The sequence below is a fragment of the Peromyscus californicus genome, unplaced genomic scaffold (assembly GCF_007827085.1).
Source record: "Peromyscus californicus insignis strain IS unplaced genomic scaffold, ASM782708v3 Scaffold_3__1_contigs__length_106647218, whole genome shotgun sequence".
Taxonomy (NCBI): domain Eukaryota; kingdom Metazoa; phylum Chordata; class Mammalia; order Rodentia; family Cricetidae; genus Peromyscus; species Peromyscus californicus.
The window spans coordinates 73,947,944-74,092,122 of NW_026294551.1; the positions used below are offsets into that span (position 1 = coordinate 73,947,944).

A 144,179-nucleotide genomic window follows, 5' to 3' on the forward strand; every position below is an offset into this window, starting at 1 on the left:
CTAGAGAGATCAGGAATACAAGGAACATACCTAAACATAATAAAGGCAATTTACAGCAAGCCGACAGCCAACATCAAATTAAATGGAGAGAAACTCAAAGGAATTCCACTAAAATCAGGAACAAGGCAAGGCTTTTCACTCTCCCAATACTTATTCAACATAGTACTTAAAGTTCTAGCTAGAGCAATAAGACAACAAAAGGAGATCAAGGAGATACAAATTGGAAAGGAAAAAGTCAAACTTTCATTATTTGCAGACGATATGGTAGTATACATAAGTGACCCCAAAAATTCTACCAGGGAACTCTTACAGCTGATAAACTCCTTAAGTAAGGTGGCAGGATACAAGATTAACTCAAAAAAATCAGTAGCCCTCCTATATACAAATGATAAATGGGCTGAGAAAGAAATCAGAGAAACATCACCTTTTACAATAGCCACAAATAATATAAAATACCTTGGAGTAACTATTACTAAGCAAGTGAGAGACCTGTATAATAAGAACTTTAAGTCTCTGAAGAAAGAAACCAAAGAAGATATCAGAAAATGGAAAGATCTCCCATGCTCATGGATAGGTAGACTCAACATAGTAAAAATGGCAATCTTACCAAAAGCAATCTACAGATTCAAGGCAATCCCCATCAAAATCCCAACACAATTCTTCACACAATTGGAAAGAATAATACTTAACTTTATATGGAAAAACAAAAAACCTAGGATACCTAAAAGAATCCTGTATAATAAAGCAACCTCTGGAGGCATCATAATCCCTGACCTTCAAGCTCTACTATAGAGCTATAGTAATAAAAACAGCTTGGTACTGGCATTAAAAACTGACATACAGACCAATGGAATCGAATTGAAGGCCTTGACATTAATCCACACACCTATGAACATATGATTTTAGAAAAAGAAGCCAAAACTGTACCATGGAAAAAAGAAAGCATCTTCAACAAATGGTGCTGGCATGACTGGATGTCAACATGCAGAAGATTGCAAACAGATTCATATCTGTCGCTATGCACAAAACTCAAGTCCAAGTGGATCAAAGACCTCAACATAAATCCAGTTACACTGAACTTGATAGAAGAGAAAGTAGGAAGTAGTCTGGAACTCATTGGCACAGGAGACCACTTCCTGAATATAACACCAGTAGCACAGACACTGAGAGTGACAATTAATAAATGGGACCACCTGAAACTGAGAAGCTTTTGTAGAGCAAAGAACACGGTCAATAAGACAAAACAATAGCCGACAGAATGGGAAAAGATATTTACCAACCCCATATCTGACAGAGGGCTGATCTCCAAAATATATAAAGAACTCAAAAAGCTAGACTTCAAAATACTGAACAATCCAAGTAAAAAATGGGCTACAGAGCTAAACAGAGAATTCTCAATAGAAGAATCTCAAATGGCTGAAAGACATTTAAAGAATTGCCAACATCTTTAGTCATCAGGGAAATGCGAATCAAAACAAGTCTGTCAGAATGGCTAACATCAAAAACACTGAAGACAGCTTAGGTTGGAGAGGATGTGGAGCAAGGGGAACATTCCTCCACTGTTGGTGGGAATGCAAAGTTGTACAGCCACTCTGGAAATCAGTATGGTGGTTTCTCAGAAAATTGGGAATAAGTCTTCCTCAAGACCCACCTATACCACTCTTGGGCATATATACAAGGAATGCTCAATCTTACCACAAGGACACATGCTCAACTATGTTCATATCATCATTATTCGTAACAGCAAGAACCTGGAAACAACCTAGATGCCCCTCAACTGAAGAATGAATAAAGAAAATGTGACACATACACACAATGGAGTACTACTCAGCAGTAAAAAACAGTGATATCATGAAATTTGCAGGCAAATGGATGGACCTAGAAAATATCATCATGAGTGAGGAAACCCAGATTCAAAAGGACAAACATAGTACATACTCACTCATAAATGGATACAAGATGTGAGGGAAGGGATGGCCAGACTGCAACCCACAACTCCAGAGAGGCTAGCTAATAGGGAAAGACCCTAGGAGGGACACATGGATGACCTTGCAAAGGAGAAGTGGATGAGATCTACATGAGCAGACTGGGTGTGGGGGGGTGGCAGAGGACAAGCATGGGGAATGAGAACATATGGAAATGGGAGGGTCAAGCTGGAACAGGGACAGAGTGGGAGGGCAGGGAGGAAGATACCATGATAGATGAAGACATCATGGGAATAGGAAGAGGCAGGGTGCTGGGGAGGCTCTCAGGAATCCACAAGGATGACCCCACCTTGATCTACTGGCAGTGGTCCAGAGGGTGCCTGGACTGGTCTACTCTGGTGACCGGTCTAGTGAATAACCTAGCTGTCATCATAGAGCCTTTGTCCAGTGACTGATGGAGGCAGATGCAGAGATTCACGGCCAGGCACCAAGCTGAGCTCCGGGAATCCAATTGATAGAGAGAGGAGGGATTCGGCAGGTGAGGGACGTCGAGATCATGATGAGAGGACGTGCAGAGATGACCAGCCACACTAGCAGAAGCCCATAAACTGTGGACTGGTGGCTGTGGAGCCCCCATGGGACTGGACTAGGCCCTCTGGATACGGAAGATAGTTGTTTGGCTCGAACTGTTTGGGGGGCACCCTACAGAGGGATTGGGTCAGTCCCTGGTGCCTGTGGTGTGACACCTTGCACAGCCTTGGTGCAGTGGGAAGGGGCTTGGGCTTGGACTTGCCTAGACTCAGTGTGCCAGGCTCTGCTGACTCCCCATGGGAGACCTTGATTTGGAGGATGTGGGGATGCGGGGGGGCTTGAGAGAGAGGGCTGGGGTGGGAGGAAGGAGAAAGGGGTATCTGTGGATGGTATATGGAGTGAGTAGAAAATTTCTTAATAAAAAAAAAAATGAAAAAAAAGAAGTTCCTGAAACTAACGAGAAGTACACCAGTCTTCCCCAAGTTTACACAAGCAGAGACAACTGCTATGGAGAAGACATTCCATCTGACTGGCTGAGACACCTGCAAGTTGGGCAGGGAAGTCCAGTCCAGGAATGTGACTTTCCTGTGCCATCACCAATACTGGGATGGGCTTTTTGGTAATGCAGCTGCCTTTGAGCCTTTCACACTCCTGTAAGTGACCCCAAATGAATTCCCTGGTTAGCTAAGGTAGAGTTGGATGAAATAACTTCTTTGGTTTGTTATGGTTGCTCTATCTTAGGTGAGTAGATGTTTCCTCACATCTGCCCAGGAAAATCCACAAAATACCTTTTGAGGTGAAAATTGTATTTTTGCATCAGCCAAAGAATACAGCAAAATATAACAACTTTGGCAATACTGAGAAAGGATTAATGACATGGTTAGCAAAATGAGTTGCAAACATAAGCAAAATCAGTGGAAAATTATAATAAAACATGATTCAGTTAACACAAAATTTACCATACTTTCAAAAGTCTATCAACAAAGATCCCTGCACTTGTAAACACCAAACCACCATTTAAATACATGGAAGTAAACAATAGTGATAGAAGACTGATAGTCAAATAAAAGAGAGATGAAGAGAAGTGAAGTGGAGCCCCAAATCAACTTTCACACAGCTGGTCACACAATAAATAGTAGCCTCTTCCCTTGCTTCTTTTAAATTTCCATTAATAATTTTTTCACAAATATAGATTTTATTCTATATAAATTTTTGCATCAGGACATATATAAGTTTAGATTTCTTTGAATTTTCCTTAGTTTATTATGTGTATAATCATTTTCCCTATCCTCACCTCTATCTAACAGGAGAGGAACGCTGCCAGTTGGCATGATAGATACTCAGGGTTATGCTAGGAGATCTTTCTTGCCTTGCTTTGTAGCAGCGTGTGTAATAAATGATTCTGCCTTTTTCTCCAAGAGGGTAAATGAACCCATGTCTGAATTTCACACACTACACAAAGCAGCTCTGCTCATCATCAGCTTGTTTATTCCAAGCTAGGAATGGTAAGCACTAGCATAAGAGGCCTTTACAAAAGACCCCGAGTTATGACTGAAGCCAGATAGGGTCACAATACATCAGGAAAATGGTGTGATGTTGAGGCCCCACTTAGACCTGATGCTCCACATCCATGCAAATGCAGGTGGCCCTACATAGATCCCATGTATTTTTTTAAAAGGCATGAAGTTGGGAGACAAAAGTGGTGTTGAGGGAAAGGATAGAAATTGGAAGAAAGACCTGTGGGTGGATATGATCAATGTATGGATATTAAATTAAAATGAAAACACAAAATGGATAGAAAATCAGAGTGAACCCTTGGGTCACAGTGTCCACTGTATGACACCACATCTGACTTGGAGTGTTGCAACTCAGAATTATAAATCCGATGACATTCAGACTTGCCAAGAACCAATCCAGTTCCCACAAGTGTTCACAGTACTCTTCCCTGCCAAGAACCCAGCCCATTTCCACAGGTGCTCACAGTCAACCTCTCCCAGTCTCCTCCTATGGAAAGTTGTTTCTGAATTCACATTTATCCTTGCTGAGCAGTGATGAGAGAGAGTAACTCGGAGAGCAGATCCGCACTCCAACTTCCAAACAAGGCTGGTATTAAAGTTCTGATGCCTCCTGGGGACTGTTTTCTTTTATTTTAATTTTATTATGTTTATTGATTTATTGTACACACACACACACACACACACACACACACACACACACACACACACACACACACGTATAGGGAGGTCAGAGGTCTTGACTATCTTTTCCACCATATGGAATTCAGGCATCAAACTCCAATCCTTGGCAGCAAATCCTTTACCTGCTGACCCATCTTGCCAGCCCAAGACTGTTTCTGTTTTTGTTTTTCTATTTTTATATGCTTTGACAGTCACATGAATGTACATAATTAATTGTACTTGCATTGACATTCAACTCCCCTCTCCCACTGAAACCCTCTGGACTGACAGAATATAAAGCTTTTCACTGCTCAAATGTTCTTTCCTATCCTGTGGCTGTTCCTCTCCCTAGCACCCTCCACAGAGCCCCCTTCACATCCTTGTTCCTCAGGGTATAAATCAGAGGGTTGAGCATGGGGGTGATGATAGTATAAAAAAGAGCAACAAACTTCCCCTTGCTCTCAGAATAGCTGTCCTTGGGCTGTAAGTATGTGTAGGTGGCTGAGCCATAAAACAGAGAAACTACCAGGAGGTGGGAACCACAGGTCCCAATAGCCTTTCTGCGACCAGCTGTTGACTTGACCTTCAGCACTGCCCTGGCAATCTGTGCATAGGAGCCCAAGATGAGCACAGCTGGAATTGCAACAATCACCACTCTGGCCACAAACATCTTGGCCTCTGTTCCTTCTGTGTCTTCACAGGCCAACTTGAGGAACACAGGCATCTCACAGAAGAAGTGATTCAGTCGATGGCCACAGAGGGGCATGGTCATCATGAGGCTTGTCTGGATCAGAGAGTTCATGAGGCCTCCCACCCAGGAGACAATCGCCAATGCCTGGCAGAGAAGGGGGTGCATGATGATCGTGTAGTGCAGGGGAGGACACACAGCAGCATAGCGGTCAAAGGCCATCACCACCAGGAGCAAACTCTCTGTGGAGCCCAGAGCGAGAAATATAAACAGCTGGGCCACACACCCTCCATAGCTGATGGTCCTGTCAAGTCCATGAAGGTTGATCAGGAGCTGGGGCACAGTGCTGGTGGTGAAGCAGAGGTCCAGGAAGGAGAGGTGGGAGAGGAAGAAGTACATGGGAGTGTGTAATCGAAGGTCCATTTGGGAGAGAGCAATGATGGCGGTGTTGCCAAAGAGAGTGAAGGAGTAGAAAATCAAAATATAAATAAAGAAGATGATTTCTAGTTGAGGCCAGTCTGAGAAGCCCACCAAAATGAAGCCTCCTCCCAAGCTGGTGTTGAAGCTTCCCATAGCTTTGGGCAGGAACAAGTACTTGAAGATAAATCAGTGCATCCTATGAAAAATAAGGGTTCATACTCTCACTGATTAGAGTATTCCTTAAGTACTCCTAAATGATGAGTTTATTCTCTGTTCTGGTATCCAGTTCACTTCCCCTCATCCTTCTAGTTTTACTTTTTTCTACTTTAGGCAGAATATATCTGGATTAGGAATGACATCATCTGTGTTTGAACCACCTCTCAGCCACCTCTTCATTCCTAGACTTTAGTCCAGCCTCTTGGTCCTGTTTCCATTACACTGAATTTTGGACCTACTCAGTACCAGGGGAATTGCTTTTAAAATCGTGTGAAACTGGTCTTGTGAAGGCACAGAGGTATAGCACATGCCACACAAGTGAGGACTGGGGTTTAGACCCCCAACATCCACAGAACCCACCCCCCTGCTCAGTGAGGCTCAAATATGTCTTTTACTGTAAGATGTATTAACTCACTGTGCCATCATGAAGACAGTATCTGACTTCTCATCCAATAACTTTATTACTGGCTTGGAGACAGAAGTGTTAAGAAACTGCCTAGTATTGGGGAAGCCCTGGTTTTATTGTCAGAACTACAAACATATTTCATTGTTTATGGAGACCATCCATATACAGAGGCACTCAAAACCACACAGAGAGATGAACATAGATACTCACCAATCTCTGTGATGTGGAGCATCAGCAGTATCAATGGCTAAGTGCTTGGAGCTTGATGAAAGGAATGAGATCAACACTGTGTCATTAAAAGATAATTTAAATGTATAAAAATGCATTAAATCTAACCCAATTTCCCCGTGTTATGCTTGCATATGTAACCTTCTCCTTAGCCTCTGGAGAACTGAACTCTCAACCAAAGCTGAGTAGGCATTAAATCGTCCTTGGACTCATTCTGAATCAATCTGTCCTTTCTCTGACTCAGTCATTCTCTCTTGGCAACACAAACCCACTCTAGAGAAATCACACCACATTTATTCGTTCCTGTAAATATTTATGGTGATCTTCAAGACTCCTTCATGAAATATTTAATAATAACTCAGCAACATTCTGTAGTATAAGACCAGAGAACAAAATGAGTACAGTCTGCTTAACTGAAATTCAAAGTCTGAAAGAATACATTACTTTTTAAACACAGACTTGCCAGAAATTAAGAAGAATTTTATTCCATCTTCAGCCCCTCTAATAAGTTGTTCTTCATTTAGTTTCCACAGTTTGAGCTATGGTTCTGTTTTCTGTTCCACGCATTTGATGTCTTCTATTTGTTTTGCACTTTAGATACGAGGCATCTCAGAAATTGAGTTTTGGAAGGGACTGTAAAACTGGCCTAGCTCGCCAACTCTGTAATCACTGAGTTCTGGGAAATAAAACAATTGTGTTTATCTCCCTCATATCTATCTGGAAGTTCATGTGAGACCTGTTCCTCTTTGGTCCTGACTTCATCTGTGATGTAGAGGGCTTGGAGCCCAGTTGTGATCCTAGATAAGTCTTGTTTATGTGTATGACCCTCTTCCCCAACAGTCTCACCTGCCCCTGCACATAACTAAGATCTAGAAGAAAGTGTCCTCCGCTGCACTCTGGCTCACTTACCCTAATCAAGACCAGGAAGGACCCGGTATATTATTAAACCACCCTTTCCACTCTGGACTTTGCCTATACCTCTTTAACTGCAGTGGCAACAGAATTATTTATCAACTGTGCCTTTGAGACCTCTGAGCCCCAATGTGGCAATTATAACCAACTGATTGGTTCTCCAAGATATTCTTGTTATCCTCAGTTCCTCTATTCCCCACACTGCCCAGTCTCAACTCCTCTGTTCCCCCCCACACTGCCCAGTCTCAACTCCTCTATTCCCCCCACACTGCCCAGTCTCAACTCCTCTGTTCCCCCCACACTGCCAAGTCTCAGCTCCTCTATTCCCCCCACACTGCCCACTCTCAGCTCCTCTATTCCCCCCACACTGCCCAGTCTCAGCTCCTCTATTCCCCCCACACTGCCCACTCTCAGCTCCTCTATTCCCCCCACACTGCCCAGTCTCAGCTCCTCTATTCCCCACACACTGCCCAGTCTCAGCTCCTCTATTCCCCCCACACTGCCCAGTCTCAACTCCTCTATTCCCCCCACACTGCCCACTCTCAGCTCCTCTATTCCCCCCACACTGCCCACTCTCAGCTCCTCTATTCCCCACATACTGCCCAGTCTCAGCTCCTCTATTCCCCACATACTGCCCAGTCTAAATTAATCTATTCAGGGTCCTTAGAACACACCATTTCACTTGGCTCGTGCAACTTTATATTGTGAGATTCCTCACATATCCCCAACTCGAACCCAAGTCCTGCTAGTCCTAAAATTAGATCCTATTCTGTGTCTCATACAATCCTTCCGTGTTCACCACAACCCAGGTGTCTTATTTCTATAGGATTTTAATCAAATCCTATGTTCTCAATTACATATGTCATTGAAAAGTTTGACTATTCAGGGGATCTTTAAATTCCATATGACTTTTAGAGTACGTGTCTCTCTTTTTTGCAATAAAAATAATTGTTGCCATTTTGTAGAAATTGAATGAAATCTGTAGGGTACTTTGGAATAGTGTTGCCATCTTAACAATATTTAGCTTCCCAATCCATGGTCATGGTATCTCCATTTGCTTGCATTTCTTTTGTTACCATTTTATAGATTTCTATATGCTGCATTTACTTCCTGGGCTAAATGAATTTCTAAATATTTTCTTTTTGATGTACGGTTGGTGATTTTCTTTCTCAGTCTCCTTTTGGAATTGTTCACTCTCAGGACATCAAAACATAATTGCCAGTACTAACACAGTCCTATGGAAACATAGTAGTTGGGATAATCTTGTTGTACACTGTGTGAAGATGTGTCTCTGTCCGTCCTCACCTGCCTAAGGCACCTTCTGATTGGTTTAATAAAGAGCTTAATAGCCAGTAGCTAGGCAGGAGAGGATGGTGGGACTTCTGGGGAGAGATAGGAACTCTGGGAAAGAATCTGTGGTGCAGGAAATTCTCCACCAGTCACAGAGGAAATTGATCATATGGTACTGAGTAGAGGTACTTAGCCACATAACAGAATGTAGATTAATATAAATGGATTAAGTTTCTTTTTGTTTGTTTGTTTTTGTTTTTCAAGACAGGGTTTCTCTGTGTAGTTTTGGTGCCTGTCCTGGATCTCGCTCAGTAGACCAGGCTGACCTCAGGACTCACAGAGATCTGCCTGGCTCTGCCTCCTGAGTGCTGGGATTAAAGGCATGTGCCACCACTGCTCAGCTAATTTAATTTTTAAGAGCTAGTTGGAAACAAGCCTAAGCTAAGGCCAAGCTTTCATACTTAATAAGAAGTCTCCGTGTCATTATTCAGGAGCTGGTGGTCCAAAGAAAGACCTATGACACATAGCTCTCCACACAGACATATGATTTTTTTTTAGATTCTCTACTATGCACTTCCCTTTTATGCCTGTGACTGGAGCTAAGAGGCGGAAAAGCAGAGAAAAGAGGGAGGGAACACAATAGGGTTTTGGGGACTGGAGAATTTTCCAGTCTTGCAAGATGTTGATGCTCGTGGACTCCGTTGCAGGTTCTCTCCCCTTCTGCACTGTTTTCACCAAACACATGTTTGGGGCCCCTGAACACAAAAGAGTGAGAAAATGGGCTGCCCCATAGTCTCCCAGAGAATAGGGGATTCCCTTTTCATCCTTGAGGCAGAACCAAAAGTTTGTCCTGGAACAGTTTATGTGTGCCCAGTGTCCACGTCTAGGCTTCAGACCGCATTGTACTGAGGCAGGTGGATACAAAGGGGAGGACATGATAAAATAACTGCTAGTTTGTTGGTCTTAAAATATGTTTTCCCCTTAATCTGCCTATTTAAATTTTAGGTGCGTAAATAAAAATTTTGTGTTTCCTGTCTGCAATTTATAGCTGCTTTCAAAGGGAGAGATAAAATGGAATCTGTTCATTCTATTTTCCCCAGAAATAAGACCACCTGGGACACAGACACACACACACACACACACACACACACACACACACACACACACACACCCTTTAATCCTATGACTCAGGAGGCAGAATGGATCTCTGTGAGTTCAAGGCCACACTGGGCTACATGAGAGAAACAGAATCAGGCAGTGGTGACACAAGCCTTTAATCCCAGGAAGTAATATGGCAGGACACAGAAAGCTATATAAGGCATGAGGAAACAGGAACTTGCTCTCTTGAAGCTAATGGCTGGCTGTTCTGCTTCTCTGATCTTTCAGCTTTCACCCCAATATCTGGCTCTGGGTTTTTTATTATAAATTTTTTAAGAATCATGTTACAGATCGTGCTGAGACTCTTTCAAGTTTAAGTTGTTGGTTCTTCACTGGACTGTGAAGGTCACCCATACTATGATGTATCTTATCTTTGGGCCTAATGTGTCTGAGGTCCCAGTATTGACCATGTAGGAGGCACCTGGAATTTCTCTGGAATGTGGGAAGTCTGGCCATTTATGAGGGTCATACTCACTTCTCAGGCAGAAGTCCTTTATATTTGACTGATATTATCAATGAAATGTTTATTTGCCCTGTAGTCTTTCCTAGGTACCTAGGGATTTTGTGTAGTGTAATTAAACCTCTATGTGCTGATGGTCAACCTATGTGTCTATACATACAAGTGTGTCTCTGGGAGCACTTAAGGAAGGATTCCAAAGCCAACCCTGGAGCTTTCATGCTTTCTTGGTTTATATGAGACCAATGTATATAAACCAGGCTGATTTGAGAGGCTTGGAGTTTGTTGTATGTAGCTTCTCCTGTCTGTCCCTGTAGTGTTAGAGGTGGGGGTGGCTGCAGTTCCCTTCACATCTCTGTGGTTTGAGAAGGCTCATCTTTTCCTACTTGTAGAACAGTGCAGAATATTCTGTTACTGACAGCTGGAGGTTTGAAAGTTGTAGTGACCATGCAGAAGAGCGAAAGCCATGTTTCTGGTTTCTAAGACATAGGTCCCTGCTTTCTTTGAAAACGGTGGACCACAAATTCCCATACTGTGATTGTATAGCTCCAGAGATGACAAGTGGAGCCTCTGGGAGGTGATTATGTCATGAAGGTAGGATAAATGATCAGATAAAGGGACACCTTGGATAGGTTCCCTTCAGGAAACAGGAAGTTGCCCTCAGCGGATATGGAAACTGCCATTGACCTGGGATGTCTTTTTATAGCAGCCCCACGTGGGCCCAGATAGTCCCAGAAATGAGGACCATAGGAGATACTTTGAGAATTCCAGGGAAGGAAAACTGAAGGAAAGCACCGCTTTAGCAGCTGTCGATGCAAGAATAAGCAGGCTTCTTTGCCCCAACGGCAAATGGTGCTTGAGATGACTGCCAGTGTGTTTCAGTCCCTTTCAGGAACAATTGATCCTGGAAATACAGGAGGCAGGAGGCCATGTGGCAAACTTTCGAGTATTTCAACTATTTAATGGATCCATGTGCATGTTCCTGTCTGTAAAATACGTCCTCTGTGTATCCATGATTAGGGAGGGGTTGGTAGGAATCATCTCTCTTGTATATTATTAAAAGGACCAGCCTTAGTAATATACTTCCCAGGGGCCCAGAAGAGAAACTACAAACAGTGAGAATTATTTTGGGGAAATGAATCTAAGTGCTCCAAGTTCTTTGTCCATCTACTTTATTCCTCTGGGATAAGATCCTATCTACACAGCTTCAGTTCTGTTCTCGGGCCTAGCTTCTTTCTTGTCTGATTTCTCTCTGCATTTATCTGCTGTTCTATGTTCTATCTTAATTTTCTCATCTTAGTTCCCCCCCCCATCTAGGTTCTCATCCATCTAGCTCTTTCCTATCTTAGCTCCTCTCCCATCTCCTTCTTTCTCATCTTGCTCTTTCCCATCTGGCTCTTCCTCATCCTGCTCTTCCCCATCTGGCTCTTCCTCATCTTGCTCTTCCCCATCTGGCTCTTCCTCATCTTGCTCTTCCCCATCTGGCTCTTCCTCATCTTGCTCTTCCCCATCTGGCTCTTCCTCATCTTGCTCTTTCCCATCTGGCTCTTCCTCATCCTGCTCTTCCCCATCTGGCTCTTCCTCATCTTGCTCTTCCCCATCTGGCTCTTCCTCATCCTGCTCTTCCCCATCTGGCTCTTCCTCATCTTGCTCTTCCCCATCTGGCTCTTCCTCATCCTGCTCTTCCCCATCTGGCTCTTCCTCATCTTGCTCTTCCCCATCTGGCTCTTCCTCATCTTGCTCTTCCCCATCTGGCTCTTCCTCATCTTGCTCTTCCCCATCTGCTCTTCCTCATCTCCCATCTCGTCCCTCTAGTTCTCTCTTGTAGACTTCAGTCTAGTTCTTCCCCATCTCAGTTCGTTCCTCTCCAGTTCTTACCCATTTAGTTCTTAAATTCTCTTTTCTCTTCTCTGTCTCCCCTACTCTGAAAATAAAAACTGCCTTTTTAATCCCTTTGGCCCTTATCTCTCCAAACTATCTCTGCTCCTGCTGTTTCTGGCGAGTGTGCTCGGTCGCTAGGTAACTTGGCTAGGCAACTTCCATCACAGCTTGATTTACCTATAAGTTGGAACCGTTTAGTTCTGAATTAATTGTTAAGGGTGGATCTAAAACTAGAGATAAGACTTTGGAAAGAAGAAAGTTAAGCTTAATTAGCACATCCACCAGGCCTTCTCAAACAGGTAGTCTGGACACTTAAGTCTGTTCTTAGAGAGTACAGATGTATCTCTGATAAGATATTTCATCTGTCTGTCTGGGGATGGTCCTGGCCAGATGCTGCTAATGAAAATAATTACAGAAAGGCCTGAAATTAGGAATCCTGACTGTGTTACTGCTCAGAAGGTTATCTAAATATTCCATTAATAGAGGGGAAATGTCGCCCAATAAATGATGGAAAAGCTACAATAGCACACAAGAAACTCATAGCAGGAAATGGCTAATAATCAAAAGCCAATATCACGAAGACTCTTTGAGCCTCAGCTTGACCTCTGGAAGGCCCTTGGCTTCTTCCAGGCATTAGCTTGTCATAATCAGTTGAAATCCTACTTTATATATTTTTGCAGCCTGCAGCACATCTCAGAACCACATTGCTTTTTGCATTCTGCTTGGCCTTTCAGGGTCAGGCTCAGGCCCACTCACACTATTTTTTTAAGTGCCCAAGGCCTCTTTCCTTTGAGCCACTGGATCATGCCTACATATCTTACCACTGAGGGTCTAGCCATCCTCAGGGTCAAACATACCAGTTTCTTTACAGCTGATGTAGTGGATCACTCTGAGTTCTTGTAGGTCAAAACATACTTTTACATTAGTGTTCATACATGGTCAACATTTCTGAAAAAAAGAGAAAAAACAAAACAATAGACTTGTGGATAATTATAGAGGATAATATTGGTGTTCTTTTATGGAATGTCATTGACATCTATAGCCCATCATCCAGATGATATAAATTTACATTATACAAATAGAAAGATGAAATCTATAGGGAAGAAAGAGAGTTAGGAAAGCCCTTCTTGTTGCACAGCTGCTGGCCCTGTGGTGAGGAGTGCCCATGAACTCATACAGAATTATTGATGTTTCTAAGTTGTGAAACCCACAAGAGAGTCCCAACAAAACATCATGCTGCATTTTCTTCCTATGGTACCCTCCCATGAAAGAATATCACAGGAGTTACAAAAGAGGGTAGTCCTCTGTACATCTAGAGGATGCCATGCTAAGGCATTGGAGGCTGTGCAGATCTTCACAAGGCCTCTTTCCTTGATTTGGATATGGTGTCTTGTCCCTGTATGTCATGTAAGGCCATGCTCTGTGAGGGTCTCTTTCTGGTCCTTGAATTGCAATTCTTTTGAAGATCACACCTGTCTTGTCCATTAAAACCCCTCAGACACTGAATTGTGCCTTCAAAACCCTTCCAGAAATCCCCCTGCCAACTACATACACTGGTGTGAGATCACTTCTTCATCTAAAGAATTTTCTGCAGTCACTTACCTGAAATGGATCCCTGCCTACATTCTCCTGGGTTTAAATCCCTGCCTACTCTGATTCTGCTGCCCTTAGATATAGGGCACACCTTTAACTATGACAGAGACCCTCATGTGAGGTCACAGAGGCCAGGTCTCACTGTCTGGGAAATCTCAAGGGCTGTCCAGGTGCATGGGTATATTTGGGGCTAGTACTTATGGGAAGTATCTAAAGGCGTCTTTTATGACCATTTCATGGGAAGAGGCTCAGATACAAGCCTCCTCTTCCTCTAGAGAACTTTACCCCTTTAGAGAACTTTACTCCTGAGAAGAACAAGTCCAGTGGAGATGAGGTATGCATACTCAGCTTCTATGTGCAAAGTGTAATTCTTGGTCTATCATTTCCGATGCTCTGGTTATCAGCAAGTTTCTCTCATCGTGAAACTTGGAGTGTGCCATCTGCTGGGTCCTGGGTATCAAACTGACTGATAAATTTGTCCTGCAACCCATTCCTTCACCAGCATTAAACAAATCTTGAAGTAGAAGTGCCCAGAAAGCAAGATGTCATGAAATTTCTCTACCTGGCCATGCAATGGTAACCAATGATTTTTGAGAGTGTCACTCACCGGAGAACTGTACAAGAACAGAACTTCACCCTGTACCAATCTGCAGTACAGGCTGGGTGTGGCCATCCCTTGGCCTCATCGTCCGATGAGTTGTGGGTGTCATCTCCCTGAGTCCTTATTTTGACAATTTCTTGGCACACATCCCACTGATATTGTAACTTTTTCTGCTGCTATAGCACAGGTCCTATTAAAGGTCACCTCAAGGACCACATTGTGCCTCACACATTACACCCTCCCACTTTTCAGTATAACACACTGTTTAATTAGGCCTTCATCCCAGGAATCTTGTATTTTTCCCACCACATAGCCCAAACCTCACTGCACACCTGCAAGCAACTCTTTCTGAATCCCGGCCCACCCCAGTAGACACTGAGTTCCCTCACATCAACATCACAGTCTTTACCTTGGCGATGAGCTATTATATGAGGTAACAGAGGCTTGACCACACCTCTGTCCAGCTTATTCCTCTGTGCCTGAGTGTAACATGAGGAACAATCATGCTTTCCCAAACTGTGCTGAGCACTCCGTCCCAGCACTGTAGAAGGCTTTCCCTGTGGTGAGTTCATCTTATGAACAAAGCCTGAACAAAAAGTTACCCTGTCTCAGATAGCAATATAGGGAAGATATGTGACAGCATTCAGTGTCCTCTATAAGCACTTTCACACATATGACATGGACCTGCAGACAGAGCACACACACGAGCACACATACAAAGTGCAAATGTCCATAATGACAGAATTAGAAGGCAGAGTGCTCTCACTGTGTTTACTCTGATAGGGACATGGATGTTTGTGTCCATATTGTGACAGCTGAGTACAAATGAAAGCATTGCTACTGCAAGGACTGAAGTCCTCAGGAAAGAGCAGATGGAAGTCCCCCGGGTGCTTTTCCTACCCTCCCTGGAGAAGCCATGAGTGCTGATCTAATGTGGTGGTCTAATTCAAACAGGAATGGATCCTTCTTCGTTACCTATGCTGGATGCTGAGTCCTGGTCTAGAGACACCTGTGCAGCTTCAATTCAAGGCCTCTCTCCTGTGGTGATATTGTGTTCCCCAAAATATTGTGCACCCTAATAAACTTATCTTGGGTCAGAGAACAGAACAGCCACTAGATATAGAGGCCAGAAAATGGTGGCACACACGCCTTTAATCCTATCACTTGGGAGGCAGAGATCCATCTGGATCTCTGTGAGTTTAAAGCCACACTGGAAACAGCCAGGCATGGTGACTCATGCCTTTAATCCCAGAAAGTGAGCCTTTAATCCCAGGAAGTGATAGCAGAAAGGTATATAAGGCATGAGGACCAGGAACTAGAGCTGGTTAAGCTTTTAGGCTTTGAGCAGCACAGTTCAGCTGAGATCCATTTGGATAAGGACTCAGAAGCTTCTAGTCTGAAGAAACAGGATCAGCTGAGGAATTGACAAGGTGAGGTGGCTGTGGCTTGTTCTGCTTCTCTGATCTTCCAGCATTCACCCCAATACCTGGCCCGAGACCTCTTAAGATTCATGCTACATTCTCCCTGGTGAGATGGGGGGGGGTCTCTCCCTGTGGTCTTGAGGGACCAGTCTCACGGCTATAAGATGTCTGATCCTTGATCTTTCTAGTTCTTAGGATGAGCTGTCCCTCAGGCAGGAACATTTCAATGACCTCACTACATTTCATTCTCCCCATTTAAGGCCTCAATGAAGAAGTGCCCCACACTGACTGAGTCAGTCACAATGAATTTCAGGTAGCATCCATCCCAGAAAACAGCCCAAGCTTACCCAGACACTTGGGCCTGCTTCGAATCCCAGCCCTCCTTGGTGGACTCTGTGTTGCCCTCAGGCAAAGAACACTGATATTACTGTGGCAGAGATTTACCTGTGAGGTCACAGAGGCCTCACCTCACTTCATTCTGAGAATCGCAAAGAGCATCCTGGCCTCAGTTACCTCCAAGCTTGGTCCATACTTATTTTCTCCCAAACTGTGTTAAGCATCCTTGGAAACACATAGATTTGGGGAAGTAGCTGGAAGTGTTTCACAGAGACACCTCCGTGGGATACACTTATATACATCTTGTCGCAGCCCTCCATCTTTTCTGAGGTCACTGCATCCTTGAGAGGAGGCACACAGTTGACAGTGCTGCTTCCTCATCTCAAATGTCTGAACTCACCCTGTGTCTCAGCATCTCAGATTCTCCATAGGCGTCACGGTTTATTGCTGGCACTCACCTGCAGGGTGCCATCTTCTGCCCCTTGCATCTGGCTCCAAATGGAACCATACCTCGTTTCCTATTTTCCCTCTGCACCGCTAATCTTTTAGCTTGTGGGGGGTGGTGGGTTGTTAGCTGAGTGTTAGGCTGCAAGGCCAGTGACCCTTAGTTTTAGAGAGAACAGTATGAAAATATATAGATCGATAGTGAATAAATACACAGCATTCACGAGCCACAATAGAGTGAATTGCAGACAGAGCCCAGAATGAGGTGTGGGAATCCTGGGAGCGCATGCTTTCACTTGTCCTATCCTCAGTGGACCTTCCACCTGAATAGCTGTGTTTGTGAATAATCATCCTGTCTAGATGTGTTTCAAGCCACTGTCCGCATGCACTTGCAGTTTATGCAGTGTTGGGAGCTCATTCTGTTAGCTTTCTTGACCTGGGACTCTGTCAAGTCCATGCCTTCCATGTGCAGGAGCTGCAGTCTCTCAACCACCAGGTTTCCAGTGTTTCTCATGACTGGATGGTGGGTGTAAAACATGACTGACATCCAACACTGGGGATTGCTGAGCACACATGGCCATGGGGCCACTGTGCATTCTCTGTAGTTATTCAGAATGTTGGAAAGTTCAGTGGATAAGTGTGAGAAGCTTTAAACCTTTGCCTGAATTAGTCTGGCTCTCCCTTTGGAGACCAAGTGTCCAGCTTCTGGCAGGAGGATGTTTTAGGGGAGTTGCACTGTGTTTTTGCATTCAGACAAATGACTCATGAGCATGAGGACCATGTGGGTGTCATTTGGAGACTGTGGGAAGTCAGAGTACCTGATGGAAGGACAGGCTTTTACAGCAGGTGAAGGAGTAGCCATTGTTGTGTCCTAAGCCTGGCCATGTGCTGTCTCCTGTACAGGCTGATTGTGGCTGTAGCTGGCCATCTGATATGGAACACAGGTTATATACAGATATATTTGGGCACAGAGAGATCTGAATCATTTATTATTGTGAAAAGTTGTCCCCTCTCCTCAAAGTATCACCAACTAATTAGGATATAAGAATTGCAAGTTAATAGTCATTACAATCGAACTTGTAGTCATTTAGGTAAGTTTTTAAGGTCAAGCAGAGATATATTTTAGATAAACAGGTCATCTTTGAACACTTCAGAGATCTACAGAATTTGGCATTTGAGATGTTTTAATAACATAGCTTTTTTTTTTCTTTTTTCATGACTATAAGACATGTCTGCTCCTGGCAGCACTGATCTACTTCAGAAAGGATAATGGACTTTGAAGAGATTCCATATGGAGTTTACTTTCTTTTTTTTTTTTTTTTTTTTTTTACCTTTTTAGAGCTTTATTTGGGGGGGGGAGAGACAGAGAAAGACAGAGAGAGGGAGAGAGAGAAAGAGAGAGAGACGGGGGGGGTGGAGTTTACTTTCATTGTGGCAAAAGTTAGCAGCCACTGGGCAAGAAAGTGCCCTTGCATCGACTGCTGACAGTATGCTGTCCAAACAGGACAAGCAGGACACAAAAGAAAGGGCTGCCAATTCTTGCCAAGACAGGGTAGGAAAGCACTTTAGAAAATCCTGCTTCACAGAGGAGTCTGTCAGATATGCTAAGCCTATAGGCTGAAAAGGATGCCCCAATGTTGCAGAGAAACCTCAGGTGACTGTCTAGGCAGCTGGTTGTTTCTGTCATAACTCACATTTTTTGGAAGTCGCTTGTTTGCACTTCCTGTTTAACTAGATAATGTTATTTCCTTCTCGGTCTCTGAGGGAGTTGTAGATTAGTTATAGTTTTCCTTGTTAAGAAATTCAGAAAAGAAACTCACCAAAGAGGTATAAAGTATGTAAGTTTGAAAGATATCAAAAGATAGTTTGAGTAATGAAAATTAGGATAGAAGGTAAATTAGATACAATCCTTTGGATTCACAAAAATAGGATAGATAATGGAGTATTTTCTCTGAATTTGTCAAATGCAAATGGACTAGACATTGTCATATATTTATTGCTTGCATATATATATTGTATATGGTTATTGTACTTATTGTATATAGTTTTTCTTATATTAGTTATCTTTTTGTTTTTTATTTTAGACAAAAAAGGGAAAATGTGGTGATATATTGTGTCCCCCAATATATTGTGCACCCTAATAAAGCTTATTTCAGGATCAGAGGAAAAAGCCAGCCACTATACTAAACATAGATGTCAGGCAATGGTAGCACACGCCTTTAATCCTAGCATTCAGGAGGCAGAGAGTCATCTGGATCTCTGTGAGTTCAAGGTCACACTGGGAACAGAGCCAGGTGTGGTGACACACGCCTTAAATTCCAACACTAGTTAACCATAAAGGTCTGGAGGTCTGTACAGACAGACAGGAAGTGACAGAGCTGGGCAGAAAGAGGAAGTGTGATGGTAGGGACAGAAAAGCATATAGGTGTGGGTATATAGGAAGAAGATCTCTTTGGAAGCTGAGGGTTGGTGAGGTGAGGTTGGCTGTGGCTTGTCCTATTCCTCTGGTCTCTCGGTTTTTACCCCAATATCTGGCTCCAGATTTTTTTTTATTAATAAGACCGATAAGCAATTTGTCTTACACACTATAATAGAATGATTTGCATAGTTTTTTATTTGCTTTGTTTTGGGGGTTTTGTTTTGATTTGGTTTGGTTTGATTTTTCAAGACAGGGTTTCTCTGTGTAGCCCTGGCTGTGCTGGAACTCGCTCTGTAGACCAGGCCAACCTCGAACCATTTGCTATAGTTTTAAGCAGAAGAAAAGAAGGGAAATTTTCAGGTTACAAACCCCTCCCCCCAGAACAAAAAAAAAATTAATTCATATTGTTTTAAAACTCACATGTGGATGCTGGGATGGAACCCGGATCCTCTGGAGAAACCAGTTCTTAATCACTAAGCCATCTTCTAGCCTCCTTGTTTCCAGTTTTATTTAATGCTGTCAAGTACTAAACTGTAGCTAGAGTTTTCCTGCCTGGCCCACAGTCAGGACAAATCTCTCTCACCCGCCAGTCCCAAGCCGCTCAAACCCGATCAAGTAAACACAGACACTTATATTGGTTACAAACTGTATGGCCGTGGCAGGCTTCTTGCTAACTGTTCTTACAGCTTAAATTAATCCATTTCTATTAATCTATACCTTGCCACGTGGCTTGTGGCTTACCGGTACTTTACATCTTCCTTGTCCTGATGGCGACTGGCAGTGCCTCCCCTCCCAGCTTCCTCTTCTCTCAATTTTCCTCTCTGTTAGTCCCGCCTATACTTCCTGCCTGGCCACTGCCACTCAGTGATTTATTCATTGACCAATCAGCAACACATTTGACATACAGACCATCCCACAGCACTAAACAGTCTTTGATTTTTTACAATTATTTCAAACGGCACCACACAAAGCAGTTTAGTGTGTTAAAAATAAACAACAAAAAAATTCCTCTTCATTGAAGGATCAAAGGTTTAAATGAGGACGAAATGTCCAAGGACATGCTTAAACGCTGACCCAGGCTAATAAGGAATGCAGAAACTGATTCCTCCGGGAAAGGCTAGCATGAGTAATTTGGGGATGAGCTGAATTCTAAGGAGAACATCGTGGTGAAGTCTCTGGGGGAGGCCTCAGATAAGACCGGCAGTCATCAGCATAGAGGTAGCCCCATTTCTCTTTTCCCAGAATCCCTTGTTGGAAGCTAGTGGGTGGGGGTGGGGTAACGGGACAAGTCAGTCGGAGGAGAGCAGTAAATTAAACTCTGTCAGTTCGCTAGCAGTCTCCGGTCCCGAGGGAACAGTAGAGAGTCTGGCTGCAGCCCCAGGGAGGGAAATCCAGGGACACAGAAAGCTCACCCACCAAGCAGTCAGCTGCCCATCCTTGCCAACTTGCTTGGAACTGGTGTGTGCAGCTGACCCAGTGTGCTAGGTCAAAATACCGCTTTCCTCATGACTCTGCCTCTGCAAGTGAGAAGTTTGCTAAGGATTCAGTGAACAGTCATGTGCTTCTAGACACTGGCGCCCTTGTACATAATGTATAAACTAGGTGAGCCAGAGTTTTTGGTTTTTTTGGTTTTGTTGTTGTTTTGTTTTGTTTTTTGAGACAGGTTCTTATTAGGTAACACTGGCTAGCCTGGACCTTGCTATTTAGATCAGGCTGGCTTCAAACTCAGACATCTGCCTCCTCCTGCTTCCTGCCCGATGCTAGGATTGAAGGCAGGCACTTCCATGTTCCAGCACTGCCCGGTGTTTTCCTGTCCCTCTTTTTTTTTTTTTTTTTTTTTTTTTTGGTTTTTCGAGACAGGGTTTCTTTGTGTAGTTTTGCGCCTTTCCTGGAACTCCCTCTGTAGTCCAGGCTGGCCTCGAACTCACAAAGATCCGCCTGCCTCTGCCTCCCGAGTGCTGGGATTAAAGGTGTGCGCCACCACCTCCTGGCTCCTCTCCTTAGTATTCATGCCTACGTCCCTGAGCATTCCCACACTAACTCCTCAGCACTGAATCAGCTTCCTTGAATCCAAGCCCACGTGAGGCCCCTCTCCCTAACCTGCAGTAAATAGAGCGACCCTAGAGAAATGAACTTTTCGTTTGTCTGATTTGTTCCTTGTGGAGAAAAGGGGTGGGGGGAGAAGCACTGAGAAAATATGGGTGTTCGTATCTGTGTAGATAGATTTTTTTTTTTTTTTACTTCATGAGTGGCTTCTCCCCGTCTTCCTTTTGTATGAGGTTCTGACTTACACTTGTAAAAATGATTTCGTGTTCGATGCTGCTTCGAACAGTTCTAATCTTGTTCCTATGGCAGCTGTCCTGGCTGAGCATTCCCCCCACGCACCCCACCCCCACCTCCCTGTGTAGTGTGTCTTTGTTCCTGTATAACGCATGTGTCATCCATAAAGGACTTTTCTCATTAGAAAAAAAAGACATATAATTCACTATGCAGTAATGATAACTGTATTCATTTAAGATTTCAATTTTGATTATGTGTGTATGTGTCTGTGCGTGGGTATGTGCATGTAATTACCCAGGGGGTCCAGAAGAGGGCGTCGGATCCCCTGGAAATGGAGTTGCAGGCAGTCATGAGTCACCCAGCATGGTGCTGGAAAGGGAACTTGGTCCTCTGCAAGATCAGCACATGCTCTTAACCACTGAGCCATCTCTCTAGCCCCCATGATAACTGTCTTTAAATTTTTGCAGAGAAGTAGTGAAAGCCAAAAACGTTAACAGTGACTAGAGGGCTGGGAGTATGGGTGGCCTTTTTAAAATCTTTACCAAATTGTTTCTAACGTGCATACATTTCACTATTAGGAAAACAATGTGGGATGGGGGAGGGTTGCTCCTGCTGAGACTGTGAAGGTACCAAAACCTCCTGTTATCATGGTTTAAAAAAAAAAAAAAAAAAAAAAAGGCAGCCGGATACCTTGACCTCTAGGATTCAGTGTAAGCCTGCTAGTAAAGTAAAGCTTCCAGGGATCCACGACTCTGTGGTTAAAAGCTAATGTTATCTTATCTTGAATTGCCTTCTTGCTCTCCTAAGGGGCCACAGACCACCTGAATGATGGGATTCCATCAATGTGGTTTTCAACCTCCACCTTGATCAATTTGTACACTCTGTGGTGATGGAGGGTGGAAGGCTGAACTTGTTTCCAGGTAAATTCAGCCGGTACATTGACCCCCTGGGCCACAGTGGAGCAGCCTGTGCTTCCAACAACGGAGACATGCTTTCCTTCTCTGGGAAAGCCTACTCCTGAGCTGACAATGGGATTGGGGGAAGAATGAATACAAAGGATGGGATAAACTAGTGAAGGGTGTCGAGAGGCTATTGGAGCATTCCAGTGTAAACTGAGACTAGACACGCAGATGGCCCTCTCAAAGGGAACACCAGATTGCAGCCGTTCCCACTGGAGACCAAACCACACCTCTTCAGAGATGCTGACAGCTAGATAGTCCGTGAGTACAGACTGACTCACAGCAAAGGATCCAGAAGCTCAAAAGCCTGGACAGCTGTGGCCCTCTTTAACAGATGTGGGGTTTTTATTGTTGTTGTTTTGGAGATGAATTGCTAAATGGTCTTATTAAATAAAAACCTGGAGCCAGATATAGGGGTGAAAACCTGAGAGATCAGAGGAATAGGAAAAGTCACAAGCTAACCTCACCTCACCTCAGTCTCCAGAGACCTACTTCCTGCATACCCATGCCTATATGCCTTTCTGTTCTGCTATCTCATTTGCTCTCTGTTCAGCTACATCACTTCCTCTTCCTGCCCAGCTTTGTCACTTCCTGTCTGTCTATACAGACCTCCAGACTTTCATGGTTAACTAGTGTTGGCATTTAAGGCATGTGCCACCACGCTTGGCTCTGTTCCTAGTGTGGCCTTGAACTCACAGAGATCCAGACAGATCCCTGCCTCCTGAGTGATAGGATTAAAGGTGTGTGGTACCATTGCCTGACTTCTGTGTTTAATATAGTGGCTGGCTTTTTCCTCTGATCCTCAGATAAACTTTATTGGGATGCACAAATGAAATATCACCACACTTTTTTTGAACCCTTCAGTTGCTATCTACATGCCAACCTATAAAGAAATGGCCAGGACATGTGTGGCTATGAGGTGCTGAAGAGACCAGAAAAGCAAATCAGATGTAGGGACCTAGGGCTGGGTCAGCATGGAGGCAGGACAAGATATGGTCAACTTGGTCGGACTACAGATGGTGGTAAGGACATCTTCAGGAAAAAGTCCCAAGTCGTCCTTCAAGCCACTTGGGATGCCATCCTGTCCAACTGGTTCTCAAAGCTTGCCCTCCTGCTGGCACCCTGACCTATTGTTGTCCTCCTTTCCTGGAGAGCCCAAGGAACTTCTAAGTGTCCACCCACAACCTGCTCTGAGAAGGCCACAGGAAATCCGAGTGAGGAGCACCACAGTCCAAACCACAGGCAATGCCTAATATTACCCACAATGTTTATGCTTGGAACAACACATGTTTCTGAATCTCTCTCTCTCTCTCTCTCTCTCTCTCTCTCTCTCTCTCTCTCTCTCTCTCTCCCCCCCTACTCTGGATGGGACCCAAGTCTACTAGTTCATGTATGCCCTGTACATATGTACACTGAAGGCATATATGTATGTATGTATAGATGAATATATATTATATGTTTGATGTACCTATGTTTTGACTATGACCGTCCATATGAGGTCAGATGTGGAATGCCCCTTTTGTGGTGTCATGGTAACAGTAAGAATGTTTTTGAGCTAGTAGCACAGATCCGTCTGTAAGCCTAGCATTTGGGAGGCAGAGGCAGGAGGACCCTGAATTCCAGGCCAATTTGTGTCACACAGTGAGTTCCAGCCCGGCCTAGATTCTAAAGAAAAAGGCTTAGACTTTGGAGAGCTTGGACTTTGAATTTTGAGATTAGAGATGCCCAGCATATATATTTCTAACCATTATCATTACTATTATCATCCCAATAGGATTTCAATGCACTCTATTTATTCAAATACCTGTTTCCCAGTCTCATTTATTCTTATTGGGAGTGTAGCTTCACACACCACATTAAACAAAGCAATGGGGAGTTTTACATGCACTTGCTAAGAAAATTTCCCTACTGACTAGTAACTATGTTTGCTGTTGTTCTTAAAGTCCAGCCCCTTCTTTCTGAAAAAGGTATTGTGTGTACTTGTGTAAAAGGTATACTTCATGTATTGTGGCCCTTCTAACCTGTACTGTTTCTTTTATTGAGAATCTATGAGAACAAAGCCCCTTAGATATTATGCATGTGAAACTGAGTTATGAATTTATCTTTACTAACACATACAATTTTGGCCAAATATAAAATTTAGGAAGGTTGACTAATTTTCTGAACCTTTTGAAGATGCTAGTCCACTGTCTCCTGGACATGAGGAGCAAGTCCCAGCTGCCATTCTCTTGTGTGTTGTTCTGGATACTTTCTAAAAAATACTTCACCAAAGATATGTCTGTCTCCTTTTTTATTTATACTTTGTTGCTATGTGTTTGGGAAAAAAAATGTCTTCAAAGCATTAACCCATTTACTATAGGTTGACGTGAGAAAACTATAAATATGGCAGATAAGAATCTACCCCCATCTCACAAATAAAATTTCTAACATAATCCATTGAACGAATCGCTGCATTTTTACTCAACACCATCCACCATCTCATCCTCCCCCTAGCTGACACTGTTACATTTTAGTCAGAAGTAATCTTATTTCACAAGCCAGTCACATCATGGTGTTCCGGATGTCCCAAATGAGAAGGGGGCGTGAAAACATTCCACCTTTCACAGCACGAGGCTCTTGAGAAGCAGCTGGCTAAGGCAAGGCAACACAATCATTGGCCCCAAACCCTGAAGTCCACCCAGTTCTTGACACTGCACTCCAGCCCACCCTGGACTGACACTTTCCTAAACGTCCAGATGCCTGTTCTCTTCATTCTGACTCATCACACGCTTGCCACAGGGACAAATAACCCCCTACCTCTTCCTGACAGATTTGTCACAACGACAATGACTTTATTCGTTTATCCTGAGAGGAAGAATTGTTCTTATTCATGTATACCAAGGATGGAGGCACATGACAAATGGACTCACTGTGTGGTGTGTGAGGTGTGGTTCAGTGCTCTCTGGACTGCCTGGGGAGGGGTTGAGAATACTGCTTGCAGAAAGTGTGCAGCTTCCTGCCTGTGTCTTTGCAAACAACAGTTTCTAAGTGATGTGAGTAGGGTCTTTTTATTGCTTTTAAGTTTGTGAGGAAAAGACACATCACATTTTAAAAGTATTATAGAGACTTCATTATCTAAATGCAGGCGCTTGGGTGTGCTAATTTGCAAAGAGACCAAAGTGGATAGGTTGAAAACTATCGAGAGCAAATTGTATCAGAAGTCCTAGAAGGTATGACGTGTACATAAGACACGATGTAAGTGCAGGAAGGGGCAGGAAGGACAAACTGACAGAGAAGGAAAGAACCTAGGAAAACCAGAGACATCCGCTCACTGGGGAAGAATGGCACTGACTTCAATGTGTGGGCCATCTGACTGAAGTGTAGAGCTGCCAGGTCAGGAGCAGAGACAGGCAGCTGTTATAATGGATGGAAGCCCCGGGTGTGGGTCAACAGGATCTTCATCAGTTTCAGAAACTCAGGAGTCTAATCAAGTCAATACAACCAAGAGACCTTGAGAAGAAAAATTCCCATATAATGCAATTTTCCCAGTTACCACTAGAGGGCGCTCCTGCCTAATGAAGACCAACGTCTGATCACACACTTGCTTAGTATACCTTGATTAAAAATTAATCTAGGAAGTGAAATTATTAACGACTTTTATTTCTTTCTAATTTTCTACATTTTTACAATGGCAGAACAATTAACACATTACTTACAGATTTCTAAAAATATTTGTAAATAAGTGATGAAAATTAACACCCCACCATCATCCAATCAATAAATGGGGTGATGATCTGAATAGATAGTACTCCAAAGACGACTCAAATGACCAGAAAATACTTCAAAATGTTTGAAATCTCAACATCCTTAGCCAGCAGGAAATGCAACGTAAAACTGCTTTGATAGCTTATCTCACCCAGTCAAAAGGGCTCTCACCAGGAAAAGAAATGCGGGGGTGGGGTGGGGTGAGGGTAGGAAGACGGGACCCCTTGTATGGTGCTTGTGGAAGTGTGAGCTGGGGCCATTCTAGAGGTCAGTAAAGATGTTACTCAAAATATTGAAAGTAGAAGAAGAATATGACCCAGCTGTGTCGCTCCTGGATGCGTAACTGAAGGATTCTGTGTCTGCATCCCTCCGAGGTGTTCGCACATCCATGTTTGCTGCTGCGATATCCACACTAGACGCCCATCAAACAGATGAACGCACAAAGGAAAGGCGGTGTGCACAAACGATGCAGTTTTATCAGCTGTAAGAAAGAAGTTAAATCATGACACTTGGAGTGGAGTCAACAGCTGCAGATGGTTACGAGACACAAAATGAGCCAGACGCGGAGAGACAAATACCATGTTTCCTCTCATATCCGGAACACTGATTGGCGTGCGTGCGTGCGTACGTATGTATTTTGGAAGTAGAAAGGGGATCATGACCTAAGAAAAGAGGAATAGACCTTCTGGGGAGGGAAGTGAGAGTACCAGAGTAAGGAAGTGGTTCTCAGCCTTCCCACTGCTGCGACCCTTAAATACAGTTCCTCATGTTTGATGATCCCCAATCATAAGATCATTTCGTTGCGACTTCATAACTAATTTTGCTGCTGTTATGAATTGTAATGTAAATATCTGATATGCAGGGTATCTGATATGTGACCCCTGTGAGAGGGCTGTTTGACCCCCAGAGGTTGAGAACCGCTGGAATAAGAGGCCCTGAAAGTGGAAGAGAAAACTGCTTAGAAGCAGGGGGCAGACAGGATGGGGGAGGGAAGCAGAGAAGAGGGATGAATAAGAACTAAGTATCATGGCATACATGTATGAAAACACCAGAGAAACCCATGGTGCCATATGGAACTTAATTAATTTTAAAAGTTATTTTTAAAAGATTTGCCCTATAACCTATTTGATGGGAAAGATAAAAGGGTGTATGTATAATGTGCATGTAGATGGCATGTGACAAAATATTAATTTTTATATTATCTCCATAGAAGAATTGTGTGTCTTCTTGGCATTAATCTTTCAATTTCCCTATGGGCTTAAATTTTCCTAATAAAAACTTGAAAAATACTTCAAATGCAAAATTGAAAAAAGTTGGGGGTGAATAAAATAATATCCATATCCTTTAATTCAAAGATAATTTCTACCTTAGTAATAGAACAGACACCATACTCACCCTTGGGTAGTAATGAGTAAATGTTTGGCAATTCTTATCCTCAGAATATTTGTTTAAGCATTCCATTCTGGTTGCAAAGACTTCTCCATTTCAAGGACAGAACCCAACAGCCAAGGAGAATTCCAACCAGTAACTGGTTTCACTGATCAACTACTTTCAAACTTAGCAACTAAAAATAATCATTTATTTTGCTACTCGGGGGTAGAAATTGAGGAAGGGCTTGGCCAGCTAATTGCCACTTCACACCAAGTTGTAGTTAGATGTCAGCCTAGGCTTGGGGTTTCCCAAGGCTCCACAGGACTGGGTATCAAGGATGGCTCGCTCACAGAAGCAGCAAATGCTGCTGCCCGCCGCCAACCACCCCATCTGGCCTCTCCAGTGAGATGCTCTCAGGGAAGTGAGATTCCTTACGGCAGAGCTTTCAGCCCAAGATTCTAAGCAAATCAAGTCACACAAGCTTTGTTGTTGAATGTCAGATTCTTTCCAGAAGCCCTGTGTAAAAGGCCTGGTCCCCAGGGTGGTGTCTGGGCAGTGATGGAGCCTGTGGAAGATCTGCAGTCACTTGGAGGTGTGCTTCCCCAAGTGAGGTATAGAACCCAGGCCTAGCTTGTCTGTCTGCTTCCGAGCTGGAGATGTGAGCACTCACATGGACATGGATCCTGCCAACCAGCCAACAGAGTGGCCCATCTTAGACTTGAAACTTCCAAATTCTGAGCCCAAATAAACCATCTGTGTCTACTATTTTGATATGGTGACATAAAGGGACTAATGTGCCTTCAATAACCTAACTGCATATACGCAGCCTGACTCCTGTTGCAGCTTCATGCAGGATGGAGGTAGCTGTTCCCACAGTGTGTGCCAATTGGTATCTTCCTCTGGAAAGGTATGGAGGGTCTTGGTGAGTTCTCACCACCCACCCCAGAGTCTGAGTTCTTCCTTTTTCTTAAACAGAAACCTTGAAATATAATTACATTCCCAAGAGGTATTTGAGCAAAGGTGCCCTATCTCCATACTCATGCATACTGCCTGCCCATTAACCACATTCCCCTGCCTATGCCTGTGCTAGGTAAGAGTTTTAGCTGAACACATTGTGGGGAGGCTGAGACTCCATTTCCCTGATCTGCAACTCAGAGCCCTGGGCTAAGTTCTAAAGAATGGAAGGTGTGTGTGCATGTGTGTGGGGAGGGTGAAGAACTGTTTGTCCTGTCCTCCCCTTTACTCTGTCCTGATGCCTAGATCCATCTTGAATGGGGACCCTAGAGCCGTAGGTTGACGATGATTCCTTCATCCCACTGCGTGAGCCTGTCAATCAGCATTTCTGTGGATGTGTTTGGGCTTTAAGAATACTACTCTTAGCCAGGCGGTGGTGGCACACACCTTTAATCCCAGCACTCAGGAGGCAGAGGCAGGAGGACCTCTGAGCTTGAAGCCAGGCTGGTCTACAGAGAGTTCCAGGACAGCCAGGGCTACTCAGAGCAACCCTGTCTTGAAAAACCAACAACAATAAGGTAAAACCTTGAGAATACTACTCGTGTGACCCTGGGAAGGCCTCACCATGATAGGACAGTTCTCACAGAACCCAGTAAGGGTTTCAGGAAGCTTAATTTTGCCCTTCTCTGGGTCAGGATTCTTAATGCATTTCCATAACACCATCATTACCCTTCCTTCTCCAAGAACCCCCGGCCACTGTTGCTGGTTTTAGTCTTGCAGGTGTGACAGCATCGATGGCTTCCCACACCTCGCTCCCTTTTTCCTTAGCAGTAGGAATTCTAGTTGGACTGAACGTCAGTTTAGCTGGCAAGTTACTTTCTCTGTCTCCTTTGCCGAGAGCATGTCTGTGTGTTGTCTGTGGCCATGGACCTGTGACCAGGTACTGGCTGCAGATTCCCAGAAACAGAAGCTGGCCCTCCTTTAGCCCGTCTTCCTTTCTTCCAGCCTAGCCTGGGTGATGGCTGGAACTCTCGGAGCCAAGGAGTGACACCCAGAATGGAAGCCTCATGCTAAGGAGGGTGACACCAACATGTATCTGTAGCCCTGATGACATCAGAAGCCATCAAGCCAGTCCCAGATTGCCCGCCTCTCTCTTTTTTGAAAGACTTGTGTTAGTTGTATGTGTCTGTGCCTGTGTACGTCTATGCACCACGTGTGCAGGTGCCCCAGGAAGCGTGAGGTCAGATCCCCTGGAACTGGAGCTACCAGTGACTGTAAGCTGCCTGATGTAGGTGCTAGGAACTGAACTTGGGTCCTCTGCACGTGCAGTATATGCTCTTACCTGATCAGCCATCTCGCCAGCCCCTCTCTCTCTCAAGATCCAAATTTCCTGTTGTGTGCAGCTCACTCTAGTTCTGAGTCACTTACAGTTTTAGTAGAAAGAGTCAGACTTCAAATGAGCGAAGGGAGGCAGCGGGGCAAAGCACACCAACTTCAGTACCGTGTGGGGCCCATGCACACAGCTTCTAAGACTGCCACTCAGCCTTCTTTAGACTCGTGAAGGTGTGAGGGCCTAAAGCGGGGGAACCGAGGTGAGCACTGGGAAAGGAAAACACGAGACGATTCCCACGGGACTGTCTTCATGTTGCTTGTACACATTAAGTCATCTTCATAACCTTCTGGAGGGTACTACCGTCCTGACCTCATAGGACGAAACCCTGGCAGGTTCCAAGGTCTGTTCTGGAGTGAGGCATACAGACATTGGCCCAGTGCAGGGTTCAGTGCAGGCCCATCACCTGGGTAATCTGTGCCCACCATGCTTGGTCTCCCAGCCTTAGGACAAGAGAACACGGACGGCACTTGATCCTTTACCTGAAAGGGCCTCTAACCTCTGCTTCCAAACATAAACTCCCTGTGATTTGTCCAGGCTAGTCAAGTGTGTAGAAAACAGGGCCCAAGGGCTCCTGGAGTAGCAAACCACTTGCTGCTCTGAAATTCCCACCTGGAAGCCTGAGACCCATATTTCTTAAGAATGAGGGTAATATTATGTTACATAAACTTATTAGTTATGTAAACTTATATAAGCTAAGTATTTGCAGAACTTTATGAATTTGTTGATAAATAAATGCTCTATTTGCGTGAGAAAGAAGTCTGGTAGGATCCTGCACCACAATATAAATCTGGTAAAGAGGCATGGATATTATTGCAATCTGTTTTGACATCCTAAAATAAATACGTAATGACAGAGAAAAGACATTCTTAAAGTAAGATTTTCAATCAAGTGCTGTAATTACCCTCTAACTCCCACCTTCCCTAAGAGGTTCAGCTCTCCTGGCAACCCACCCGGCAGGGATCAGATGGGGAAGAGATGGGGCAGTCTACTAAAGACTCAGAAGCCTTGCCACAGAGACTAAATCCAATACATCTGTCTACACTGGGTGACTCACTCCACAAACGAGATGTCAATGTGACCTAGATAAGAGGGCGAGGCCATATGGAAGACAAAGATGGCTGTCCTGAAGCCATCAGAGTCACGAGTGAAGGGGCATGAGGAGGATGGCAGTGGGTGGACCAAGGAGTGCTTAGAGACAAAAGCAGAACCCCCAGTAGGAAGGCACCAGGGCAGAGGCGACCCCGGAATGACTGTGGAATCTCTAAACCGAAAGGTAACAGGACTCTACAGTATTTACCACCATGGGGTTTTCCAGCTGGTGGAATCTCTAAACTGAAAGGTAACAGGACTCGACAGCATTTACCACCACGGGCCTTTCCAGCCAGTACACCCACTGGTCCTCCACAAGAGCATCAGGGTTCCTAGTCAACGATGCACACATGAACCTCAAGGGTGCTTTGACGAGCAGCAAGCTGACTCTTTTCAAGGAAAACCCGAGAAGCCAGGCTATTTTTAAGTGTCTGTACAGCTTTAGCAGGCCTTAAGACATCCCCTCTGTTTTGTATTTCCTGGACTCAGTCTAACACACCCACCATCCAGGGTAGGAGACCACTGGCTGTTCATTCCGGAAGTCTAGTACCACCTGCTGCTTTGGGGCCAAATGAGGCTGGGGAGGGGTATTGAAGACGGCACTAAAGGATGGAACGGAACATCCTCTATCTCCGTTGTTTACAGCATACATTCCATTCAGATCCCGGGTCTGCCCCAAGCACCCCTGATCAAGTTCACCCCTATTGTGCCTGCTCCTCCACTGGTTTAACAGCAACAACACAACTCCGGCAGAGCTCCAAACAAAGCATTTGGCCAGGGACTGCTAAATACATTCATTAAGTATGCTGAGAACATGAAGTCCAGACAAACTACTCCCCACTCAATGGTCAGGGATATGATGTGTCTCCTCCTCCAGCCCCTGTGTCTGTAGCTGCAAACAATGGACTATCTCCTTTCAAAATCAAAAATTAGCATTAAACAATCCATCTGAGAGCATCAAGGGAAGACACAGCCAAGGCCACAACGTCAATGTTTAAGATGAGTGAAACGGATTCCACTGTTTTAGTCTGCACTCCTGAGCCGCAAAGCAGAGTCACTAACCCCCACTTCTGCCAGTGATCTCTACCACTAGTGGCCAGATCCAAATTTGATTGTCATACAGTCAGACCCAGGGTTCTCAAGAATCACTTTGAAAAAAAAAAATTGGGCTGGGGGGGGGGGGTAGCTAATAAATTACTTGCTGCGCAAGCAAGAGGATCTAAGTTCAACTCCCAGAACCCATGTAAAAAGGCCAATTATGGCAGCACTGGGGAGGTGGACTGGTGGATCCCTGGGCTCATTGGCCAGACAGCCTCGCCTAATGGGGAAGTTCTCTGCCACTGGGAGACTCTGTCTCAAAAAGTAACATGGACAGTATTCTGAGGAATGACATGAGGTTGACCTTTGGACTCCATAAAAAGGCACACATGTGTACCTGCACACACATGAGCATGCATACACACACACATACACACACACACACACACACACACACACACACGTATAAACACACATACAAATTAGTTAGTGGGGAATAAAACTTCTCAGAGGGTGCTGCTTGTGATATGGGTGAAATTTCAGCAAACGCTGAGGGTGGGACAGATGTGCTCTGTCAGTATATGTCTTCTCACTGAGGTCACAATCAGGAGTCTTAAGTGCCAATGCACAGCCTGCCCTATATCCACTGCAAACCCTGGATTCATGGGCAGCTTGCTGAGGTGCCCAGTAGATGCTGTCTGAGTGAGCAAAACAGCACAAGACAGCTCCTACAAGGGTTTAGACACCAAGGTATTTTGCAGACCAGTCCAGACCCACTTGTTAACCAAGGAGCCCATGGCCAACTTGAAGATGAACAGCAGCTCTGCAGCCTGGGGCCTCCCCACAAGCTAGCCTTGCTCCCCTATCTGGCTCCATCCTTGACTCTCCCTTGCCTTACCCCTGGTCCCACCCATCCTATTTTTCTCATTTTCTTTCCCTCAAGTCTAGCTCTTTCCTGTAGACTTTACTCCCTTTGTCCCCCAACCCCACTTTTTACCTCCTTTCCTAGGACACAGACACATATTTTTCAGACAATTCAGCCTTTACTTTATTTTTGAAAATAATTCTGTAGATTCCATTTTTCTTCCATGAAACTAAGATCAGGCAACAAACAAAAACACACAAACTTCTCTCCAACCTGCTACCTGCATCTTGGCCGGGAAAGATGGGGGAATGCTTAGGAAGGCCGGACAGGAGCTAGCTTGGGGTCAGAGATGTCCTGGTCTCAGCTACTGGTGTATTTAGCTCTGAGACGGCCACCAAGAGCCACCACTCAGGGAGCAGCCTCTACCCCAAACCTCAGGAGAAAAGAGGCACAGAAGTCAGTCCACTGTCTTCCACCGGGCTGGCACTTTATCCTCCCAAACAACACGGAGGGAACTGACTTTCAGAAAAGAGGGGGCCGTGGGCAAGAAGCAGGGTGCCCAAGTACAGGCTTTCCTCCGGACACCTTTCTTGACAGCTGGCTCTAACCCAGGAGAAGGCCTGCTTTCCCTTTCCACTCCCATCTCCCAAGCACAGACTGCTATGCTGCAGGAAAAGAGGACTGAGAAGCCAGGAGGCAGTGACCCCGGCACCCCAACAACTCCAATCTGACCCTGACAGTGAAACCCCTTTGGTTAGTCTCATTTGGCCACAAACCCATTCCTTCTTCCATAGCCCAGCCCCACACTGGGAGAAGGTGGAGAAAGGGTAGGTACATAAGGTGGGCTCACACTGACAGGAGCCAGCTCAGGGCTGACAGGCCTGGTCAAGAGAGCTGGAGTTGCCAAGCTCTCTGCAGATGCCCTTCGAGAGAACTCAGGACACCCTGGCCCCAACAAGCCCAAGCCTCCCCATACCACACAGTGGTTTCTTGTTCAATACCCCCAAATACACCACACAATAGTTCTCCTGATATATGACTCCCTTGACAACGGGAGTATAACCCTCATCTTATGATTTGTGCACTAGAATGCCACTGGGGGTGGGGGGACGGAAAAAAGGAAGATCTACAGACCCAAGAGGGAACCACTGACAGGATGGTATAGCCCAGGGACTGCACGCCTGTCTCAACTCATGATATGGCAAGGAGACCCAGCAGGGAAAGGCAGATGCTGCTAATTCCAGCTAGGATCATAGCCATCCCAGGTCTGTGGAGGGGCCAGGTGGACACGCCGGCCCCGGAACTGGAAAGTGACAATGCCCCGGTAGCCAGCCCTGGGGACACCAGACTTGAGGTCATCCATGACACCCAGGGCCTTAGCGAAGGCCTTGAAGCTGTCTCTAGTCGTGTACTGTACCCGAACCTCCCCCAGTTCCTTCCGGTCATTGGTCCTCACTTTCTCCACCTGTAGCTGGGGGGCACCATAGACACGGGCAAGGAAATCCCGGTCATAGGCCTCCCGCTGCAGGTATGACAAGTCCAACTGGGTGAAGGACACAAACTGCTGGTTCAGCTTGATGAACTTAAGATGCTGGTCAAAGAACTGCCCGTGGCTCACACCCTTGCGGCCGAAGGTCATCGTTCTTGAAATTTCTGGACGAATACAGGCCCGCCCCTTTCGCTGCTCAGGTCTGCGCATCCAGTCGTCCCAGAATGCCTTGGGCCACTTGGGCTCCAGCTCTGCCCACAGCTCAGCCAACAGTAGCCAGCCAAGGCCAGGAAAAAAGTCTGTTCGATAGAGCAGCTCTGGTTTGCTTGAGTCCACCATCTGCTCCTTGCCGTTGTCATTCCAAGCAGACACACACCAAAGGGAGGGGTCTGTTCTCAGCAGTGGGTAGGTGGCCTGGAAGTACTCAAAGAAGTCTGGTGCCACCTCCAGATCATCCTCCACTACCACAACTGCTGGGAACCTGAACTTGTTGAAGATCTGGCCCAGAGCCCAGCGGTAGTGCCTGGCGATCTTGTAGTAACCCTGGAACTTGCGGTGATCTGGCTGCACAGCGATGTTACTCAGGTCTGGCTGCCGGATGTGTGTGATTGCACTGCCGTAGGAAGCGATGACCTGTGCTGTCTCCTCGTGCCCACAGTCCTGGCTGACAATGATGGGGAAATGCTCAGCTGAGGGTCGATAGTGCAACAACTTATCCAAGCAGCGCCGGACAGTGCTGCGGTCACAGGCAATGACCAGGATAGGGATCACGGCTGGTGAGGGGGTCACAGGCATGTGGGGCCAGGCTGGAGGGGCCACAGTGGGCACTTTCCACCTCTGGCTCAATAAAGCATAATGCTCCCCGATTTGCTGCAACAGTCCCCGCTGCCGCTCCAACTCCACCTCGGCGTCCTCAGCCAGGCGGATCACCTCTCGGGTGAGGCCGGCAGGGTCATCATCAAGAGCACTGTCTGAGGGTGGCCTGCCAGGTGCTGGGCGTGTCCAGAAGAAGAGGAGCAACAGGGCATTCCAGCCCACAAAGATGATAGCACCCCAAAGCACAAGCCCTGCAGACTGCTTCTTCAGCATCCTGGCCCCCACAGGGGAGGGCAGGCAAGGGGAGGGCTCAAGGCTGCCTTTGGCTTGCCTGGCTCACTTCCCCAAGTCTAAGGGTTTATTCTTCTGGGCTGAGACTGGGAAGACGCCAGGTACCTAGAGAGAGGAGAGAGAAAACCAACTGTTACCTCAAGTATGTATAATTCCACGTGCTACAGGGGAGAGGCTGGGCACGGGGGAGAGGCTGGGCACAGGGGAGAGGCTGGGCACAGGGGAGAGGCTGGGCATGAGTTGAGAAAGTGAGGAAAGAGGGAAGCAAGGAGGATGACTGCAGGATTAGGACCACATGCTCTACCACTTCAAAACGAGCTCCTGAGCCCTCAGAAAAACAATGTCAGTTTGACAAGGAGGCAGAGACTGACGCTAGTGGAACAGAACTGCAAAAAAAGAAAAAGAAAAAAGGAAAACTCCAGCTCCTGGTCCCTACCAGACAGATCTCATTGCCTGGCTTTGAGCCAGAGTCTAGTTCAGAAGGAAGGAGAGGTAAGACCATTTAACTCCCACTCCTCAAGTCAAGCTGCCCTAAAATTACTGATTTTAAAAAATCAAATATCATACCTAACTTAGTAAGGAAACACATGAGAGAAAATGTTTGTCTTTCTGGGTCTGGTTATTCTGTTTAATACAATGATGTTAGAAGTAAAGTCAGGCTGCCTACAACACTCATGCTTATGGAGGCACTACCCCACAACATCCAAGTTATGGACTTGGCCTTAATGTCGGTGACAGATTAACAGATACACAAAATGTGGTATAGATATACAATGGAGCATTACTCAGCCAGAAAGAACACAATCCTGTCAATAGTACTCAAAGTAATCCTGTTGATCAAAAGCCAAACGTGAAAAAACAAGTAACACATTTTCTTTCATTGTGGTAACAAATAACAACAACCTGAAAATAGAAGAGGGACTTGTTCAATGAGATATCAAAATAATAACTAGTAAAGGTCTGCAATTAGACTGTGTTATAAATAAGCAGACTATCCAATGGAATAGAACAAGATTATTAACTATTATACAGGAATTTGAAAAAATATAGATGTAAAATTACATCTATATATGGATAATTTCCAAGTTCTCCAGAAATTCAAACAAATTAAAAACAAATCAAACAAAGAAAAAACAAAAAGCCTAAAGTGTAGGAGAAAACACGGGTGCCAAGAAAGGCCTTCTAACCCTGACTCAGACTCTCGGTGTAACAAAAGAAAACCGATGCTTTTCCTTACTTGAAAGACTTTCACATGGATAGAGACAGCACAAGGAAAAGAACAAACTGAACACTTTTTTGCAGCATCAATCACAGATACACAATACCACGCTAGGGGAAGAATTTCAAATAACAGAGGAAAAAGAGGTACAAAATTCTACAGAAAATGAGCCAATAAGGGTAGCTCATAAGAAATACACACACACTTAAGATATCCTTACACATAGCAGAAAATGTTTAAATTCAAGTATAAGCAAAATGCAAATTAAATGTTACTCATGAGACTGGTACAAAACCAAAATGACAACTCCCAAGTCTCTTAGCGACAGCTGAGGAACCTAAGTTCTCCATTGGTGGCTGGAGGACATCAGTAAACTCTGGAGGGAGTGGATGTTTGCTGTCTTGATTATCATATTGATTATAGTGATAGTTTTACGAAGATAAATAGATAGGTAGATAGATAGAAAGAGAGAGAGAGAGATCAAAACAAACTGTACCTTTTAAAGGCATGTAGTTTACTGTGTGTCAATTATACGTCAATAAAACTCTTCTTACAAAAAAAAAAAAAACCTCTATGGGGCTGGAGATTGCTCAGTGGTTAAGAGCATTTGTTGCTTTTGTAGAGGACCAGGGTTCAGATCCCAGCACTCACAAGGTGGCTCACAACCATCTACAACTCCAGTTCCAGGGGATTTGATACCTTCTTGTAACCTCTGAAGGTACCATGAATGCATACGTACAAGTAGGCAAAATACTCATACACATAAAATACAAAAGTAAGTAAAAAAAATTTAAGACACTGACTATACAAAGTAAAATTGATATTGACAGTAGGCTGAAGTAAATATAACTAGTGGTATCTACTGAAGAATGTAAGAGAACACCCCAGTTCTTAGGGAGTGCATAGTGAAATATTTAGAGGCAAAGGTCCATGACAGATGCCTTCAAGTAGTTCAGAACAGAAAATACCATAACTGCATAGGCTGAATGGGGCGTAACATTAAAAACAGATGAACTTGTAAGGCGTGAGGAGACAAGAACTAGAAGCCTCTTCGGGTGAGGACGCTCATTTGGCTAGAGGGTTTTTCAGGCTGAGGAGTCCTAGAGGAAGGGGACACACACACACACACAAAACAACACAGTATCACTGACCCTCCTCTGCACTACATCTCTGTTCTCTACCCTAGCTAAAAATCTTGGGTCTCAGATCTACTCTCTATAGCCCTGTGATCTGGGTCCTGTCCTCCCAAGTCCCTGTCTGCCCCCACCGTTTGTCTTCCGTCTAGAAACCAACCACCCCCACGGTTCCAGAATGCCAGTATTCATAGAAACCTTAGGTCATTTCCACTCAGCTGTGACATTATATCCCTACTTCATTACAATCGCTTCTTGGGAGAGGTGAGAAATGTACCAATTGTCGGGTTCTCCTTCACTCCCCTTCAAAATGTGGTCAGTGTTGAAACTTTCCCTGTATTCCAAAGGCCAGGATTTCAGGGTACCGCCATCTTCCTGCCTTCTAACTAAGTGACTAAGCAGGAAAAGGTCTTTGATACAAAAGGTGGGAGAAAGACAAAGAGATTAAACTTCATTAAGTGCTGTCTTCTGGAACAGGAGAGTGGACTGTCCTTGAATTGTCAATGAGACACTTTCAGACCTACCTGTAAGTTTTCAGGCTGGTGGCAAAACCTCAAGAAATCACCTTCAAGTGACTTTATACCTTCAAATGACTTTTCATTTTCTCTAGAAGCTGAACTAGGTATAATGTACCTACTAGCATACAGACCAAAGCAAGCCTGGATTGTCTGTAGCAGGATTGTTAGCAAGTCTACAAACATTCAGAGTGGCTGGATGGCTTCTTGGGAAGAGCTCTCTCTGGCTCTTGGTTCCTTCCTGCCCTATCCCAGCCCTTCCCCAGGAACTCTTCAACAGCACTAGCTTGTTTTGCCAGGAAGAACGCAATCAATCCCCACTGAAGCCCTATCTGCCTCTCCACCAAGACTCATCAAGATGCCCTGTGTCATTTTCCCACAAATTCTCCAGGCAGGATAGTCAGCTATGTCTGGATGTCAGTAGTGTGTGAACACACACTGACCACGAGTAATGCACTCTACAGCAGTTGCCATGTCTGGAGGTATGATCCAGTTCAGGCCTTGGCTGGGTGGACAAGCTCCTCCCGGGAACACTACTCTCAGTCATTTCAGGCATCTTAAGAAGGACACAGCAGATATATATATATAAAGTCAGACAACCAAGAAGCAATGCTTCTGTGTTCTTCCGCATCTCTAAGACTCAATTTTCTCACCTCTAAGATGGAAACCATCATGGAATACCTCAGCAAGTTGCTTTAAGAACTGGATGAGATAACCCACAACACATTGAGAATAGTACCAGCTATACAACAAAATAAACACCAAGATAATCTTCCTTGATGCTTTCAGATCATGATAGTCCACCTCCCCATTACCATCCACACCAGTGAAACCAGCAAAGGACAACACAAGGAAGGGATCAGCTCCATGCACTCACTGGCAAGCTACAAACTTTAACATACACAAGTGCATGAAACCTCCAAAGTGTCTTCAATGTGGATACCACACACATGTGCAATCCCTCCATTGCCATTTCCAATCCAAAACACACAGAAAAACACTTTTCTAAACTCATTTGATAAGAAAAGAGCACTCCATTTGGTAGCTTCTAATCTAATCTAATGTGGGGCTATTTATATTCTCCATCCCACTTGGGTGTCTACTCACATTCTGCTACAGAAATAAACATAGTGGATTATCATGCACTGTTCTTATAACAGAGTATATGGGTGTGGAGCCATCCACTGGAACATGGACAATCTACCCGGAGTCACATCTTTAAAGAAAACTCATTCTTTCTCCTCCTGAAGCCAGCAGCTGTCAATAGTTCCTCAGTTAGGGGAGGAGGCTCATGAACCCCTTCCCACTCTGTGCTAGATTCTAACTTCAGAAACATATCTAGTGCTAGAAGCTTCAGAGTTATGCCAGGGTTGAAACAGTTCCCCATTCATTGCCATTCTCATTTCATGCCCTCAAACCTTTTAACCTGTTTTCTTTCTCTAGTATGAATATTATTTTAATCTGAAATCCCTGACGTAGTTCCCCAGCTGACCTGATCTACCTGTGGCTTCTCTTTAAACAACCTTCTAGTAGCAAGAGAATTTTGAACATATTATTAAAAGCCATCAGAGGCTGCCCTGCCCACAGGGGGGAAAAATCAAACTCCTTAGTTTGACAGAAATTGTGTTGTGGAATATTATTTTAAGATGTGTTACATTTGTTTATGCTGTGGAACATTTGTTTTAATGATGCAAAGATGTGTTGCATTCTTTTTGGTTGCATTTGTTTAACTCTGTGAAGCTGTCTAAAACACCTGATTGGCCTAATAAAGAGCTGAACGGCCAACAGCGAGGCAGGAGAAAGGATAGGCGGGGCTGGCAGGCAGAAGAAACAGAAGGAGAAATCTGGGAGGAAAAAAGAGGAGCAGCAAGAAAAGGAGAGGACACCAAGGGTCAGCAACCCAGTACACAGCAAACCACAGAGTAAGTAGTAAAGAAAGGGATACAGAATAGAGAAAGATAAAGGCCTAAAGGCAAAAGGGAGATGGGATAATTTTTTTTTTTGTTTTTTTTTTTTTTTTTTTTTTTCGAGACAGGGTTTCTCTGTGTAGCTTTGCGCCTTTCCTGGAACTCACTTGGTAGTCCAGGCTGGCCTCGAACTCACAGAGATCCACCTGGCTCTGCCTCCCGAGTGCTGGGATTAAAGGCGTGCGCCACCACCGCCCGGCTGAGATGGGATAATTTTTAAAAAGCTGGTTAGAAATAAGCCAAGCTAAGGCAGGGCATTCATAAGAAAAAGCCTCCATGTGTGATTTATTTGGGAGCTGGGTGGCAGGCCCCTCAAAAGAGTAAAGAGCCCAGACAGTAAAAACCAAACATTAACAGAAATGGCCTTCACAACAACTGATTTGTATTCTTTTGTAATCTCATTTCCACCAAGAATGACTTGGATTCCATACAACAGCCTCAGAAGACTACTTATTTCCCCAGTAACTGCTTTCGTACACGGTTGTGTCTTTGCTCCTGAAATGTTACCCAATACTCCACCTAAAAACATTCACATTCTTTAGGTCTGTATCATCCCAGACAGATACAACCAAGCCTCCCCAGGACTACTCTTCCTCTGCACTCTCTCCATGTTGTAACAGAATCTAAGACCACACCTTCCTCAGCTCTTACCTTACTCCTTAGGAAAAGAGGCTCTATGTCCTCTACATCTGCTACAGTGTTTGCACATGTGTGAAGTTTGAAAGGCTGCATCAAGTAGCATTTGTGGTATTAACTAAACCAGGGACAATGAAGGTCAAAACAGTAGCAGAAGTGAAGAACTTCACTTTCCACAGAGGACTGCCACATCTCCCTCCTGGAAGCTCTTCATTCAAAGTACTGGCTATTCTCTCCTCCAGAGGGGACGGTCCACGTACCCTCTCTTTGATTCTGAGGAGACCTATGACTCCAGAAGTAGCGTGTGCCTCTTGTAAGTCATTCCTTAAAGACAAGACAGCTGGGTATGATGGAGCACACCTGTTCTCTCAGCACTCAGGAGGCAGAGGCAGGAGAAATGCTGCAAGTTCAAGACTAACTTGGGCCACATAGCAAGACAGAACATTCAAGGTATTCTGGCTAACAAGCTCAGCTAATGTTCCAGCTGACTGCTAGAACCCACCACTAAGTATGAAAGGGAACCAGCCACATCTGACTGCAACAAGAAAGCCCACTAAGTTTGGGGTGATTCATTACAGCTGTCAGTACTTAAAACAATGAGAAGAAAATGGAACAGAATATTTGATAAGCAGGGCGAGTGCTCCTCCCTACCTGCTACACTCAGGTCCCCAGTCCAGATTTTGAAGACTGCTCTGCTCACACCCATTTCTTAGCAGTATTTTTGGTAAACAATGAATTACTTCAAAATTTAGTGGACTAAAACTGTAAATCATTTATTCCCTCAACCAGTATCACTAGTTGAAGAATTTAAAAAATGGGGCAGAGGGAAGTTCCTGTCTCTGCTGGGACCTCAGGCCGGAAGACTCAAATGCTGAGGGCGAGACTCCTGTAGATGGTTGTTTTCTTTTTTTTTTTTTTTTTTTTTTTTGGTTTTTCGAGACAGGGTTTCTCTGTGTAGCTTTGCGCCTTTCCTGGAACTCACTCGGTAGCCCAGGCTGGCCTCGAACTCACAGAGATCCGCCTGGCTCTGCCTCCCGAGTGCTGGGATTAAAGGCGTGCGCCACCACCGCCCGGCTAGATGGTTGTTTTCTTAACACATCTGTAGTCTGCCGTTGATGTTAACTGGGGCAGTAGCTGGAGAGCTGGCCACACCATCATGTGTTCTTTGCATGTGGCCCAGGCTTCCTGTGAACACAGTGGTTGGGCTCCAAAGACAAGGAAGAGCTCCAAGACAGAGAAGGAGCCAGTTGAAGCCTTTTCTTCATGCAGCTTGCATCACTTTTGCTTTACTCACTGCCCAAGGAAACTTGGTCCCCACCATATTTAAGAGATGAAAATGAGGCTGGAGAACTGGCTTGGCACTTAAGAGCACTGGCTGCTCTTCTTCAGGACCCAGGTTCTATTCCCAGCACCCAGATGGCAGTTTACAACTCTCCGTAACTCCAATTCCAGGGGCTCTGAGGCCCTTTTCAGGCCTTTGAGAGCACCAGGCATGCAAGTGGTTTATGCAAATGCAAAAACATACATATGGGCAAAACGTGTACATACATACAATTTTTAAAAAAGATGGATGAAAATGGAAAATCTCACCAACAAGTAGGAAGAGGACAAAGTGAAATGGCAACATGTGGAATGGGATATTTATGAACAAGGCCATTCAAGAAAATACAGTTTGCCACATTTCCCTTTTCAAATTAGAATATATCGTCAACCCTGACCTGAGTTCTTAATATCATTGTTTATGAGATATGCCTGTGATACACATACTCAAAACTGGCTTTCATTTTCCCAGTGTTTTTAGGACTCCTTTGGGGAAATTAGTAGGTGAATCCACATCGCCAAGTACAACATTTGCACCATGGTGGGGTGAGAATTGAGTCTCAGCATATTGAGGGTTCCGTTGCACACCAGGTAGCCCTGGGCAAGTCTTGCCAATCCCTATGGGACCTACTCACATGCTTCATCTGAAGGGATGCCTAAGAGCAATTCCTTTATAACACTTTTTTTTAAAGAAGGCGTATGTTGCGCAAGCTTGCCTAAAACTGATGATCCTCCTGCCTCAGCCAGCCGAGTTCTGATATTACAAGCTTGCACTATCGCATCTAGCTTCTAGCATTCTTGATTCCATCCATGCTTGCCCTTCTCTCTGCCCAAGGTGTTCCTTAAGCAACAAGTAGACAGCAAATAGTCAACTTCCCACCAGGAGCAGGAAAGCCAATGTTATGTCTAGCCTTTAAGTATCGAGATGGACGAAATGTTACTGAACTGTCCCTCCTATTTCTGCCTTGCCCAGTACGATACAAAGCACAGCTTAAAAAACAATCCAAAGCACACAGAACACATCACAGACAATGGCTGTCTAAGTGAATTACTTTCTGGTTGTTACACTTTGTGTGATGTACCAGGTCCATAATTTCCGGGGTAAGGAAAAACTGAAAAGGAGTGTCAGAGTAGACGTGCTAAATAATTCAAGGGTGTAGAGAGTAAGACCTAGGAGGGAAGGGATACAGGTTATTCACTCTGGGGGAAAAGGTGAGAGAGAAACACAATGCTGGTACAGCAAAAGGCATGAAAGCCCCACAGCCCAGCAACAGCAAGCCCCATAACCCCCTGAACCAGTAACTTGATGAACCATTGCGTCAGTTCCTCATCTGTAAACAGACAAGTTGACTTTGGTCATCTCCAAGGTCCCTGATGTCTGGATAATAATGACAATTCCCTAATGTCCTAAGTAGAAAATAAGTTTAACCTGTTGCACATGCCACAGACTTTGAACACACTGTGGTGGAGCCATCTGAGAAACAAGCAGGGATGTAATGCCACTATTATTAGTGATCTCCATACTAAATGATCAAGTAGTAGTAACTGAAATGGGAAGACTCCAGAATAAAGGATGCTCTAGTCTAGACCGTATTAAAATAGACAATAAAGTGGGCCAACGATGTTCTCTAGCACGAAAGCCATTACAGTAGCAAAGGTTAACAAAACGAAGCTTCAGCTTAAGGCCACTCTTCCATAGAGACACCGATTGGGTGGGCCACAGTCCCTCTGCACCACATTTTGTAAAATGGGGGGCTATGCACCTCTTGGGGGGCCCCCTGTTCCACATACATTAGCAAAGAGGCCAAGGAAAAAGTTTTCTTGCCAATTTACATATTTCAATATTGAGTCAAATTTTCCTTATGGCTGAGCAAAAACAAGCTCTTGTAACTTATGAAGCCTGGACTCGGGTGAGGCTCGGAGAAAGTCCACTTTCCATCCCTGTCCCCCGCTTCCTCAGGGGGACCCCACCTCTCCCTCGCCCGCACCCGCAGTGCCCTCCAGCCGAGTTTCACAACAACCCCCTCCCGGAGAAGCCGCCCTCCCTGCAGCAGCTGAAGGCCCGCCGGGAATCCTGCTGCTTGCTGAGCGCTAAGTTCCCACTTCCCCGCGCGGGGGAGACTTCGCGCGGCGCAGCCTCGGGTGGGCCCGCCACTCTCGCCGCCTCAACAGCCCGGGCTTTCCGGCACACTCGGGACTCAGACCCGACTCCCCTGGCTGCACGGCCTCCCTGCTCTTCTGGGACAAGCCCCAGGGCTGTGGACGCCGGCCCAGCTCACCAGATCTTCCCAACTCTGCTAGTCTGGAACCAGGCTCGCCCAGGACCGGCGAGACCCAGCGCTAGCGCGGCCGCGTCCCGTCTCGCCGGCCTTCCTGCGGCGCCCGCCGGGCCCTGCCAGCGGGCAACGTGGCCCTTCCCCGGGAGGGCGGGGCGGCGCTCCCCCACCCGCCTCTGTTGGTCCCCGCCCTGCCACGGGCGAGTCCGCGCTGGCCCCTCCTTCCGCGGCCTGCCTCGTCTGCTGACTTCCCGATCACCCGTCAAGATCTAAACATCGCGTTTTCCGGGTCTCCCAACTTCGAAAGGCAGTGGCAGAAGAGATGTTGGTTTGGGGCCCTTCCCCTCTCCGGTCACAACTCCCAGTTTAGATGGCGATCCCACTCACACCCTCAGCCTAGTCCAGTATAGACTTTCCCCAAGAGTGTCCCCTTATCCAGCCTAGCCCTCGAGTCTAGAGCCTCACCGACTCTGAGGGGTACGGGACTTGGTGGAGTGTTCCCAAGGAAAGCGTTCACCAAACCCAACAGGAAGAACCTGGGAACTATTCCCTATACCTAAACCAGGGAAACTGTAGAATATATGCTGGAGAAAGGCGAGGGGTGAGTGCAGTGCGTGCAATCAACAAGCACCAGGTGCCAAAAGGGAAGCTAGGGAGGAAACACCTGCTGCCCAAGGCGAGCAAGAGGCAGCCGTTTCGATTCTTGCTTGTTTTTTCCTTTGTGAGTGGGGAAACCAGAGGTAGGCCTGTACACAGTGTAAAACCGACGCCCTAAGGAGGGAAGGAATCAATCACAGGCTTTTGTAGTAACCCTAAAAGTGAATGGGGGGAGTGCCTGGATCTGTTCTCCTTTGTATCTTAAGTAAAAGAAACCTGGAGGGAGTTTGAGGGGGGTGGGGACAACGACTCATCCGGGCCCAGGTGAACAAGCAGGACAAGCTCAGCAGGAATGCTTCAATCAGAGCCTCAAGCAGTCTGAGGGGGAGGAAAAATGCAAACCAGGAGCTTCAGGGCCTGACTTAGGTGTCAGCAGTGGCCCTGGAGCACAGTTTCTGAGGTCTGAGTTCTGCATAATAGGCTACTCTGAGCAAGCCAGATTTCACTGGCTGGGCCATTTTGGAATTCAGAAGTATCTGGAATCCTTACAGTCCACTCATCTCAGTACCACAGCCTCACTCTCTCCAACATCCTGCTGTACCTGACCCTCTGCATAAACCTGGGCTCCCACCACCCATCTCTTACACCTAAGACTGGGGAACAGGAAACCACAGGCTGCTCAGGGGGTGACTTTTCAGAGAACACTGCCATTTGATTACGCGATACCCTCAAATCTCAGACCCTCCTACCTGCAGGCTTCATTAAGTTTTGCAGAGGACGCCTAGGTATGTGCTTACCGAGTGCTTGTGTTCACTAGCTTGTTCCAACAAGACACCAGGATTTACGTACAAAGTAGGGAGTGTCATAAGGCTCCGGTAGGCAGGTGAGGAGTTAAAATGGTAAGGAATCACTAGACATTGTCACCCTGCCCTCCAGGCCTGTCCCCTTGACCTCTCTGTACTGTCCCAGCATCTCTGCAGAGTTCAGCAGAACCCTATTCTACAGAGAAGTCTGAGGCTTTGGGTAAGTGTAAATTTTCTGTTAAATCGTAAGTCATAGTCAGACTTTACATTTAGGCATTCCAGCTTTCAAACCTAGCACCCACCTGTCCCTGAGAACTGCTGAGATGGCTCTGTGCCCATGTGACAGGAACACAGTGGGGCAGCAGAGAAATCTTGACAGCAGCAGTTGGAATCCTGCCCTGAAGTAGAGGAAAGGGCTGACACATCAGTGAAGCGGCCTGTGTGTGGGTGTGGTATGTGTATGCCCACCATTTCCAGTTTAGCTGACTGCAGAGACTGTGACAGGAAACTCAAGCCCATGCATGCATGTGCCAAGAGAATGCCACTGGTTTTCTACACCTTGGCCCTCTTTTTACTTCCCATAAAAAGGGATTGAGGGACTTACAGCCCTTACACTTAGTGCCAAAGTGTGAAGAAAAACGACCAAGTGTAACCTCCCTAGAAGTGTAAAAAGTTGGGAAACTGGTCCATAGATCCAAAATATAAGGAGCTCCAATCACCATCCTGGATAATAACAGGTACTGGAGATGGGGAAGAGTGAGCAGCCCAGGCCTTCTAAGGCAGTTACCCAGGAAACAGGTCAGGAGAACACAACTCCCCACCATGTCCATCTCTGAAGTTCTTTGTTTAAACTCCAAGATGATCCTCAAACACAAGAAGACTACCCTGCCCCCAAGAAAGGATACAACATAGAATTGGGATGGGATGAGCTTTTAAACAGGAGTAATAGACAGCATTTGGTCTAAGCAGCAACAAGTATCAGTACTGGGCCCTGGGCTCTAGAGGTTACATCAGGGACGAACTGAAGAAATGGGAGCTGGGTGTCTAGACTCTGGGGATCTAGAGCCTGGGATCAGATTATGTGCAAATGGAAAAACCAGGAAGATCTAGTCGCAGGATAACAGAGAATTAAAAGGTAATATGCTTGCCTGCCTACTCTACTACCACCAAAAAGGAACTAATGAGCAAAGTAAAAACTATCCCAGGAAATGGCTCCTCAGAAACTTCAGCCTAGACACCCCTAAGTGTTTGCAGTTTGGAAAGGATTCATGCTCTGAATTTGTGACAGATCTTTACTTAAAACCGTAAGAGGAAGCAAACCAAAGTGTTAAGCTCATGTTTTCGTTTCCTTTATCATTCCTCCTAACATGTCTGTCCCAAACCACATAACGATACAGAAACTCAGCTCATTAACAATAGACCACTGAGCAATGCCTATGCAATCTTTTCATTAGCCACCTCCAATTCCTTTTAGAATAAAGGAAGGTCTAAATAACTTCAGTTTAAAATCCCCACACAATGTGTGATTAAATTCATCACGAGTCCTGGCTAACGGCCTGACACACTTGAGTGTGGTACCCTAGCAATCTGCTGGCCCTGTGAGAAAGCTTGAGAGGAATGTCTGGCAGAAGAGTCGGCAGTGCTCTGGCAGGTGAGAACCCTAGCTCACACTAAAGAGGAAATGACTTACCAGGGAGGCTGTCAGGGCCCAGTGTCTCTCCCTGGGGAACCTTGTCTGAAGCTGTAAGGCAACTCAGCACTCAGCTGCACAAGTGCTGTCAGCATATGCCACACCCTTTAGGTGAGCTCTTCCTGCTCAGGGCTTCTGGAGCTCCTCCTCCAACTAGGAAAACAGCCCGTGGTGGCGCATGCCTTTAGTCCCAGCACTCAGGAGGCAGAGCCAGGCGGATCCCTGTGAGTTCGAGGCCAGCCTGGGCTACAGAGTGAGTTCCAGGAAAGGCGCCAAAGCTACACAGAGAAACCCTGTCTCGAAAAAACAAAAAAAAAACAAAACAAACAAAAAAAAACCCTAGGAAAACAATAACAATCCCCACACTCTTCCTTAGAGTGAGGTAAGCCAGATAACAGCCTGGACACTTTGAATAACATTAACACTAGTCAGTGCAACTCAACTCCTCAGTACTTTGGGTGCTAAAGGCACTCACAGGCCAGCAGGGACTCCGCACAGGATAAGGAAAGTTCTAGAACACATTATGCCCTACAGGTGGTTCAGGAGGCATCTTGGGATCACATAGCCATAAAGAGGTCACTGTGATTCCCCATGCATAAGCAAAGATTGGTAACCATGCATTTGCTCAGTGGATTTGGGGAAGGTGACACATTGACACTGAGACTCATAGATAGCAGCCTGTCCTCTAAGGGGCCGTGACAAGCTTCAGACAAGAGAACAACTCAGAGCCAGAAGACCTACTCAGGCTGGGCTGCCCAGTCTTCAGGCCACTAAGGAAAGACAGGGACTCCTATGACAAGGAAGAACAGTCATTGTTTTCAGTGAATGTGAGGATCCTCTGTAACTGACCTCCAGGCTTCATGACCTCAGCCCTTGCCACCACATGCTGCTGCCTCAAATTCATACACTGTGTGTCCCTTGCTTTTTGCTGTCTATCATCACTAGGAAAAGCAGGCACCTTGGTGTAGGTAAACTTTCAAAGAAGGAGCAGGCAGGTACAAAGACAACTTGTTTGGGTTATGAACAACCTGAAGAAAAACAAAAGCCCAAGACATGTCAGTCTGGAAACACTTGGCACCTGAAAGAGCAGACAAGGCTATGACAGAGGAGAAAAGGTCCAGCACCGACTCCAAGAAATCGGGTTCGGTCTTCTCACTGGCTCTTGAGACTGCAAACTTCCCTCTACCCCCAAGAGAAAGGCACAGCAAAGCTAAGTGGAGAGCCATCCGAGCCGATGCAGTAGCTGACAGGATCCCTTGATTTAAGATTTCCTAAAACTGTCCACCTTTTACATAACGTGATGGAACAAACGCCAGGCAGGCCTTTAATTAAGATGTCTGCTAAGGCGGCTGGACAGTGGTAGTGCAGGCCAGCACTTGGTAGGCAGAGGCAGATGGATCTCTGTGAGTTTGAGGCCAAACTACAAAGAGAGTTCCGGGACAGCCAGGGCTGTTACATGGAGAAACCCCACTCAAAAAATAAACAAACAAAGAACAAAAACAAGGTGTCTGTTAAGGCTCTGGCAAGCATGTTCATTCAGTAAAAGAAAAGAACTTTCATCCAGAGCTTTTTCTATGTGTTATAATAAACAAGAAAACAAATAAAGTTGATGTGCTGTTTTATATGTACAAGGCCCAGGGTACTTTTCAAAAAGCAAAATTATTCCATTTGTTCTAAGTAGGAACCTGAGTGAAGTCTCTTCTAGTGTGAAGAGAACAGGACAGAAGGTGGTTAACATTTCTCAGGTTGCACATTGATCAGGAAAGTCTGAACTAGACCACAAATTTTACTGCTCCCCAAACTCACGCTCTATTTCTGTTCTTTCCATGAGGTTTCATGACCTAAACTTCCTTCCTGGGGAAGAAGGAAGAGAGACAATTTAGGAAGCTATCTAACCATTTCCTATTCTCCAGCCCTACTCCCCTCTCCCTTGGAGTCTTATTCTGTTAAGAGATTCCCAAAACTGAGCAGCCTGCCTCTGCCAGAGGAATCCATTTCGGTCTTAGTCCAGACTGGTCGGAAATCCTATTATCTCACTAGTGGAAAGGCCTTTAGAGGTAATTAATCCAACCGCCCTGCAGAAGCCCCATTACCTTGCACGCTCTCCTTGACCTAACCTCACCTACCTAAGCTCACAGTTGCAAGTACTCACAATCCTTTACCAGCTAGCTACTGTGGCCTCAGGAAGGAACAGGCTAGGAACAAATCTGCCCCTTGAAAGAGTGAATGAAGTAGAGGTGACGCTTCCTGTGCCATCAGGACACAGGAGGTGCCTGGACTTTAGACATGGCAGCATTCCCAGACTGTTCCCATTCACATCTCCTGCACAGTAACAGCAAGGCACTAAGTGAGAAAGGAGATAGAAACCTTACCTTTCTTTTCTTCTCTCAGTTGCTCTCCTGAAGATCATCAAGCCCCCCACTTAACACTCCATTTCCAAAACTGAGAACCAGATCCACCAAAGCACAGCTTCTCTCCACTTATCCAGGTCCAAAGTCCATGGCTGGGTGGACCCTGTCAGGGAGGAGTCTGGGGGGGAAGGGGTGTGTCCAGGCCCCTCCCCCCCCACTGCTGACTTCAGTGTCCCTCCCAGGCGTCTATTACATCCCTTCATCCAGCTGGCTTCTAAAGCTCAGAGGCTTGCAGTAGGCAGACTCCAGGTATTATGCCATCTCTTGCTCAGGCAAGAGCAATCATCCACTGATCCACTTGTGTTCTGCTGGGGCTCAGAAGAAACAGGCTTTGACATCGACATGGCCCGGGAGGCTGATTTCTGTGTAAACCTGTGGAACATTTAAACATTATGACACTATGCCCACATGGATTTCTGAGACCTCCATATTTACTACAGTCCTTTACTGTGTTCAACCAACAAACTCTCTTCCTTAACTACTCCACACAATTTGTATAAAAAGTACACACTTCATGCAATACTGTATCCCCATCATTCTGAGCATACGTGTATGTGGACTTGTGCGATACCTATTTTCAGTACAGAAATGTAAAGAAAAGTACTGTCAGTCTTCTAAAAAAATACAGAAAATAAGGTCCTACTCTCTAAAACACCATCTACTAATCCTCTCTCAAGCTTCTCCGGGTGTTAAGTGTTTTAATCTCCTACCTCCTGTCAATTGGACTAAATCCTACCCAGACCTGGATGCTGGCACCTTCCACAGGCATCCCCTGCAACCCTCACCTCCCCCACCGTTTCCAAATCTATGCTAAGGATGTATTTCCCAATTTCTTTCAAACTCCTTCCCAGGGCCCCCTCCCGAGAGCACTCTCCTGGAATATTTGAGGCCTGAGTCCTGCTTGCAGTAGCCCCAATTTTTCAGTTTGGGAGCCCTCCTTGGTGCCCCTTTCCTCTGTGAGTTTTACACACTGACACACACACACACACACACACACACACACACACACTCACACACGCACCCCTCTTCCTGTAGGGGCGTGGCGGACACAGAACACCCCCCGCCAAGAACTTAACTCCTCCCACCCTTCCTTCCGAACCCCGCGCACAGCGTTCTCACAGCACAGTGACACTGAGACCCTCCCAGTACTCCGATCCCTCGCTTCCGCCGCGCCTCAGACTCCGTCCCTCACTGCCCCGGCTCCTTACCTGGACCCCGCCCGTCCGATCCCGGCTGGGAGCCTCGGCCCTCCCAGCTCCAGCTCCAGGCCGGGGCCGGGTCCCCGCCGCCAGCAGGCCCCACCCCCTCGACCCCCTGCGGCCCGGCCCTCCCCTCGCGTTCCTGTCCCCCTCCCGCCAGGCACCGCAGCCACTTCCGCCCGTCCTCCGGAAGTAGGAACCGGGCAACCGCTGGCTCCTCGCATCCCGTCCAATCGCCTGGCCCTTGCCCGCCCATCACCACCGCCGCCACGGGAGCACGGGAGGTGGGTCTGCACCCTGGAGCCAGTCTACAGTGTTCGCGAGGTGGAGGACGAGGCGTTGCAGAAGCCCCCTGTGAGGACGTCGCCGGGGACTCGGGGCGGGAGCCGTACACCGGGGGGCGGGGCGGAGGCTGAGGCCTAGAGCCGGAGCGTGCGTCACTCTGAGCGGCGCGGGAAGTAGCGCGCATGCGCCGCCGGTCTTCGGCCGGTCGCCCGAGTTGACGCTCCGACTGCCCGAGGGTTGGGGGGGGGGGGGGACTTGGGCGGGAAGTGGAGGCGGAACCTGCGCAAGCTGCACTACCTCTATCCCACCGCCGGAAGGTCGCCTAGCAACGGCCTGGTTGAAGTGGCTTCTGAGGCCAGGGGCCTTTTGAGGTCTTTTAGGCACTCTTTATGCCAAGAGCCAGTAATCGGCAAGGCCTGTTATAGCAGGCCTGTTACTGAGCTCAGTTTCCTGAGTAGCAACGCCAGAGAAAGTTTTTATTTCATTCCTCGCTATGTTCCACTGCATCGCTGAATGAGGTAGGATCTTCCTAAAAAGGATGGAGAGCGCCCCGTTACCGTTTACTGAACATGCACTGTGCTGAGCTCTTTATAACTAGTAACTGAATAGCCACAGGTCAAAACCCCAGGTATGAGCTCCTAGAGAGACGGAAGTGTAACGGGAGTTGCAGAGATGTTAGAGCCTACTCAAATCTTACAGTTGGGGGAACAGACCAAATCTATGACACTCGGTCACGTGGTCTTGCCCTAGGAAATGCCACCTGTTTTAAAAGAACCCATACTTGAGGCTGGAAATAGGGCTCAGCGGTTAAGAATGCGTGCTACTCTTACAGAGGACCTGAATTCAGTTTTCAGCACCCACATGGTGGCTTAAAATCATCTGTGACTCCATTTTCAGGGGATCGCGTACCCTCTTCTGGCCTTTGGGCCGCCAGGCATACAGACAGTGCACTTCTGTGCATTCAGACAGAACATTCACACACATAAAATAAAAATCGTTTTAAATAAACTATTCTTTGAAGCACCATACTTAAAAGTTCCAAATTGCACTGTTTATTTTCCTGGATACAAAATACCCTTTAAATCTAAGGATTCTGTTTTTTATGTTATTCCAGTTCTGCCAGCAAACAACTGTGATACTTGGAAAAGTTGCGAGAACTTTCTGTACCTCAGTTTTCTCATACCTACAATAAGAATAATGAAAGTCCTTCACTTTATTCAATTAGTGTGCGCATTAAATGAATTAATGCATAAGTGCTTCAAACTTCCTAGTCTGTGTACTAAAGGCTCAAAATGTCTGTTACCATTCTTATGATTTATTCACAAACATTTTCATGCAGTAATTTTGGTTTTTTTAAATTTTTGATACAGAGTCTCTCTGTGTAGTCCTGACTGTTCTGGAACTCACTGTGTAAAACAGGCTGTCCTCGAACTCACAGAGATCCTCCTGCCTCTGCCTCCTGAGTGCTGGGACTAAAGGTGTGTGCCACCACACCTGGCCTCCATGCTTTTAGACTATCTTTTATTTATTCTTGGATAGTTTCATACATGTATACAAAGTATCTTGATCATACCCACCCCCAGCTCTTACTGCCTATGCTTTCTGAGCACCCTTCGACATGTCCTTCTACCACCTCCATTGTCTTTCTGTTTGTCTGTCTGTTTGTAACTCACTGGGTCCAGTAATGCTGTTATGTTTGCTGATTTTGTTGGCTTGATCATGGGCAGGTGACTAAGTACACTCAAATCCAATCAGAAAGTGGTTGGTTACCCCCTTAGCCTTCATGTCACTGTTGAACCAGTGAGCATAATTATCAGACTGTGTTTCAGAAGGAAACAGTCCTAAAAAAAAGGATGTTTTGACTTCTTATGTACAGTCTCCTTTTCCTGGTTATCCTGTCTTCCTGAGGCTCCTTTTTCCATTACCTCTCTGCATGAGTAATTCCTTAGTCATTGCACCATTTTCTAAAATCAGTCCCCTTCCGCAACTCCAGGTGGTGAGGATAGAATTTTCTAGAATATTAAAGACTAAATTTTCCCCTTTCCTTTTTTCATGTTCTATGTATCTTTTTAAAAATGTTAATTTAGCCAGCATTTGCACTTCTGATGTAAGACAACAGAGAATGTGGCAAACCCAGATTTCACAAGAGCTAAGGTGTAAAGCTAGAGATTGTGTAGATGCTCTGAAAAATCTGAGTAAAATCAGAATATTGAGCAACAACGTGGGAATTCCTTGATAGGATTAAGGCTATATTAAGTGCACTTAGAAAGTGAAGCATGTTGTCTCATTTCACCATAAAAGGTTTATTTACTCTTTCATGTCTTATCCTGACTTATTTAATCCTTGAATTGTGATTTTAATTAATTTTACTTTGGACATTTCTTTCTAGTTAAATTATGTACTTCTTAAGAGTAGACATCCTATTTTCCTTAAAACCCTCATCTATATGTTTGTTCAATTTCATGAATATTTGGTAGACTCAGGTGCTGTCATCTTTTTATGTAGGCTCAAGAGATTGGGTTTCTCCTTCACCAAACTAGGACACAGAAACCTATCTTTTACCTTGCCAGGTATTCATAAGGAACAGGTGGGACCATGAATGTGGAGACCCTTTTAAAACTGGAGCTTACAAATCTGTAGTACTTGGGAGTTACCAGACAGTAATCATAAGTGCCAAGGAGCTGTGTATACTGAGCTTTCAGGGGAAGCACTTGCAGTGCCCTTCCCACATGCAAACAGAGAGAGACTTGAGCATCTGCTCCCTATTGTCTATGACCTGTCCTCTTTTCTTGGAGTTCTTAAAATACAACTGATATAATAGAGAAATCCAAGTTGTTCTTAAATGTATTTCTTTACCCATATGAGTTATGGCTTTTCCCAGGCCTGTTTAAGTGTGAATTTGCATTTGTCCATTTCTTTTTTTTTTTGTTTTTGTTTGTTTGTTTGTTTGTTTGTTTTTTGAGACAGGGTTTCTCCGTGTAGCTTTGCGCCTTTCCTGGAACTCACTTGGTAGCCCAGGCTGGCCTCGAACTCACAGAGATCTGCCTGGCTCTACCTCCCGAGTGCTGAGATTAAAGGAATGTGCCACCACTGCCTGGCGCATTTGTCCATTTCTGTGCTTCCTTAGACTGGCCCAAATAGGAGTTGCCCTAGTAATACACTATGAGTAATTGAAGCCTTGAGTCAAGAGACTGAGTTTTCCAATACTGGGTTTCTACTTGTGTGGGAGAAGGGTACAAAGAGGGAAGGTAGGAGAGGGAACCGATCAAGGAACAGCATCAGAAATAGACACATGCTTTGCCTTCAGGACATTTTAGGTCACATGAAGTGGGGAAACATTCTCAGAACTTGACAAAATAAAAATGAAAAAAGTGCTAATGTAAAGAAGTGTGTAGAGAGGTATAAAATTAATTAGACTATCTTTTGGTGTAGAGAGCCGTGCACGGCCACGCCTCAAAGATGGCACCGGTGTCCAGCTTCTGCCTTCCCGATGGCAGGTGTTCTCTGGGATAAACAACTCCTTATTTGGCTTGGGCATGGAATCTGTCTTGCTTGCGTATGTCTTACCCTATCGGCATTGTCCACGTGGCACTACGGGGTTGGTTGCCCAGTGGCTATAAAGGGCGTGGGCTGGCTTTCCCGGGAGTCAGAAGATGGCTTTCCCCGGGGTCAGAAGATTGTTCAAGGTTCCTGAATTAACTGCTTGGAGAAGAGCCTGGTGTTGCATCTTCCTTGCTGGTCGAGGCGGACGCGACAAGTGGTGGCCCGTACAGGGAACCCTTTAAGGCTCAGAACTCTTCACAGTCAGGGCATTGCACTGGTAAGTCCCCAGGTAAAGTGGGGATTCGCGACAAAAGCGGGAAAATTAAGTAGAGCTGCAACAAAAGCGGACGGGAAAATTAAAGAGTAGCGCCGCGACAAAAGTGGACGGGAAAATTAAAACGTAGAGCCGCGACAAAAGCGGACGGGAAAATTAAAGAAAGTGAAAGCAGGTGAAGGCAAAAGTGCTGCTAGTATCATGGGTGCAACTTCTTCGCACCCAATTTTTCTGGCTCTTAACGAGCTGCTCCTTTCAAAGAAATTAGAGATTAAGAAGAGTACTTTAGAAAGATTTCTAGAGGAATGTGATGTCGTGGCACCCTGGTTTGCAGTTTCCGGAAGCCTCACGGTAGCTTCCTGGGAAAAGTTGGGCCGTGATCTAGACTTCGCTGCAGAACAAGGGACGCTTAAACATGGGGTTAGACCAGTTTGGAAATTAGTGAGAGGGTGTCTCGAAGACCAGTGCTGCAGCAATGCAGTAGAGAATGGGCAGGCAGCCTTAGAAATGTTGCAGGAGGAAAGATCAGAAAAGACCATGTCTGCTAAAGCAGTGTCTACCAGAAGTAAAACAAAAAAGGGGGAAGAAAAAACAAGGTTATATCCTGACCTTTCAGACCTAGAGCGTTCCGAGTCCCCTATCTCTTCCCCTGATTCTGATGATGTAGAGTCATTATGTGAAACCTTGCAGAGCGTGAGAATAAGAAAGAAAAGGGGTAGAAATAAAGGAGAAAGAGAAAGAATTAAAGGATGTGAGTCTGAGTGTGGAGCCGCTCCCTCAGCTCCTCCACCGTATCTGGAATCTGCCTCCATGTCTAGAGTTGTCTCTATGGGGAATTCTTTTAACCCGGAGGTTTGGAGACAGGTTAGAACTGAAATGCAGCTAGGTTGCCCAGTGTTTCTCAAGGCCCAGACTCAACAGAGATAACATGAACCTTTGGATTTTAAGGTCATCAAGTCTCTAGCGGAATCTGTCCGGACGTATGGCATCACAGCCTCATATACTGTTGCTCAAGTGGAGGCTCTGCACAGATTTTGCATGACTCCATCCGATTGGATGAATCTTGCTCGAGCATGTCTCAGCGCAGGGCAGTATTTAGACTGGAAGGCATTTTTGATAGAATTTGCCAGTGAACAAGCTGCAATTAACAGAGCTGCAGGTGGAGGTCAAGCAGCTTGGGATGTAGACATGCTGCTGGGACAAGGCCGATTTGCCAATCAACAAAATGGATATCCACAGCAGGTTTATGACCAGATAAATCAACTAACAACAAGGGCATGGAAGTCCCTACCTAATAAAGGGGAAGTGAGCGGCAACCTTACTAAGATCCTTCAGGGACCTATGGAACCTTTTTCAGATTTTGTGGCCCGCATGGTCGAGGCTGCAGGCAGAATCTTTGGGGACCCAGATGCCGCGATGCCGCTTATAGAGCAGCTAGTTTATGAACAATGTACCAAAGAATGCAAGGCTGCGATCACCCCTTATAAGAACAAAGGTCTAGAAGTATGGATGAAAGTGTGCAGAGAATTAGGGGGACCTCTAACTAATGCAGGCGTTGTGGCTGCAGTTATGCAACTTAGTAACAAGAAAGGAGGGAACACTGGGGCATGTTTTCGGTGTGGAAAAATCGGTCATCTCAAACGTAGCTGCCCTCAAGGAGAAGGTAACCAAGGAATAGGGAGGAGCCAACGCCCTACACAACCTGGACTTTCTCCTAGGTGTAAAAAGGGGAAGCATTGGGCGAATGAGTGTAGGTCAGTCAAGGACATAAATGGTCAGCCTATAACAACGGGCAATCTTTCAAAAAACGGACAGCGGGGCCCTCGGCCTCAGGGCCCGCAAATATATGGGGCAGTGGAGAATCAGGAGCAAGGCGGAAACCCGGAGCAGTGGCCAACCCTCTGTCATCCGAGGAACCGCGGAGAGCCACTACAGGCTCAGCAGGGTTGGACGTCCGTGCCACCACCAGACTCGTACTGACCACAGATGGGAGCACAATTAGTGGAGTCTGATTTTAAAGTCCCTTTGAAGCTGGGCACGGTGGGTTTATTGATTGGAAGATCCTCCACCACCATAAAAGGTCTTAAAGTACACCCAGGAGTGGTTGATACTGATTATACTGGGATCATGAAAATTATGGTTGAGTCTCCAAAAGGAATTACTGCCATTTCACCAGGTGATAGGATTGCACAACTAGTTTTATTACCCAGTTTACAAGAGTCCTATCCAGCTGCTGATCGAAACAGAGGAAATAAAGGCTTCGGATCCACGGGGACAGATTTAACTTTTCTGTCCCTTGATTTAGATCAAAGACCCACCTTGCAATTAACTATTAATGGTACCAAGATAACAGGACTCCTGGACACTGGTGCAGATCGGAGCATCATTGCCCGTAAAGACTGGCCCCGTGGGTGGCCAGTGCAAGTCTCCTCTCAAACTCTACAAGGGCTAGGATATACCAATTCACCAGATATTAGTGCAGGACAATTACAGTGGCAGGATGAAGGGGGCCATTCGGGTGTTATGCAACCCTACGTCCTCGAGCTTCCAGTGTCCCTTTGGGGAAGGGATCTTATGCAATCTATGGGATTTAAATTGAGTAACGAATATTCTAAGGAGTCTCAGGAAATTATGATGAAGATGGGATGTCATCCTAGGTTTGGTTTGGGGAAGTTTCTCCAAGGCAGAAAAGATCCAGTTCAGGTGCAGAGTAGACCACCTAGGCAGGGATTGGGTTTTTCATAGGGGCCACTGAGGAAGGAATTCCTATTTCCTGGACAACAGAGGACCCAGTATGGGTACCTCAGTGGCCACTTTCCTCTGAAAAGTTATCAGCGGCAGAAGAGCTAGTAAAAGAACAGCTTGAGGCTGGACATATACGACCCTCTGTGTCCCCTTGGAATACACCTATATTTGTCATTAGAAAAAAATCTGGAAAGTGGCAATTGTTACATGACCTTAGGGCTATTAATAATCAGATGCAGGTCATGGGTCCAGTGCAGCGAGGGCTACCGCTTCTATCGGCTCTGCCAGCCTCCTGGCATATTATTGCCGTGGATATAAAGGATTATTTCTTTTTCCATTCCCTTATTTCAAGATGATAGTGCCAGATTCGCCTTTACTCTCTCTTCCATCAATCATGAGGAACCTGATAAAAGATATGAGTGTGTGGTCTTGCCTCAAAATACGTGCATGTCTCTGTGGATACTTGTTCAGGGATTATACATGCCTCACCTATGACTGGGGAGAAAGCATTGAATGTCATTTCCCACTGTCTGGAAGCCTGGGCAGCATGGGGAAAACCTCAGCAATTAAAGACTGATAATGGGCCGGCGTACACAGGACAGAAATTTAATTCCTTCTGTCAGCGCATGGATGTGCAGTTAACGCACGGTCTCCCTTATAATCCTCAAGGCCAAGGCATTGTGGAGTGTGCGCATCGGTCCCTTAAAGAAATTCTTCAAAAACAAAAAGGGGGAATAGGCCATGACCGAACCCCAAGAGAAAGACTCTCTCTGGCATTATTCACCTTAAATTTTTTGAATTTGGATGCCTCGGGAAGTTCATCAGCAGATAGGCATCATAATCCACACAGCCCTATGAAGGGCATGGTGAAGTGGAAAGATATCCTCACGGGTAGCTGGCATGGCCCCAATCCTATGCTGACATGGGCACGAGGTTCTGTTTGTGTTTTCCCACAGGACCGGCTAGACCCTATCTGGGTACCTGAACGATTGGTGCGACGGGCCCCTCAGACGGAGAGACGTGATGACACCCCAGAAGCTGATGTGCCTGATCCTGATAGCCCTGATTCTGACAATCGTGCCAGTGGGAGCAGCTGAGGATCGACTCACAAGCGGAACCTGGTCGGTGGAGTTTGATAACCTGACCCAGATCCTGCGCAATGAGATCATTGCGGTCAACTCCACCCGTGTGCACCTGGCCTCTGCTGCAGAAATGATGTCTTGGCTGCGAAATTCTATCACCTTTTTAAAGGAGAGGGCGGGATTAGGTGCCCTGGCAGGCCTACTGGTACTTGTCTCCCTGATGTGCCTGTGGTGCATTGTCCGTTTAAGGGTTTCTCAGCAGCGTAATGCAGCCATGATTATCCAAGCCTTTACAGCCATAGAGGCTGGACAGTCTCCCCAGGCCTGGCTGGCCGCATTAAAAGCTTGATCGCGCAGGATGCAAGGCTAGTGCACTGCACTTGGGTCTAGCTGTATTGCAAAACCCAAGAAGAACAAGTCTGATTGCATGTGGGTTGATACCCTAATTCCCACCTCTGCAAAAAAGGGTATCGGACGGGTCAAGTGTTCTCTGGGTGGATGACACCTGGACTAACACCAGTACAATGTCCAAGTTGTATTTTGGCAGAGATTAGACCTCTGCTCTTGCCTGCTGCTTAAAACAATAAAGGGGGAACTGTAGAGAGCCGTGCACGGCCACGCCTCAAAGATGGCACCGGCGTCCGGCTTCCGCCTTCCCGATGGCAGGTGTTCTCTGGGATAAACAACTCCTTATTTGGCTTGGGCGTGGAATCTGTCTTGCTTGCGTATGTCTTACCCTATCGGCATTGTCCACGTGGCACTACGGGGTTGGTTGCCCAGTGGCTATAAAGGGCGTGGGCTGGCTTTCCCTGGGGTCAGAAGATTGTTCAAGGTTCCTGAATTAACTGCTTGGAGAAGAGCCTGGTGTTGCATCTTCCTTGCTGGTCGAGGCGGACGCGACATCTTGGGACAAGGTTCATCACCAACAGTCTTGAAGGAAAGTACCTTAGGTTTGAGAGAAATACACCCTTTACTTCAAGTACAGCCAAACTCAAGTGGGGTAGTTGTGCTTCTTAAATTCTGAGCTGGTTCTGATTCTTAAATTCAAGAGCTTGGTTCTGATCCTAATTCCAGTGACCAATGCATCATGTACCCTGACCAGATCACTTCCCTCTGCCTCTAAAACATTTGAAATTTGGAGAAAACAATGTCAACAAACTTAAAACCTTGTAATCCTTTATCTATTTTGAAGTGCTTTTTTAAAGCCAAAATAACCATTTTTACTTGTTGAAAGTATTCAAGTGGTTAGTGTTTTAAGTAATAATATTTATTAAGCATATAGAGAAATACATCTGCTCATCTTCCCCGGACACTCTCTGATTTTTGCTAGGTATGTGATACATTATTTTCTGTCTTTACTCTGAGACAAATATGTTGTTACTATATCATCCCTCTCGGAGCAAACACTAAGCTCCTTCAGAACAATGGGAAGATGTAAGTTAAAAGTGCCTCAGCAGTCCAGTTTGAGGGGTGGGAAGACCACAGGCTTCATAAAAGTCCAGTCGACCACAGTACCTGCTACTTCACGGTGTTCTCACTGATAAGTTGGTGTGTGTCTGTGACCACCGATTTATTCCTAGGAACTATTAAAGAGCTGACTTTTTCAGATGATCTACCCTACTAAAAAAGTCAGACTATTTGAGGTCATGATTGGGCTTATTAGGCTTCCTTGCTTGCATTCTGACATGCTTTTTTGAGTGGTTGAAAAACATCTGGGATTTCAGTAGAGAACTGGGTAATATATCAATCAAATGGATCAGAGTTCCTCAGCTGCAACTGCAGGGGAATACTAGGGGCGGCCGGGGGGTGGGGAGAGCTTGCCTTTTCTGCAGTTTGTCAATATTGGGAACAGCTCAGGCAGTTCATCTCAGGGAAGAGACCAGAGACTGTTGGCCTGAGGCCCCCAAAGACTTGAGACCCAGCTCCTTTCAGCTTAGATATTCCTTCTCCTCCATTTCCTGAAGTTATCAGACTTTATTACCAACTTAAATGTCATTCTCCTTGAAACTTCACTGTGTAGTTGATACTTCTTTCTTGCCTGTATTGAAATTTACTCTAAATAGTGGTCCCTGGTCTAATCCCTTTCTGCATTCCTCAGATCCACAATACCCACAGTAATAGCCAGAGAAGGGTTGGAAAAGTGAGCAGCCCTCGGTACATAGGAGACTGGAGCAGTCATAGAAGAAACTTGGGTTCTAGTGATTCACTGTGTGGAAATCTTCCCATGAAGAGGCTATGGAATCAAAACTAAGAAAGAAGAGTAGAAAAGAGAGTTATAGAATGCTGATGATTTAACTTGGCGAGTTATAAGACAAGAAATGGGATATCTAGGAAGAGGCCAGACTTAAAGTATGAGTGAGTTTTACTCCTTCCAATAAAAAGAAAATTGCTACAGAATAGAATGCAGCCAAGAAAATGTTAGAAAATTGGTTGCACATTGAAGAAATCTGAACCAAGAGGACCAAATTTGTGGAACAATGGAAAACAGAAAAGAGGTATTCCAAGAACAAAACAACATACATCATCCCATTAAAAAGTAAGGAAATTTGAGGAGTCTATCCTGCACAGGAGGAGCTATGGCAAAGAGTGCAAGAATAGGCTTGAGTTCAAATGCTACCATACTACAAAGCTTTGTACCCATGGACAGACTCTTACCCCTCTTCCTCTGTGCCCAGGTTTCCTCACTTGCCGAATAGAAAAGTAGCCTGTGTGTAATTCTATGAAAATGAGGAGAGTTGTGATGCTGTGTTATACAAAATGAAAGCTCTAGTTAGCCATTTATTTGAAAGAAGGAAATTTTAGGATAACCTTATTAAATTCTAGGATCCCACAGATGAGCAAATTGTCATTGCAGGATATTTATTATTATTATTTGCTTTGTTTTTTTGTTTATTTTTGAGACAGGGTTTCTCTGTGTAACAGCTCTGGCTGTCCTGGAACTCACTTTGTAAACTCAATTTACTATCTACTTTTCTTTCTGGATCACTCTTAGATGGCTTTTGTGTGTTTAAATCTTGTCTTCCAATATGGTTTTAGATATAGGAACTTGTGTTTTGGTCTTGTGTGCCTCTTAACAAGGTGAAATACATAGAGCTTAGTAAATGGTTATTGGTTTGTTTGTTTTTTAATAAAGAATTATAAATTTATCTGATAGCAACAGTTTCTACATCAGCAGCTAACAATATTCAGTTTTTTGTCTTTGTTTTTAATGCCACTTTGGAAGACCTAAGTGGCCTGTAGAAGGTCCCAATAAGTTAACAAAAGGAACAATTTAGGAAAGGAGTATTTTGAGCCACTCTTGATTGCCTTCTTCAGCTGGGGTAAAGAGAAGGGTAAAGAGTGCCTGGTGCCCTGTGGTGGTTTTGCATTAAGTCAGAGACTGGAAGATGAGAGTCTAATGTTCACCTCAACACATACCTACCATGAAGTGCAAATTTCAGTTCCACTTCTATAAAATGAAGATCTTAAGAAAGGAGCTACCTTACATTGCTGTTGAGAACATCATAGAAAATGCAAGTGCAAAGTAGCATAGATATGAGTTCTGGCCATAATATCTTTTTTTGCATGAGATAAATCACACTGTCTCAATATGAAAGTGTATACATTTGGACATCAGCCTTTAGGGTGACAGAGCCTGGAAGTATTTGTAGGTCCCCTAGTGCCATTGTGTTGCATCATGTTAAATGCACTGCTTGTTGGAGCTTCATTTCTAGGATCCAGATCTATCACATAATGCTAAGGCAAGGTAAAGAGTGCTGATTTCAGGGTGCTCCTAACTCCTGGACTTCCTGTGGCAACTCAAAGTGAGATCTAGTTTTAGTAGGAGGTCAGTCTTACTGATCATTCCATCTTCCAGTCTACTGCATTGGACATTGAGGGTGGTTATCTTCCAAAATCTTTCTACTAGTTTGATTTCATGACATAAATAGCTCCTGGTTTTTTTTTTTCTCCACTGCTTCAAAAACATTTTTTTATCTTTGTAAGTACACATAAATTTTACCATCTTAGCCTTTTAAAATGCAGTTAAATAGTCCAAGTGCATTCATATTTCTATGTAACTAATCTTCAGAACTTATTTCATCCTCCAAAACTAAAATTATGTGCCCACTAAGCAGTAACTCCCCATTTCCCTTTACTGATAGACCCTAGCGAACAGCTGCCATTCACTTTATGTCCATGGAAATGACTGCTCTATGCACCTCATTTTAGTGAGATGATATGTTCGTGACTTTGAATTATCATATGTATGTTGAAGACCTCACATCTTTATCCTCTGCCCAGATGTCCCTACTGAAATCCAGGCTCACTGGAAGGCCTTCTGGCTACTCTTTCCAGTGTATCTCCCTAAAAAAAGAAACTCTCCCTGCCAAAACCTCCTTTGTCCTTATCTGATATGTTCCTTTTCAGATATGTTCCATATCTGAGCAAAGCTCATCTGTAGAGGCTCTCCAGGAGAGGAGAAGGATTGCTATATCCTACAGGGAGACCATCTTCCATCACACCAGATATACCTTGACTTTCCCGAAGAATCAGGATACGTTTCTCTGCTGAAGTAGTTCCAGGTCTGACTCTCCCGAGAAGTCAGAAAAATTTCCCTTCCAGAGTTGGGCTGCTGCTTTGCAGTTCCAGCTGTCAGAGCTGTGCTAAATAGCTCCAGGTGTCCGGGACACCTTCAGGGCAGAACTGTTGTTCTGAGCAGCTCAAGGTGTCCGGGATACCTCGCCCTCCAGGGCTGAACTGTCTCTTTGCAGTTCAGCCATCAGAGCTGTCCTAAGCAGCTCAAGGTGTTGCCTGACCCCTCACCCAGGTAGTCAGGACACTTTTCCCAGAGTTGCAAAACTCATGTTTCTGTACCAAAATCCGGGACCAAACCCAGAGTGGTTGCAACCAATTTACTTACATTTTTGGTGCTGAAACCTGGGACACCAAACCCACAGAGTTGCAAAACTCACATTTTGCAACCAGTTTATTTACACAGAGACTAAGGGACTATTGCTTTTCTGTCTCCCTAGTATCATTTTACTGTGTATTTTATAATTTTACCATTTCTTCCTAGGGGATTACTTTCTTCACACTTATTCCTAGTTCTTTAAGTGGCCTTCTAACTTAGACTTGTATTATGTAAGTAATCCATAGTTCTCAGCCTTTCAGAAAATCCTGAACGACTTTGCACACATTAATTTCTAATTCACAGGATTCCTACAACTGTTATGATTGCTCTTCTAGCCCATCCTTATTCCTTTCTAATACCTGATAATGTGCAGAACCACTCTCTACCAAGGACTCCCAGTGGCCACAGTAGGCTGAGACTCAGGCAAGTGACCGTCATTATCCTTTGTCCTTCCCCTCTTTCCACCCCACCTCCATTCTCTGGGGATTCTTACTCTTGGTGCAGAACCAGGTTGGTCCTAGTTCTTTCCCAGTACTCCTTTCAGCCTTCCCAGCTAGTCTAACTCCGTTCATTTGTGACACCTGCTGACCCACAGAAACACTCTGCCAGGGACCCCACAGCCACCACACTTAGGATCCAGAGTGGACAGCAGCAGCAAAAACAGAATACCCACCCATCAAAGAGGAGACCAGATACCTATGCAAAGAAACACATCAATCATCCTAACTCCAGATGCCTAGAGCCAAGACAGTAAACCTCCTCTAGAAGCTAGCAACCTTATTGTAGTAGGTCCTGAAGAAAGCAGATTAGCTGAAGCACAGGACTTCAGCATAGTTATGAATATGCTTGAGGACCATGAAGAGGATATGATTAAATGTTTTAATGAAGGCTGTGAAACAAAAGAGTTGAATGAAATGGTGAAAAAATTTCAAGACAGGAAAGTAGAATTTAAGAGAGAAATAAAAATCACTAAAGAAAACCCACACCAAAGTTAAACTGAAAGTAAGTACTCAAGATGTCAAACAAACCTTAGAGTTAAGCTTCAACAACAAATTAAGAAATGGAAGAGAGAATTTCAGGTCTTGGCAAGAAGTTAGAGGAAATGGAAGTTAAGTTAAAGAAAATGTTAATCTTAAAAGCAGATAAGATGTTAGAAGACATGGAAAGTCAATTAAAGAAAATACTAAATTTATGAATGAATCCAGGCACAAAGCAACTCTGATTAAGAGATGAGGAAACTACTTCATCAGAGTCCCATAGCTAGGACTTACTCGGTCTGCTTCAAGACCCTCTGTATGACTGATAACCAGAATGCTGCTTTTCACAATTATATATCGAACTGCAGACTGATAGATGGGCCTTGGAAAACTGGCCTAGCCTGTAGGGTCAGAAATCCCCCCAAACAAACAAACAAAAACATATTTCATCATTCCTTGCATAAGTTTTCAAAAAAATGCCACATGGTAACACTGCTGGTTAGTTCTTTGTCAACTTGACACAACCTAGGGTCATCTGGGAAAAAGAAACCTCAATTCTCAATTGAGAGAATGTCCCCATCATGCTGGCTTATAGACAAACCTGTAGGCATTTTCTTGATTGGTGATTGATGTGGGAGGACCCAGCCCACTGGGGATGGTACCACCTCCAAACAGGTGGTTTTGGGGTTGTATTAGCAGACTGAGCAAGTCAGTAAGTTATATTTCTTCATGGCTTCTGTTTCAGTTCCTGCCTGGATAAGCTGAAATAAACCTTTTTCTCTCCAAGTTTCTTTTGGTCATGCTGTTTATCACGGCAATAAAAAGAAAACTACAATTCAATCTGGGCATGGTGGCCCACACCTTTAAACCCAACACTCAGGAGGCGGAGGCAGGTGGGTCTCTGTGAGTTTGAGGCCAGTCTAGTCGACAGAATGGATTCCAGGACAACCAGAGCTACACAGAGAAACACTGTCTCCAAAAAACTAGAGCAGTGAGTGTCTAGAGTAGAATTAAGTTACAAAGTGCAGGAGAAGGGCCAGCAGGGAAGGCTGGGAGAAGAAAATGGTCCTGATTCCTAGATAAACATGATGCTCATTACCAACTTCCATCTTATCTCTTGAGATGATAGACCTTTGGCAAGGTTGTCATTACACCTGCCAAGGTTGGATCTGCAGTAGCAGATCAGGATCACAGAAAGCATAGTAGCCCTGGCTTTCCCTAGTCATTTGTCAGAAACAGTAACTGTTGATGTTCTGAGTTACACGGGATGGTCAAACGAAGGGTGCTCCAGGATGTGACTCAGGCTCTGTGGCAGCAGAGAGGAAATCTTGATGAGCTGAACCTTGAACTGCTATGCAGGAGCATATCTATTGATTGTTACACAAAAGTTGTTTTTTGGGGTAAAACAAGTTCCTCATACCAAAGCCCCTAATCTAATCTGTTTTGAGAAAGAAAACATCACACCCCTGCAACTTTACTCCTTATTATGCAGTATTTGCAGTATTCAAAATGCAAGACATTTAAGTGTGCCAGGACCATCTTGTGACCAAAGTCAGTCAAGGCTGTAAGCTTCTTCAGAAAAACAACTATAGATAACAGAAAACAATCACTATTTCCTACAATGATTTCTTCAAGGTCAAAGCACTAGAAAACAACCATTCTAATGTTTGCCCTAGATACAATGATTCTACTAGAATTCCACTACAAGTAACACTGTTCACAAGTCCCGGTGCATTAACATTCCTTGACCTTTCAGCCATGCTGTCTATGAAGCCATGGAGAGCTTGGTAGGGGACTTCATTGTAATCCCCCTCCCACACCTTTTTTCCCTTCTCCTCACTTGATTTCATAAGATTGTACCACTCACAGTGTATTAGCATATAAACTATCTGTTCCAGTCTCTATTTCTAGGCAAATGCACTTTTCCATGGAAACATGGCAGTTACTTCCCCAACCAAATCTTAATCATTACATATTCCTTGTGGAAGATTCCAATTTATTGGCTTCCTTGCATGGTGCCTATGAAGTGTTCTTAGAAAAACTATTAAGCCCCAATCTAATCAAACTTTAGACTTCATTTGAAAGGTGATACTACTTAAAACATATATAACACTGGAAAGCAATAGATAAGCCAAGAATATGCAGCCTCCTTCCAGTGAGCTATCCAGATTCTTCATGTCTGTGCCATATGTCAAAACCATATAGAAGGAAATGTGGGGGAGATTTTCCAGATTAACCTCCAGATGGAACCCTCAAACCTTGGTTGCATCATAGATTAAAGTTCCATAAAAATCTTCAGAAGACAATTAGAAAGTTTAAAAAATGACTTAGGGGGACTGGTGAGATGACTCAGAAGGTAGGGGAGCATGCCACCATGCCTGACAACCTAAGTTGGGTTCTTGGAACCTACACAGTGGGAAGAAAGAAGCGACTTCCTCAGTTTGCCCTTTAACATGCTCACATGCACTATGACATAAGTGCCATGCACATACACATAAATTTAGTTTTTAATGACTCCTATATTAGTTGTGGTGACTAATAGGATAATTGCTAAATTCCTTTAATGTAGTAGTGGTATTCTACAAAAGATTGTTTTTATTAGGTGGTTCATATTGAAGTGTTTTAGCAATCATTGTGCTGTATCTAATATATGTTTTAAAAATATATCAAAGTGTTTGTGGAAAAGAGAGAATTCAAATTTTGTAAAATGTTGGCACATATGAATGTAAGTTGAAGGCATTTATAGTTCCAGTCTGTTGATACCTAATTGTTCGATACTTTTCATAAAGTATTAAGGGAAAACTGGGTCAAAGTTAGACTCTATCCCTATTTGAAGAAATGTGTTAATCATCTTACTTTCTTCAGCCAGTTTCATGTTAGCAGCCAATATGTGATGAGAGGCTAATTCATACACCTCAAAGTAGATATTCACACCCAAGTTGCTATGCTCTTAAGAGCTTTCTACCTTTCCAGTCTCTAGCAATTAACCAGGTAGGGAAAAAAAAATCAATGTCATTTCTACATATCCAAATTCTTGTTGGCAGAATAATCAGCAAGTAGTCCGGAGAGCTGCTTCCCATAAAAAGCTGCATTCAGTTTGCAGAAGTTGGAGGCAGTGAAACGCTCCAGAGAAATTATCCTTTAGAGGTAGATTTCAATTGATGGTACAGGCCTCTTAGTGACATGAATTACGTAATATTTTTAAATGCACTTATTTCAGGCTTCTGATGTTAGCACATTTTTACTCAATGTGAAAACTTCCCCCAACCTGGTTTAATGTTTTGTTTTGACCCAGTTTTCCATCATTTACCTGGCCTTGATTCCCAAGGTGCCTCCAGGCAAATGTGCTCCTGCTTTGTCACTGGACATTTGACTGACCAATCTATCCTTTCTCCATTACATGTGGAAAGCATGCTTACATTAGTTATGCAACCAATCTGGCCACCTATTCTTTGAACTCCTAAAGGATCTTCTCCAAGTAATTGTTTCTTCTTTGTCCTGGGAGCAGCTTCTCTCATGTCTGTAAAGCACTTATAGTTCACAAATGTTCATTCTTCCTATGTGTAATAGTAAAAGTAACCTTGCAATCAAGGGCTAAGCTCTTGGAAAACAGCACCCAAATCTCAATAGCTTATAAAGAAAATTGATAGTTTTCCCATGCTATCAGATGCAGCACTGCTTCAGGCTATGGACCAACTTAGAGTTGTGTCATTTATTTCTCTGATTCTTTTCACCAATGGCTACCCAACAGAGACTCAACTCATGAAGGATGGCAGCAGTGCCAATGGCAAACAGAAACAAAATCCTTGAATCACCTCAAGGTCTCAGCCCAAAACTGACACACTATCATTTCTACTCACACTCCATTGGCTAGAGCCCAACCTTAGTGAGGTGAGGGCATATGATCCATCTTGGTGAATCTTGTAAAGAGCAAGGAGAGAAAGAACTGTAGGCAAATATACCTTAGTTTCCCTTGAGCTTGGTATATATTTGTAACTAAGGTCTGGCTAAAAGAGTATGAAAAAATGTGATATACCACTTCTTGCCCTTACTGGTCTAAGAACTGGCTTTCCCCTGCATGCCAGCTGGGAATGCAATAGAACTACAGATACTGGTGGAATGGCTATCCTGTCAACCTTACCTCTGGTCTGTTACAAGTATCTTATTCATACTTACAGAGTTTGGCATTTCAGTTATAGTGCCTTAGAACCATCACTAGTGTATAATTCATTCATTCAGCAACTATTCACTAGAGGTCTTCTTGTGCCATGGATCATGCTTGACCTTGGAGAAATGACAATGAGCAAGACCATACTTGGCTGTTTTGTATCTTGAATGATACAAATCTTGGCATGAATAAATTGTATAGAACTAAATCTATAGTAATGCAAGAAAAACTGGACAAACAATATATAAGATCTTTGGGCCATAACAACTAACTTCCTAGTTATGACAATATTCTATAATTTTACAAGATGTTACTGAAGAGAAATAGGTGAAAGGTCCACAGGATCTCTGTAGTCTCACATCTACCTGCATGTGAATCTATATAAGCTCAGGCGAAAAACAAAAGCTCCCAAGTCCTTGGTTTCATGCTTATGACCTAATTACAAGACTAAGTTACAAGACTAAAAAATCAGAAAGGTCAGTGATTATAACATGGACTGGTAACAACAACTTCACCCATCCAAATAACAGCAATGCCCTGATATAGCAGTGTGACTGTTGAAATGAGTTAAGCAGAGAGATTGGAGGCAAGAATGCTTAGCCCAAACCATGAAGCAAGAGTGGTACAGGGTACTTTTCTCTTTTTATATAAACATCCACATAATTTACCACTCAGCCAGAGATACTTGAAAATAATCACACTGGAACAGTTGTATAATGAATTATGTTGGTCACTGTACCTTTAATTCATTGATAGCAACCTAGCCTCTTCTGACTAGTAGTATGGAGGTCAGTGGATGTTTTATAAGCCAAGGTAGGATATACAAATGTGGGTAACAAATAAATCCCAAACCTCGGTGACTTAAATGTACCCAAATGCTTATTTCTTGCTCATGAAAAAGATATGGTGTTTGTGTTCCCCTTCTGTCTTCTGTTCAACTCATTTTGATTACAACCCCCTGGGTTGTCAGACACTAGAAAACTGAAAGGGTACATGATTTTATGGGCCAATCCACTGGCTTCAACAAGGTAGGTCTTTATCTTGTTCCTCAGGTAATAGTTCACAGGTGAGCAGGTGGGTGGTCGAGAGCAGCAGTTGAAGTGCCTCATGAGGCCATCTGGGCACCAGTGTTGGCTTTTCCTTGGCAGTCTGTGGCATTCACAACTAGTGAGACCTATTTTTGATTTCTGATCCCCAGAACACTACGATACTAAATTGATGTTTTAAGTCACAGACCTGTAGCAATTTGTTACAGCCACCAACTAGGATTATCAAACTCTATGTGAATAGACCTTATATTTTCATGAGAATATAAACTAAGCTAAGGGGCAGACTGCCTTGGAAAGAGTTTAGTGTTTGACACAGGCCCACTGGGGCAGAATAGTGAAGCAAGGATGAGATGTAAACATGCAGACTGTCTTTCCAGAGGCAGTGACTAGGGGCAAGTGTAACCATTGATTTCCTACACAGTAAGTATTGAAGGACCCAATGAGAAGGCTAGTTAAATAAGCTACACTGTGACTAGAATACCAATGAGTTACTAGGAAGCCCTCAGGAAGAACGCAAAAAGATGTGTATTTTCACAAGAACGTGAGTCACTATATAAATGCAAATGTGGTAATGTCATGTATGCTAAGATTCCTTTTGTTAGAAAATCAAAACCATATGTTTGGAGAGGAAAGTGCCCATTTGGTGCTGAGTAGCAGTTAAGAACAGTGCCAAGCTGCTGGTGGGACTCCCCCACATGTTGCCCTAGTGACGCTATGGCTGTTTCAGGAACTAAGAGAGGTTGTTGTTTGAACAAATTCCTAGAAGTATAAATGGGTAGATTATTAATTTATCTCCTTCCAAAAGTTGTATAATACTTAAGTTTAAAGTGACTGTATTCCAACAATAAAGGAATGTTCCAGTCTGATTGGCTCTTACCTTCTTAGGGATCTCAGACAATAGAGCAGAGCTTTATTGTGGTGTGCTGAATCTGTTTCTTCTCTGCCATAGCCACTATCTTTTGTTAAACCTTTCAATCCCTGGCTAATCAGCAAAGAACTTGTGCTAACCTTGCAATCTGCATAGCCTACCTACACTATTATAGTTGTGGGACTAGCTAAAGGAACACTATCAGGAAGGTAAGAGAGGTGAGCTACAAGTCCCCAAAAGGCCCCATAGTAAGTGCCATGAAGCTGCTCAGTCATTGAGGCCTTGTTCTTTGAAAAAATTCAGGCATGGTATTTGGCCACTGTCCTCTGCTCCTGACTGAGGAGACACAATAGAGATGGAGTTAGTGATGAACTCAAGGCACATCCTAGTTTCTCCTAAACAAATCAGCCATAATGGGACAGTCAACTTCAGGTTATGTTGAAGATTTGTGGGGACATGAAAGACTCAGAACATGCCCTTCCAAAGGTGCACTAGTGTTACCCAGTGTATTGGTCTGTTTTCTGTTGTGACAACAAGGTATTTGATGCTGTGAACAAGGTATTTGATGCTGTGTACATTATAATGCAGAAGGTTTTTGGATGACAGCTGAATGGTTCTAAATAGCATTGTGCCAGAGTCCTACTGAGAATTACCTGGCTTGTCAGAGACTCTGAAGGGGAATCAGCCATGTACAGAAGGAATAAAATGCTTTAGAAATGTAAGGTTGGAACTGGCTTTCTAACAATGTAATGTTTTAAGAGCTTACTAGCTTCAGGAGACCAGCATTAGGGGTGATGGCCCTTACAACTTAACTCATTACTACTAGACTCTATCTCTTCAAGTTCCAGCCACCACAACATCACCACTCTGGGAATGGAGGTTCCAGAACATGGAAAAAAATTTTTTGGGGGGTGGCTCTCAAGTTATATCCAAGCCATAACAGCTAGTTCCCACAGGGAAACAAACAAACTTGGTTCTAGATGTGGGAGGAGGTGAGAGTGGAGCTCAATAAAGTTGCAACTTTTCCCATAAAAGTAGTTTTTTTTTTTAAGTACTTTTTAGTAGGAGGGAAGTGGTAAAATTACAGGAAGAAAGGAAAAAATTAGTCAGTGTTGCTATTACAGTATTTCTATTATAATAACAGGCTTGGCTTCATCTTTGATTTAAAATAAGCAGTCTCCTGATAAAGCAGGAATGTAGGACACCCTATTCCTTGGCTTTGTTTTTGTTTTAATGGCATATTCAGAGAACAAGACCTAGGAAAAAACTCCAGAAGTTATTTAAGCAATTTAGAAAATAGAAATGAAAGATACTTTTTTAAAAATCAAGGTCTCACTATGTATGCCCTGGCCATTCTGGAACTGACCATATGGACCAGACTGGCCTTTAAACTCACAGAGATCCATCTGCTTCTGCCTCTGGGTGCTGGAATTAAAAACATGTGCCACCATGCCTGGATAAGATACTGAATTTAAATGACCTTAAGATATTACAACTATCAGTAGGTAGCAAATCTCTTCTATCTCAGATATTACTTTATAAAGAGCAGAAGATAAAATTTCTCTGTAAGAGGCAAACAGAAACAAAATGGAGAGAATGGCAATGACACGCCCCCCCCAAACCCAACCTTACTAAGGCCAACAGACTTTGAGCAGGGTAATTTTGTTCAGTTGAATTCATTTTAGAATCTTGATTTTAGAACAAAATTTATTAGCTCTTGAGCCAAGTTCCTTATTCCTGAAAAATAATAAACTATCAAGAAGGGATGTGAGCTGTTAAAGAATTCTGTAGGAAATGTAAGGCTCAAGGTCACAGGCTTCCAGAGTGTAGCCTATCAGATTTCAACAAGGAAAAAAAAATTGTTTTGGTTTTTGTTTTTTTTGAGACAGGGTTTCTCTGTGTAGCTCTGGCCATCCTGGAACTTGCTCTGTAGACCAGGCATCCTCAAACTTGGAGATCTACTTGCTTTTGCCTCCCAACTGCTGGGATTAAAGGTGTGTGCCACTACTGCCCAAAAAAGCCACTATTAAGTACCTGGACAGAGGAAATCTAATGGTGTGCATCAGTGACTACCCAAAAATCAGCATCAGAGAAAGCAAAGTAACAAATGTTAAGTGACAAGGCAGAACTGAGAAAAGGTACCAAGCCATGTGGCTAAACATAGATAAGAATTATGGGTTAATTTATGTGTAAGAGCTAGTCAGTAATAAGCCTGAGCTAATGGCCAAGCAGTTATAATTAATATAAACCTCTGTGTGTTTACTTGGGTCCAAGTGGCTGCAGGACCAGGTGGGACACAGGAAAACTTCCAACTACATTTGACATACCAACATGGGGCTCTCGAATTTCCATGTGGCCTAAAAGAGTTTTCAAAAGGCTTTTAAAAACACAATGGAGCCAAAAAAAAAAAAAAATAGCTTTCTACTTCATGTCTCATGCAGGTTGAGATATAGAGATACCAAGGTACAGAGATGCTTTGGCATGTGAGCTTGAGCTACAATATGGCAGGTTCACAGGATACAAGCTTGAGTGCAGCATGGCAGATTCCTGCCACTGTACACAGTGGTATCTGCAAGCCACACAGCACGGTACATGGTGGATTTAGCTTTTGCTAGTACGGACCAAAAAAAAAAAAAAAAAAAAAAAGGCTTCTGGGCTACATGCTGCTTTGATAGAGGCATAGACCCACTGCTTCACAGAGTCAGTGATGAGCATGGTTCCCCCAGAGCTGACAGTAAACGTAGTTTTACCATGTTGGAAAGCTGAGGTGGGTGGAGCCAGCCATTTCAGTCCTAGTCATGCTACAGTTTAAAGCAATAGATTCACAATAAGACAGATTCAGGTGGAATAAACCCTAAACAGTTTACAGTGTGCATAAAAATGTACATAGGCTTAGAAGAGAGAGGAAAAGGAATATAAAGTTATATAAAGAAATAGTTTTAAAAAATAAAGTCTTTAAAGAGACAGTAAAAGTAATATAAAAAATAAGCCACATAAAGATGGAAATCACACACAGAGTCTGGATTACATTGTCTTTGGGATTTTTAACTGCAGAGAAATTTGATTGTAAAAGCTGCTGAGTTAAATTAATGTTTATTTTAAAGGTATCTTGATTTCAATGTCTAAGGACATTTTTTGTTGCTTTGGAAAAGAGGTTCTGCTTTTGTTTCCACAGAAGATGAGAACCTGTGGATTGCTTCCAAGCTAATATGGTTTGATCAAGGAAGACTCCCTGAGAGGTCTCCAGATGATCCAACATCCAGAACATCTTCAAGGCAACTGGCTTAGAGAATACAGTGTCACAGACTACTCCAGCCAGGACTTGACCATAATTCTTAATTTTCTCAGGATCCTCATAAGACTACCACCACCCACAGTCAGCAGGAAGTAGTCTAGAACACTATGCCCACATTTCCAAAAAAAAAATGGATTATGGATATTTGTCTTTGTTTAGAGATTGGTTACAAATTGTTATTGGTCATAGTCAACATCTTTCTAAAGAAAAAAAGGGGGATAGGATATAGCTATGATAGGATAAAAGGGTAGATTATTAAATCTACTTTTAAAGAGCAACAACTTGTGTAAAATGTTTTAAATTGCTATAGATTTTAGTTTATTGCAAATTTAAAGTTAATTTTTGTTATACTGTATGTATATTTCTACTTGTTTAAGGTATTATGTTTATATAGCTTATTTAAAATTATAATGTATAACTAAGAAATACAGATTAATAGTCTCCATGATAATCAAACTTATAGTCATGCTAGTTAAGTTTTCTAGGTATAATGTTTCCATTAGGTAGATAATCTTCAAACACTTCAAAGACCTACAGAATATGGCATTTAAAATGTTTTAAGAACTTTGACTTTCTGGACATTGAGACATGACTTCTCCTGGCAGCAGCAATCTACTTCAGAGAAGATAATGGGCATTGATGAAAGTCATTATGGAGTTGCTTTCTTTGTGGCAAAAGTTAGCCACTGGGCAAAAAAGTGCCCATGTGTCAACTGCTTGCTAACATGTTGTATAAATTGGACATGCAAGACCCATAGGAAAATGACCACTGAATTTGCCAAAACAAGGTGAAATGGTCCTTCAGATTCCTGCTTCACAGAGGAGACTGCCAGACATTCTACAGGACACAGGAAGAAGTGACTGAGAGACTCTAGGCCTGTAGGCTGAAGAATGGATGCCCCAACATTGCAGAGGAACTTTGGGTGACTGTCCAGGCAGCCAGCTGTCTTTGTCATTTTCAGAATTTTGTAAGTTGCTTACAAAGCACTTCCTGTTTACTTATGTAATATTATATCCTTCTGGGGCCTTTGATGTAGTTGAAGACTAAATAGTTACAATTTTCCTTGGTTATGATAAAAGATAAGTTAGATATGAAACCTTAGACTCACAAATATAGGATAAATAGAAAATTTTCTTTGAATTTACCAAGTATAGACTAGATATTGTAACTGTAATTCTTGAATAATAACTGTTTTGTTATATATAATTTTACTATGTTAAGGTTAAAACCTTTTTGACTAGACAGAAAAGCAGAAATGCTGTGGGATAATACCTTTGTTCACTGGTTTAATAAAATGCTGATTCACCAGTAGCCAGGCAGGATGTATAGGTAGGGTAAGCAGATGAGAATTCTGGGAAGAGGAAGAGCTGAGTCAGGAGTTGCCAGCCAGACACAGAGATAGTAACATGACAAGGCAGAACTGAAAAAAGGTACCAAGCCACATGGATAAACATAAATAAGAATTATGAGTTAATTAAAATGTAAGAGCTAGTCAGGAAGAAGCCTGAGCTGATGGCCAAACAGTTAAAATTAACATAAGCTTCTGAGTGATGATTTTATAAGCAGCTGAGGGACCACACGGTGGGGAGGGACACATGAAAACTTTCAACTACAGTTAGGGGCTGAGAAGATGGCTCAATCAGTAAAGTACTTGCCTTGCAAGCCCGTTCCCTGCCAATGCCAGGAATGGTGGTATGTGCTTGTAATCCCAGTGCTGAGCAGGCAGCCAGGCAGATCCCTAGTAGTTGCTGACCAACTAGTCTACTTACTTGATGTGTTTCAAGCCAATGGAAAACCTTGTCTCAATAGAAGATGGATTGCATCTAAGAATGCTATGCAACAGAATTCTTACTATGAATTTGCAATTGAAACAAAAATTCATAACTAAATGCTTAATATATGTATTTAGTGGCAGATCACATAGCTGAAGAGAAACCAGTGGACCAGAAGACAAATTAAATCCAGAATGAAACTTGGGGAGCATTGAAGAAACTGATAGGTGGGAATAAAATCCCCAGAGACACAGGAGATACAGTGAGAAGGTCAAATACACCTTTATTTAAATCCTGGAAGAGAAGGCTGTATATCTACTATCTCAGCACTAGTTTACTGAGACATAGAGCCAAAACTACAGGAGCACAAAGAAACCAAGATAAGATTACTAAAACAATTGTCTACACTAAGATACTTTGTAATAAAACACAAGTAAACCAAAGATACAGAAGCAAACCTTAAAAGAAGTCTTTAAAATATATATTAAACAAATACATGGATATAGAGTAAAATTCCAAGACAGGTGGTTTGTTGTGACAAAAGAACATGGGACCCATCCAAGAAATGTATTCCTAACAAAAATATCTTTTAAGTTGGATGTGGTGGCACATACTTGTAATTCCAACAGCTGGAAGGCTGAGGCAGGAAGACAGCAAGTTAGAGGCTAATCTAATCTATATAGCTAGGCCCTAGCTCAAAAAATAGGTTTTAATTCAGTCTAAGAGAATATAATTTTCAAATTAGAAAGGAAAATAGAATAATTATAATAGAATTCAAGTAGAATAATTCTTATACAGTCTGAAGACATAATAGGAAATAACAATTGAAATCAAATGAAATTAAAAATAGTTTTAAATCTAAAGCAATCAGCAACCATGCATTAAAAGGCTAATGTTCCTGTTAAAATGGATTATTAGACTGGATTAAACAATATTACATGTGATTTCCAAGTGGCATATCCAACATATAAAAAAGCACAGAAACATTCAAAGTTAAAAAAAATGGAAAGAGATAAGCCATGCAGCAATAATCAGAAAAAAGTTGCTCTATTAATATCAGAGAAGAGACTAAATAAGCAAAAGGCATCACTAGAATCAAGTTTTCCTTCATAAAGTTTCAACTAGCCAGTTCTATAGACCCATGTGGCTTCAGTAAAACGAAATCCACAGTAAAGGGGTAACTCAACAAATTACCATTCATTAGTAACAGTGAATATGTGTGATACATTACAAAGTTAACCTAATGACTTCATGTAGGTGACCACATCCAGCATGTGCAGAACACATGTTCTTTTCCAATGCTGTGAACCCTCACTAAAGGAAAAGCATGCTGGGCCTAAAGCAAGTCTCGGCACATTTTTAAGGACAGCAAATACAGAGTATGTTTTTTGAACACAGTAAAATAACAAAGCTCTAACTAGGACATCCAAATGTTAAGAATGTCTAAAAATAAACTCCTGACTTCTTATGGAATGTCTACTATGATTCCCTCCTTTTCGTTTCTAACTTAGATTATTCATACTTTTCTGGTTTTTCTTGTTCAATCACACCAGAAGTTTATCAAATTTCCTACACTTGAAGTGCCAGCCTTGACTTTACTGGTCTCTATTTTTTTTTTTTTTTTTTTTTTTTTTGATTTTTGAGACAGGGTTTCTCTGTGGAGTTTTGGTGCCTGTCCTGGATCTCGCTCTGTAGACTAGGCTGGCCTCGAACTCAGAGATCTGCCTGCCTCTGCCTTCTGAATTCTGGGATTAAAGGTGTGTGCCGTCACCTGGCTTTGTTGTTTTCTTTTTCATTAATGCTTATTTTCTTCTTCATAGCTTTGAACTTTTGAAAATAAGAAAAAACATTATTCAATTTAACAATAATGTCTACATAGTATTTTTTTGAAGCTCAAAGACAGTATTATTAGAGTTCGAAAGAAAAAAAAACAGGAAAGGCAAGCTGAAAGTTGTGGCAGCTGACAGGGTGGGAAATACAAGGAGAGGAAGAGAGCTCACCATGCCTTTTGAGTTAGTGTCCAAGAAAGCAGACAAGTTTAGCAATGGAGGTCATAAGGCAGCTAGCTGCATGGCAGAAGCGAGAGCTTAGGAGAAAGAGTAAGACAGACAGTGTCAGGGCAGCATGCTTAGGTTTTGACCAGTGACTAGAAGAGAGAGAAAGATGGAAAAGGGTGTTAGAGCGCAGGGGATGAGCAGACAGTGCTGCATCACAGAAACTCTGCAAGCAGCTGTCTGAATGGTATTTTTAACAGAAAACATAGGCTTCATCGAGAGTGGAGCTTTATTTAGTAGTGCTACATATCTAAAACTCCCAGCACTTAGGAGGCAGAGGCAGAAAGATCGCAAGCTGGAGGCTAGCCTCATCGATACAGCAAATTCCAAACTAGTGAAGTAAACATATGAGAGCTGTCTCTAAACAACAAAAACAAGGGCCCGAGATGGCTCAGTGTGTAAAAGTGCTAGCTGCAAAGCCTAATGGCCTGAATTCAATTCCCAGGCCATCCACATGTGTATATGTATGTGGGCACATGTGTGGAAGTCAAAAGACAATTTGCAGGAGTCCTCTCTTTTTGACCATGTGTCCCAGGGATCAAACTCAGGCTGTCAGGTATAACAGCAAGTGTCTTTACTCACTGAGCAATTCTGTTTGCCCTTTTTCATTAACCCTTAAAGAATTGTGTTTTACAGATGAGAAAATTGCATGCAGGACAGGAAACAAATTCCTAATCATTGCATTGACTGGAATGTTGGCCCTAGGTTTGTATCTTAGACCAGAGGAATTTTGTCTGCCCTCTTCAGTGAGTCCCTAACAACACCAGGATCTCCTATCTTTTTAGACCTTAATGGGCACTTACTAAAAAACAGCCATAGTTAAGATAATGGGTGCTTGGCACTCACTAACTCTTTTTGTATACTCTCTAGCATATCTGAGAATAACCAAGTTAAAAAAAATCATCACAGTTAACAACAAAAGCCTGAAGGGGGAGAGGCAAAATGTGCATACATGAGTATCTAGGTTGACTAAGGCTGCCTAAACCAAAGATGAAAATTCCCACATCCTTCAGTTCATCTAATAGTGTCCATTGCCAGACTCAAGTTGGAGCTCTTCTTGCTGAACCCCTCTGGCAAAAAATAAAGCACACTTGCTCAGAACAATAGATTTTTTTTAAGAGCAAGTTAATCACTGAGAAAACAGACCCCAAATCTTGGTTTTCTTACCTCTTTTCATTTTATCTGTATATGGCATAGACCTTGGGGAATTTTTCTTGAGTTTCAGTTAAGAATTGCCTTCTATTACCTCAGTGTCTTGATGTTCCACAATGCTTGGAAAAGAGCTACTATTTGGCCAGCCATACTTGATATACCCTCATTTACACTTTTCTCACTTCAGGCACTCTTCCTGGGTCTGCAATTATGCTGATTTTTCTAATCTCTTTACCTTTGAGCTATTATCCTGACAAAACAGGTGAGGATACATCAACATAAGTGGTTTAGTTACTGGCCGGGAGCCATCTGGGAGTGAGAGTCTTTTTTATTTTTTGGTTTTTCGAGACAGGGTTTCTGTGTAGCCCTGGCTGTCCTGGAACTCATTTTGTAGACCAGGCTGGCCTCAAACACTCAGAGATCTGCCTAATTCTTCCTTCCAAGTGCTGGGATTAAAGGCGTGTGCTACCACTGCCCAGCCAAGAATTCTCTTTTAAATCCAGGTTTCCTGGTGACAAAACCCTACTTTCAGCCACCAAATTTTGTTGCTTCTTTGCGTGGGGTTTGCTGCTTTCTAAGTACAACAAACACAACTCATGGCTTGAGAAGAAATGTTGACTCTAAATGGAATGGAATCTACTTTTAGGTAGAGACATGCTCTTGTCTTAATGGTCAATCCAATGAGACTGTGGCAGGCCTGTCTAGAGGACCAACCACCTCCAGAAAAGTGGGTTCATTAAGGCCAGAGGCATTAAAAAATCCCTAAAGCTGAAGTTATGGAAGGTTGTGAGCCTCCCAAGTGGGTGCTGAGAACCAAACGTGGTGTGGGTCCTCTGCAATAGTAAGTCCTAACTTCTGAGCCATCTCTCCAGCCCCCAGGATCCTATTCTTAAACTGTCTTGGATTGTCCACTGTCTTTCCAGCCTCAGTGCTCTCTTGAGGTATCTACATGTTCACTGCCAACCCCCCATATTTTTATGTAGAAACTTAATCATCAATGTATTATAAAGTTGGGCCTTTGGGAAGTGATTAAGTCAAGAGGGTGGAGTACTCATATATGGTATTGGTGCTCCTATAAAGGAGGCTCAAGACCCCTTGATCTATATGTGGTGCACTGACGCCCCTTCTATGACTCAGGAAATGGATCCTAACCAGACATGTAACCTGAGGGTGCCCCATTATTACACTTGCAAGCCTCCAGAATTGTAAATAGTTATTTCTAATTATGCAGTCTACAATTTGTTATAGTAGCCAATGTACTAAAGACAGGATACTACTACGTGCCTTTAAAAATTACATTATTTTTCATTTTCAGTGGAAATTGAAAATTGACCCAAATATCTTAGCCCACCTCTACCAGAAACAGAATGTCTGTTAGTTTTTTACATTGGTGTTTTTCTTCCTAGATTTTTAAAGTTATCTTTATCCTGTTAACATGTCTATGCCACCTTCCAAACACACTTAACTTCATACAAACTAAAATTAAGTCTCTTGTCCCTGTTCCTAGATAAAAGCACTTTAGGCCTCTGATCTTCCAGATTCCAATTTACTTTTCACCATGCCAATTCTCTTAACCTTGCAAACTTTAAAAATACATTTCGGCCAGGCGGTGGTGGTGCACGCCTTTAATCCCAGCACTCAGGAGGCAGAGGCAGGCAGACCTCTGTGAGTTCGAGGCCAGCCTGGGCTACAGAGTGAGTTCCAGGAAAGACACAAAGCAAAGCTACGCAGAGAAACCCTGTCTTGAAAAACCAAATATATATATTTGTGTATGTGTGTGTGTGTGTATATATATGTATATATATTATATATGTGTGTATATATATTCACTTACAAGTTAACATTTTCACTTTTTGTTTTCTTCTTGCATATCATTTACTATAAAAGGCAAGTATGATCACTAATCTCACATTCATCTGGCCCAAACAGGCTTATCTACAATAAACTCATTGAATTGAATCTGAAGCATGATGTCCCGATGGGACAACTAGAAACCAGGAGACCCATATACATCTGAGTTCACCTAAGTATCATTTACCTGGCCCTACATATAATACTCAAGGCTAGGCCAAGAGGCCTCTAGCCTATTTACTTCCCATCTCTGAATAGTTGGGGGCTGCAGTAGTTTTCCCCAGCATTCAGTGTACTGGGGTGATCAGGATGCCAAGCTAAAAGTAGGTTAGAAAGATGGCTCAGTAGTTAAGGGTTTGTACTGCTCTCCAAGAGGACTCAAATTTGGTCCCCAGCATCCATATCAGGTAGCATACAAGTACTTACAACTCCAGCTCAAGTGGAATGCCTCCAGCTTCCTAGACACATACATTCACAAGCACATAGCCCCATACATACACATAATTAAAAATAAAGATTAAAACTTAAAAAAAAAAAGTGACCAGAGCCAGGAACGTACCTCACTGGTAGAACACTTGCATAGTATGCGTAAATCTACTTTGTCTGATCCACAGCACCACAAAACTCACAATCTTTTCTGAAAGGAGGTCAACCTCAGTATTTGTATTTAACCCGTGTCATCCTTGAAACTAGGTAGTACCTTAGGTCGAGATGGAGTTCACACGGGGGGGGGGGGGGGGGGGGGGGGGGGGGGGGAGTGTGAGAGGAATGGAACTCAAGCCACAAGTACACTAGCTACTTTGGCCATAAGGCACATGAAAAGTGGTCTTTTCTTTAGCAAATGAAATGTAATCCCCTTCCTCAACAGCTACTGGGAATGGAGAGTCTGGTCTTTCTGCCTACCACAACACAGCCACTCTGGAGGATTCCTCAACACTTGCTCTGCTCCCTTTATTCAGGATATTCTACTTCCCACTCATCAGAAGAAACCAGTATCTATACCTCTCTTTCTGGTTAGCTATGGTCAATTTTCTCCGAACACTTTTAGAAGTTAGGCCATGCATATGTGTGTCTATCAAGAATGGTTCGTTCATAGTCTTAACTAATTCTTGCTCACTTTTCCCTACTTAGTGCCTAGGACAGTGGGCTGTACCTAGCAGATTCTCAACAAATATTTGCTGAGTAAACTAAATCTGTGGATAGGGTCAAATTTACCAGTGTCTTGTGCAGAAAATAATGTTAAGTGTGGGCTTTATACTAAAAGAATTGAGGGGTAACGATGTTTTCCCTTTTTTCACCTCATCTTTCAAAACTTACTAGTGGTAATTTAGAAGTAGAAACAAAGTACTTTCTAGTACTCCCAGAGGGAGACATGGGAATCATTTTGTGAGACAGGAATCCTTAAAGAAATATGGATCTGGCTAGAAACTGTCTTTTGTAATGACTGTAGACTCTGAAGCCTGAGAACAAACTGAAACTTCACCTGGTACTAATAACTTGACCAAATACTATGAGTGGAGCTCAACTCAGAAAGTCTGCTTTTACTGTTCAGATACCTAATGTTTACTGCTACAGTTAGTAATATTTTGTATTAAATTCTGTTTATAATGAATTGTATAGTGACAGATCACTCAACTCACACAGCCTACCCCCTCTAACAAATTATAATCCAGCCTCAGTATCATCATCAGAGTTTTTTCCATGGTCTCTTCAAAAATTCATCTGTTTTCCCCTGAGATAAGCATGATCTAAGTTCTGTTGAAACCTCAGATATTAGCCTGGTGGATGAATCTTCACAGATAAGAAACTTTCTGGCTATCTTGTACCACTTACAAGGAAAGATATGACACACAAATGGCTCTTTATTCCATCTAAAGTAAGCCACAGCCTAGTTACACTTGAGGCATTTCTTTATTGGGGTTTTGCCTTACCTTACCATAACTACCTGCCCTTTATGGCAAAGCGAGTTCTGAACATATTCATATTTTACAACAGACAATATACACATTAGTACATGAAATCTTTATAACTTTCTGAAACACTTAATATTGTTTTAAAAACAGGAACTTCCTCCTCCTAATTACTGATACTTACTTTGCCCTTGTAATAAAAACACCTGTTGAAACATTTTTTTAATTCATAGGATTCCCTGAATTTTTTTCTGTAAGGTGCAAACTCATAGTGAAGATGTGTTCCACTACTTACTGAAGATACTGAAATCCTTTCCATTCTTAGTATGTGTGAATGCCACCTCCCAGGCTTTCATTATCATATGTATTACTTATTAAGGGAGTTCACTTGGTCTTACCAGTTCAATTAGTGTAATAGTCTATTCCAACAAATCTGCATTTTAATGTGACTATACCACCGATCTGACTATGCCTTTTCTTTTCCTAGGACATCTAAATTGTTTCAGAAGTTGTCATCTCCCTACCACAAACAATTGTTAAGTCTATAATTCGTGACTACTAATAAACTGGTATTCCCTGAAACCATTCTCTCCCTGAATTTGCCTATTAGTGACCCTTCTTGGATTTTTATACTGACCAAAGTATAGAGTTCAAAATTATACCAGATTTTCTACATTCTTATTTACTCATTTATCCAAATAGCATCTTTGTAATGGTGAATATGATTTCTAACTGAAGTCCTTTACCTTCATGTTTTATGTCCAGAAATGTATGCCTATTTGGGAGGATGTTTATTAAATGTTCCATCACTTTGAAAGGTTTTCTATCTAGTGGTATTTTGTATTCCTAAAGGGCTCAACTATTGTGGCACTAGAACTGTCATTGCTATGACTGAATCATGTATAAAGAATTGTTCATCATTATTTAGAATTCTTCCACTTATACTATAAAAATTGTAAGCCATGAGTAAGGATCTCAGAAATTCTTACATTCATAAAGTTTTTCTTCTATTTGATTTCTTTGAGACTTGGTAGGCTGTGCCTCCCATATAGGCACAGGCATCATCCGCATCCTGGTCCCCTCCAGAGCATTCCCTCCCTCATAGTAGATTATCTTCTGGAATGTGCCACTATGACTTTCCATATTTGCCATATTAAAAGATTCCTCTCCGGTATGGATTCTTTTATGCTTGGTAAGATTTGATCTGATATTAAATGCCTTCCCACAATCATTACATCGGTATGGCTTCTTTCCAGTGTGGATCCTTTTGTGTTGGTCAAGGACAGATCTGTAATTGAAAGATTTCCCACACTCACAATTATAGGGCTGCTTTCCACGGTGAACACTTTTATGATTGATAAGACTTGAGTGTGAAATGTATGCCTTTCCACATTCATCACATCCGTAGGGTTTTTCACCTGTGTGGATCCTTTTATGCACTGTGAGGCCTGAGCTGTTCCTGAAGGCCTTCCCACACCAATCACATATATAAGGTTTCTCCCCTGTGTGGATCCTCTTGTGTTGGGAAAGAAGTGAGCTGTAGCTAAACGATTTCCCACACTCAACACATTTGAAGGGTTTTTCCCCAAGATGGACTCTCTTATGGCTTATAAGAGTTCTACTTGAGAAAAATGCTTTTCCACATTCATCACATGTATAGGGTGTCTTGCCAGGGTGCGTACTTTTATGGTTAATAAGGCTTGAGTGTGAGATGTAGGCTTTTCCACACACATCACACTCATAGGGCTTCTCCCCAGTGTGTATTCTTTTATGAACTTTAAGGCTTGAGTTGTTTCTGAAGACCTTCTCACACCTGTCACATTCAAAGGGTTTCTCTCTAGTATGAACTCTTTTGTGTTGAGAAAGGAGTGAGGTGTAGTTAAAAGATTTCTCACACACATCGCATTTGTAGGGCTTTTCTCCAAGATGAATCTTTTTGTGGTTTAAAAGGGTTCGGTACGTGACGAAGGCTTTCTCACACTCGTCACACTTAAAGGGCTTTTCCCCAGGGTGTACACTTTTATGATTTATAAGGCTTGAGAGTGAGATATAGGCTTTCCCACATTCTTCACATTTATAAGGTCTCTCCCCTGTGTGGATTCGTTTATGTACTTTAAGGCCTGAATTGTTTCTGAAGGCTTTTCCACACTCATCACACCCAAAGGGTTTCTCCCTTGTATGAATCCTTTTATGCTGTTCAAGGGCAGAACTGTAGTTGAAGGATTTCTCACAATAGCTGCATTTATAGGGCTTCTCCCCCATGTGGATTCCTTTGTGATTTTTAAGGCTTGAGCGTGAGATATAGGCCTTCCCACACACGTCACACTTGTATGGTTTTTCCCCAGTATGGAGCCTCCGATGGACTTTGAGACCTGAATTGTTCCTGAATGTTTTGCCACACACATCACATACATAAGGTCTCTCTCCAGTATGAATGGTTTTATGTTGAAGAAGAAGTGAGTTATAACTAAAGGACTTGCCACACTCCTTACATTCATGGGCTTTCTTTCCAGGATGAATGCTTTTATGGACTGCAAGGCCTGAACTATAGCTAAATGCTTTGCCACAGATATCACACTTGTATGGTTTCTCTCCTGTGTGGATCCTTTTATGCACTATGAGGCCTGAGCTGTTCCTGAAGGCCTTCCCACATTCATCACATTCATAAGGTTTCTCACCAGTGTGGATGACTTTATGCTGAATGAGAAGAGAGCTGTAATTAAAAGATTTCTCACACTCATCACATTTATAAGGTTTATCACCAAAGTGGATGCTTTTATGATTCAGAAGTGTTCTGCATGTAATGAATGCCTTCCCACATTCGTCACATTCATAGGGTTTCTCACCTGTATGTATCCTTTTGTGGACCCTCAGACCAGAGCTATTACTGAAAGTTTTCCCACAGATGTCACATTCATAGGGCTTCTCCCCCGTGTGAATCCTTTTGTGGACTCTCAGACCAGAACTGTTCCTGAAGGCCTTTCCACACTCACCACATTCATATGGCTTCTCACCAGTGTGGATCCTTTTGTGTTGGTCCAGAACAGAACTATAATTGAAGGATTTTCCGCATTCATCACATTTACAGTTCTTCTCCCCAGAATGGGTGCTTTTGTGGTTTATAAGGCTAGAGTAGGACATGTAGGCTTTCCCACATTCGTCACACTTATAGGGCTTCTCTCCAGTATGGATGCGCTTATGGACTCGAAGGCTGGAACTGCTGCGAAAAGTTCCCCGACAGTCCTCGCACTCATAGCGCTTTTCTCCAGTGTGCATAAGTTTATGTTGAACAAGGCGAGAGTTGTATTTAAAGGATTTTCCACAGTCATCACACTTATGTGATTTCTTAACAGCGGTAGATTTCTGCTGTGGAGTAGGGTGCAAGTTTCCATTAATGTTCTCCACGTGTTCACCTTGTTCACTAATTCTTGGTTCTGTAGGGATAGTCTGGTACATGGTATCTGCACTTGGGTACAGTGCAGACTTTTGGGTACAGTGGGGACTTTTCTCAGATGCCTCATCATCCTGTTCTATTTTTATATTTTCTGTGTTCTTCGATTTGTCAATCTTTTCTCTGATGCTACTTTTGTCTTCCTTCATTTTCCATTCAGGACTTTCCAATTGCTTCTCTACACAAACACAAGTGTCGTCGAACTTAGATTTCTGCATATGATCCTTGTGAAGAATTTCCACATTTGTGCACTGAGAGTCTGTATTTGAATTACTTTCATTCTTTTTAGCTGATTCCTCATCCTCCATGCTTGTCTTCAAATGTGACACTAGACCAGGAAAATGAAAATGATATGTTTATTTAGAAAAAAAAGAAAGAATAACAATAGCAAATAACAAAATCAACTTATCCCTTTGACAGGTATTTGCTTGTTGTGTGGCAAGTACCATTAAAAAAAAACTTGAAGCCGGGCGGTGGTGGCGCACGCCTTTAATCCCAGCACTCGGGAGGCAGAGCCAGGCGGATCTCTGTGAGTTCGAGGCCAGCCTGGGCTACCAAGTGAGTTCCAGGAAAAGGCGCAAAGCTACAGAGAGAAACCCTGTCTCGAAAAACCAAAAAAAAAAAAAAAAAAAAAAAAAAAAACTTGAAAGATTTATGTATAAGAGTGTTTTGCTTGCATGTAGGAATGTGCACCAGGTACATGCCTAGTGCCCAGTGAGTTCAGAAGAGGTAGCTGGATACCCTGGAACTGGAGTTAGGCATGGTTATGAGCCACCACTGAATGCTAGGAACTGAACTCAGGTCTTTGCAAGAGCATTAAAGTGTTAAGTTCTGAGTCATCTCTCCAGCCCCATAAGCACCATTTTAATTGTTGGGGATATGATGGGGGTCATTAATAAGAGTTCAACACCTTGAGAACTACCGCTAAAACTAGAGCCCAGATTGCTGATGATCCAAAGAGCTTTTTCATTTCTGCATCAACCTAGCATGAAGATAAGTTAAAAATGGGAATGGGTGATGCACAGAACCACAGCCAATACCAATCAGTTTCAATGTCACCTCATAGAAAACAACAAAAAAGTCTCTGAAAAACAGAAAACAGAAAGAAAAAAATTGGAAAAACAAAGGCAAGGTTAATTTTTCTTTGAAAAGTTACACATAAATCGGCAGAGAACAGGTAAAACTAAAGAAGAAGATAAATCAGTACCCTAGAAGAGGGATCAGGCAGGTAGTTGTAGTTATAAGATTATGAGGACAGTGACCAAGGAATGAGAAAGAAAGAAAGCTGTAGCTACTGTAAATTGATCTGCCCTTCTGGACTTTTCTGTGTATAGAAAACACTGTCCTTGGAAAGTGGCTAATCATGGAAGAATTTATATAGCAGAACATGTTCCAGCCTGCCAAGGAATAAAGTTTTCATTCCTACTTATGAATAAATTAGTCATACAGCATGTCAAAGATTACAAATAGTAAAGTGTGATGGCCCAATTTTGTAATTCCGGCACTTTGGAGGCTGAGGCAGGAAGGTGACTCCATGTTCCAGGCCAGCCTGAACTATGGTGTAAGACCTTGTCTCGAGAATGGTGAAACAAAGATGACAGCACCTCAAGCCACTGAGCAAAGAAGTATAGGCCCTCCATACGTACAGGTATAGGCCCTCCATACGTACAGGTTCTGCATCTGCAGATTCGGCCAACCACGGATCAAAAATATTCAGAAGAACAAAGTTACATTTGTACTGGACATATACAGGCTTTTAATTTTTATCATTATTCCCTAAATAATACAATATAACAAAGACTCACACAGTTTTTAGGCACTACAAGTAATTTGAAAATGGTTTAAAGTACACAGAAAGGTCATTTGTAAATACCCTATCATTTTAAATAGGGGACTTGAGCATCTGTTGCAGACTTTGCTATCTGTAAGATCTTGAAACCAACCCTCACATAGACCAGAAAATGACTAGAATACTATAAGTTCAAATACCTAGTTACCTGATCTTTGAGAAAGCTACTTAATTTCTTTGTACAGCAGTTTCTTCATCTGTAAAATGAAAAGTAATAGGGCTGTTGTAAATATTAGATGACAGCCATGTAAAACCAGCAATAACAGTACTTGTCCCTTGGTCAGGGCAAAATGTTAATAGAATTCATTATATTACTTATTATGGTATTAAAAGTTAAACTATTGGATCAAGGTTAATATGTATGGAAAAAGCTCATGATTCAGAAAAAAGATAAACTTCCCAAAGCAGACTTTAATACCCAAGCAGGGTACCTGTTCTCCTGAAGGTACTTTACATGACATCAATACCGATTTTCTGACATACTGACTTGTAAGAAAAAGCTGACTTATTCCAATCCTAGAAAATGAAGCATTTGTTAACATATAAAATGTGATCTTTCCCTCCTGTCCTGGGTAACATTTTGGAACATTATTATGAAATTCTGTTAATCTCAGAAAACTCTATATGTAACTATGTGAGGGAAAAATGGGCAATAAAAGATACATGATTTGGAGTGAACATGTGCAAAGAGTCATATTACCCAACTCATTTCCATAGGAATAATGAAATTTCTATAGGAATAGAAAAAAGTTAGAAATTTAGGAGACCATTTAGAAGATGAAGAATGACCTGGCAGACACTAAAATATATAAAATTAAGTCCCAAGTATGAGGTCACTGAAGAATGGTAGCCCAGTCTAGTTCCATGGCTCCCTGTATTACTTTCGGTAGAGCAGTCCACAATACTTAAAATGTGGAACTAATGGGTTGGCTAGTATAGTTCTAGAAGATTCAGCAGCAGCATACATTAACTATATTCTTCTATTTCCACACACAACAGAGATTTTCCATCCACTTCCTTTTCAATTTTAGCCCCTCCATTTTAACTTCCTCAGAAGAGAAAAATGTTAAGGTTCCTACAGCCATAAAAAACAACTTCCTAAAATAAAAAGTTGCTAGGGAAGAAAAAGAGCTGTAAGTGACTACTAGCCATACTGGCTATTAACATGTGCTATAATTAAAAATGTGCTTCTATAATTTAAATGTGTTACTGGCATATAAATAGACATACCCAGAAATTATTCTAGCTACACACAGAAATTGATGATGAGGATGGCATTACTGGGGAAAAGACAGTTTTTTAAAATAGTGTTGTAACAAATATAAAGCCATCTGGGGAATAAAAAAGATAAAATTAGATCTTTTATACCACACCAAGGGACAAACTCCAAATGGAACAGAGCTCTAAATATAAAGAAGCTAGAAATAATAGAACAGACACAAGAATAACAAATACTAGGGAACAAAACAAAACAAAACACGAGTTAATGACTCTATGACCTGGGTATAGAGAAAGCTTCCTAATCATAACCAAAATGAAGTACAAGACTGATATTTAACTACATATATATACTTTTATGGTAAAAATAGCATATAAACAAATTCTTACCCCCACTCCCAAAAGAAAATGCCAGAAAATACTGTCAGAACTGTGACGAGAGGTGAGAGAAAAGGCTGTACTCTACCAAGAACCCCACCTCAGGCCCTAAGGTTACTAAGGTGTCTGGGTCTGTCCAAAGCCTGTTTGGCTCACCAAGAGCTACTGGTATTCTAAGCTAAACAGTGGGCAGAACGAAATCTCCCTGGAACAGAGTGGCTGCGTCAGTAACAGAACTGCTTTCAAGGTATAATGATGTGTTGGAACTTGCTGTTGGTGGAATACTATAGGATGAACCAAGTACAGACGACGTGCAATTGGTGAACGCTGATTCAGCTACATAAACCATTACAATGCCTCTGAAGACTGGAGGAGTAGCTATATGAACAGGCAGAGCGCATCTATCAGTTTAAAGAGACACTTCAGTAGCAGAATCAATAGTCTCAATAGTTCCAATGGCTATTGGGACAAAACATTTGTCATTAACTGGAATACACTCAAAACAGAAATCTAGCCAATCAAGTATCTATGTGCCTGGAAAGACTCAGCAGTTTGGGCCTTAAGCCTGAAGATCCGACTGTCCTGATCCTTAAAGCTGATATAAGTGTTCTGCACCAGGCCAGTACGTCTGAGTCCCTCAAGACCATTCTGATTCCCAAGCATCTGATAGCTCATGCCAGTTTATCAAAGATCAGTCCTTACAGAAAATAAGTTATATTCCAAGGGCTAGACTGAAGTCAAAATCCAGCAGCATAGCTGTTCTTAGCGAATGGCTTCTTAGAAGCAAACCTGGCTCTGGTCTTCAAGCTCATTATATACCCAGCACCCTCCACTCGCCCCCCCCCCCCCCACTCCAGGACTGGCTCACCACAAAACAGACTTTGGAGAATACTCAGATTTCTTTCTGCCAGACTTTGCAGATTCCATAGTAATATCTGAGTCAACCCACCTAAAGGGCCTAGAAAAGTGACTCCTTAAGAATCTGCAACAAGACGTTCCTGGAAAAACAGGGTCTCCAAGGTGTAACAGCTGTTATGCCACCAGTTCTTACTCTACTGCAGTTGAAAAGGTAGAAGATATACAGAGCTGCTTATAAAGATGACATGGACCTGTCTGACTGGGGCTGATGACCACATGTGGGACAGGACCACATGAACTAGAGGAAATGGTAAATGGCAGCTGTGAAATCAGTGAGAGGTTGAAACTCACTCCAGGTGTTTGAGAAGTCCTACAGTGTCAAGCCCAATTTTTGTACCAATTCTAGCATAGCAAGTCCAATGATGTAGATACTGAAAATCTAAGAAATCAGAAGTGCTTCAATGACAACCTTGGAGGCCATGTTTTGAAACCACTGGCCATTCCCAGCACAATCAGGATTGTCTTGTCTGGAACCATCAGGACCCATATGGAATACACTGAGCCTTGTATGAACTTTCAGAAAGAAGGGAAGAAGGAGAGAGAGGGTAGGGAAGGAGAGAGGGAGAAAGAGTAAAAGGAGGAAGAGGGAAGGAGTGTTAAGAAGTAAGCTCTGTGTAGAATGGCTTCCAAAGAAGAAGGAAAAGATAAGGTGAAAGGCTTGTGGAACCCAAACCTAAGTCTGAAAAACAGAGTCCCTGAATATGTGGTTCTGTCCCTCCAGAAGAGCTAACAGGACCAAACCTTTGGCAACGGCTCGGGTCAGAAATGCTGATTTCTTCCAAGTCATAAGGATCAGTTCCTTTTCAGAGTGGCTTACTGGGTCTTCGTTGAAAAGAAAGAAGCCCCAAAGAAATGCCTACTAGTGGGGATAAAGCTGGCAAAGCAAAGCTTAGAAGCACTATGACTGCTTCCTGGCTTCTGTTGTCCCTGTTAACAATGTTCATCTGGGGATTACCAGAAAGGGAGGAAAGAAACCTCAGTCAGGTTCTGTTCTAGAGGTCAGTGACTACTTTGAGAGAAAGCCTAGAAACATTTCTTAATTCATTCCCTACAAGAAGATAACCTCCTAGACTGCGATAGCCCCCCAGCATTTGTGATCTCTTTGCCTGTAGGGAGCTTAAAGTTGGTAGAGCCCAGAGAGCCTAACAGATATCCTCTACAGATATGATGGAATGGACTACTAGAATCAAGTAGCTTTTCTGCAGACCATCATACATGAATTCAGTGACTATGACTTGACAATCATGGTGTACTCTGAGAACTTAGTTCCTTTTCTTTCTAATTTCGAACTAGAGAAGAAAAGAATCAAATGATACTTTGTAACAGAACAGCTTGTTGGTACTAACATGGCTCAGTTTTTTCTTTAAATTAAAAAAGTAAAAATTTACCCCCACACTAGAAACAGCTTCTTCATGCACAGGCTTCTATGACAAACACTGCAGTTTGAAAACTGGAATATTTCTATGATCAAAATATGTTAAAATGTTTTAAAGCTGGTCGCTAGTCAGCTTTCTTAAACTTTTAATTGCCCTTTGATGTTTCTCTTGCTGTGGGCTTTCTTATTGTAGTCTAAAATAATTATTTTGTTCAGTGAATATACAGGATGTTTCACACAACGATTAACCACATCAATATAATGTTTTTCCTTTAAAAAATTATTAAACATGTAAAAGTATACTTTTTTTTCTAATAAGAGAAATATATCATTAGAACTTCAATAAGATAGTTTCTCACATTACCCTGACCAATGTTCGAAACCTGACCATAGATCCTGTTTATCTATGAAGAAAACAAGTATTCTCATAGATTGCTTGGGATGAAAACTTACACAAAGCTTGTGGTGGGAAAATCTGTGCTAATACATGCATATCCCCTTCAATCCACAATTAACAAATACTTCTAATACTACAAAAGTGCATATGTGCATACATATATTCACTCATAAGAACATGTGTACAGATAACAGAATTCTTATGGCACAATTTTAACTGAAAATCTGGGAAATTACTAAATGTGCAAGCACAGAAGACTAAATAAAATATAAAATACACATAAAGAAGTACTGGAAAAGGACAGGTAGTAAATTCCAGGCTGTATAGTATTATATTATCAAAAAGTAAAAAAGTGCAGTTGCTAAGAAAGGAAGAAAAAAGCAAGCATTTTATCTGCTATTCTCTATGGTTACCAAGATAAAACTGATATTTGCAAAAGGTGGAGTCAGAGAGAGAATAATGCATTCGGGGATGGAGAGGTGCAGAGACACTGATTATAGCACAGTGTAGTTTTCACTTATGGTAGCATAATGTCTGCATAACCAAAGGATAAAATGAAATCAGTGAATATGAGGAAGGGGAAATTGCTAAAATGGGAAGTAAACAGAAACAGTGACCTCATCTCTGTTTCACAGGGATACCAGAACCATAGGACGAGAATACACAGAAACAAAAAAAGCCTAATCTATTTAACTTAGGAACACGGTATTTGATTACATACTTGTCTACACTCAATCTTCTGAAGATTGGTGGGGAGGTGCAGGGGAGAATTTCAAACAAGTGAACTATTGCTAGCAGTATGAGCAAAGCAATTCTGAAACAATTTTTGATGTACTATGGAACTCAAATGTGACTTTTGTTAGGAGTCAGGGTTCTCATGAAAGAAGAAAAGATAAACACATAAAGGATAGGAAAAAGCAAAAAAGAACCTTATATGGATAAATTACAAGTATTATGTAAACTTATTTTTAAACAAAGTATGTGCATATGTAAGTGTAGACATATATACATACTATTTCTACATAAGCTCTGATTGCCAGCAAGTCAAGAAGAAAAGTATCAGCACTGTGATATAAGCACAAAGTTTTGGTTTCTTCTAGTATCCCCTACTAAAGAGAAGCAAAGTCTTTAGAGAAATGGCTAGGAACAGTACAAGATGAGCTGTGGTGTGGTGTGGTGCAATATTGTGAACAAGTAAGGAAAGAACAGAAAAGTCAAGGCACTCTCAAGAGCCAGATTGAACATCCAGTTTAGGCACAATAAGTAAGCACAGTAATGACAAATAATCTACTAAAAACAGGACTGCACAAGTCCATACAGATAAAAGTCAGGAAAGGGGGAAGGCTTCTTGATTACAACAGAATAAATTAGCATTCCATAACTATCAGAGTAAAGATTGGATAAAGAAAAGATCACCAATGAATTCTAAGTCTGGGGAGAAATTTTCACAAAGAATAGGCTATTTGCTGGATTTAAATATTCCTTCTCAGAATGCTTATTAGAGAAAATAGTAATTATGCATAAAATTAGGCAAGGCCTTGACAGATGTTCTACATTAATAATAAATATTTCTAGTGGGGGCAAAAGAACATCATACGCTTCCTGTAATGACATCCTGAGAAGGACAGGGCCTATGAGAATGTATTACATGAACAGAACCATAAGGAAACAGGTTAATCCAAAATGAAGACTATTCTTTAAAGGGGCTGTGGGGAGAGGAGGAACTGGTTTCCAAACTTTTAAAAGGCAAAGAGAAGTTCTAGAAATGTTATAGGCTAAAGAAAGCAAAATTGTTATATTTTTAAAAAGTGCCAGAGCCAGATGTGTTGGCACACGTTTAATTCCAGCACTTGGGAGTCAGAGGCAGGCCAATCTCTGTGTTCAAGGACAGCCTGTTCTACATAGTGACACCTAGGACAGCCAGAGCTATATAGTAAGAATCTGTCTCAAAAAAAAAAAAAAAAAAAAAAAAAAAAAAAAAAAAAACCAAAATAAAGTGTCAGCTGGCAAAGTTGGAAAATAAAAGAAATATTAACTTTACATTTACTGAAATTGACAACTGTACTGTAGTTGGTTAAGAAAATATCCCTTTCCTTAAAAAATTATACCATGGGGGCCAGTGGAATGGTTCAGCAGGCCTGAAGACATGACAGGACCCACATGGGAGGAGAAACCAATTCCTGCAATTTGTCTACTGACCTCCACAGGTGTGCGGTGCCACACATGTACACATATACACATGTGCAAATAAATGATTGAAATTTAATTTTTAAATTAAAAAATATATATAATATATATATAACACAAAGTATTTAGGGTTAGATGACTATGATGTATTAAATTATCCTCAAATAACTTGGGAAAAATGTATATGAGAGAGCAAGAGGACAAAATGAAATAAAATACTAACTACAGGTGAATACAAAAGGTATCTTTCACAAATCTTTTTTTTTGAGATTTCTTTTTATATGTATGAATGTATGCCTGTATGTCTATATACCACATGTGTGCTTGGTGACTGAAGAGCCAGGAGTTGGAGCCCCTGGAAATGGAGTTACAGACTACTGTGAACTACCATATGGTTGCTGGGAACTGAATCCTGGTCCTCTAGAAAAGCAGCCAGTGTTCTCAACAGCTGAACCATCTCTTGAGCCCCCTCTTTCACTATTCTCATTCTTAGAATTTTTCTGTATATTTAAAATTACCTTCAAACACAAAGTTTTCAAAACATCAAAAACTACACTCAGTGTTCCATCAATTCTACCTCCCTTCTCGGTGTTCCTCTCACCACCCTGTCTCTGTTTAGTGACCTGTCTCCCTGTAAGCCTCATCTACTCAAGCTGATTTCTTTCACTCAGACCACTAGCTTTCACTGCACTAGCTTTTTCTAGATAACATGCTTCCTTTGCAGAGTTGCTGATGCTCTTATGTTCTGATCCTTTCATTTAACCTTTCCTCTTGACTCTATGCTTAACATAACTTTCCTCTTGACTCTATGCTGGCCAGACAGCTCCGTATGTATGACTTCTACCACTCCTAAAAGCTGTCTGTTAGGAACTTATCTTTGACCCAAAGCCTTTATCCAAACACAGATCCTATTATCCGCCCCACTGTCCTCTTTGTCTTAATCAGAGCAGCTTCTTCTATTTCTCTCAACTTCATTCAAAACAGCCCATAAAACTAACTTATCCTATTGTATGAACACCAGCTTCTAGGCCTCACTTTCAGTCCTCCATAATTCTCTTCTGGACTACTGCCCTCTACAGTCTTTCTGCTTTCATTCTTATCCCCACCCAATTCTTCTCTAAGAGTTGTCATAAAATGTGTAGTTGGTCATTAAACAAACTAAAACAAAATTCATGTTTAAGTTAAACTGCCAATATAATATTAAGCAGGTCTTTTTCTAAAAAATTATTAATTAATTAATTTTTAAAAAAGGTCTCACTATGTTACTGGGGCTGGCCTTGAACTTGAAGTCCCAGGCTCAGAGATCTCAGCTTCAGCCTGTCAATTATTGGGGGTTACAAAAGTGTGACACTGTTCCTGGTAGAAGTGGGTGATAAGGCCATGGAGACACTGTCTTTATGTTACAGCATATTAATGCCATTATTGTGGGACTGGGTTCTTTATAAAGAACTTATTATGGCTCTCTCTGCTCTTCTACCATGGTACCTTTCACCATGTGAAAACAGAGCAAGAAGGCCTCAGGAGACGCCAACACCTTAATTTGGGACTTCTCAGGCTCTTGTAAATTACCCAGTCTGCAGGATTTGCTAGAGTAGCACAAAAACAAAACTAAACCCTTAACACACACCACATCAGGCCAAATCCTCTGTATCGAGCTACTGAATGTGTCCTTAGACACAAAAGGGGCTCTGACTTACTGCTCACTGCCATTGCACTCACTAATTCTCAGTCTGTCCTTTCCCTCATGTATGAGTGTGTGGTGTGCTCACATGTATAAGCATGCATTTACATGTGTATGTGCATGTGGAGGCCAGAGCTGTTGATGTCAGGTGTCTTCAACAATCACTCTCCATGTATATTCTGAGATGGGGTTTCTCATCAATCAGTTGGGCTGTCTGGCCAGGAAGCTTCAGTGATCCGTCTTTCTCCTTCTCAGTGCTGAGATTTCAGGTGTTTGGTACAACTCCAGGCTTTTCACATGGGAATCTGAATTCAAGTCCTGATGATAGTGATAAAAAGCCATTTCTCCATCAATTATTTGAAAAACTGAATTCTAATTTCCCTAATCCTTAGTCACTTCATTTCTGCAGTGACCGTATGATTGGCTACTAACTGGCCTCAACTGCATGAAATCATAAACACTACTGTTTGCTTCTCCAATCTAGTCAGAGGCCAAGGCTCCTTAACCCTCTCTGGGTCGGTGCTATTCGGCACATGCAGTATAGTTCACGTAATCAAAAACACAGGCAAAAGGACATCAAGACAGCAGGAGCATAAATGCTGTTGCCTATAAGGCAACTGAGAGTGTAATAAAACACACTGCCATTCTTATGAACAGAACTGAGGGTACATTCTAGTATCGTGGTTATCTGAGTGAATGGTGCACAAGGAACTTAGATCATACCCATAATAAGTAGCTCTTTCCCCATATACAGGCCTGGGGCTAGTCCAGGGAATGAAGGGATAGAGGAAACGAGGTCTACCCCAGACAGCATCAGCACAGATATCAGAAAAGGTGGGAGGGCTGCCCTTCACCCCAAACAACTAAGAACTTCAGGAGTACACTCGGGAGAACTAATGTTTCTAACACTTTAGACATCTGGAACATAGAGCAGCAGGGGAAACCAGACAGGTAAGCAACAAGGGCTCAGCAGGGTCTGACTCAAACTGAACAGTTCACTTACTCTTCGAGAGTTTTAAGTAAAGAGTAGCATAGGCATTATTAAATCTGGGGTTGGCAATATTTTTCTGTAAAGGGTCAGATAAGTATTAATAGTTAAGGTTTCTTTGGACCATGCTGTTGATTATAAACATTCCATTAAAAAGGTATAAGCCCTTCTAAGCTTATTGTAGACAAATGGCCCAGTAATCTGCCTACTGCTGCTAGACAAGAAAAAAAAAAATCAAAGCTAAAATGGGCTGTAATGTAGTGGTACTACAGTGGTTAGGAGTATATGCCACTTTTAATGACAAACATGAGGGTAATTAAAAAAAAAGCAGATCAGGAATTTGCTTTAAAATGCTTCAACCAAGAAAAAAAACAAAAAGGCAAAGGTGAGAAAAATGTAGAGAATCCTGAAACTATGGGCATACAGCTCACTCACTGTATTATTTTTACTTTGCTTAATTTTCCTTTTTTTTTTTTTTTTTTGAGACAGAGCCTCACTGTATAGCACTGGCTGGCCTTGACTCACATAGCCTGTCTCCTGAGACTAATGGCATCACTGCTGCCACCACCACCAAGGGAGAATGGATTGGGGGAGGGGCTAAGAGAACCAAGAATTAAGAGTTCCAAGATGAAGTTATTACAATATAATCAATAGGATGGATGTGGTGGCCATCATGTGTCCCTTATAACACAGGACTAGAAAGGACCAAAAGAGGTTTTAATTTCTCAGAACTAGATGGGAAATCTCTCTAGCCAGTTTTTGATAGACATCATGACTTAACAGTCTGGTAACATCAGTGGAAGGGAACCATGAAAAGGTCTCTGTACCTCACAAATTACATAAGACTCACAACCCTGGGGTATTTCTACACTTGTTCACATTCTACCCCTAAGTCCTACAAAAGTGTCTGCAGATAGCAAGAACCTTGTCTGTTCTGGTCAGTGAGGAGGTACTTCTCAAAAGTTGAGACAACTCACAAGAGAGCAATCCTGTTTCAGTGGAAAATGGCTCCTATGATAAGAGACTGCAAGAATAAACTGGTGTAACATGCCTGCCTGCAGCTACTTTGAATTTCCAGATTTCAACTGTATTAAACAAGGCAATGTCCTATATCTCAAGTGTGATCCAGGATTTCCATATCCTAAGTTCTTAGATAACACATTTGATGACTAAAATGAATAATAGTTGTTCAAATGACTAAAAGTCATTCAAGCATGTTCAGATGACAAAAATGAAATCAAGAGAGAATGTTTGCCAACTCAAGAGCACCTAAGTGGTAGATGTGCAAATGGAAGATGGAACTATATGAGAAAGTGATACACAGACAAGAGTATGATGTATGCTCTGGTTATTTTTGTATTTAATTTGTGAAAAGTACACACACACACACACACACACACATATACATATAAAGACTTGTCTCTATTTAAAAGCTAGGAATAAGGATTGAAGGGGTTTTTGTAATGGAATATTCTCATAGTAGTGCAGGAGAGTTCTACCTACTCCAGGAATAATGGAGGCAAAAGACTGTGAAAGGCAGTGTAGAAATTTTTCTGAAGCTAAGGGCTCACTCAGGTACTGGCTTGAAGCAAGTAATTCAGCATATTTTGATTGAGTTAATGTAAAACAAAAAATACTTTATTAATCTCAGTCTCTTCCTAATTTCACATCCTTATCCTAGCATTGAATCATTCCGAATACTACCATTTGAGATAAAAGCACTGGGAACAACTCAAAGATTATAAAATACAATCCTCATCTAAAACATCTTTTAAAATTGCCAATCCACTCCAGGTCTGCAAAACAACAAACCTGTTTCCCGATAGAGATATGTGAAACAGATTTAGGAAAAGAAACAAGGAAGCAGAAAGATTTGTTATGCTACCACCTGTCTGAATATGAGGAACGAACTATATATTTGCTAGTATTTGAATAAAGAAATCCTGGAAGTCTATTCAAGATCTTAACAAAAGTGTTAACTTTTTAAGGTGGGCCTAGGACCACCATTGAGAACACCGGAAGAAAATCTTGTTTTTATATTTTGCATTAAATTTTTGTTTTTAAAATCTTTTTATATTCTAGTGTCGTGGTCACATGAACATTACTTATTCAAAAAGACACACACACACACACACACACACACACACACACACACACACACACAGAGAGAGATTCAGGCGTTTAAACTGTCCTGGCCACCTAGATTAACCATCTTAAGATAACACACCAGCACGGGCACGTCTCCATCCGGCCTTTGTTTATCTTTTACAGCCCTGCCCCAATACTTCTCAAAGCTTTTCCCTAAGTCAACACTTCCTCTGCTTGCTGCGGTGGGGGTCCGGCAGATGGCCTTCACTGATGGCAACCATTGGTCTACATACGAGTTTCTCCTAGGAGCGGGCCGGGAAGTGCAAGGGTTTGCTTCCACACCCGCAGGTGTCTCTCAGCACCTCTCTCCCACCAAAATAAAGGGGAGGGGTGACCCAATTAGGTCACCTCTAAGTCTCAGAAACAAACTTAACCGCAATCAGGGCAAATTTTTAAGCGCTAATAATCGAGGTTCTCTTCCCTCTAAGCCCGAGATGGCTACGAACAGACAAGGAACCCGGGGCGGATTCCGGTCCTTCCTGGGCCCAGGGCGAGCTCAGACGGCAGGAGCTGCCCTCGGGGCCCCGGCCTGGCTTCCCCTTCCCCTTCCCTCCTGAAGGACGCTTCCCGAAGCGCGGAGGAAGTCACGATCTCCCCAAGGACCCGCCCGAGACCCGAGAGCAGAGAAGGGAAGGGCGTGGCGGGCCGGGGGCGGGGGGAGGCGGGAGCGCGGGCGGCCCGGGACTCACGTACTGGCTGTGGCGGCGCCGCGGTAGCCCGGCCGCCGGCGGGACAAAAGCGCGGACTGCCCGGCCGGAAAGACCCGCGCCGCGGGGGCACTTCCGAGGCCGCTCTAGGAGGCTGGAGGACTGACTCGGTGGTCCGGCCCTGTTCGCGCACGTGACCCGCGCTTTGCGGGTGCGCGGCTGGCCTTCTTACTGGGACTGGAGAGGTCCTTCAGCCCGGATGCCCAAGATGTGTAGGGGGCGTTTTCCTGTTGTCTTGGGCTTTTATATTCCGGGGTGGATTGGGGGCGGGTAATAAAATAATCAAGTGGCGGTAGAATAGATACTTCACTTCCTGCCTGTGAAGCTGAACTCACAGTTACCAAGTGAGACAGGAGAGATTCTTAGGAAGCAGGGCTGAGCTCCTGAGAGGTAGCAAAATATGAGGGACCACTACCCCTTCTTTCTGAAAGACTCCCCCCACAGCCAAGGTCCTCAACTGAGTTCAAGTTTCCAGGAAGCCAGCTGTTGAGACTGCAGAAGTAGCTGACCCTCTCCCCAGATACTTTGCAGTTTCAAAAACAGCTTATCTAGGGAAAACGGCTAACTTCATTCTGCCGCTAAGAAAACTCCTTTCCAACCCCCCTACCCTAGCTACAAAACTCCAGTTTAAAGCCTGTAATCTGCATCAGTCTATATCTGTTTTTTGTTTCTTTCAGAGCAAGCCCTAACATGGATATGTAGAGGGAATGGAAGTTTTTGGTGTAGTCATGTCTTTGACTGCATTTGGGCACCAAGCTACAGAATTCTATGCATCTCTAAGGAGGCCAAGGCCAGTGGAAAGTATGCTATGACATAGAGCACAGTACGACAATAGTGAACCCTAAGATGGAGAAGAGCCCTAGGTCCTTGTCCAAGGCCAGCAAACAGTAACTTGTGGAGAAGAGCATGGGCAGGTTGGGGGTTGGGGCAGGATTCTCCTACAATCCAAACAGTGGCTGAGACACAGCTACCCACTGCTACAAATGTGACCAATGCAGCTGACGACCAAATGTCTAATTACATTTCATTGAAATAGCCACATATTGCTAGGAGCCCACTTACTGGATAGCACAACTTGGAAGAGCTTTGGGCAGTTCTCTGAGGACTCCAGAAGAATTCACAGTCTAAATTAAAGGCCTGCATCCCAAGATTTTGGGTTTTTTGTTTGTTTGCTTGTTTGTTCTTTGTTTTAGACAACAAAGTATAGCAATATCTATATCTGGATTGGGATACTTTGTTCAGTAAAGGACAGCAGAGAGGGATCATTGGGAACCCTAAATAAAGCATCTTGGTCCGGGTGATTTTTATTGTGGATGATGGTTTTTCCCTCCATGATTTCTGTTATTTTGCAGGCACTTTTTTTGGCCTTTTATACACACACACACACACACACACACACACACACACACACACTCATACACACATGCACATACATACATACACAGACACATACACTCATACACACATACACACATATACAGACACACTCATACAGACATACACACATATACAGACACACTCATACACACACATACATACACACATACACACACACTCCCTTTTCAGAACTTCCCCTTTGGAACAACTACTGAGACAGTCTAGACCAAGATTATCCATTGTAGAACTGCTGTGAACATTTGGTGGCTATTAAACATGTGATACGGCTACTCTGAACTAAGACGCATTATAAATGTAAAATTCACATTGGATGTCCAAGCTAAGAAAGGAAGAGAGAATGTTTATATTTAAAAAAACATGAATAATCTTATGCTGATGACAAGCTAGAGTGATAATAGTTGGGCTCCATTTGTCACCATCTGGTTAAGAGTTCCTTTGCTCTAACAGAATAAGAAGCATAGGTAGGCTTTCAAGTGCTGGTGGTTTCTTGCAGTTTTACCTTTTCTTGGTGTTTGATGGCAGTAAGTGACAGTGTTAGGTCAGGAGCTCTAGCTTCACAGCCCCCATACAAGCCTTGGGTATCAGAATGCTTAGGCCTTGGCAGTCGTCGGTATTACAGGTCTTAGCCTGGGGATACCTTGGCCCTGAAGACTTGATGGCTCTTGGCACTCTTCTGAGGGCCAGATGCAACTTCTCCTCTTTGGCTTCTTACAGTCTTTTATCTTTCTTCAGCACCAAGGCTCTACCTTCTTGTCTCCCTCTTTTTGCCACCCTTCTTCCTACTCTGGCCAGTCCCAAACTGTTCAGTTGGCTCTTGCCTACTGTGAAGCAGCTAGCTGTCTTATGGCTTTCAGTTTAGTCTGCCAACTGCTCTGCTGTTACTGCTGGTGCCATTCCACTGCCTCTGCCATCATTGGTGCCACTCTCTGATGTCCCTGCTGCTTTTTTATGTGTTATTAGCCCAACCTAGGCTCCTAAGAGCAGGCCAGACCATGAAAGAGAAGGCTTCATTGAGCCTGCTTTTGAAACATCAGAGGAAATAGAGCAGGAGAGTGTCTCCCACCTGGTTCACTAAATGAACCTGAATAGCTTGCTTATATAGCCTGAGAATAGGCGTTTGGACCAATCACAGATATTTTGGGGGAAAATCACAGCCTTGCTTCTCAGCGCAGCTACTAGGCTAGATCATCAGGGCAAGTGTCCCTTCTAACCAAGGTAGAAATAATTACAGTGTCATCTAGAGTTTACTGATGCCTGAGATAGCAAAACACCAGTAACACCAGTACAGACTCTTTCAAATAGTCCTGGTGTGGGCTCTCTGGGCCCGCCAGCTCTACCTCTCTCAGGGTGTCCATAAAGTGTTCCCTACAGGTCCTGGCATAAGGTCGGTCAGCTTGACTGTTAGATTCAGAATGTTTTGGCTCAAGGTAGCCAGCGCAGAAATAGCAGCAAGGGAGAGTTAGACAGCTGCTAATTAAGGAGTCCTGTTGCCCCATCCTCCATATATATATATCTGTTTACAGGAAGGTGAACATTAGAAGGGATGCTTTCAATGCAAGGGTGAAGAATTGGTTAACAATAAGTGATAACAACAGATTTAAACAGTCACTTAATAGTGTTTCAAACTTAGCAGTGCCGCAGGAAGAGTTGGGTCTCACAATGGGTCAAATACAATGTGTTGTTGAAATGCATTTCACATGCCCCCTTTTGCTTTAAATATGGCAACTAGAAAATCAGAGATTTCATACATGAATCATGTCCAATGTGTCCATTGGAAATGGATGTGCATCTTCAGAAGGCCAGTAAGTGTTGTGACGGTGATGTCTCAAATTTATTCTTATTTGGAGTGGCTCAAGTATAGCCGTTTGATTTGGTTATAATTTTATTTTAAAATCTCCTTTCCCGGAATAGCAAAACATCAATTCATCATGTAAAACTTGAAAGAAGGAGGAAAAGATTGTTTTCCATTGTGTTGCTATCTTAGTTAGCTTTCTGTTGCTATTGACCAAAAGCAACTTGTAATCTATCTTACAGCTTGTAGTCCATCATTTCTTAATTGAGGTTCCCTCCTCTCAGATGACTGTAGCTTATGTCAAGGTAACAACAACAGCAACCAAACCCAAACAAACAAACAAAAACAGGACAATTACCTAGTGACAACTACCATTAACATCTTTGTAAAGGTCCTCCTCCTTTTTTGAGACAGGGTCTTACTATGTAGTTCTGGCTGTCCTGGAATTCACTATGTATACCGAGCTGGCCTCGAACTCACAGCGATCCACCTGCCTGTCTCCACAGTGCTGTACTAAATATGTGTGCCACCACACCAAGTTGTCCTTCCTTTTCTCCCACCAGTGAATGGATGTTTTTCAGAATGTTGCAATCAAACTGCCTATGCACTTTTATAGTGACTTAAAAAACAATGTTATATATTATGATTTCCCATGATGCTACTATTTTCTATGGTGTTCTGTTGAGTTAGAATTTCATTAACCATTCTCCTCTTGTTCAGTTATGAGGTGCTTCCATAACAATGCTGTGCAAAGGTTTTTCTGAATGCTTCTTGGAATGGTTGACAAAAGGAGGAATTACTGGATCAAGAGACAAAACATTTTAAAGAGTCCTAAAATAAGAACAATAGGGGTTGAGACACTTATAAGTGAAACAGGGGAAACACTGAAAACATTCAAAAAGCCAGAAAAAGATGTTACCCATTACTATCATTATTTCCCATTGCAGCTGGATAAGAAAAAAATAGAATATAAACATTGCAAAGCAAGGGTATAATTATCCTAGTTCCAGATAACAAGATTTTATTTTTATAGAGCCCAAAGGAATTAACTTGGAAAACCAGAGTAAACAATAAGACAACACTGTAAAGTATGTGTTTTCAAAATTAACACAAAGAAAGCAATAGTTTCCTTATGTATAAACTATAATTCTAATAAATGAAGCAAAAGTACATTTATAATAGAAACAAGGCAAAAATGAAATAGGAACTAACAATACATGAGCATGACCTATATAAAGAAACTTTGCAGTGTTGCTGGGAACACAGAAGTGCAACTGAGCTCATGCAAAGTTTCTTGCATTCATATGACAGAAATGACTTGGAATCAGAAAGATGTCCTTTTTCTCATCTGTAATGACTCCCATAGCAAACAACAGCAATCTTCTTTATAACCCGCTGTTGATTCTGAAATTCACGTGGAAAGTGAGCAGACCTTTGCTTGCTTCTAGCCAGAAAATGTCTTAGAAAAAGACCCAGCCATGTGGGAGGACTACTAAAACATATGAGTAATTAAGTGTGCATAATTCCCAGGCCTGCATATAAACCCTAACTAGAGAGCAGCACGGGGCAGGCATTTCATATACGGTGGGTCATAGTTCAAATCAGTGTGGGGAAGATGGCACAGGACACCAGGGAAACATTTCAAAACCTTGTTTTTTCCTTAAACCCCAGTCTTCCTACCAGCCTAAGCTTCAGATATTTAAAAAAAAAAATTAATGTTAAATGCACACATGAGCCAGGAATGGGCTGAGGAGGGTGCATGTCTTAGACACATAAAAGACTGCAGCAATGAGCTGACTTAAGGCCTGGGTATCAACACTCACCCGGGCAACACAGCAAACCCTTGTCATAATAAATAAGTAAATGCACAGGCATTAACCATCACTATTGTGTGGTGGTATTGTGTTCCCCAAAATATTATGCACGCTAATAAACTTATCTGGGGTCAGAGAACAGGACAGCCACAATATTAAACATAGAGGATCGGCAGTGGTAGCACACACCTTTAATCCTAGCATTCCAGAGGCAGGAATCCCTCTGGATCTCTGTGAGTTCAAGGCCACATTGGAAACAGCCAGGCATGGTGACTCACGCCTTTAATCCCAGAAAGTGAGCCTTTAATCCCAGGGAGTGAGGCAGAAAGCAGAAAGATATATAAGGCATGAGGACCAGAAACTAGAAGCATTTGGCTGGTTAAGCTTTTAGGCTTTTGAGCAACAGTTCAACTGAGACCCATTCTGGATGAGGACTCAGAGGCTTCCAGTCTGAGGAAACAGGATCAGCTGAGGAACTGGCAAGGTAAGGAAGCTGTGGTTTGTTCTGCTTCTCTGATCTTCCAGCATTCACCCCAATAACTGGCTTCAGGTTTGATTTTATTAATAAGACCTTTTAATATTCATGCTACACTATTGCTGCTACTGCTTCCATACAAGTACTAGAAAAAGAATCACAGAAAATTTCTGATCATATTGGAATATAGAAATGCTTTTATAATAAAAAATGCTTTTTTATTATAACACAAAAGATAAACAGTGGAAAAATAAAGAATAATAAATGCAAACACACCAAAGTCAAATGCTTTTTATGGAAAAATCACCACAAGGAAAATAAAAACTCAAATTACTACCTAAGAAAAATATTTGCATCTTACATCACAAAGGGCCATTTCCCCTGAAACACAAGGAGTTTTTCTAAAAGTCATAAGGAAGATAAACAACCCACTGGAAAACTGGTTTCAAAGAAAACTCCCACCAATGACTCATAAAAAGTACAAACCTTGGGCTGGAGAGATGGTTCAGAAGTTAAGAGCACTTGCTGCTCTTGCAGACGACCAGAGTTTGATTCTCAGCACCCACATAGCAGCTCACAACCACCTATAACTCCAGTTCCAGCCTTCTTCTGGCCTACACAGGCACCAGGAATGGACACAGTGTATGTCCATACACATATGCAAGCAATACACTCAAACGCATAAATAAATCCTTTTTTTCCAACAATGCAAACACAAACTTTACAGAAACACCATATTTTCTCCCACCAAAATGGCAGGTTCCTAAGCCTGGTAACATAACAGGTGGAAACACATTCTTCTGCTGTGTGGGTTGGAGCTCCTGACTAAGCCTCTAGGGAAGACACTGGGCAGTATGGATTCATGTGCACATAGCCCTTGGCACACAATTCTGCTCCAGACACTCACCATGTGGCAGAGTCATAGTGCTATATTTGCTATCAAAAATGTCCTTGAAAGACTCGTGTTGGAGGCTCGATCACCGTGGCATTATTAGGAGATGCCTGAACCTAGTGGAGGTAGTTAGGCCACTGAAGCTATGCCCTGTGAGTGGGTACTGAGACCCCAAGCCCTTCCTGTCCCTCTTTGCTTTCTGGCTGACTCAAGGTGGGCAGCTGTTCCTATACCATGTGTTCCTACCATGATATACTATGCTGCCACAGGCCTAAAGCAACAGGGTCCACCAACCATAGATTAGAACTTTTGAAACTGCTAGCCAAATTAAACCATTATTTCCCCTAATTTGATTTAGCTTAGGTATTTTTCACAGTGACAGAAAACTAACACACACACATGCACATACAGACTGTGAAATGATACAGCCAAAGGTGATTCATTGCTGTATTTTTAAGCAACAGATTGGAGAAACACCTAAAAGTCCAAAGTATAGAAGGAATTACTGGATATCCACATGGGTTTAGTTTGCCTGGGTTGTGATGGCAAAACACCACAAACTATGTGGCTTAAACAACAAAAACTTGCACAATTCAGGAAGCTTAAAAATCCCAGATCAAAGAGTCTACAGGACTGGGAAAATGGCTCAGGGACAAAGTGCTTGCTGTGAAAGTGGGCGTGGTGAAGTTTAGATCCGCAGAACACATGTAAAAAGTCAAACTTGGCAGGATAGGTCTGTAACCCCAGCACCAGGCTGCAGAGACAAGCAGCTCTGTGTAGCTGGCTGGATCAGTGAGCCTTGGGTCCAGTGAGAGACCTTGTCTCAGCAATGTAAGGTGGGTAATGATAGAGGTAGACACCCATTGTTGATCTTGGCCCAACACACCCATGCACACACATGTGCATCACACACACACACACACAAAGTTTTAAAAAAGAGTTCAGGGTCAGTTTTTTCTGCGGCCTATCAGACAGGATCTACTCCACACTTCTTACTTGGCCCCTGGCACCTTGCTGAAAATCTTCGGTGTGCCTCCACATGTGGACACCTAGTCCCAGTCTCTGCCTTTGTCTTCCATTGATCCGCCTGCACATGTGGATGTGCTCATCTCCATCTTTTACGGAGAAAGCAGTCACACTGCGCTCACCTTCTTCACTATGACTTCAGTTGTTTGTAGCTGAACTGACCCTGGAGCCAAACAGATTATATTTTCGGGTGCTGGGGGCTAGAACACCAAGGTATGAACTTTGAGGAGAACACATTTAAACCACATAGTACCATACTCAGTTATGAAGAAGAAAGAGAGGAACTCTTTATAAAGTGCTATAAACCAGGTGCTGTGATACAGATGTGTTGTCCTAGATACTCAAGAAACTTATGCAGGAGGATCATTTGAGCCCAGAAGTTTGGGTAACATAGTGAAACTTCTCAAAACAAACAAGAAACAAAATAACAACAGTAACCAAAAAAAAAAAAAAAGATATGCTTTAAGAAGCCAATATAACAACAACAAAACCCCTACAATATCCCAGCCATTAATACTATATAATTTATGTAAGATTAACAAACATGAACGTATTCATGTATGCTTATAAAAATGTTCCCAAGCATTTGGTCAGAAACCACTGACATTGGCTGATGGTGAGGAGGTGCCTGGGCTGCTGGAAGATGAGGGGGGAAGGAGAATTTTCAGTGCCTATCCTTGTACTTTGAACCAGGAGACTTATTTGCTTATTCAAATTTAAATTTATACATAGTAAGGTAGATGGAAGGATGAAAGATTTCACCTCCTTATTATACTAGCTTACTCCATGACCCCAATCACAATACACAATATAACTAGAATGCGAGAGCTATATAAAAAAAAAAATAACAAGGCTCACCCGTCCTTGTATGCTCAAGGATTGGGGCAAAGTCAACTGGTATGTGCTACCTATTGAATAAATACTTGCATTAATAAATACTTACAATCATAAATAAACGCATTTGTGAGTGAAAAATTAAAATCAAACCTAAATTGAGTCAGACTGCTAAATTCCCAAGGGACTTATATGTACTGGTGAGTAACCCGACCTGAAGCGAACTGCTTCCTTGGTTCTGTGCTTCGCAGCTTGATTTCTCTCCAAATGTGTGGGCTGAGAGGATATGGTGGCTCAACTTACTTTTGTCTGGTTCTGTGACTTCTCTAGGGACTACCTGTCCTTAAGTTAGAGGCAATATCTTCTCAAAGTCTTGTTTGGACTTGTTCTTCATTGCAGGAACATCTGTTGCTTTAAGGAGAGAGTCACCTTTGGAATCTGTCCTGAACATTACCTTCCCATTTGCCCAGTGATTGATTCCCTTTTCCTTGCAGACCTGGACGCTCCGGTTGGGCAGTGTGTGGCAGGTGGCGCTGTTGAGCTGTGTTGGAGGGGAGAGCGGGCTGGACTTAGAAATTTGCCATCAAACAACCAGGATCCCCCAAACTCTAGAAGTCAACTGTCTGCATGACGCATTCTAATTGGCTAGAGGTGTAGCTCACTAAGAGAAAGCTTGTCTAGCATGCACAGGACTCAGAGTTAGAACACACACACACACACACACACACACACACACACACACACACACACACACACACGCACACACACACACACACACTAAACTGAATGAGATAGCCATCTAGACAGACACACATATCTTGAATTGGCCCTCTGGCCCTGAAGAATACCCTTCAAAGATCCAGAGACCCTAGAAAGGGGCAGTCAGGCTGGGTCAGATTTGGTTGAAGTAACAACTAAACCCTTCCACTCCAGTAACCCAAGATTTGTCAGTCTCATACAATTTTCAGTTGAAGTCAATTCTTCCTTCTTCTGTCTTGCAGCTGAAGTATCTGGAGTTACCACTGTAGAGGAAGAGAAGGCTGGAAGATTCCATTGTGCACTTTTGATTAATCATTAAATTTTTACTTTTATTGATTTGTGCATATGTGTGTGCCTGCTTGGCTGTATGTGTACCACATATATGCAGTGCCCACAGAAGTCAGAAAAGGGCCCTAGGACCTCCTGAGCTGGAGTTAAGAACGGCTTTAAGTTGTCTGATGTGGGTGCTGGGAACCAACCCTTAGTTCTCTGTAAGAGCAGCAAGTGTTCTTTAAGTGGAGAGCCATCTCTTTGGGCTCCCCTAACCCCAGGGTATATTTTTTAAGGTTTGGGCCTAACAGTGTCTTTTGTCACACCTATATCTTTTTGGCCAGACAGAGCTGTACAGACTCATTTATTATAGCTGCAAAGGAGGCTGCCAACAAGAGGAGCTGTGGATATTTGGTGGACACTGATAGACTTTTCACTACCATGACACCTCAAAAACATGGCGGGGGGGGGGGGGGGATCCAAGGACCACATTTAGCTCTGAAATCAAAGCTGGCATCATTCAACAGCATGGTCAGTGTGGCGTCATTTGTTGCATGAGCTGGTGAAATATATATTCAAGCGACATGAGAATTTTTCATGAGAGTCAAAAGATCCTTTTCCTTCCAAACTCTGTTCTGTTCTATCTTTTAAAACACTGCTTTTTGATCTTTGAAATAGTTATAGCTTGATATATATATATATATATATATATATATATATATATATATATATATATCAGATTATCCATAAAACCTGATAACATAAAAGCACTTATTGTTCTATAATGTTTCTTTTGGCCAGGAACTTAAATTCATTTTATTTTTGTAGTCACATTTATGATGTTTCCATTCAGGTATACAGTGTCGTTTGCTCATATTCACCCTGTTCTCTTTCACTGAGTGGTTTTGACACAAGGTGTCTCATGAGATCCATTTGAAGAAGTTTCTTAGTTAGAGATGGATCTACTTCCAAACGGGCTCACACATGTGACTGCTGACAATGTGGGCCCCTCCACAGGTCTAGTTGAGTGTCCTTATGGCATGGTAACAAATGATGCAAGAAAAAGCAAAGAAAAAAATCCGTAGAGCTTTTTACATCCTAGTTTCTGATGCTGTGGTGCTTTGATGAGAAAGGCCCCATAGGCTTGGGTGTTTGAATACCTGGTTCCCAGTTGGTGGCTATTTGGGAAGGAATAGGAGGTGCGGCCTTGTTGGAGAAGGTTGGGCTCTGGGGTTTCAGAAGACTTGGGCCATTTCCAGTGTTGCCTCTCTGCTTCCTGCTTGCAGATCAAGATGTGAGCTCTCTGCCGTTCCTGCCACCATGCTTGCTGCTTGCTGCCAGGCTGCCCTGCCATGATCAACTCTTAGTTCCCTGAAACCATAAGCCCAATTAAATGCTTTCTTCTTGTAAGTTGCTTTGGTCATGATGTTTTATTACAACAATAGGAAAGTAACTAATATAGTAGTTTTTAGAATTGAGTCAGTAAGGCAAGCTCATCCTCAAGGGGAGGGCAACTAGACTCCATCTCTTTAAAAAGAACATGAAAGCATGTGTGAACGTAATTTTAAACCGTAAATTTTAAACAGTCTTTCCAGAATTTATCTTAAAATATGCAGCTCCTTCCCCTCCAAATAACTGATTATCAGTTATCCTTTACTCATTAATGTCCTTATTGATTTGAAATACTTTATTATATTAAATCATTTTGTAGAAAATGGCCCATTAATGGACTACCTACTTAGTTACACTGACCTGCTTACTACTGCCATGTCCAAGTAGCCCTAAATATTGTAGTAGCCAAGAAAGTTTAAGTCTGACCACAAATTCTCTGCTAGCGTGGACCTTGGGTGCATGTAATTGTAACACTGTATACAAAGTGCAACAGGAAAATAGCATGAGGGAGAGTGGGCAGCAAAAGCCCTCCAAGGGAGGACGCTCAGCATCTATTCCTGTTGAAGGGAACCACTAGAGCGATAGGCAACCTGCCTCCAGCACAGCAGTAATTGTTCTGAGAGTGGGATTGACTTGGGGTGGGGTGTGTTGCAGATAGTGTAAGAGCTCAGTACACAACATTTGGTGATGATCAGTTAGGGGGATGGGCACCAGAAGAACTGTAGCTCAGTCCCACCTTTTGCCAGATACCCCAAATGCTCAGGTTATGAGAGTTTTACTCAGATGTGAAATAAAGATGATGAAGGACTTTGAATAATGAAGGCTACTCTGTCATCTGACTATGACAGTGGAAGGACACAGTATGACATATGTGGCGAAGAGATATAGGCTCTTAAGGACAGGGAGGTGACAGGAGCCCTGCGTGTGGTATCACTCCAGGACAGTCACCAGAATCAGCAATATGAGAATTCTGATCATGGCAACAAGGGGCCTGCCCTGGACTGAGTGGTTTGCTCCAGGATCTCGGCAGAGCCACCAAGGCTGATACTCAGTCTTAGGATCTGTCCAATCCACCTTGACAAGCACTAGTCCAGCCAGGCATGGGTGGGGTCCACAGCAAGACGTCCTCTCTTTACTCTAGGGACCACTGAGACAGGAGAAAGAATGCTGTCCTCTGGGAATTCAAGTATTAACTTTAAGACAAAATAAGAATCAGCATTGGAGAAAAAAGTCAAAGAACCATCTCTGTAAATGTTATTAAGTTTATAAAAACCCCAAACCTCAAAAAGGCTAAGAATGCAGGGAGGACTGGGGATTTCATTTGTGAACTATGGTTAGTGCTGTTGACTGCCTCCCCTATCAGGTTACAAGCCAAGTTCCCACCATTTCCCCATGCCAAGATTTAGAATTTGGCTTTCTTGCCATTGGAGAGTCTGCCTAATAGGTACCATACTACTGGAAGCACAAGCCAGCACCTACCTACCTGTCCTTTCCTTCCTTTCTTTCTCTCTTCCTTCCTTCCTTCCTTCCTTCCTTCCTTCCTTCCTTCCTTTCTCCTCTCTCTCTCTCTCTCTCTCTCTCTCTCTCTCTCTCTCTCTCTCTCTCTCTCTTCCCCCTAAGGAATATTTATTCATTTTATATACCAACCACAGATCCTCCTCTCTTCCCTCCTCCCACTCCTCCAGGCCTCCCCCCCACAACTCATCCCCCATTCCCTCCTCCAACAAGGTATGGCCTCCCATGGGGAGTCAGCAGAGACTGGTCCATTCAGTAGAGGTAGGTTCAAGCCCCTCCCCCTGCATCAAGGCTGTGCGAGGTGTCCCACCATAGGTAGTGGGCTCCAAAAAGACAGCTCATACACTAGGAGTAGATCTTGATCCTACTGCCAGGGGACCCCTTAAGCAGATCAAGCTACACAACTGTCTCAGTTATGCAGAGGACCTAGTCCAGTCCCAAGGAGATGTTGGAGTGGGAGAGCAATGAAAGAGATACCATGATAGAGGGAGACATCATGGCGATAGGGAGAAATTGGGTGCTAGGGAAGTTCCCAGAAATCTACAAGGATGACCCCAGCTTAGACTACTAGCAATAGTGGAGAGGGTGCCTGAATTGGCCTACTCCAGTAATCAGATTGGTGACTACCCTGTCATCATAGAGCCTTCATCCAGTAACTGATGGAAGCAGATGCAGAGATCCACAGCCAAGCATCAGGCTCGGGGAAGAGGAAGGCTGAGTCAGTGGATGCCACCCTGCCGTCCAGGGAGCAGCACGTAATGGCACACAGGTAAAGCCACAGAACACATGGCAACATACAGATGAACAGAAATGGGCTGAGTTTAAGTGTAAGAGCTAGTCAGTAGTTAGCCTGAGCTAATGACCAAGCAGTTTTAATTGATATAAGCCTCTGTGTGTTTACTTGGTTCTGAGCGGCTGTAGACCAGGTGGGACACAGAAAAACTTTCAGCTACAGACTTCCCCAACACACACACCTCCCGATCACATTTGGTTCTACCCTTAGTCTCTACACAGACTCTGGTTCCTAACCCTCCAAGAAGTGTCAGGCATGGGCTCCCTCTCACGGCATGGGTCTCAATTTAGACCAGTCATTGATTGACTGCTCCTACAAGTTCTGCACCTCTATTGCCCCAGCGCATCTTGCAGGCGGGACTAATTGTAGGTCGAAGTTTTGTGGCTGGGTTGGTGTCCCAATCCCTCTAGCGGAAGCCTTGCCTGGTTGCAGAAGATGGCCAGCGCAGACGGCCCCATTGCTAGGAGTCCTGCTATGGTCACCCTCATGGATTCCTGGGAGTTTCCATTGCACTAGGTTTCTACCTCACCTCTGAAATGTCATGCAATTCCACTTGTTTCTTCCAGTTCTCTCTCTCTCCACCCCTCCCCCTACCTAATCAGTCCTGTTCCCATCCCCACCTACCCCTAGTCTGCCCACAAAATCTATTCTATTTCCCCTTCCCAGGGAGATCCACGTGTCCCCGCTTGGGCCCTCCTTGTTACTTAGCCTCCCTGGACCTGCAGATTGTAGCATGATTTTTTTTTTTAAACATCTAATAGCCACTTATAAGTGAGTACATACCATGTTTGTCTTTCTGGGTCTGGGTTACCTCACCCAGGATGATTTTTTACTAGTTCCATCCATTTGCCTGCAAATTTCTTGATGTTTTTAATAGCTGTGTAATAAACAGCTGATGGACATCTAGGTTGTTTCTATGTTCTGGCTATTATGAGTAAAGCTGCTATGAACATAGTTGAGCAAGTGTTCTTGGTTGTGTAGCTTGGTGTTCCTGTGGGACACCTAACAGTGGGAGTGGGAGCTGTCTCTGACTCTTTTGCCTGCTTTGGGGACCCTTTTCCTCCTACTGGGTTGCCTTGTCCAGCCTTAATAACAGGGGATATGCCTGGTTCTATTATAACTTGACATGCCGTGTTTGGTTGATATTCCTGGAAGGCCTGCTCTCTTCTGAAGGTAAAGGAGGAGGAGTGGATCTGGGGGCAAAGGGATGTGGGTCAGTGGGGGAATTGGAAGGAGGGGAGGTAAAGGAAACCAAGGTCAGGATGGGATAAATTTTTAAAAAATATTGATCTATCATGACATTAATGTATTTATAAGACATATAAATCAAGTAAGGCATAAATATAAGGAAGCTGTGTGTGGTACTCCCTAAAACTGGTTACATGCATAGACTAAGTTACAATATAGAAATGTGAATTAAAATTAATAAGCTTGACCTAGTGGGCAGTTTTATAAGAGTGATGTTCCTCAGAAATGATTTTGAAGCACAGGCTGGACATTTATAAACATTATGTGACGGCTTTCAAGAATTTTCAAGGAATTGATGTCATTCAGACAGTACTCAGTAATCACCATTCAGTTGTGCTAAGTGGCAACAATAGAGGATAATTTTAAAATCATAAAGTAACCAAAGCAGTCATTAAAATCATAGTGGTAGTTTATAAATTCTTAGAATGAATTATAACAAAGTGATAGCATTGATTATGAAAAGTAGCTAATGCAATTTTTGAGTCTAAGTTATATCCAGAAGTATTTATGTTAGAAGTGGAAAGAGGGTGGTTGTGGCACGTGACCTTCAATTCCAGCACTCAGAACGCAGAGGCAGGTGGATCTCTGTGAATTGGAGGCCAGCCTGGTCTACAGAGTGAGTTCCAGGACAGCCAGGGCTACACAGAGAAAGCCTGTCTCAAAAACAACGAACAGACAAAAGTGGAAAGACTATAGATAATGTCCATGTAGTTATACATAAGCATGTTGTTTTTATTGTATTTTTATATTTGTAGTTAGCATTTTAATATCTTAAAATATTAATATTTACTTTGAAACAAGCTGAAAGAGAAAGAAGGATGGAAAGAGCTGAATAAAATGACCAGGAGTGCAGAGAAACACAGTAAAGTTTGACAGTGCAAGGCACTGTTAATATGTCAGCTAGGTGGTGCACATCTGTCATCCCATCACTTGACAGGCAGATGCAGAAGGATTAGGAGTTTTCAAGGTAATCCTTAGCTGTATAGGAAGCTTGAGGCCAGCCCGAGCTACAAAAACTCTGCCTCTCAAAATGAAAAAATGTAAAATACTATTGATATGGATGAGAGTCTAGCACCAAAGACCAAAACCAAGGAAAATGGCGTGGTTATATTGCACAGGGAACAGCAAGGGGAGGCACTACAGGTGGAGTGGATATTTACATGATAAACTGTTTAAAATAACTGCATGCTTGAATGTGGCAGAACAAAAATTTCATAGAAGAATATACAGTGCAAATCTAAGTCAAAGAAAGTGTTTCACAAATGCCTCAGAGCCGATGGGCATCAAGTCAGTCTTTCCACACAGACGCCTCATGGCCAGTGGACATCGAATCAAGTCTTCCCTCATAGAAGACACCGAAGTCACAATATTTTATAAACAAAACCAACCAAATATTTAAAGAGAGAAATAAACACGTCCTTGTGTCAAATTTTGAGAAAGCAGAATAAAAACGTTAAATCCACTTTTCAATTAATATAATGCCAGTGCCAAAATAGTCAAGAACAGCATGAAAAAAGTAATGCCCTGACAAAGCTTACAGAAACCAAAATGTGAAAAAATGTCAAAACTTTGTAAATTCAAATCAAAAGAGCACACACTCATAACACGTGAGGACTGAATAGGGTTTATTTTGGAATGTAAAGTTAGGTCCACACTGGGAGAGATGGATAAGAAATCATTAAACCCAAGTAGCACAAAGCAAAACTCATGTCTGCTTCATGAAAGTCCCTTTTGTATGTCAATCCAAGGGGATCCCTGGAACTTAGCAAGAGTTTCTGCTGGTGTCTATGAGAATATGTCAAGGGCCAAGAAGCATTGATCCCTAGCCTCCAGGAGAAATACGGATGCTTGAAAAGTAAACAGTCATCCAGAGAAAATGGCAAATGTGCCCACCATGAGACATTTACGAAAGTTCAAATTAAGGGATAAGCCAAAGACTGAGGAAGAAGAGATTTGCACACAGGGAGAGGAATTTTGCCCATCAGAATGCCCATCAGAAGTAGTAATTTTAAGCAGGATCTTGGGAAATATATTCTCCTCTCCTGCTCGCCTAATCCATACTTAAATGAGTATATCAGTTTTGTGATAAATAAACTAAAAGAGTAAAATATCAACATAGTTTTGGGTAAAATACAAAGGTAACCACCTTATAATTATTTGGGTTACATTATTACTCAACATCTAATTCGCCATCATCCTCTCAACTTAAAACTTCCCAAACAATGTACCCTCAACTACTAACAAGAATTTTGGGCCATGTCATTTGGGTATGTCCTTATCTGCCTATCACCACTAAGTATTTGGCTCTGTTCTTTAAGTTGCTTTCTAGAGACTACCATTTAAATGCTATAAGAAACATCACACCTGAAGCATAGTGAGTTATTAGTTTATTAAATAATGCTGTGGCTAAAGTGAAAGCTCATAGAGCTCTTACTTCCTTATCAGTTCTTATCCTTCCTTCCTCCTCCTCATCTACTGGAATTATATATCAACAAAGCAATGACATGATAGAAATTTATGCATGTCATAATTCTCTGAAATGATCTGTAACTCCTTATTGATAGGAAATCATAAACTTGATAATGATAAGAAGGACAGGTCTTAAACTACTTACTGGTAAAGAGCCTACAGAAATCATTGTGCCACTAAATAAAATGCAGGGTAATTATTTGTTTCACACTGATAATAACTGGCCAGTAGCATTAGCATGTTACTCAGGATCTACAGATAAACATTATTCTAAAGACCTTCTTTAAGACCTTTTGAAAACAGTGGTCTGGGCCGCCACCTGAGGCCATGTTGATGTCAGAGGGCCAAGCTGCTGCCAGGGTCATACTGATCTAGGTGGCCTGTACTGCCACCCGAGGCCATGGTGATGCCTGGGCCTGAGCTGCAGCCAAGGTCTATGTATGGGTCCATGGCCCTAACACAGCTGGGGTCTGTGTTGAGGTCTGTGGCCCATGTTACCACCAAAGGCTGTGCTGACGCCCAGTGTCTGGGCCACCACCTGAGGCTACTTGGTGTCCGAGGGCCATGCTGTCTCCAGGACCATACCAATATGAGTGACCTGAGCTGCCACCCAGGGCCATGGTGATGTCTGGGCCTGAGCTGCGGCCGAGGCCATGTCTGGGTCCATGGTCCTACCACAGCCAGAGTCTGTGTTGATGTCTGTGGGTTATTTTACCACATAGGAGAGCTGGCCCCAGTGGCCAGGGCACCAGAAACTGGCCCTGACCCTTGCCTCAATGGGAGAGCTGTCCCCTCTTCTGGGAGAACTGACCCCAATGGTATGTGCATGGGAGAGTTGGTCCCAACCTTTGACAGCCCTCAGAGAACTGCCCCCCCCACTCCTGCTGCTGCAGTGGGAGAGCTGGTCCTAACCCTCATCTGAGGGGAGTGGTCCCAGTGGAGACCCAGACTGACCAATTAAGCTACCACCCAGGCCCAGGTCCAGGGCTTTAAGTTGGCTAACCCCAACATCTGCCCCATCTATGAGCTGCTGGAGAGTGTGAAGGGACTGGTTCTATGTTGTAGAATATTATTTTAAGATGTGTTACATTTGTGCTGTGGAACATTTATTTAATGATGCAAAGATGTGTTGCATTCTTTTATGTTGCATTTGTTTAACTCTGTGAAGCTGTGTTACTCTGCCTGTCTAAAACACCTGATGGTCTAATAAAGAGCTGAACAGCCAATAGCAAAGCAGGGGAAAAAAAGGATAGGCAGGGCTGGCAGCAGAGAGAATAAATAGAAGGAGAAATCTGGGAGAAAAAGAAAGAAAGAGGAAGGAGAAAAGAAGGAGGAGGACATCAGGGGCCATTCAGCTACACATCAAGCCACAGAGGAAGAAATAATGAAAGGTCTACAGAAATAGAGAAAGGAAAAAGCCCAAAGGCAAAAGGTAGATGAGCTAATTAGTTAAGAAAAGCTGACAAGAAACAAGCCAAGCCAAGGCCAGGCATTCATAAGTAAGAATACGTCTCCATGTGTATTTATTTGGGAGCTGCGTGGCGGGCACCCCAAAAGAGCAAAAACAACCTACAGTCCTATGGAACCACAGTCACAGGATCTCTATGACGGGGCAACAACAGGATATCCAAGAGAGGTTTCCTTGAGGGTTCAGTATTAGTGTTGTGCCAGAAGTTAGAGGTGTTGAACCAGATCAACAATGAAGATTTGCAAGTAAGGCTGTGTGACCCACTGCAGCCACTACAACAAAGGATATGTGATGGAAAGGTGGGAAAGATGGAGGAGCGAAATATTATTATTATTTTTCTTTTGTGAGGGTAGGCTACAAGGGTAGAGGGCAGACATAAAAGAACTGTGAAATGAGTGAGACTGGGGTGTGTTTCCCCAAGAATCAATTTAAAAATGAAAGAAATCTTTTGACGGTACCCCATTATATTTAGATACCTAAAATTACATCTAAAAATCCTATAGAGATTACTTTTAATGCTTTGACAGATGGATCTTCATAAGGACAAAGAGCTTGCATTTTTATATGCAGATTCCAGCACCCTCCACAAAGTAAGATTGTACGGACCCCTGGTTGTACAGCTCAAAGGTCTGAACTTGCTGTAATCAATCAGCTGTTATTAGATGTTTCTCAGCCACTGAATATTTTAACTGACTCTGCAAATTGTGCTCAAACTGTTTCTCTTTTAGAAACTTCAAAACTTAAACACAACCCCACTACTAATGTTATTTTACAATTATTCCTTTTACTTCAGATGTCTGTAAGACAACAGAGTCAACATTTTTTTATAACTCTTGTTCGTGCTCATTCTAATCTGCCAGGTCCATTAACATCCCCTATTGCTCTAGCCGATGTGCTGGCCCTCTCCTAGCCTCTAACACTTTGTTTTCAGGACATTCAAAAATCTCATGAACTTTATCAAAGTGCCAATCTTTACAGGTACAATCATTTTACTTCCTGAGCAAGCTGGACAGACAATCTTGTTCTTTTACACTACTGCCCTCTGCTGGCAGAATTAATCCTTGAGGGTTAAAACCTAAGCACATTAGACAAAAAATATTACTCGTATCTCAGATTTTGGACATTTAAACTATGTTCATTGACACTTGATACTTTTTCTAATACAATTGTTGCTTCTGCTCACAGGGGTGAAATAACCTAGGATGCCATTATCATTTATTTATTATACACCTTTTTCTGTCTAGGACTCCCACTGTAACTAAAAACAGATGATGGTCCTGCTTACACTAGAAAATGCTTGAAGAAACTTTGCAATTCATGGAATAGTAATCATATTACCGGAATCCCTTACAATCCACAAGGATAAGCTATTGTGGAAAGATGCCATCAAATACTTAAACAGCAAATTGTAAAGATAGAAAAGGGACTAAAAAAACAAGTTACCGGGAGTGGGGGTGGAGGGTGGAGGGTAATGGTGGTGGCGCACGCCTTTAATCCCAGCTCTCAGGAGGCAGAGGCAGAGGGATCTCTGTGAGTTTGGGACAGCCTGGCCTACAGAGTGAGTTCCAATCAAGACAATCAAGACAGTTACAGAGAGAAACTCTGTCTCGAGGGGGAAAAAAAAGTGAGTATATAAAACTATACTGAAATCCCCATGTTCTGTGCTACATTTAACCATGCTAGCTTTAATTTTTTCACTTTAAAAAACAATACTTCTGCTGTTTCCTCAAAGAATTTTTGCCCTAAAAGAGGCATATCCTAAAATATATGTTGAATGGAAATGGCTAGAAACGAATCGATAGGAAGGGTCAGGTGTTCTTCTAACATCAGGGTGAGGTTATTTTTGTTTCTTCCCAAAAAATGAATGAAGTCCCAGATGGTTTCTGCTCTGATGCACCCTACCAGGAGAACATCCCAGAGACCACTGGACAAATGATGCCTGTGAAGGCAGAGAACAAACCCATCCAGGGAGATGACCAGAGAGAAGAGTAAGCCGATGACTTGGGAAGACATCAAGACTTCTGCTCATCAAGTCAAGACCTTGGGGAGACAACAAGGACACAATACTACTAACACAGGAAGGATGCTGTTATGTTTACTGACTATATTACATGTTAATTCTCAGTTTATCGGTGCAGAATCCAAATGCCTTTTATCAGGGGTGATAAAAGGCACTCCTGTAATAGGAGACAGGATGATGTTGTTTTGCCATGCTAAGGATTGTTTTTATCTTTTGGGACCAATTGTCTGGACAAAAGATGTTATACGAATATTGAGTCACAGGATATTTTGGTTGGACTAAACTAATTAATCGGTCCAAATGCAATAATACAGATTTTAGCATAACTAGATACTCTTTAGAGAACTGATAGTGGAAATTATAGTTGTATGAAGATGAAAAAGGAGTATCTGATGTATTGATGTTGCTGTACCTAGAATAGTGCTATCTGTTGCCAATGGTTTAGAAAATAACCTCTGGCTTCACTTGGTACATAGCAATCAACAAGAATAATCTTTTTGTATCAGAGGAGACCCATCTATTCCTGGATTCTTAAATTTTTTTTACTCATATGCATTAGAGTCCACCCGTACCTGTATCCATAGGTCTTCCCCTGATATTCTTGTCAATGGTGTTTTTTTTAAATAACAATGTTTATGCTTTAAATGTGCTTATATTCCTCCTTATTATAATTCCATCTCTAATCATACCTTTCCCTCTGGTAACAACTGACTTTGGAAAAAATGATACATATACTTCCCTTCCTGTGAGTTATAAAGGTTTATATGGGATAGGCCTCATTACATCCATTTTGTTCGATAAATCTTTGCAATCTATCAATGGAATTAAGAGCGTTCCCTCAAAGTTGTGATGATTCTTTCACATCTATTAGCTCCTGTGATGGTTGCATCCACACTAGCTTTTTTATTACCAGTTCCAGAAATGATTACTGGAACACAAAGAGAAGTCTCAAAACTGGCCTGAATGTGAAAACCAGGGAACCTACATGGGACTGACCTAGGCTCTCTGCATATAAGTTACAGTTGTGTAACTTGGTCTTCATGTGGGACTCCTAGCAGTGAGAGCAGGGGTCTCTAACTCTGCTGCCGGATTTTGGGACCTATTCCTTCTGTCTGATTGCCTCATCCAACCTTGGTAGAAGAGGGGGTGCCTGGCCTCACTGCACTTGGTGTACCATGGCTGGCTGATGTCCATGGGATGCCTGCCTGTATCTGAAAAGAAACAGTGGAGGAGTGGCTGGGGTCAAGGTGAGAGATGGAGGACTGGAAAGAGAGGAGGAAGGGGAAACTTTGCTTAAGATGTAAAAAGAAGAAAATAAAAAAAAATTGGCTTGTATGTTTTGTAAAACTACTAATATTATAGCAAAAATACTAACAGAAATCAACCAAAAGATGGGCAAATTGAGAGCCACAGTTTTACAAAATAAAGCTACTATAGATTATTTGTTGCTCAAGCATAATTTTGATTGTCAACAATTTCTTGTCATGTATTGCTTTAATGTGTCAGATTTCTCTCATGCTACTAATGATCAAATTAATGATTTGCATAAAGAGATAAACGAAATCTCTCAAGTGACCTTTGCGTAGCCATCATGGTTAATATGCCTTTCCCTTCTTCTGGGTCCTCCGTTAATGTTAGCTAGTCTTAGAACTCTGCTATGCTTGACTATGTTACTTATACTAGCCGTGCAGGCAATGCATTCAATCTTAGCCTCTGTTATAACCATCATTTTTCCTTTAAAAAATAAAGGAGGCACAGAGGTCCTTGTGCTCACAGATAAGCACTAGGGGAACCTGGAATGTTAAACACACAGGGTTGTTCCTTCAAAAAAAGAAATACATAACCTGTTAGCTGCCTAGGAGGCTGAGAGCAGACATAGTTAATAGCGTGATGACCTTTGCACTATCTGCATGACTGACACCCCCCGCTTCCCCCAGACCCTTATCATAAGTTTGTTTTTCCCAGTCTATAGAACTCATCTTTATTAAAGGTTTCGTGTGTACTTTACAAAGAGTTTCGATGTAGTCATGTCTGATCTTTACTTAGTTTATTTTGTGCTTTATTGTGCACATAGGATTGAATTAATTATTACCAGAAAAGCTTTCACCAAATTGTGCTTAAATATGCCCAAAATAAACTACTTGGGGTAACACTCCCAAAGTTTGAACCAACATAGGCTGCTTAGTTGTGTTAAACCAAACTACCTTCTTGCCTCCTGTGGACCATTACTCTGCTAAGCCATGGTGGTTTCAGAGACCCTCTTATGAAGACTGAGAAGGAAGAGGTATGCACACAGGAAGAGGTCAAGCTCACTCATCAGAGGCAGGAATTCTGAGCAGGATCTTGGGAAAGAGTGCTGATTGGCAGAAAAGAGGCAGACAGGATGTCTCATACATGGGCAGTGGGTGTAATGGGCAGCTTTGCTTCCCTGCTCAGTGAGACTAGGAGGTGAGAAAGGCAAAGAGAGAGGAATGGAAAAGCAAGGATAGGGGTTGAAGGTGCAGAGAGAGGTGACACAAATGACTGGAGAGACTTGCAGAGGACGGACACACTTTCTATAACAAACTCAAGAGAGGAGTGGATTCTCCTCCACCTCTAGCTGGCCTCTCTTCTACCCCATTCAGCGCCATGTGCAGTTCTGCTTCACTGGAGAAATGTTTAGACCCCCACTGTTTCCAAGCTGGATATGAGCAGCTGTTGTAAGTCTGCTTGTGGCAAAGTTCCCAGGCTATTTCCTTGCCGGTGTTTCCCTGCAGAGGGATAGGATGGGTTAAGTGGGACCTGGGCCCAAAAGCACTTCTCAGCTTTTAATGGAGACTGCAGTCCAGTCTCTGTCTCTTTCAATGTGACTGGGAAGAGAGAGAGAGGCTAGCCTGGGATAACCATCCTGCCCTCTGGATAGCCAGCTTGACCTATCCAGCAATCCTGGGTGGCCAGCTTGGGCATTCTTTCTCTGCTCTTAGCCTCTGCAGATGCAGCCTGTTCTAGTAAAGTTCTCAGGTACCTTTGGCCTCATTCTAAGACCCTGGAAGAACATTTTCTATGGGAATTTAACTTGTGACTTTCCTCACAGGGACAGGATATGACGGAGACTTCCTCGTTTTGTTCTGTCTATTCTGGTTTTTATAACAAAGGGCAGAACCAATAGCTTATGTCCTAAGGTGGAAGGTGGGTGAGTATTTCTGTCACTCATGAGCTGCACCCCCACTTCCTGAGCTCAGCTACCAGTCCATGTGGAAAGGGTCTTAAGCATCAGGGACTAATACTCCATAGTCATCCCCTTTACAGGGAGGCGAGATTGTCAGCATCTGTCTGCCACTTGGATCTTTTGCTGTTACCTAAAAGGTATGTGGCTCCCTTGCAATAACTGTATGAACCTTCTAGAAACAGCAGAAAACAGAGAGAGAGGCCCTCGGGGAAGCCTATCATAGGAAGAAGCTCTTACTGCCTCATCCTGGTGGTTTTGTTAGGTGTTGAGGTGTCTTAGGAGAGATGCCCATTCAGGCTGGCCCCTCTGAGGAAGCAAGATTCTGATGCATTCTTTCCCCCTCACAGATAAAAATGGTTCATTCTTTTGGGACTCCCTTCTTAAAGCAACTCAGCCCCTAGAGACAAAGAGGGTGGAGATCCTCTTATGGGCCAACTAAAATCACACTAATGTAGGCTAGCGAGCGGTGGTGGGCACTGGAGTGGGAAAGGGGTGAGAGGTGCCTAAGTCTCATTTGCCCTTTGGAGTTTATGTGGGTAACGGCGAGATGAAACACACCAATTATGGTTTGCAAAATCAGCAATGCCGAGCAGAAGAGGTGAGAGATGGCCTTCAATACTGCAGTGTGCCCTTTATCCTTGGTGTCTTCAGAAAGGAACATCCCAGGGGATCCCAACAGCCGGAGAGACTCTGGTCCCCACCAGCACAGCTTAGCTAGGTCCGAGGCCCCTTCACTGAGGTCCCCATTTTCACCCCCAAATTCAACCTATCTAGCTTCTTCCTTTCTCTGGCCAAACTTCTCCACCAGAATCAGAATCTGGAGCCCATTTCAACCTTGGTGCAAATGGCGGGAACCAGAAAGTGTTTCCTCTTAGGGGGCATCCGCACTCCAGGAAGGGTCAGAGCCTTTTGCTGAAGGACAGGTGGGAAAGGAACCTCGAGGCAGTGGTGGGGAGGGGTGTGGAGTTTCACCCACGAAGTCACTTTAGGAAAATTTCTTCTATTCCCTTCAGGAAGTCGCCAGACCACTGGTTTCCAGTGAAAGGCTATCCAGCAGATACCCCTGAGTACTGAACAGGAACTAAGTACCTGTGACGCCCATCTGAGAGGATGCTAGCGGAAAGGTCTTAGGGACACTTCAAGTTGCTTTAACTAGCAGTAAAATTTCAATCCACTGACTGATTGGTCTTGTAGCTGGATTCCTTGTGATCTAGTCTCTTTAGTGCAGCTGGGGATAACACTGCTTGAGGCTGGGTGATTCCTAACAGTGTTATTTATGGTTTTGGGTTATTGATGCACATGAAAGCTGAAGCCAGACCTGAGGCAACACAGCTGGTGGAAAGCTGGATGAGAGAAAACAGGCGCTGTAAACAACAGCTGAGGTAGGAACATCACTCTACCACCCACCAGCTGTATGTTAAGGTGCCCCACATGCCTCGCTTGCCCTACCTGTAATTGGAGTTTATTGGTAAAAGGAGTAATAATACTGATGGTAAAGGTGAGTGTTTGATAAAGAAGTGTTCAATTTATGTTAGTGCGATTGCTGTGGGCAAATGTATGAGTTTCATGTGCATGGCAGGGAGGCGGTGTGTGCGTGCATGTGCTCCCTATATTTTCAGCCTCTTTTCCTGTAGCTTTGATGATGGAGATCATGTGTGTCTATCACAATAGAGAAATGACAACAGAGGACTGCGGATCCTCTAGCAATTCTGGAACACACCACCCCACTTGCTTGCCACTTGGGAAAGAACAGACTCTTCTTCTAGGCTAACCAGAGCAAGAGCTCATTAAGCTCCCTGTCTAATGCCCCGGCATCCTCTCCTGAGTGGACTCATGCTACCACCTAACACAGTTGACTAATTCCTCACAGTGGAGCTCATCCAACTGGACCCGTAAATGCAGTCGGTCCCACTGCTTTGCAAGGTGCTCTCTGGGTGGTGATGTGCCCCACATGGCTTTGCTCTCTTGGTGCTCTAAGCTATGACCCGTCCACCGGACTAAGGCGCAAAAGGAAGGGAAGGAAACAAGATGTGGAAGAAACACAAAGCAAGCGCAGCTTCAGATGCCTGGCTGCCACTTGTCAGAACTGCCGCAGACAGACACATACACACTTCTGTCATCAGCCACAAAGGACAAGAGGTCTTACTGTCCTCCAGAGCTTTGATCTCTGTGCAGGACCTCTGGTCTTGTTAGTTATTGCACAACTAATAATCCCACTAGGTTATAACCATCAAAACAGACAGGTTGGCGCCAGAGGGCTGTGTGCCCTCCTCCCTCTGAAGAATCCATCTGGGACACAAATGGAGTGGATCCAACTTGCTTCTCTGCCTTCCCTCCGTGACACTCGAGTCTGAGCTCCAAAGGCCCAGGACCTGGCACATTGACTTCTCAGACCGTTGCGCTTCCCACCTCACTACTGTGCTCCTACCGGTCTGGGTTCTTCTAGCCCAGAGGCCGCTCTGAGAGGCCCTCATCGATTCCTCCTTGCTTCTCCTCTGACTGCATTCCTGCTGTACAATCCTACATCTTTTACCAATGGTTTTGCAGACAGTGTGGCTGGTGCTCAGCGGAAGCAAAGGCTATGCGAGGGCCACTAAGTCATGACAAAAGACAGAGTAGAAAAGTGAGTTGGGATGAAGAGTGAAAATCCACTGAGTATCCCCTCCCCGGGGGGGGGAACTGTTGTGATGGGATAAATAGTTTCTAGAAGAAAGTGGCAAGCTGGTGTTTTGAAAGTGGAGAGAGAGGGAGAAGGTGGTGACTTTTATTTATAGAGTATTTCTTCATTTCTATGTTTGAGACAGAGTCTGGCTAGGTAGCCCGGGCTCTCTTTACACTCTTGACCCCTTTGCCTCAGCCTTCTGCATACCGGGATACAGATGTGTACTATTGCATGCAATTTAAACATCTTGTCAACCCATAGAAGGCTTAAACTTTTCCCTGACATTGGTTACTACCATTGCTCAAGCACAAACATTGAGGTCCATCCAGCTACAAAACCTGCCTTAAATCCTACAACTAAATAAAGAAGCTATGTGGAGAGACTGTGTACACTCCAAGATGTGTTGGCCACATGAGACTCACTGGCCTGTAGGCTTAGATACTAGCACAGAACCCAAGGGGGACTTAGAGGGGACAGCCTTGTGAGGGCTGAGTCTGAGTCTCCTGGACCACAGGAGGGAGAAGGGCTTGCCAGATGGCCTCCCTTCATCAGTTGGGCCTAAAGATGCTCTAAATATAAGAACGAACAGGACTAGCTAAGCCCCTGAAAGCACCACCCAAGGAATCAGAATACATGAAACTGTCCCAGAATGTCCCAAAAGTTGACAGGCAGCTACTAGACATATACTCTGTTTTGGAAAAAACAGCTCTTTTCCTCTGTTCAATGAACCTGATGTTCCAGAGCAGAGAAAATTGTACACAAGTGGTGGAGAGGAAGGGAGATAAAGCTGCGTTGAGATTCTTCGGAGATTTCCCATTCTCTGGGGCGTGTCCCTAATCCAGCGGAGGGTGACACTGAGCCCCCACACAATGTATGGCTCCATTCCTGACTTTAAACAATACTTGGCTTCCTCTGGGATCCTTCAGCCCTGTCCGTTCACAACTCTGTGAGTTCCAACAAGCCCAATGGTAACAACATTGCCTGGTAAAATTAGAAGCAGTTCTCATATCCCGTCAGGGTTTAAAAGAAGCCACGGGCCTGATGTGAAACTCCAAAATCAGAAAACAACAAATAAGTGAGACAAGAGCAGATCTCGGTCCTGCTGGGCTGCCCACGTCACCCTGCATGTTTATTATCTTCCAGGTGGCCCGCCTGCACTGCTGACAGATGGCAGATTTCTCAGTATTCCCGGGGTTTCTGAAGCAAGTACCACGCTGCAGCAGCTTTTTCTTCACCCAGCTTCTCCTCTTTCTCCAGCTGGGGGAGGTGAACTCAGGTAGTGTATTTGATCTGCAGCCATATTCAGTCCACCCAGGTAGGATACGAGCACCCATACTCTGCTCTTATCTTTGCTAGATGCTCTCTAGGAATGGGCTCTCACAATGCTGCACCAGACCATACTAACTGCTAAAATGCAAAAAGATTCCCATGCAAGGTTTTGGATTTTTTTTTTTTTTTGGTTTGGTTAATTTTTTCATTTGTTTTTGTCACTCTTTATTTGTTTGGCTTTTGAGACAGGTTCTGGCTTTGCAGCCTAGGGTGGCCTGGAACTCACAATCTTCTTGCCTCAGCCTCCCCAGTGCTGGGATTGCCGTTATAGACCACCACTCGATACCTCTAAACCAGTCGTTAAAGAGCCATACCACTTGATGTTCTTCTATCAGTCACCAGCCCCTGTTTCCCATATACACCACCCGGGAGCAAAGATAAGCACAGTTAAGAGCGAGTCTCTTTCCCTGGAAAGCCTTGCAAAGCACACATTCCCTGGGAAGGAAATAGATAGAGGATAAACTGGGATGAGGACAGAGAGAGAGAGAGAGAGAGAGAGAGAGAGAGAGAGAGAGAGAGAGAGAGGTGGGGGGGGCAGATAGAGTTCAGGTGTGTGAGAAAGACAGTTGAAGAGACCCTGGACAGGGAACCTGGTAGGAAGGCGATTGGGATTGACCAGGAGTCATCCAGGAGGCAAAAGGTTTTGTCCAAAATGATACATGATCTACGGACAAAGTGCAGGATGGGGAGGGAGATCTGGCAAGTTGGAGTCTGGGGAAGAAGTTTTAGCTGAATTTGGAAAGGAGGAAACAGACTGATTTAAGGAGAGCAGAGAGACCACCTGGAGACTCCATGAAAGAAGAGAAATGATCAAATGAAAGATCATGACAGGTCTCTCCATAGCAGAATTCAGTAGGCATTTACATACTAAACCACACAGAACAGAGTACACCCATCGATCATGTTTTTATATGTTTTGTTTTTATAGAAGCTGTACATGTGCGTTCTATTGATAAACACCGTGAAAACTGCCTGTCCTGGATAGTTTATTGTCAATTTGACACAAGTCAGAGACACCTGAGTAGAAGGAAGCACACTTGAGAAATTGCCTCCATAAGACTGGCCTGCACGCAAGCTTGTGGCATTTTAAAATTAATAATTGATAGGGGAGGGCCCAGCCCACTGTGTGTGGTGCCACCCTGGGTGGGGGATCCTGGGGTATATAAGAAGAGGCTGAGAAGTCTGTGGAGAATAAAGACAGTAGGCAACACTCCACCATGACCTCTGCTTCAGTCCCTGCCTCCAGGTTCTTGCCTTGAGCTCCTGCCCTGACTTCCCTGTAAGATAAATTACATCCCTTCCTTCTCAGTTTGCTTTTGGTCATGGCGTTTATCCCAGCAATTGAAATTCTAACTAAGACCTGGACAAAATAAGACTTTCGACTCTCATTGAGCAGAATCGCCACCATCATCAGCCATATGGCTTCTCTCTTTCAAGATCTTTTTCTTGGTGTGTTTACATCATTCTATATTTATATATTCTATTCTATGTCATAGGCATAATTTTCTTTTTGTCACTTACACAAATATGCAATTCTCTATTCTATATCATAGGCTTATTTATTTTTTGTCAAACATTGCATTTAGTGTGCTCCCCTGACCAAATAGCATTACTCTCGATCGATTCAAACCAATAACCAGTCCAGTCCTGTACAGTGTGCTTGGTTGGAACATGTGTACATATATATTTTAACGCATGCTCTGACTTTTTGCTCATGACAACTTCTTTTCCAGGAAACCACACAGGTTGTTGTTAGACAGCAACTCATCGTTGTCATTTGAATAGTTTGCTGTAGCTTTCTGATTTGCAAATTTTAAAAACTTAAGTTTGAAGTGGGTTGATCTTGGCCATTGTTTTGGATTGTTGTCCTAGATGAGGTCAAGGTACTGGGCCCTGGAGAATCCATTTTGGCCCTTGTCGGGGAAACGGTGGAGTTCCCATGCCACTTGTCACCGTACCTGGACGCAAAGCACATGGAGATCCGCTGGTTCCGGACCCAGGTCTCAAACGTGGTGTACCTGTACCAGGAACAGCGGGGTCTCTCCAGCCCGCAGATGCCGCAGTTTCTCAACAGAACCCTATTCGAAGCTAATGACATTGCTGATGGCAGCGTGACCCTGCATGTCCTCAATGTGGCTCCCTCCGACGAGGGCCGATATGGGTGCCGTTTTCTTTCTGAAGACTTCTCTGGTGAAGCCATGTGGGAGCTGGAAGTAGCAGGTATGTTTTGGAGCTAGCCAGGAGCAGGAGACAGAGAAAAGGATCGGATTGATAGAGCTGCCATATATTCAAGGAGACATAATGGCACCGGGAATCTTGGATTGAGAGCAAACAAGCACAATGTGTTAAAACATTGAGTGGGGCGTGAAGAAATATCTCAGAGGTCTATCTAGTGCCTGTCTAGCACAAACAAGACCATGGTTCAATCCTCGGTTCCAGAAAAGAAAACAAAAAAAGTTTTTAAAAAGTTAAAAAAAGAAATCCTTACAAGTCTATATGCAGTAAATAAAAGGGAGAAAACGTTCATAAAAAATACTGAATGACTTCAAAACAGCTGAAAAGATAATTAGTGTCCATAATGACAAGGTGACTCAAAGTGACATCAAGGTATAATAGGCATTTGTACAAGATTAATATTTGTAGTATCACCTAGAATTTCGTGAGCGTTGAAGCTTCCTAAATACCAACACATAGGAGCTGAATGTGGTCCATCATCACGGTCCACATTCAGAAGCGAGAAAGACAAGGAGCTCAGTGAACAGATGTGTAATGATTCCTCAAATCCATTAGTAAGAGGGAAAAACAACATGTAAAAGAAATTTGATGATGTATATAAAGTGCACAAGAAATAAAGGGGAATACAGTAGAAAGAAATGTAAGATATGCTAGCTAGAAGCTAATAGAATTTGATTACCTAAGTAGTGAGGATGTAAGGAATAAAAGTGATGGAGAAAGGTCTGAGGCTTTCCTGGTATGTATCTTATACATCATTAGTATTTAAACATTGATATGCTAATGTGTCTTTGATTGAAATAGAATTGCACCACTTTTCTCTCCTTCTTTCCTCTCTCCAACCCTTTCCAGCTACTCTCTCTCAACCCCTCCTATACCCCCACTCTCCAGTTGATGGCCTCTTTTTCTTTGAGGATTATTTTTACATACATTCAGAGTGGTCTGCCTTGAAACCATATGCATCCCACCAACAAAGATGGACTCAGGATATATTGTACACACATACACAAATATATTAATATTTTACAAGTTTAAAATATATGGCTGGGAATATTGCTCACTGATAGGATGTTTACCTAGATGAACAAGACCTGAGTTTGACCTCTAGCACATAAATTGATAGTTAAATGACAAATGATAGCTAGATAGATAACAGAGCCAGATCTATTAGACTGGGAAAGGATTGCATATACCATAGGCACTTGAGATCTAGTGAGAATTAACAGAATATTCAGTTGGGATTTGGGCTGAGGCGATTCTTCATTGCAGTGAGATCACTTATTGCACAGTATAACTGAATGCACATAGCCCTCCTCTGAATATTTCCTAATGTCCCTGTCTAGTCTAAACTGTCCTTGTCAGTTCATAGCTGGAGGGCTGTGAGCTCACATAGGTGATAAGAAGAGTCATAATTCCTGACATCTTCTGGTGACCTCAGATGGTGAACGGTGGCATGAACTTTATGCTTAGCTTCTAGGAGTGAGCCTGATCTTTCACAATTCTGCTTTCCCAGGGTTAGGCTCAGACTCACACATCTCCCTTGAGGGCTTCAACGAAGGAGGCATTCAGCTCCGATGCAGTTCCAGTGGCTGGTACCCCAAGCCGAAGGTTCAGTGGAGAGACCACCAGGGGCAGTGCCTTCCTCCAGAGTCTGAAGCCATTATTCAGAATGCCCAAGGCCTGTTCAGTCTGGACACATCTGTGATTGTCCGAGGAGGGACTCATAGCAATGTGTCTTGCTCAATCCAGAACCCCTTGTTGGCCCAGAAGAAAGAGTTTGTGCTCCAGATTGCAGGTCAGTAGGCACTAGCTCACACATATCTTTCTAATCATCAAAAGCTCCGGGTTGATTGGCCCATAGGTGGTCTATGAGGACATAAGGATTCTGAGATGTGGCTGATTATGGGATGGGTTGGGTTTGAAACCTGAATCTACTTGGCTAAGAGTAACTCTCTGAGAGTGCAGTGACAACCGAGAGTAAGGAGGCCCAGAGGAGCAGCATTTCTATACCAAAGGTCATGCACCAAACTCATAAAGCTCACTAAAGATGTCATGGGAATTCCTCTGTTCCTAACATCATCCCTCAAGCCACTATTTGTAGAACCCCTAATTCTGACCCTCTGGTTCCCATTCCAGGGAGTCATTCAGAAGATAAAGTGAGTGAATAATAGCATGCCTTAGAAGGTGGTAGTACTAGAGAAAACTGAGAAGCAGAAATCGGTACCTGGGAGTAATGTCATGTAGATCTGGGTTATAAAAAGGCAACTCAAGTCAGCAGATGTTCAGGCAAAGAGTTGAAATTTCAGCCATTGCTTGGTTTCAAAGTCTATTGTTTTAAATTTTATTTTATTTTCTGTGTATGGGTGTTTTGCCTGCATGTATGTCTGTGCACCAGTTGCATGCCTGGTGCCCTCTGAGGCCAGAAAAGGTCATAAGATCCCCTGGAATTGGAGTTACAAAAGGTTGTGAGCCACCACATGGGTGCTGAGAATCAAATTATAGGTCTTCTAGAATAGTAGCAAGTTCTTTTAACTGATGAACCATCTCTCCACCCCTCAAGGTCTTTATTGTTTTAAGCCTTGGAGACAAATCTAACCTATGGGTTATTTTTTCTACAAATCTAAGTCAATAGTTAAAACAGAAAATACCATCTTCCTCTGTATCAGGCAGACATGCACGATCTGTATGCATGATCTCAAGACAGACTGTAACATGCCCTTAAGTAGATTGACTTTGCAGCATAATTTGTCATGCACAGTTTATTCTAAATTCCCCTGGTCACTGGGTAGTAGGGAAATCTGTGCTAGCTGTCTTTATCCAAAGGGAAAGCAAAGTGTACCCATCTCTAAGGCAAGCGTGAAGGTTCAACCTGGAGCTAGACCCTAAATTTAAATTCTCAGAGCACAAAGGGATTTGGGTATCTTGTCCTTGATGTTTGCCTGTCAGATGGATGGTCCTGAAGAACAATAGTCCTGGGTTATAAAGCTGTCAAAGTTGTTTAGCTTTCTAATAGGCTTGCTTGCATCTCAAAGGAGTAAAGAATTTAAAAAAATTCCTAAAGAGAACCTTAGATTAGATCCGTATATATCTAAATTTATACCATTTATAGTTTATTATTAAGCTTACATACATAGACCTTTAGATCTGTACATACTTGCCCATGCCCATTGCTGTTAATGGATCTCAGGTGGAGAGACCACAGAGGCTGGAACAGAGGACCTAGGTCTAGCCACCAAGTCAAGTCAGGGAGACAGCAGGTTGCGCAGTGAAAGCTGTATGTGAAGGATAAACCTAGTGTGGCCAACCCCGTTGTACAAGACCGTGAAAATGGAGTTCTAGGAAACCAACATTTCAGAAGAGACTACAAATGCTGGCAAAATAAACCAGACTCGAAAGGAAAAAATACTGTGTGACTTCACTTACACAAGGTACCCAGAACAGTCCAGTTCTTATAGACAGAGAGTGTAATAGTGGTTTTAAACAGCCTATAGGCCCAGAGTGCATGAGGTGTTAGTGTTCAGTGGACAGTGTGGAATGATGAAAAATTTCTAGAAATGGAGACTGGTGATAGGTGTACAACATGTGGGTATAGTTAGTGTCACTCAACTTACAGTTAAGTGTGGCTAAGAAGAGGGCCAGGGTCTAGCTCCTTGGTACAAAGCCTATCTCTCACATGAGACCCTGGAAGAGTAACCAGGGCTCTTAACCACTGTGATCTCAGCTTCAATTTACCATACTTAAAGACTAAAAATGCTTTTTTAAAGAAACCCCCCTCTGAGATAAAGCATTACCTTTGAATAATTAGCTCACAGAGACACAAACATTACTGAACCGGCAGATGCTTCTGCAGGGTTATGCTCCAGGTTGCTCTCATCCCTTCATCTTCTGGCCACTCTCGGAGCTGCCCTGGCCTGCATACAGCCCCAAGCTGCATCCTACCCTTGGGGATTGCTTGGGGAGCTGCTCTGGTTAAACAGCTATTGGCTTTGTTAGGAATTCTTCCAGTGGTGTGAGAGCTGAGATCAATGTGAGGGAGCAAGTGGCCACCCGTGGATTCTCCTACCAGGCAGGACAGCTCACTGGTTTTCAAAAACAAAACACTTTGGATTGTGGGTTCATTGAAGTGTAGGATCAGAGCTGGAAGAAGTGGCCGCCCAGTTATAAGAGGTGGTGAGGTGAAGGGCAGACCAGGACCTGTCCTTCAGTTTCAGTTCACAATCCTCCCTTTCCTGATGCTCACACTAGTCCTGCCCTTGCTCTGGATCCTACCTGGAGTGAAGACTGAGCAACTGTCCTCATGTCCAGTTCATACCTGGCTGCAGAGGCTCCCGGGGCAACTGGCCACCCTAAGGTCACTCAAGGCTTTCCCAGATGTGAGGTCCAAGATAGTCTTGTCTTAGTGCTTTTAGTGGAGCCTAAGTCGAGACAGCAAACACCATGTGACCTGTTTTCCAGATGTGTTCCTACCCAGACCGTCGCCCTGGAAGAAAGCGTTCCTGGGAACCCTGGCAGCCCTCCCACTCAGTCTGGCTGTGCTCACCATCCTGGCTCTGCAGTACTTTTACAACCAGAGATGCTCCCAAGGTATGAGGCAGGCCCTGGAGCTGGTTTTGCTCCGTAGAGATGCAGTCTAGGGGTCTGGATCGGGTTTGTTTCCTGTGCCGTTAAATAACTAAAAGATAGGAAATATCTGAAATTTAACAGATAGCATCAGGGAAATCTCAAGCAAGGTAGACAGAATCGACAGTTGAAAGGGGTTTTTATTGGCGATGAGGAAACACACACAGACAACAGAGACATGCAGAGAAAAAGACCCTCTGAGAAGCTAAGTGGGGGGGGGGGGGGGCTCAAAAAGCCGAAAAAATTCCGGTCTCTTCCTGAGGGCTGGGACTTTAAAGGCTCTGAAGAGTCCTCCTCCCCTACTTTAGGGTTGGTCAGTTTGAGGACAGATAGGATGGTTGATTGGTCCCCAAAGGTCCCTTGAACTTGTTGAATCAGTCCATCAGCAGGGGGCCTGCCGGTGGGAGGCCAAAGCTGCTAGACTTTTGTCTCAAGTAAGGAGGTTAGGAGGAAGCTGGCCATCTTGGAAATCTGCCACCTTTAATGCCTAGCCATGATCCCTCTCCCCAGGGGGTCTACCTGCTAGTGTCTCAATAGGAAAGTGGTGGGGTGTGAGGAGCCGTGGAGGGACACAGCGGCAAAAGGCCACCCAGACTGGAATGAGACCTAGATTCAGGCAGGCCCTACTCAGCTTTCCCCACTCGCTCTTTCTTTCAGAAAAGCTGAAGGAGCAGGGAGAGAAGGACAGAGGTAAGTCAGCAGAGGTGTCCTCTCCCCACATCCTGAAGCAGGGCCCGGGACCCGATGGGTTTCCAAGGCAAGTCTTGGAGGGGGAGTCTAGGAGGAGGACAGAGAAAGGGAAGGACAGAGTTTGCTTGGACTGACAGTGTCCAGGCACCCTGGTTGGCTTCCAGATGCACAGAGCTGAGTCCGCACACCATGTACATAATCTGCCCTGTCTGGTTCTTCCTCACTCTGAGAGCATCCTTTTTTCCTTTTGTCTCCAGGAAGACTGACTGCAAAGCTGGGTAAGTTCTGGGTTCCTCACCACAGGGCAGGCTGCGGGACAAGTGAGTTTAACTGGCCGCCTCTGGAGCAGAAAAGGGCCTTCAAGCAGCTAGGATCCTTTGAGGAAGAGAGCATCCATTTGGTTCTCATCCGTCTTTGTACACCTCTTCTTCTTCAATCAGACTGAGATGGGCTGCTTGTGGGTGCCCAGCTTCAGGGTTCCTTCTGCAGGAGAATCTTTGAGCAGACCCTGCTGGAGTGTTTACTCCCTCCAGTTCATCTTCCTGGAATCTGTCGTTCTCTTTTTAAGCCAAATGCCACTGTGAAGAATGACCCTTGAACTTGCATTCAAATGGGAATGCTCTGGTAAATTACTTTCCCTCTCATTGGAATACACCCACTTAAAACCATGGAGGGGTGTGCTGTAGCAGAGGGGTGTTCAAAGGAAGGTGGGAATCTGAGCACCTTGGTGCAGGCCAGCAATCCCAGCATTCCACTGGTGAGACAGACCCAAGAGGTTCAGTAATTTTCAGGCCATGCTACTTAGACCTTGTCTCAAAAAAACAAAAACAAAACAAAAAACAAAGGAGGTTGAGAAATCCCAAATAAAGGGGAACTGGAGAAGGCCCCCATAATTAGAATGAAGATCCAGAGAACCAAAATTTGACTGTCCTGTCAAAACTCCAGACAAACAGCAAGAGTGGAGAGCCTTGTCTTGCTGCCTACTCAATCCTACCAAGCAAAACTGCTTCAATGAGTCATCAACACCACAGTCTATGTTAGTATATAAAGAGTACAAAAGATGGAGAGACCAGAGGGCTGTGTTCTAGTGGCAGAGTCGGATCCTTTCCACCTAGCCAGGAGAAATAATTGTGGTGTCCTTCCTGTCTTTAAACGAAGATCTTGGGGGTCAGCAAATGACCCCCAAAATCATATAGGCTGTGCTGGGTACCTGGGCTTATTCACACACTTCTGTCCCCACCCCCCTCCTCGCAAATGCCAGGGAAATCCTGTGGTTCAGAAAGAATGAACCTCTCTCTAACCAGATCGGGGCCTTGGGGAAAACCCTTTAGAACCAAGCCTGTTTTCCTCCCTGGTCCAGTGCCTGTTGACGTCTTCCTCTGAAATGAAGATAGGATAAAGGCCCTGGAGTGCAGGGGATGAGCCTCCTTCTATAGGGCAGTGTGGCATCAAGGGTAGAGTTGCAGTCAGAAGTGGTTTGAGATTAAGGAAGGTCTTTGCCTCAAAAGGTTGATGTTTCTGTTTTGCTTGCAGAGAGACTTCAGACAGAGCTTGGTAAGTGCCCTCCACCTCAGAACTATTCCTTCCTGTCCTGACTTTGTACCCTAGCTGTCTCCCAACAAAGTATGACCCCAGGCTGGAACTGTGCAGACTGCATGGGTGGTGAGGGGAGGGATATTCAGACAGCTGTGACACAGATGTGATGGGGTGTCCTGACGTTCTAATTCCCCTTTTCCTTTGCTGCTTCAGACTGGAGAAGGTCCGAAGGCCAGGCTGGTGAGTAAAGCCTGTTTCTCTCCCACTGCTTCTCACTGGGCTCCCTGACTGACCATGATCGAATCACATCCCTCTAAATGCATTTCCAACTTAGGACATTTCCATTTATGAGTTAATTTACAAGTAAATTGAAAATGCACTGTAAATTGTACATTGAAAATGGTCTAAGTTGGAAATGCATTGATACATCTACCAAATATCACAGATGAGCAGTACAGTGCTGGGGTGTTGTGCGGGTACCTTCTGATCACGTGACTGTCTGGGGCTGTGACTCACTGTGGCTTCCCAGCATCTCCACAGAGTAAACATGTCACCAATCACCAGCCTGAGAAATGATCAAAATTCCAAGTATGGTTTCTAATGAATACATATGACTTCCACACCATCATAGAGCTAAAAACAACAACAAAACCAAAAAAACCATAAGTCAACTCGTCATTAGCCAGCTCCTCTCTGTTCATGGCAGCATCACAGTCTCTCTGGTGCTTCCGCCTTCTCTCATACACTTTACATGTTGTATGCATATTTTACTTGGTAGAGGTCAGACTCAGGCTTCACTTTTATATTTATATTTATTATCCAGAGGCTACATGTGGGAAAACATTGCTTCCAATCTTGGTTACACACTACAGTCACCTGAGTTTCTGATGTTCACCCTCCAACTGCCTGCCCGTCTAGAGCAGACATGTTACTATATATGTAAATACTTCTCTTCACACCCGAACGAATATGAGGACATGGCCACTCCTAGGTACGGCTGAGGAGAAGGTTTTTATTGTAGATAGGAGGGAGAGTACAGTCAGAGGCATCTGGAAGAGCCCAGACTGAACTGGTTCATGAGAGGAGGGGTTAGAGCTTGAGAGAAAGAGGAGAGAGAGGGAAGAAGAGAGAGTGCAAAGAGAAGAGAGGTGCAGGAGAGGAGCCGAGAGCAGAATCAAGAGGAGAACCCAGAGAATGTGTAGCCAAAATGGCTGAGTTATATAGGGAAGAGAAGGTGGGGGAGAGGAAGTAAAGCCCAGGGACTGGAGAGGTTTAGGGTAGGGGCGGGGTGTGCCAGCAGGGCTGAGGGAGCCCAGAGGCTAGCATAGACCCTGATAGTGTAATAGACACCACAGGCAGGGTAAATGGAAGAGCCAATGTCACTTTTGCCAAGGCTAAGGAGATGACTCTTTTTAGCAAGTAGGAACTATCTTAAGTCCCAGAAGGAATGCTGGCTTTTGTCTAAATGCCAGGCTTTGGGGAAAGGAATTTCTCAGGACCTAACAATACCATAAGGGCCTATATTCCCTCCATAAGACCATCAGCCTAATACATGTTTTGTTTTGTATATATTCTTGCAAATCTGAATTTCTACTTTGTCACATGCATTTTAGTTTGTGTAAACATCATTGTCTCATGCTGCCTGTCCCTTGCTCTCTATATGCATCACTGTTCAAATATCCACCTCGTAGGTGTGTTAGGTCTGTTTCTTCTTGCTGATTCTCACGGCACACCACTGCAAACCACACTGAATAAGCCTGAAGTGTGCTGCCCTATCACCCTTTTTCTCTAGGAGGTACAACCAGGAAGGGAGATTAAGCTGTTAGACAAAGGGTTCCCGGAAAGTCATCATCCTGCCATCAGCAATGGTGAGGCTCTGCACACCTGCATCCTGTGTGAGCTAGCTCTCTAAGTTTGCTGGCCCATGGGGATAAATGCTTCCTCATTCCTTTATTAGTGGCTCATCTCTGGATGCTAAGATTTTGAACATTCCTATATTACATATATCCTTATTGATATATAATGTATTTATAACCTTATCAATCTATACATATATTATTATTGACTTTAAACAACATGGATTCCTTTTTACTATTATATCATTTGCTGTTAGTCTTGTCCATGTTCCCCTTAGTGAAGAGAGATCATTACTTTTGATAAAGTTAGTTAATCAAATTTTTACCGGTGGCTTATGCTTCTGAAGTTTTATTGAAGACCTTTGCTAAGGATACCACAATGATACTGTCTTATAATTTCTTTTATTAACTTATAGGGTATTTCTCAGCCTTCTGTTAGTGTCACACAATACCTGAAATAGTAAACTTACAGAGATCAAAGGTTTGCTTGGGGTCACAGTTTCAGAGGTAAATCCATAGTCACTTAGGCCAGTGGCAAGGCAGCAGTGAGTAAGGAATGTGTGGTAGAGGAAGCTGCTTGCCTCATGGTAGGCAGGAAGCAAAAAGAGAACCAGGAGAGGCCAGAGACTAAGGTTCCATATAGTGCAGAGCTGAGGACTAAGCCTTTGACTCGGGACCATTGGAGAACATTTCAGATCCAAACTGCAATAATATGTTTCATGTAGACGTCCATTAATCAGTTCTACAGAAGTCCCCACACTGGGTGTGAGGTGATAATCCACAGACTTGTCTGTGTGTACTGAATGGGTCTTCTCAATGCCATTTAGTACACCAGCCGTAATTTTCCCATTGAGGCAAGGTTTCGGCTTGAGTATATTCAGTGCAGATGCGCTTGTCCATGGGCTCACCTTGTTTTCTCCATTATGGCTTTTATAGCAAGTTTTTATAACTCAAGTTTTATAGTTTAGTTCAGGTTTTTATAGTTCATTTTCTTCCCCACATCTGCTTCCCTTTTAAAGTTAATGAACCTTTAAAAACACAAATTTACACAGTTCCTTTAAAAATTCTCAAGTTGATTTGGACGCATGGTTTAAAATTCATAGGCAAACTAACATTGGATCAACACTTTGCTGGAACTAAGCTATTCCATATTAGAGCTGTGCATCTCTAAAGTTCCACTGACTGTTTTGATTCCAGTCCAGAGTTAATCCTCTAGCATTCTGAAAAATGTCTTCTATTGTTTTGGATCAACTCTTTGTTTCAAAATAGAACAAGAGGAAACTAAAGAAAAATCTACTTGGAATGATCCACAATAAAAATGGAGGCTGCAAAGAGAAGACTGGGTATCTAGAAGGCATCTTAGGACCGACCGAGCCCAGCTCAGCAGGGCCTCCTGAGCTGAGCTTGGCCAGGCGGAGATAGGTTTCATTTTCATCCTTTGGTACCAAGGCTGCCTGTTCCTTGCCTCTGTGTTCCATCTTCCCAATGTAACTTGAGGCTGCACACCACTTAGTATACCCTTGTCCAATCCAATCCAGAGGTGGGGATGAGGATATTTAATTTGTGGGCAGTTCTTGAGCAAGGGAAGTCACCCTCAAGGTCCCAGAATTGCTGGCTTAGCTCTCTGAGTCCCTTCTCTCTCTCTTTGGTTTCAGAGTGGAGAGCGGCCCAGCAATATGCAGGTAAGTAACTGAAACTGCCAAGTGTGACTGGTGACAGGGTTGGGTTGGGTCTTGCATAGAAAGGATGGGGAGGGGTCTGACATCAGAGGAAAGGTTTTTCCAAGAGCCAAGTCCATCTCCTGGAAATGAACACAGTATACATACAGCATGCTGCATACTCTAATGTGCACACATGTTTCATACACAAGCTGTTCTCACACAGGCACAGCTTTTTGGGGTTTACTGGGTTCATTTTCTAAGGGCAGGAAGGCTGCTTCTGGAATCTATTTATAGAAGAAACGGCAGAATCTGAAAGGAACCTCTCAGATCGTTCCTCAGAAGGGCCCCTCAGGCAGGCATGATACACACCTGAAATCACAGCATTGGGAGGCTGAGGCAGGAGGATCATGAGTCAAGATCAGCCTGGCTTATATAGTGAGACCTTGTCTCAAGAAACGGGTGGGTTGGGTATTTGGGGGTTATCCTCCAATTTCTCAACCATCAAGTGGATGGATGTGTTTGGGGCATGGGTGTTGGAGTGTAGGTCACTGGATTAGATCTCAGAGGTTCCCTGTGGTTTTAAGAGTTCTAAAATTGCTGTAAAGCAGAGGCACAGCGAAGCTGTTCAGACCGGGTGGTGGGACCAGAGGAAACAAGCCACAAAAGGCTTGACTCCATCCTAGTAAATCTACCCATGAACCTACCTCACTTGAAACCCCAGAATGGGATTCGGGAACTTGTCTGTTAGGAAAGGAATAGGCTTCAGGAGTGTGCCACTCTGGGAAGAGGGGTAGTAGACAGTGGGGGGTGGGGGGAGAAAGGAGGGGAGGGGAAAGGAGAGGAGATGAGAGGAGAGGAAGAGGGGATGCCTGAACCTTCCCCAGCGGGTATTAACCCTATGCTTCTGCTCAGTGGACGTGACTTTGGATCCCACCACAGCGCACCCTAGCCTGGAGGTCTCGGACGATCTCAAGAGCGTGTCCTCCCGACCGGGGGCGCCCAGTATCGCGGCCCACGGCCTGCAGCGGTTCTCGGAGCAGACGTGCGTGCTGAGCCGGGAGCGCTTCTGCAGCGGCCGCCACTACTGGGAGGTGCACGTGGGCCGGCGCAGCCGCTGGTTCCTGGGCGCCTGTCTGGAGTCGGTGGAGCGCTTGGGGCCGGCGCGCCTGAGCCCCGCGGCCGGCTACTGGGTGATGGGGCTGTGGAACTCCTGCGAGTACTTCGTGCTGGACCCGCAGCGCGTGGCGCTGGCGCCACGAGTGCCTCCTCGGAGGGTAGGCGTCCTGTTGGATTACGAGGCGGGGAAGCTGTCCTTTTTCAATGCGTCAGATGGCTCGCACATCTTCACCTTCACCGACACTTTCTCAGGGGCGCTCTGCGCCTACTTCAGGCCCCGAGCCCACGATGGCAGCGAACACCCAGATCCCCTGACCATCTGCTCTTTGCCGGTTAGAGGGCCACATGTCCTCGAAGAGAACTACAATGACAACTGGCTACAGCCCTATGAGCCCTTGGACCCCGCCTGGGCTGGTGATGAGGCCCTGTGGTGACCCCAAGGCCAGGTCCAGGCAGCATCCTGAAATCCTGGACAGCGCTTTCCTCCCTTGCTGCCAAAGCATGATGCAGAGGCTCACACAGAGGAAGAAGGACCAGAGGACTTTGGCATATGTAATTGTGTGTATATGATCATCTTTAAGGAAAGCGGGCAAATGTATATATAGCAGGATTCTGGAGTGTGCACTGTGGAGATAGGAAAGATGTATCCGCTAGTTTGTATATATATTTCTGTATGTTTTGTGTAATTTTGTATATTCTGTAAAAGTCTAGAAGTAATGACATTTTCATAACCTATGGCTAAGATCTGAGTTTTAAACATCATTTCCTATAAAAACGAGAAGGGAGAAATGGTTGATTCCAGGACTGGGGTTTAGAAAGCTCAAAACTTGGACCCATTTTGTCCTGTACAATAAAAGTCAGTCTTCAGAAACTGATATGGAACAGGGTAGTTCAGATCTGCTGGGCAAAATGGGGACTGTGATTAGGAACTGCGGAGTGCATACTTTAAAACCAGAGTAAATATTAAGAGTTCTCACCATAAAAAAAAGTAGGTGAGATAATTTATATGTCAATTGGTTTGGTTTAGCCATTTCAGAATGCACACATTTTTCGAAACATGCTGTCCACCACAAATATACACAATTTTTGCTTGTTGATTAAAATAAGTAAATAAACCTAATTTTTTTTTTAAAGCAAACCAACATAGGTACAGTTTGTAGTGACTTCCCTGGCCATCTGTGCGGCAATAGAAACATGGAAATCAATAAGGGCAGTGATGAGGCTGGGGTGGAGGTCAGGGGTAGAGTGCTTGCCTAACCTGAGGGATCTCACACATCTTCAACTTCACCGACACTTTCTCTGGGGCGGTGTATTAGTTCCCCAGCACAGCAGGGGAAGGGTTAGGATGGCAAGGATGCAGTATTACTCCAAAATGTACATACTAGTAACAATATACAGACTGAACAAGCTATATTTAGGAATATGTGTGTATATACATATATGCATGTAGTAACAATTAATTTTAAAAGGCCATGAATTTGAAAGAGAGTAACAAGTTATGATATGTGGGAGGACTTGGCGGGGTGGGGGGGGAGGGAAAAATGATGTAATTTTATTATAATCTCAAAAATTAAACAATAAAATAATGTAACATTAGGTACTAACTAAAATCCAAATGCATAAGTCTATGCCAGCACTTTAATTTTTTTTCTTTTTCTGTTTTTTTTTTTTTTTTTTGAAGGGGAAACTTAAAAAAAAAGTCAAATGAAACCTATCTAAAAGACAATGGGGAGGGTGGAATGAAAAAGTTACTGGCTTTATTTACATCATGGAAATAAGTGGCTTAGACAAAAAGGAGTAATGGATGCTAAACTCACTGGGCAAAGTCTATTGGAAAGCTGTGGGTCTGCCGGAGTCCAGCTCTGACCTGTTCCCACCTCTCGAAGGGTTCTTGGGTGGAGGAGAGAGGAATGAAGAAATGATGGATAAAAAGATAGAAAGAGACGATAAAAAAGACAGAGACACAGGATATGTGGGGCTGGGGGGGGGGTGGTTCACCCAGAACTTTATTCAAAAGGGCTTTTTTATAATATGCCAAGGGGAGAGACAGAAGACCTCCCCCTTGCAAGATCAAAGCACATCGTACAGCCTAGTGTAGACCCTTCCAAACACCTGGTAACCACACCCGAGGTCAAATCATCCCATTATGCAGCCCTGCTGGGTAAAGCAAGCCAAGATTCTCTGACCCTGAGTAAGGTCTCACTGGATAGCCCCTGTGGGCTCCCACCAAAAGCAAGATGTTTCCACAGTCTTTAGTAGAAATCTAACATACTTCTTAAAAGTAGGGGGAAGGACTTTAGAGCTCTTTCCTCAGCTCATTAGCATCCTTCCATTCTTGGGAGTGCCTTTTCTTTTCTTAACAGCCGTCTCTATTTGTACTCCATGCCTAGCTTAAAAGGCATACCTTTTCCCCCTTCTCCTTGTGGCTGTCAGGATTTTCATCTCGTCTGTACTAGTTTGCATTAACCTCTAATAAACCTATCCTTGAGCTTCTTTTAGGGAAAAAAAGGGCAGGGGGAGAGTACTTCTGCATTGATAATCTGCAAGATGAACTGAGTGGTAACATTTACATTTTCAAGGATGAGACAAGACATTAGGTCAAAGGGAAATGAGTAGGAGCCCAAAATATTTTTTTAAAAAACTTAAGTGAATATTTTATGAGTGAAACATTAGTGCTGTAGAGTGATGTAGGAAAATATTGCTCTTCACAAACATGTCCTGAGACAGGAACTC

General features: G+C 43.4%; 4 protein-coding genes and 1 long non-coding RNA gene across 9 annotated transcripts; 2 read left to right on the forward strand and 3 right to left on the reverse strand.

The window, feature by feature from the left end:
- Positions 1 to 3,294: 3,294 nt before the first annotated feature.
- LOC128122006 (olfactory receptor 10) lies at positions 3,295 to 5,917 on the reverse strand. The gene has a single exon (XM_052757188.1). The coding sequence runs from the start codon at positions 5,892 to 5,894 to the stop codon at positions 4,959 to 4,961; it is 936 nt and encodes a 311-aa protein (XP_052613148.1). The 5' UTR covers positions 5,895 to 5,917; the 3' UTR covers positions 3,295 to 4,958.
- Positions 5,918 to 25,960: 20,043 nt separating this feature from the next.
- On the reverse strand, positions 25,961 to 51,297 carry Mgat1 (alpha-1,3-mannosyl-glycoprotein 2-beta-N-acetylglucosaminyltransferase). 3 transcript variants are annotated; one of them, XR_008222451.1, is made up of 4 exons: positions 51,168 to 51,297; positions 49,921 to 50,331; positions 29,754 to 35,497; positions 25,961 to 26,567 (listed from the first exon to the last, which is right to left on the reverse strand). XR_008222451.1 is itself a non-coding variant. In XM_052758133.1 (3 exons), the coding sequence occupies exon 3, from the start codon at positions 35,372 to 35,374 to the stop codon at positions 34,031 to 34,033; it is 1,344 nt and encodes a 447-aa protein (XP_052614093.1). In that variant the 5' UTR covers positions 35,375 to 35,497; positions 49,921 to 50,331; positions 51,168 to 51,297; the 3' UTR covers positions 25,961 to 34,030. The 3 variants fall into 3 exon arrangements, 2 of the variants coding, with proteins under 2 accessions (XP_052614093.1, XP_052614094.1); XM_052758133.1 differs by having other exon boundaries at positions 25,961 to 35,497; XM_052758134.1 differs by lacking the exons at positions 49,921 to 50,331; positions 51,168 to 51,297 and adding an exon at positions 44,462 to 44,592 and having other exon boundaries at positions 25,961 to 35,497.
- A 25-nt stretch (positions 51,298 to 51,322) lies between these two features.
- On the forward strand, positions 51,323 to 62,233 carry LOC128122509 (uncharacterized). Its single transcript, XR_008222452.1, has 2 exons — positions 51,323 to 51,512; positions 58,962 to 62,233. It is a non-coding gene; the product is annotated as an uncharacterized LOC128122509 (long non-coding RNA).
- Positions 59,608 to 100,541, reverse strand: Zfp62 (ZFP62 zinc finger protein). Of its 3 annotated transcripts, XM_052758132.1 has the most exons (4): positions 100,358 to 100,541; positions 88,523 to 88,571; positions 84,064 to 86,853; positions 59,608 to 60,032 (listed from the first exon to the last, which is right to left on the reverse strand). In XM_052758132.1, exons 3-4 carry the CDS (start codon positions 86,831 to 86,833, stop codon positions 60,007 to 60,009), a joined length of 2,796 nt encoding a protein of 931 aa, XP_052614092.1. In that variant the 5' UTR covers positions 86,834 to 86,853; positions 88,523 to 88,571; positions 100,358 to 100,541; the 3' UTR covers positions 59,608 to 60,006. The 3 variants fall into 3 exon arrangements, with proteins under 3 accessions (XP_052614092.1, XP_052614090.1, XP_052614091.1); XM_052758130.1 differs by lacking the exon at positions 88,523 to 88,571 and having other exon boundaries at positions 100,358 to 100,540; XM_052758131.1 differs by lacking the exons at positions 59,608 to 60,032; positions 88,523 to 88,571 and having other exon boundaries at positions 76,374 to 86,853; positions 100,358 to 100,539.
- A 27,032-nt stretch (positions 100,542 to 127,573) lies between these two features.
- On the forward strand, positions 127,574 to 142,081 carry Btnl9 (butyrophilin like 9). Its single transcript, XM_052759654.1, has 9 exons — positions 127,574 to 127,682; positions 129,608 to 129,955; positions 131,481 to 131,762; positions 134,423 to 134,551; positions 135,245 to 135,277; positions 136,811 to 136,831; positions 137,027 to 137,053; positions 140,325 to 140,351; positions 141,243 to 142,081. Exons 1-9 carry the CDS (start codon positions 127,574 to 127,576, stop codon positions 141,878 to 141,880), a joined length of 1,614 nt encoding a protein of 537 aa, XP_052615614.1. The 3' UTR covers positions 141,881 to 142,081.
- Positions 142,082 to 144,179: the final 2,098 nt, after the last annotated feature.

Excerpts from the sequence above, each read along its gene's own strand:
- LOC128122006 (XM_052757188.1), bottom strand. The coding sequence starts at position 5,894 with ATGGGAAGCTTCAACACCAGCTTGGGAGGAGGCTTCATTTTGGTGGGC.
- Zfp62 (XM_052758130.1), bottom strand. Across the intron at positions 60,033-84,063 it reads AGAAGAAAAACTTTATGAAT|GTACTTTCCTTCAAGACTGT; the intron begins GTAAGAATTTCT and ends CTCAAACCTAAG.
- Mgat1 (XM_052758133.1), bottom strand. The coding sequence starts at position 35,374 with ATGCTGAAGAAGCAGTCTGCAGGGCTTGTGCTTTGGGGTGCTATCATC.
- Btnl9 (XM_052759654.1), top strand. The coding sequence starts at position 127,574 with ATGGCAGATTTCTCAGTATTCCCGGGGTTTCTGAAGCAAGTACCACGC. Across the intron at positions 127,683-129,607 it reads GCTGGGGGAGGTGAACTCAG|ATGAGGTCAAGGTACTGGGC; the intron begins GTAGTGTATTTG and ends TTGTTGTCCTAG. Across the intron at positions 129,956-131,480 it reads GTGGGAGCTGGAAGTAGCAG|GGTTAGGCTCAGACTCACAC; the intron begins GTATGTTTTGGA and ends CTGCTTTCCCAG.